Source organism: Epinephelus fuscoguttatus, linkage group LG21 (assembly GCF_011397635.1).
Source record: "Epinephelus fuscoguttatus linkage group LG21, E.fuscoguttatus.final_Chr_v1".
In the NCBI taxonomy this organism is placed as follows: Eukaryota; Metazoa; Chordata; class Actinopteri; order Perciformes; family Serranidae; genus Epinephelus; species Epinephelus fuscoguttatus.
The window spans coordinates 32,691,191-32,827,957 of record NC_064772.1 but is presented as its reverse complement, the minus strand read 5'-3'; the positions used below and the strand labels follow the sequence as shown (position 1 = coordinate 32,827,957).

The window sequence follows — 136,767 nt, the reverse complement described above, 5'->3', positions numbered from 1 at the left end:
GCTACCCTGAGACGCACTTTACAGTTTACTCCAGCATGCACAAGCTGCAGCGTTTGAGACATGACTGTTTGTCCCAGAGCAATTTATTAGTATAATTTCCTCTCCACCTCTGGGATGGCAAACTCCCTTCATTTCATAACTTAGTGGAGCCGTGGATCACAGCTGATACACCCCCCCAAATAACGAGCACCATTAAGGCCTGTTAGGCACCGGCACGCTGTTTACGGAAATGCTTTTTTCCTCATGTGGGCGCTGGCTGTAGCGTACGCTTGCCAAGTTGGACTTGGCACTTCGCTTGAACTCCTGAAGTCAGTCTGTATGTGAGTAATGTGTGGAGGTGTATTCCAAGAGAGCTGATTACTGCATCAGCCCAAAACAACACGCTCCCTCCTCCGACCTACATGGTAGCCTATTAAACTGACATGACAAATGGAATGTCTTCGCTCTACAAACAATCAGCATGTGGGTGTAAACTTAAAAGCTCGTGCTATAATTATGACGGATGCCTTTTGGTACTGTACGTCTTTGGTGTTTCTGTCAGTGTAGCGCTCAAAGGCAAAAACTGCTTACTGATGGAATCAAGCCGTCTTGAAGTCTTGTATTTATAGTGTGTTATCAGGTTTGGTTTTGGAGCACTATCACAAAGACGTGCTATCGGTTTTTCCCATGCTGATATCTCTTGGAATGTGGATCGCCACTGGCTGGGTTCCCACAGAGAGGGGATGGGTGTGTCTCCCGCCAGAGACACTGTCCAGAGCAAGCGAGGACACTGCAGAAATCACAGTTTGCCTGGAAATCAAGAAGTAGCACTGACGTGTAGAGACTGACTCCACTGAGGGTGTGAGGTGAAGATGGGGGAGGTGGAGAGGACTCACTGCTGAAAGGAATGAATCTTGTTTAATATATTGATTTACATGATGGAAAACTCCACCAATTTGTGATCAGTGAATTCCATAAAAAAATTTCCAGGATTGTAGGAATACTGATGTCCCAGCTACAGGCAACAACCCCCCCACCCAAGACCACTAAACTAATTAAGCTGTTTAAACATCATTCTTGGTAAATGTTAGTTTATTTTTAAAGTTCTAGTGTGCAGGATTTTGTGGCATCTGGCAGCGAGATTGCAGATTGTAACCGACTGAAACTTCTCCTGTGTGCAAAGCTGTTGGAGAATTAAGGTGGCCGATGTGAAAATGTGAAAGGCCCTATCTAGAGCCTGTGTTTGAGGTGTCCACTCTGGAAGCAGCTAACGAGTAGGCAATCTCGCTTCCTTCCTTCTTATCGCTGTTGAGTTACATCTGTTCCTTAACTCTTTTCCATGACCTCGATGGAAAACGTCTTGAGGTGAGGTGAGGTGAGGTGAGGTGAGGTGAGGTGAGGTGTGTGTGGGAAAGAGAGGCTGGTAAAAGACATAGAATGTGTGTGTTATTGGTTACTGTTATTGCCACTTGTTATGGGTCTGTGCTTTGAAAGCTATTTTCCAATCTGTTTCTCCACTTTGTGATGTTCCTCAGACGCAACCTGCTGCCATGCTCTAGAAAGCTGGCACAAAACAAGAAACAAAAGTAGCACCCAGCATATGACGTCCCATTTTCCTGGTGGTTAAAGACGCAGGCTAAGTGTTTCCATCTTCGTAATTAGCTTGCTGCTTTGTGGCGTGCCTGAGCAGCGCAATGATTACGAAAAGGAGTTGTATTTCATGTCAGTTCTGACGTGATAACAGAAGTAACGTTGTAACAAGTCATTTGGTTTTGGGGTAGTTAACTGAAATTTTATTAGTAATTAGTTACACTACTTGTTGCTGGAAAAGGTAATATTACAGTAACACGTTACTGCCCAACACTGTGGGCAGGTAGCATGCTGGGTACAGTTGCTGTCTGTAGCTGGAAACAGGGTCGATAAGTGCAGTGACACTAAACCAAAACGCTTAAGTTGCACACCTTAAAACCAAAACAATGAGCTGAAAGATGCTAGAACTGTCCGTACAGCTAAAAGGAAATGTAGGTTTGTCACTATAGCCCTTTTTCCACCAACATTTCCAGGAACTTTTATTACCAGGAATTTATTTACCTGGGTAAAAGAATTCCTGGTAATCTGTATGGTTTGCGTTTCCATCGCACCTCAAAGCTCCGTAAAATTTATTCAAATTAGCGTGATTACGTAGATGACTCAGCATGTGGCCTCATGGTAACATTAGTGCTGCTACAGAGATAAGGGGCGTTTTGTCTCAGCCAGCAGCTAAGTTTAAAAGTATTTTAAGATAAATGTCAAACTAAGGTAGTCTACATACAGACAGCTGTCATTTGAGCTTATTAGTATCAATTCATTATCAGCCGAACTAGCGTGTTGTCCTTGAGTAAGACATAATGTTAGTGTCGGTGGATGAGAGACTGTGGACGGAGCATATTGAATATCACTGTCAACATTTTCACATGTATTGATAAATTACTGGCTTCTTACTCGCTAAGGGTTAATGTCACTTACAGTAACGAGTGTAGCTGCCGTCAACTCGAGTCATTTTCGAGTCATCTTCACTTCGTTTCCACCGCGGCCGCTCAGCTGTTCACTGGTTACCGTGTCATGTAGATGTGTGTGTGTGGATGTGTGTGGAGAAGATCAGCGCCGGTACAGAGCGCAGAGGAGAACTGATACCGTTAGTGCTTATCAAAACTATGGTCTTTGATAATTTAGCCTCGGGGCTAATTTAGTACCGGGTTTCAGTACCCATCCTTAATCAAAACACAAACAAAGTGGAGCTTGAAATGAAATAAAGTTTGCAGCCACACTGGCATGAAAGTGCGGAATGCTGCAAGTGTTCGTTAGCACACAGCCCCACCCCTCAAGAATTCTGGGGAATCTGAAAAGTCCTATCCCCCTGCTAGGTACTTTTTTCAGGGAAAGTTTGGGGTTGAGGGAAAGTTTTTTTCCCTGGGTAATTTCGGTGGAAACACGCTGAGGCTTTTCAAAATCCTGGGTAAATGATTAAAGTTCCTGCAGTGGAAAAGGGGCTTATGAGTGATGTCTTATATGGAACAGACATTTGTTTTTCTGTTGTTAAAAAAATATGATTAGTGCAGCTTTAAATTGTAAAATGTAATGTAAGATACATCAAAATATCCATAAAAAACAGAGTGTGACACTGTGAGGAGATGATTCTTCCAGGTGAAAGCTGAAACAACAGTACAACATGTGTTGTGCATTGATTCTAGTTTAGCCCACAGCTGGTTGAGAAAGTGGGATCTCTGCCTCTTCTACAACAGATTTCTCCCTTTACGATTGCCGAACTCTGGTGTTAAACTGTGACTTAACAAACAGGAACTTGGTCTTTGATTAATCTATATTCGGCTAATGAGAATAAAACCACAGAACAGCATGGGCCCAGACATGGATGTGACATCACCGACAGCTGTTTGTGATAGCACCAGAGTGTTTAATGAAGGGTTTCTCTTTGAGTCCACTTGTTAACCTGCAGGTGTCCACGCATTCATCACTGCTCCACATAAACTGAGCCAAATTATCCTCCAGAAAGCAGCGCGATCAAAAAATCTTCCTCCCTGCCGACCTCTACACCAGTCCACTTGGATCAATATTTTCATAGTTGTCTTTTACGTTGTCTCATTTCCACAGACATCAGCGAGGTTGATGCGGCCGGATGGTAAAACCCTGTAATACCCACTCACTAGGGGAGGGTGGGGAGGCGGTAGAAAACGACCACTAAACGGGCCCTCCAAAGGGCCTCTCTACGTTGGTGGTCCTCCCTGCCTCAGATTTTATGGCACAGTCTAGTCAGTGCTCTTGGCTCTTTCTTGGATAGCAAAAGGGGCAAGAAGAAGTGGAATGCTGTAATGTGTAGCATGTGGGGAAGCACCCTGATGTGTATGGAGGTCTATTCTGTTAAACAATGGTGGCACTGGAGCCTATTGTAAAGCAGGCACTGACACAGGGCCAGCTGCTGTGAGAGGACTCTGAAATTATGGACAAGATGAGGAGGAATAAATGTTGCGAATGCTGAGGCAGATAGTGAGGCTGTTTTAATTATTAGTCACATTCTACATTATCGCATCGCCTCGGGGCTACAGTGTCGAGGCTCCACGGCCGCCTTGTGTCCCTGACTCCCACCACTGTCCCTGAGCTGCAGCTGGACTGCAGATAACTGCTGTTTACAGAGGAAGAGGGAGGTGGAGGTGGCTGGTTGGATAGTTGGTTGCTGGCTTTAGATCACAGGTTGTGTGCATACAAACCTCAGAGCGAAACAGGCCGTGCCAGGCAGCACCAGATTTGCCCTGCAACATCAACGGGCTCTTAATCTACGCTGCTCCATTCATGCTTTCACCAGCTCACACACCACTGCATCCGTGACTGACTGTCATTTTTACAGAGTCCAACATTTTATCTTTGATCCCCATAAACTGCATTGTGTTTTTCTAATTTTAGGGAACCAATTTCTTCTTAATGTGTGTGAAGTATGTCGGTTTTGTCATCTGTACTATTGTGTCTATATTAAACTGCACCCAACAGTGTAGATACCACACCCAACTATGATGTCATGGTGTACTGACACACCCTGCTGTGTAGCTCTGTGCTAAAAGCAGTGCAGGAGGGCCACATCAGTGGGGGCGTGTTGTTTAAGGTCCCAGTGAGACAAAAGGTTTTCTGACTCAACAGTTCTGGGGAGCTCCCCCGAGAACTACATGCTGTCTAAGGCTTTTTTTTGGTTTGTATTTGCACTGGCAATAGGAACGCTGAAATGATGTAAACCGGCCTACGCCTATTTCACTTTGACAAGTCAAAATCATGATGTATTTCCCCTCTCGCATATATACTCAGTAAATTCTGGACTCCACTGTTGGTCCATACGTCTGGGTTTTCTTCCATTTCAAGCTGTTGTTTGTGGTTTTTTGTGATGTCTGTTGTTTACACGACTAACAGGTTTAAAAAATGGCGGTTGCCAGTGCTGCATTGGCTCGTGTTTGACCAGTTACTGTACACTTACGTGAATCAAAGTTCCTCTTGTGCTGGGAGAGAGCCTGCTCTGAAGTAGGCGTTCGAAGAACTACTATCATTCGTAGTTCTTCTGGTGCAGACACAATGAAAAGTGAAGCTCTTACAACTATGAAGAAGTTGCTCAGGTCCAAAAACCTCTAAAGTAATGTGATCCAGGAACTCCAGTTTTTCCAGAAATTAATGGTAGTGGCTAGATGGTAATTCTAGATTTGCAAATCTCTCGTGAGCTGCTTCAAAATAGTCTTGCCTCATTGATTTAAGGTGTGACAATGCTTAAGGTTAAGGTTTAGGCACAAAAGCACTCAGAGTTAGGTAAAGTTCATGGTTTGTTGTAAAAAGATCACTTGAAACATGAAGTTTCACAGGTGTTTTCACAAATTTAGGGTTGCCATTTATTTAGATGCAACTCGGATTAATGTATTTAAAGGCTTACTAGACACCAGAAACTGTAGCTATTAGTAAAACTCAAACTCTGTAAAGCAATCACAGTGAAAACTATTTTGTCTTCTGTCATACCGAAATATAACGTTCACATTATGAAGTGATCTACCAAGAATGTGTGCTCACATGTATCAGCAAAAACTTAGCAAGGTTCAAGCTCTCTGCGTTGGCATCCTGCTGTGAACACTACCTTACTGCAGCACCCCCCCTCCCTCCCCAAGCATGTCTGGATTGGCTGTGGCTAGTCCAGACATGCCTGGAACAAGTGCAGGACAGGAAGTGCCAACAGTGTGGATGTTTTTTAGACAGAGGAGATCTAAAAAGATACACATTAAAGTCGTTGCGTAGGTTTATATGTAAACAAAGATATGAAAGAAAGTCTTAATTATCTGAATGAGAGATCAATCCCACACCCACACTAAAGCTGGTTGGACATTGGTGGATCTCTCAATGAGGCAAGGTCACTTAATGACTCAAAACAAAAGTATGTCTCTCTGTTTCTCATTCTATGAATAAGGAGGGACTGCTGTTTATGCAACCTGATATCACCAAAGCAACCAATAATTATTTTGAACTTGGAAAAGAAAGAAGTTCGAGAATAGGAAAAAAATTTGTGCAGTCCACCAAATATAGCCTACTAACACACAAGAACACAATCTATACATGACAACAATATGTACACAGCTGATAAACAGGGACTGCACTGCATTCAGTGGAAGTCAGTGAAGATGTGTATCTGTCCTGCATCAGGCTCAGATCACACAACACACTGCCCTTTTTTGTTTTTAAATCGAATGCCACTAGCAGAAAAAATGCTTGCTGCACCTTTTTACAGTTGCCAGGCAACCACCCCATCACCTCCTTTCCCTAACCTTCCCATGTAATCAATCTACCGTTATTTGTTTTATTTATTTCACAGTAATTAGTTGCTAGTTGCTGCCATGTTGAGGCAGAGGGTGCTGTCTGTAGCTCTGGTTGAGGGTGAGAGGCTGTCAGCAGATGAACAGAGATCTGTGTGGGTACATGAGACCCTAAAGAAGAGCCTGGATCATGGGGAGTACCACCAGTTGGTCCAGGAGCTTCTCCTTCATCATGGACGTTTCCAGACATATTTTAGGATGACTCAGGGGCAGTTTGACAACCTGCTGTCTATCATCGCACCGTATAGCTCTGAGTATCCAGCAACCACTACCACCAGTTTCTCCTTCATTGTTTACCAACTGTGAACTTGTTGTCGTGACCACCACAGAAGGCCCGCCTCTCAGATCATCTGATCAGACAATAGGAAAAAAAAAGTGGAGGTGACGTTTTTTCAACTTCAGGAGTTCAGAGCGCTCCGGCAAAAACGCCAGGCGCCTAGAGCACAGAAACACAAGGTGCATAGCAACACAAAAACAGTAAGTAAAAAGCTTCATTTTCATTAAAAATAATTACAAAAAGCCGCCTCCAGCTGCTGAAACACTTTCTGTGTGATCGGGGCCTCCGTCAACACAGCCAACCTCCACCATGGTACATTATGTAATCACGGTGTGTGTCTGTTGCAGAACAATACATGTTAGGAATGACTTGGTTCTTAGACGTTCCCCCTATAGAGAAGATGAACTGATTAGATTCTGGAGCACCTAGATACATACATTTGCATACTAATGAAAACACCACATCCCTTTAATGCTTTAAGATCCATTTATATTAATAGCGGTCATGTGAAGTGTGTTGACTTGGACATATGTTATTGTATTAATGTATTGAATTAATGACCCCTGGCGTTACAGGTTGTGTTTAATGTATCACAGTGGTTAGAGCGAGGACGGCAGCTCGAGTGCTTCTACATTATATTGTAAAGCTGAATAGGCATATTTTAACACAAATTTCTTGCCTCCTAATTAATTTGTGCATAGATTACACCTTAAAGAGCTGAAAGTGAGGAGTTCAGCTTGAGGTGGGAGCAGTTTGGGCAGCAGTTATTCACCACAGCTACATCTGTATTCAGCAGCTTTGGCCTTATAGCTCAGAGTAAACTCTGGAAGAATGATTCAGCGGTGATGCACTGTGTTTGACCCTGCACGCTGCTTCCAGTCTGCTCCGATGGACTCACAGTGAACTGGGCAATTGCTGATAATGTTTGTGAATGACTTGCTGGAAGTCAGTGGAACGTGTTGAGCGATGTGTGTGCATGCAGCTGCGTCGTAGGAGGTCTGCACATTGTTGATTGGTAGCAGACCTAATCGGGCGGGGCGCGCAGCACAATGGAGCATCCAGATTTAGTCCCCGAGCTTCCTGCTGTCCCCTGTCACGTTGTTTACATGTACACAAACTGCTGGAGAGGAGCAGTCGGCCAGATGCATTAATTATAAATCTCACACCCTCCCCGGCTCCGTCCCACAGTGTGCTGCGCTGGAGCAAAAATAATGAGGCACGGACGGGCCCTGGAGAGTTGCGGATTGAGCCTTTAACTTCATCCTTGAGCGACTCCTCGCCGCAGACCTCCAGCGTTGCGCAGAACGGCACGGAGAGCTTAGATTCCACTCCGGATCAACATGCTGAACAACAACAAACGCTTTCAGTCCTCTTGGCTCAACTTCTATGCTCCGTCTTTACCTCTCAAGAGCGCTCGCATTGGAGCTCAGCAAAAACAACACTGTGTCATATTTCCCTCGCCCAAAGTGATTTAATGTTCAGTTGAGCTTGAAAAAGGCCAGTGGTTTTGTTTTGATACACTCAGGACACACCTCTCCCACCTCCACATGCTCTACCTCCCTGTTTCTTTCTGACTATTTGGTAACTTTATATTTTACACTCCAGTCATGGTCTGCTATTTACTTGAAATATAAAAGCAAATATAATAGTAGGATAGTATAAAAAGAACTGACTAGTATGTACTAAGTTATTAAGTACATGGAAATCTACCAGAAGTATAGATGGTAATAAAATCTAGGTATCAGCGTAGTACCCCTGAGAAAAGGAGAATAAGTACTAAAGCCCCTGTTTCACTTTTGGTATGGTACCTTTGGAACCAACAGTAACCCTTCAGACAACCTAGACCCTAGCGTTCATATAATCCAGGTGAAATCAGTATATATTTTTAAATGCTTGAAGATCCACTCATTACTAAAAGTGTCATACTGAAATTTAAGGTGTGCTGATGGGTTAACATTGTCAATTTATACATTGAGTAACATTACAAGTTAACGTTCCACCTTAAAAGTCACCGGCAGTCGGCCCGGTGAATGAAGTTATTGTTTCTCAGACTCCAGCTGCTGTGAGAGGCAGCAAAACATCCTTTCATTTTATAGTTACAGTTTACTAATAAAACTCTCCACAGTATGAACAGTGGTTACATGAGCCTCAAAACCAGACACAACTCAGCCCTGAGCAGAGTGACCGTCCTCTACTGACCAATCAGACTGCAGTGTTCACAGCTCCACCTTTTAGTACCAGATCTGTGTGCTAGGTACCCCAACAGAGGGGGGACCAAACATGGGGACGGTACGGAACAGGTCCATTGGTACCATCCACAACTTTTCACAGTGGAAAAAAGTGTAACGAACTGAACTGTACCGTACCGCTTGGTGGAAACAGGGCTGAAGTTACCACGTAGTGCCTGTACATAAAATCATACCAGGAAAATAAATGTTAACAGAATATAGGTACTTAATACCTAGAGTGTGTTATCATCTAGTTTCATAGGTTTTTATGTATTTACGAAGTAATAACATAATATTTACTATCAGGTTCTTTGGGTTCTTTCTTAATGACCATATTTTTAACACGTAGTATACTATGTTCCCCTTTGTTGACTTGGTAACAACTTAGTCCTTATCCTTTTCTTAGGGGTACTATATTAGATTTCATTACTGTCTACACCAATCCACCAAAATATTAAAACCACTGACAGGTGAAGTGAAAAACATTAATCATCTTGTTATGATGCCATGTTCTGTTGGGAAACCTTCAGTCCAGGCATTCATTTGGATGCCATTTGGCACAATTGACAGACATAACCCACCCAAACACCTTTGCAGACTAAGTATACCCCTCATGGCTGTTCAGGAACGGCAGGAGCAACATGACAAAGAGCTCAAGGCGTCGTCCTGGCCTGCAGATTGCCCAAATCCTGATCTTATTGAGCATCTGTTGCACGTGGCGGTAGCCCAGAAGTCCTGTGTCCATGCCTCACCAGGTCAGAGGCCCCAGTGTGAATTGGACTTGGCTAGGCCATGTCGAGGCATGTTCAAAGGACCTCTGGGGGTGTCCTGGGGTCTGACACCAGGGCGTTGGTGACAGATCCTTTGTGGGTTGTGAAGTGGGGTGCTGTCACGTCCCGCGGATGCTAGATGAGATTAAGATCTAGGAAATTTAGAGGCCAGGTCGATGCGTTGAGCTCTTTGTCATGTTACTCGGGCCATTCCTACGCAGTTTTTGGCATGCCGCATTGTCATGTGTGGGTGGGTGGTGCATGTCAAATGGCATCCACCTGAATGCCAGGACCCAAGGTTTCCCTGATCCATGTAGTTTTCTGGTGGGTTTCCAAACTTACTAAGCAATGCTTACTATTTACTATCGTACTTAATAGCCAGTTCTTTTGGTAGTTTCCAAATAGCTACAGTTTGGTACCGTCTAGTTTCCTAGTCAATACCAGGTAATTAGTGGACTGTGAAATAAAGGGCTACACTTATTTATTCGCCTTCAATTTTATTTCTCTCTCTTCAGGTCAGTTCCTCTCAGGTTTGCCAAGAACATTTGCCAAGAACTCCTGATAATATCCCTCGGAGCAGGACACACAGGTAAGCCTTTTTAAGTGCAATGGGATTTATGTAACATTATCAGAAGTGCTTCTCATGCCATCGGCTCCCGCTCCTCTCCTACAACCCATCCATTAAAATAAAGTAAGAAGTAAGTAAGAAATATGAGTTTTGCCTTGTTTCCTGCATGCAGTAAGAGTAAAGTTTTCTTTGCTATTGGCAAAAGCCAGAGAGTATGTGGAACAGCTGGGTGTAGGAATGGGTGCAGATAGGCTGACACTATAATTAGTCACTGGAAGGGTTCAGTGGAAAGCTAACAGTGGCTGCTGTGAGTCCTCAGGGTGGAGGAAGAGAGTTCCTTATCCCTGAGCAACATGTCAAGAGAGGGAGGGAACCTGCTGAGGAATCCCAACCATGTCTGCACTGTGTGTGTGTGTGTGTGTGTACTCTCCATCAACCGCTGTCGCTCATCCATCTCTCACGCCTGTTGGCCCCCACTGAGCGAATCATACTGCTAATGTCTCTTCTGGGAAGGATGGATGTCATTCGGTGTATTTGTGTGCATGCTGAAGTGTGTGAGTGAGCGATAATGGAGACTCAGTGGCGTGTACTTCAAACTAAATCATAACTTTTGCATACATACCATCTGTACAAAGCCACCGGCACCAAAAGGTTTGCAGGTTTTAGTTGAATAAACATGTTATCGTCACCCTCAGCTATTTTGGAATTCCGTTTTAGTTTTGATAGGAAAGACTTTACAGACGTGCTGCGATCCTGTGGTTTTGGTCAGTTTCAATGTTCCCTTTCTGCCTCTTGTTAACTGAACCACTGCTCTGCTCGCCCACTGAACAATGAATAAGGAGAGGCCCAGTGTAGCAGACTAGATGGAGAGGTTTTCTCAGAGGATATAAGCTGTACAGCAGACACAAGTGGGTTTTTTTTGTCCTCTCTCCAGCCTTAGTGACTCCAGTGAAAGCTAAGTGGAGACCCTGTTTGTGGCTCCAGATGTGAGTTATCTCATCCCACGTCAGTGGCCCAGCATGCACATCATCACCCCCCTGCTGGGGTGTTTGTGGGGGGAGGAAAGTGAACTGGGGGTTGATGGGTAGAGATGGGTGCCTGGTACTGGTCAGAGCAGGATTTGCGTCATCCTTCCAACGCACAGATCACCACATAAAGGGGTTGATTAACTAAAATAACAAATGAATAAACATATAGAAATTGCTTCCTTGTGATGATACCTGACCTTACAAATAGTTTTGCTTTGTTGAGGTTCATCTGTTGCTGAGATTTTTGCCTCAACCCGAACAGTAAGCCAGACTGAAGAGTTTTGTTCCAGTACAGAAAGTACAAAAAAACAAATTCAAATGAAAAAACAGCTTAAAAATTCAGCCCTTGAACATAAGCCATGTAATACCACTTCATAATACTTTGCATACTTGCTAAGCAGTTCACTCTTTATGCCTAGACAAGGATCATAATAAAAAGTAAGATCAAGCTTTATTTTTCAGTTTTTGCAGGCCTTTAAAGTGCCTATAATCAACTTTTATGTACATGTTGCGAAAACAATTTGTCAGTCAGCGTGTTTCTTTACAGCGTTTGCACATTTTGAAATTATGCACAAAAACTTAAAGAAAAAAATGACAATTCACAAAAAAAGTTGAACTAGCGCAAAAAGGTTTTTATGTTACGCTGAGGTGGAAAAGTCGATGTATCGGTTTGGTTCAATCAGACTCAAGTTCATTTGCCCCCTCAGTGCGGTTCGTTTGGGCAGGTGTGAACACAGCAATCACACTCAGGTGTGCACCAAAACAACCAGACACAGACCTTCTTGAAGAGGTGGTCTCAGTCTGGTTCCAAAGGAACTCTGGTGCGGTTGGTTTGTGGTGAGAAGGTGTTCCGACCTGGATGTGAAGCAACTGCAGTCACATGACACATTGTTTGGGTTAAACATGAGCATGTTACAGTCCTGGAGGATTATTAATGTGCACCTCCTCCTGTACTGCCTTAATATGCACATTCAGCACATCCAATGCATCAAAACATTGTTTTCTAGTTGGAGCCGCGCCTCGTTTTCAAACTGTATGCTTTGACTAAAATGAACAATGACAGCAATATAGTCCACGATGAGCAGCGCTAAAATCAACCTGCGTAGTTGTCCCTCCATTGTGACATTAGAAAGTGTCGCATTTATCTTGCAAGTGTACTCTTCTTCAACGTTTGCTTTACTTCCTGGATTTTTCCCACATGGAAATTCTGACCAATCAAGAGCAGCTTTCTCATGTGGTGTTTGATCTGGTGTAAATGCTGCCGTGAGAACACGAACCAACTCTAGGCAATTATACAACTTTGTGACAAAATTAGTCCCTGAGTCAGACCAAAGGAGATGACTCTAAGTCTGAGAGCAGCCTAAGAGAAAAAATTGTAATGTTTGCGAAGTGTGTGACTTTAACATCCACTGAAGGCATGAAAAACAGGTAGACGAAAGCATCAGATCTGTGTGGGTTCCCAAATGAGTCAAACAGAAAGCCAAACTGATTTAAAATTACAGTGACATTTGTAACAACACAAATGACTACAAATCCAACCTTCGAACATAACCTTGCCCAGTACCACTCAGTAACACTCAACATGCTTCGTCAGTGCTGTGTATCATGTGGCTCCAGCTGTATGTCTATATAAGGATTAAAAAAATGTTTTCTCCTCTCACATTTGATGCATTTTCCAGCCTTTACCAAGAACACAATTTCCCACAAGCCCAAGACCTTTGGGGGTTTTATCCCACCACCTTTTCAGAGGAGGCAAGTCCAGACATGCCTGTAACAACAGCAGGACAGAGAGGGCTTTACAGTTTAGAGGTTGAAATAACACTTACAGAGTTAGAAAGATGACACTGGAGGATAGAGTGGCATATGTGGATATCACAGATAAGAGATAAACCAACAGTTATGATGATATAGTCTGCAGGGTATGCTAGTCAAACCTGTCGGAGCTAATGCTAATACATTAACTGTTCTTTAATTTTGCAAGTCATTTTCTGCAAGTGCTATATTAGTTACACATCTATCTTAGAATATGGAGTGTTTCAGACAGATGAAAGTAGAAGTAGAACAGCAGCCAGTCTGAGTGATACCAGGGCTTCAACTGTCCAAGTTATAGAAGACGAATGTAGCCTAATAGAGTGGTGCAGGAATTAGTCCTAAAACCTGAAACAGCACTTTAAGCACTACTGATTTCCTCGTCTTGAAGTTAGTGGGTTAATGGATTTTTGGTTGATGCCTGAAATAAGGTCTGTGGTTAACACAAGCTTTCGAGACTTTACGTTTTGTTCTACGACACAAAATACATCAGTAAAAACTCGGGATGAGCGAGTACACCATTATCTGTATCTGTTTCTGTATCTGTTTCACCATCTAAATTATCTGTATGTGCATCTGTACTTGGAAGGGTGGAGGTTGGACTGAAAGTGGGTGTGTCCTAATCTGAAGTGGTTATTTTAAGCCTGAAATTGATACTGGTTGGTCAGAAGTTGCTATATTTATTATTTAGCAGAAAACTATTTATATACAACAATCTTAGAATTGAACTACAGGTCATTTTTGATCAAAAGAGCAAGAGATTGAACACAGGTACCCAAATGAGGATGTCCCCACATCAGGAGTACAGATTTTGTCACATTTACTCATGTAATACTCGTATTCATATAAAGCACGTTATCTGTAGCTGATACTCGTTTAATCTCAGTATTCGTCTCAACCCTAGTAAACACTCCAATCTTAAATTTTGCATTTCTTAAAGGCACATTGTGTAACATTTTCAGTTGTTTATTGGCAAAAATTGATGTCTGCATTCATAAATATGTCATCACTGGTGTACCATTACCTCCACCAATAATCTGACTTATTCTCGTAAAAGGAGAATTTCGGATTTGTTTGTACATTGAGCGGGTAAGCCGTCTGTGGGGTTCCATTACATTTCGCCATCTTGAGAATACACCCACCAGCAAGGGACATACAGCACTGCCTTTGGCGTTTTTGTTGAGAGCCAGGCCAGCACTGCGTGACTGAGGAGCCGAAGGAGAGGAGCAAGAGGCGCTTCGCTACTACCCTGGCAAATTTGAAACAAAGTCCCACTCTTGGAGCATAATGCAGGTTCATGCATATGCAGCATCATGGGAGACGGATGGGAGAAATTCCTACACACTGTGGCTTTAAAATTGGTGGTTGCTAACAAGTGGATAAATGCGACGACAGGATGTTATCAAGCCGAACACGACTTTACAGCCTTGTTGTGTTGGTGACGCTGAAGTTATGCGACTGTGATGTAGACTAGTTCGTTTATAGCCTGACGTTAGCATTCATGCTTCAAAATCATAACAGTAGTGTTTATTTGTGAAGATTGTCTTGCTGAATAGAATGTGTAAGTATCATAAACTTCTTGACAGGAAGGCAACCCAGGCACTCCAAAAAAAATATAGAAAAATGCGGAAGGAAATATTAAAAAGCCTTTATTGTCGAGGCTAAGTCAATAAAAGAGCTAACATGTTTCGACCACTGCAGGTCTCTGTCAGGGCTTTCAAAATGAAATATGATTTAGCCACTACAATAAAGGCTTTTTAATATTTTCGGAGTGCCTGGATTGCTTTCCTGTGGATCCTGTTGTTTCCCCTTCTCCACGAGCACCCGATACAAGATTTCGATCGACCTTTGTAGTCGTCACTCTCTTCTATGCTTTGGGCCGTGCTGTGGGAATTGCCCAGTGACTCGGTACATGCGCCGCTCTTTTTTATATTCATTTGAGCGTATGTATCTCACTGTTCTACTTACGCAATGAGCTACTTCTCTTACTCTCACGGGGAAGGAAGGAAGAGTCTTGTTCCGGACTCTCTTTTACACTCTGAGGACTATGTTCCCCATACAGAGACAAGAAAGACAGAATGAGTGACGTGAACTCATGGAGAAGGGCATCAATTTTTGTTTGCCACAGAGTTTATTTTCTGTAGTAATTCAGAATCCAGTGGTAAAATCCCACTGGCTTTTTGTTGAGGGAACCAGGGCGATGTTAACTTCCATGTTCTCCTACAAAAAAAATCATCCCTGCACCACTCTAGTTGGCTCGTACTAGTTGAATCATTGACAAATTTCTTTTCATTCTCCAGAAACAATGTGTCAGATACTCTGGAACACACAAACAATTTCTTCAGGCACTACGTCTATAGTGGTTCCAGTGAAAACTGTGTGTTCTGTGGAGTCACCAGTGACACATTTTCTGGAAATTTATTTTTTAAAGAAAATAGTGAAAAAAAAAAGAGAGTAACGAAGCAAAAGTTTCTGTGGCCAGACACCACAAGAATTAAGCAAGAAAAAACACTTTCTTTGTAATGTGGGTGAACAAGCCCTTTCAGCCTGTCACCTTTATATCATCCACCACTTATCCCTGAAATAATGCTCTTTCTCTGCATTGTCAGACTGGTAATTAGGCTAGCTGTGGTGTAATTACACATTACTGCTAACTTATAAAACTTTCTGCAGATTGGAAACACTGGGCTGTCTACACGATAAGCTTGTATTTTCCCTCTGGCGCTCTTCCATCCTCCTTCCCTCTCTTTTCCATGTCTGGCTCACTGGGCTGTCTGTGTGTCTGCTGCACTCTAGTCACATCCCATGAGAAACCCAGGACAGCCTATATTGCTCTGACTGTGTGTGTGTGTGTGTGTGTGAGTGACTGGGATTGTGTGTTTTACCATATGACAGCCCAGTGATACTTTGAGGGGCACGGAGTGCAAACAACACACTGGGATGGCAAAATACACACAGAGTGACTCACTTAGTTGTCTTCCAAGTCTGGCAAGCATTTCCTGAAAGAGTGATCCATGTGAGTGCACGTTCTCCGAGTAGATCTGTCATCCAAATGATATGTGTGGGGAAATGAATTAAACCTAATGATTTTTGAAGGACTGTTTTGTGCAGTGGGATTTAGTATCCTGGCTGCAGACAGTTAATGCGAATTGGATCATCATGACTCTGCTATTACCCCCCGATATTTCATCTGTAAAAGCGCAGAGGACGACAGCCATCAGTCACACTGACTTTCTCATGCGGCGTCCCTCTGCGAAGTGTACTGATGTCATCTCTGGCATGAGCAGCCCTGATGTGAACATATCAAATTAGCCATGATGTCCGCATGAAAGCACTTATCTGTGTGACTCATATACCAAACAGAGGTCAAATATCTCGCCCATGGGTACCTCATGCTCTGCCTTCACGGAGCATCTATATCTTATCTAATTCAGATAATGAGAGACATACTTCTGCATTCAAACAATGTGACGTGTCTCAGAGAGCAGCAGGCCGGTGCCCTGTGCTCTCTCAGCTCTGTGGGGGTTACAGGTTTGAGCCGACGTGTTTATCCTGTTGTGCCTTTGAGCACCAAATTGTTGAGCCTCAGCAAAAAGCTTAAACGTAATTAAACCGAGGAGTTTCCTCCAAGTGGGGTCTGTAGTGACCTTGCGGGCTCCTCTCAGGCTGGCAACAGCAGAATCAGGAGTGGATTCATTTCATTTACCAATTAGCGTGAGGAGAGAATGGGTGTATCATTACTTCATTGGTTCCCCTCCTACCAATTATTCCACCACTTTTAAACAAGCAGCTTAAAGCAGATTAAATGAAATCTCAGTAAAGCAAAGAGGAGAGGCTGATGAGGTCCGCAGCCAGATGGCTCACTATTTTGCAGTCCTTGGCTAAATATCTGAGATCCACTGAAACAAGCAATTAACTACAAGGATTGTATTGATGCAAACTGCTTCCTCAGTGCACTGCAGCCTCTTTTTTTTCCCAAGCCATGCTCAAAGGTCCGTCCATTAACAGAGAGCTGCTTGATGGAATTTCTAAAGACAAATAAACATTGTAGTGAATGTTTAAATAAAAAACACTACTGCTGATACGGTACAGTGCGTTCTTGACTTTCTCCACCCAAAGAAGCAGAAATTGGGCAAGAGTGCAATTAAGCTACAAGTCATTCACTTTATTTTTTCAGCTAGAAAATACCTCTCATCATTCTTTCTTACTGTGACATCAACCCGTTTGTCCATTACTTTCAGATTCAACTTGCAAACTAATTTTTCACAGACACTTGATTGCAGCACGAGGTATTGGTTAGAGGTGTGTCCTCTGCATTTAGCCTGTCACAGCTGGTGGTGTCTTGGCTATTTTAACAAGTAGAGCTGATAAACTGAATTGGCCAATATATGAGATGATTATTTCAGACATTTCAGTATCAGCATGTATGTTGGCCAAAGTGGCATGACACTGCTGTACAGAAATTCCAAAGATATGTTTGTGGTCATTGAGAAACCATCCTGGTCTCACAGAAGTTAAATTACACAGTGGTGGCACATATTGTGTTGAAATGACGTGGCAATGGAAAGTCCGTTAGTTTTATTTGTGGTGGTGGTCACCCAGCACATTGTCATCCCAAGTTGTCACCTGTTGCTGCTTTGTCAGTGGCCTTTCACGTCTACATATTACGTACTAGGTATGTTAACGTTCCAGGATGTGCTACCCATGGTGGGATGTCAACGAAAGCACATAGTTAGGTTTAGGCAACAAAAGCATTTCAATCAGGAGAGACAGAAGACTGAAGTAAAGATAATATTTAATACAGAATATCAATCAATCAATCAATCAATCAATTAATCAATCAATCAATCAATCAACCTTTTTATTTAGACTCCAGGTCCATTAATATGAGTGTACAGGTTAAGAGATGATTTGTGCAGATTAAGATTTAACTGAAGTCTTTGGCGCTCTAGACACTGATAGTGGTGGTGGTGGCTGACGACTCTGAGGCTGATGGCTGATGAGGCTGATGAATCTGTATAGACTAGGTTGTGGTGGGGAGGTGGAGGGCGCGCACGACTGCAGCAAGAAAGAACTGTGGCAGAAAAAGAACCATGTTTAAAATGAGGAGCAGTAAGATGATAGGCTGACAGAAAGTAGGATGACCATATTTTGATTTCCAAAAAAGAAGACACTCGGCCCAGCCACGACATAGCCTACTTAAATGATACTCGCAGTTTACTCAAAGATGCCTTATAATTTAATATATTTAAAGTTTATATGTATGGATAGAAAATTCAGTTATATTACAAAATAATATCTTTCAAAGACAGAAATTCAGATAGGCCCCTATAGATAGGGGACACATACACACACTAGAGTGTGGCTACCCGATCCGAGCCTGACGGGTCCTGACAGTAGGCCTACCCGACAGGTCGGGCCAGGTTCAGTGAAAAATGTATAAATTGTATTTGGGCTCGGGTCGGATTCGGTCAGCTTTCAGTGAAAATGTAGTGTAAAAATAAATAAAATCCTATTGTCTGTCCTGTTTATTGCTTGGGGACTGTTATTTACGTGACAACACCTGAACATAACACACACACACACACATTGGCTGTTTGTTTCTACCTCTCCCCTCGCTGGAAGTCTCAGACCTTCCGCCGCCCGCCTTCGCCTTGATTAAACACTGAAAATAAAATAAAAGAGGGAGACAAGTTTTTCCTATTTTATCTTATTTTGTTATATTTCTCCCTCTCCTCTCGCTGGAAGCGTCGGACCTCCCGCTCCCGTGTCAAACATGGAGGTCTCCCTCTCCGCGGAGCACCCACCGTGCACGCCCAGCCTGTTAAATAGCCTGTAACCATAACAACTGTGTGACACAAACTCAGTGCTTTAGTAATTAAATAATGTCGGGCTCGGTTCGGTTTCGACATAAAACAGAATGACTGTCGGGTTCGGACAGAAATATGCGGCCCGTGCTGCACTCTAACATACACACACACACACACACACACACACACAAGGAAAACCGGACATTATCAACAATTTATAAACACCCCCCCGACACCCCGGACAGGACGTGAAAAGTGGACATGTCTGGGCAAAAGAGGACGTTTGGTCAGCCTAACAGGAAGGGTGTGTCGCTGTGCTATTGGCTGATTGTGGTTTAGCTGAAAAACAGCTGATGACTCAATTGACAGACCCGAACAATGACACCTAGAGACAGTGAATAAGCATATGTGCAAGGAGTGAATGGCAGAGTGGGAAAGAAAACTTAAAGCCTGAACATAAAAAGTCTTCCTAACTGAACTTTCGCGACAGCTACATTAGCAACAAATGCAGGGACCTCAACAAAAAGCACATGTCTCCCAGGTGAAAGTCCAGGGTTTGTTGGACCCATCCACCAACTCTCCCACCTGCCCTATTGGGACTTTACAGCTCCTTATATTACATGGTTACTGGCAGCGTTTCTACCTATTGTACCACCACGACAGGTGCCACTGCTGCTTGTGTCCCATGTGAAACTGAAACACAATGTACTTACATGCCGTATGTAACAGGTGTGGTTATTTTAACATGATCTTTTTATAAACCTAACCAAGTAGTGTTGGTACCTAGACCCATCCGTGCTGCCAACACAATACATGGCACCATGTAATGCGTGTACAGAGGTCACAGTAATTTCGATATCTCTGTGAGATCACGTTGTCATAAACTGTGTCTACATACATAATTTGTCTTCCAGGTAGCACTGATAAGCTGACATTTTTAAACTGTACAGTGTCAGGGTATTGTAAAGATCAGGTTGTTAATCACTGCTTACTGCTTAAGGGGATTGTTGTAAGGCTTTCTGGGAACTGAAGGAAGTCATAAATAAAAGTAGCCAGGTTTGGGGAAAGTGAGAATGACATTAAAGGGATAGTACACCCAAAAATGAAAATTCAGCCATTATCTACTCACCCATATGCCGAGGGAGGCTCAGGTGAAGTTTTAGAGTCCTCACATCACTTCCAGAGATCCAAGGGGAGAGGAGGTAGCAGCACAACTCCACCTAATGGAGGCTGACGGCACCCCAGATTCAAACGTCCAAAAACACGTAATTGAAACCACAAAATATCTCCATACTGCTCGTCCGTAGTGATCCAAGTGTCCTGAAGCCCCGACATAAAAAGTTGTTTGGAAAAACGTCATTTGAACTCTGTTTTTAGCGTCATTGTAGCCTGTAGCTCTGACTGTCTCTCTGTGGACCACGCTCATGTGTGTGTGCTTGCGCAAGACCGTGAGACATGGGCACCGCATTCATGTGTGTTCACGTGCTTTCGCTGGTCTTGCACGCAAGCGCACACGTGAGCGCGGTCCACAGAGAGACAGTTAGAGCTACAGGCTACAATGACGCTAAAAACAGAGTTCAAATGACGTTTTTCCAAACAACTTTTTATGTCGGGGCTTCAGGACACTTGGATCACTACGGACGAGCAGTATGGAGATATTTTGTGGTTTCAATTACGTGTTTTTGGACGTTTGAATCTGGGGCGCCGTTAGCCTGCATTAGGTGGAGTTGTGTTGCTACCTCCTCTCCCCTTGGATCTCCGCAAGTGTTGTGAGGACTCTAAAACTTCACCTGAGCCTCCCTCTGCATATGGGTGAGTAGATAATGGCTGTATTTTCATTTTTGGGTGCACTATCCCTTTAAGATGAAATACAATTTTTAATTCCCAAGTAACTGCTGGAATGCATGGATCATTACAAATTGGTAATATAATCGTGAGAGTATCTTTGGGTGGTGTCCCCTGTGATATGTTCATGTACCGATTAGTATACACCAAAATGGGAGGGGCCTTAAGGCAACATCTGCAGTTGTACCTCCCTGTTTTTTAAGTCAGAATCTTTTAAACTCTTAGAAAACCTTAAAATTAGGTTTTAATTTAATAGGCTTATGTGGTGTATATTCATAAAACAGTGCATTTGATTAATTGTACATAGTGAGTTGAGAAACAGGGGGGGTGGGGGCCCACAACTCACTTGTTGCCCTTGGCCCACTCAAGGGTTAATCCGCCCCTGGTGGGAGAGTATTTCATGTAAACAGGCAGATCATAAAACAGGTAGATGAACATCTTGCACTTTCCAAAAGCTACTCTCTGACACAATATGAGCACAGTTGTCTGCATGAATCTGGATCAAGGTGGATCAAAGCGAATCTCTGCATCAACACGAGGCAGCTGTTCACACCATGGGTTCAGAGGTGAGGGGGCTTTACATGATCCTCATGTGTTGAGAGTGGCCCGCGTGCCCTCTTCCCCACAGATCTCTTACCTTACAACAATAACCACAATCCACGGCCGGACCAAAACACAAAGAAAATCCCCGGTCGGTCTCTCAGATCTCCTGAGCAGATGCCTGTGGGTGGTGTGATACCGCTAGGGAGGCTCAGACCTCATACAGTCCGGCCCTCTCCACATCTGTCCTGAGTTACGGTAGGCACTTCACTCCATCAAAACCCAGCTGTTTAGGGATTTGCTCAGTTGGTGTAGAGCTGGCTTGATCGTGGCTGTGTTATGTTGGAAGAGGCCTTAAAATCATATTTGAGGAGATTCAGTACTTCTGTGTGTGAGGACATGACGGTATGTGTTTGTTAAAGCCTCGAGTATCATCGTGTTCCCAAATTTCTCTCTGCTGTTTCAGCTAGTTGCTGACCAGTTGCTGTGGGATCACAGCCCAGGAAAATAAAAGCGCTCCGGAGGAAGAAACTGAGTAGATTAGATAACCAGTGTTGGGATATGATGTCGTGAGCTCACTCTTTCTCAGTGTATTTGAAAAGCAATCATGTCGTAGCATGTGATGGCTGAATAACACATTTTGTTGTCAAATGAGTTTTGTGTCCAGACGTTTTGTTGCAGACAGACAACAGTGTTTCTGAGCAGCAAACAAGGAGCACATGTTCGTAATCACAGCCCAACAATACCCCAAATGTTGACAATGGTTTCCTGCTGTTGATTCACAATTTCATCGGAGCCGTGGTGATGGATTGAGGAATGTAACACAGAATCAGATTTGTGTTTATGTTACACTGTGGTGCAATTGTTTGGGTTCAGGGCAGCTCCTGTGGCTCTGCGAGATAGATTCAGAGGATGCAGTGACCACTGGATACTCTGGTGTTCCTAAAATAATCCTAATTATAGGTCTGCAGATGGATTCTGATGGGAAATGGACAATTTTGGTCCACAAGGCCCACAAATGCGCAGTTATTATAGCTGAGCCAAGTTTAGCACATTCTTTCTGTATGAAAAAGCATTTAAGTTCTGAAATCGGCGAGATAGAGTAGCAGCAGCATAAAATCATTCTTTGGCATTCCCTTTGAGAGTGAGCCATAAAGGTGATGTTAAATAAAATCCGTCTGGAAATGGTTTCACAACCCCTGCATCTTTTAAAAATGGCCTGGCAAGTTTTCTTTTTTGTTGCCAAGAAGAAAGGTTAAATCATCGCCAGTTATTTGTCAGAAGAGAACTAAAAACAAATGCTGAGACAAGAGCCTGTGAGCCAGCTCCTGGATGCACGGTGGCCGTAAATTAGACCGATCACAGAGAGGCTCGTGTTTGCCAGGTGGCACCGTAGCCCCCTGATGGTAATCTGTCTGGCCCATGCCAAGCTTTAAAAGGTGGCCACACTCGCTACATTAGGACTGCTACAATTACAGCCTTCCAAAGCCCATTACCTGCTGATCTATTTAAAGCTACTGTAGCAAGCCTCTCTCCACAGACGCCTTTGATGTGAGCCTCACCTCAGCAGAGGTAACTCCTACAATACACCATGTACACTGATTGGACTTAATGACAGGGACATGCGGTCTCTTCAGACAGGGCTGTAGTCACAGCTGAGGGCGCTCACTTAATGCCTTCTATTTCCTATTTTTCCTGTAATTTGGGAATTTTAGCAGACTCCTTCCTGTATTTTTAGACTCAATATCTTTAAATGTGACTGCTTAGTATTAGACCTACAAAGTGAAATACATTCTCCATATTTCCCATTTCATTCCTGGCTGTATGGAGCAGGATATTAAAGGGTCAAAATAGGTGGGTAAATAAAATAGACAGAAAAACATACTGTCATAGCAATACAGGAACAATCTAAATGACCTGAGTATTTTACTTTATAATGAGTGGCGAATGATCTAAATATCTCCAAAATCCTGGTTATGGTCCTGTTTTAGACAAGACAAGTCACTAATCTGTATACATCATATTCATTTATTAAAAAACTATTATTATTAATAGTTTTTATTAAAACTGCTAACATGTCTGAAAGTGACAAAGTCCGCCTACCAGCACCTCTAAGGCCTCATTTACACCGCAAGTGATGCGTTCATGTAGCGCTTGCGAACAGTCACTGTTTACTCATGTTTTCATTTCGGCGAGCATGTTAACAGGTTAGAGCATTCACACCGCATCCGTTCTACGCGCTGCTCGAGTCGCGCTGCTTTCGCGAGCAAGCTTGAAAATAGAAGAGAGGCTGAGTTTTTGCACGAGTCGCAAGCGATTGGTCGTGGTATTCAACAAAAAACGTGAGTTTGCGTGTGGTGTGACCTCTCTCGGCCACCGTAGATGCGAGACCTGACAGGCACATGTTTCATGTACTTACCCATTTGTGGTGCTTAATATTAATTCTCCAAGTGTTGGAATAATAACTGGCGCATGAACCTGTCCACCCTGGGCTCTGGGTTTAAACTCACTTCTTCTTCTTTGGGGTTTATTGGAGATTTGCAAACACGGTGCACTACCGCCACCGTCGGTTCGGGTGTGGTTTGTATTTTGACGGGACAGCAGTGGCTGCTACGTGACGCGTCTGTTAGGTTTTGGTGTGGATACACATGTGCTGCTGCAACGCTTGTGGACCGCTTCGCAAGTACTACGCGAACGCATTGTTTACAGTGTAAATGAGGCCTAAAGCTCACTTATACCCATTTTCCCAACACGTTATTACTCAGACCTTGTCACATTTTGACTGTTGGTCATGGACTCTATGTGTCCAGATACGACGTAAAAGGTACCCTGGGTGCGTTGTCTGCTGACGTTCTGGAACGCTGTATCAAGTTCTGCCTGTTACATGCATTGCCTTCTTTCAAAATACACTTCCATTTTCACAGGAAATTTAACGTTTACATACACTCTCTTTCAAAATAAAAGCACTATGTCAGTACACCAGTGCAAAAGAAGTTTTATTTTTCCTTCAACAACACCTTAACTTTAGTTCTTGCCTTTCCGTGTTTTCCCCTGATGCCGCCGAGTGCCGTTAAACTATAACGGTGACCAGCCGCGTATCATGCCATTGTTAAAGGACGGTGATTTTTGTCAGTGTCAGACGCAGCGAGTCATTTTAACGACTTCGGAGTGAGACTGGGTTCTTTTTATACCAAAATTAGCTCGTGCAGTTTTTTAAGCACCGGTAAACCCTCTACAGACTCCCTTTCCATTGCCAGTAGATCAGAGCTGTGTGCACGGCTCTGTAGCAGATGAGCATGCCTTTCTGTGTGTGTTTTTATATTTTTGGTGTGTCACGTTTGATGTCAAGGACAGGCTGCAAAACAGGTCAGTGAAAACTTTACAGTGGTTACTTCTTCCTAAAAATCTCTTACTTATTCAGTCTTTCAAACTCAGTGCAGATGAAATTTGAACAATGTTTGAGTGCTGCTTGGGTGAAGACCGATGATAATTTTGTGACAGTCTGTCGTTGCATCTTGCCGGTAAAGGAGGTAAAATTAGCACATTCACTTTAGTGTCAATGCTGATGTGTACCGGAGCTGATAAATACCTGTGACTGCTGCAGAGTCATTTGACCCAAGTGTGATTGCCTGTCAAAACCTTTTCCATTGCATTAAAAAGCCAAATGTAAGCCAGTGTTAGCATGTTTTTGTGCAGTGGGAAAGGGGCTTTCGTTTGTTTATGACAAGTTGTGGTTTTATGGCAGGTTGTGTGCTGGACTATTTCTTGTACACATGCAGTGACGAGCTTAAGAGGTGCTTGTAGGTGGAATATTTCACCCTCTGAACCCACCATGCTAAGTGTTTCCAGTCTTTATGCTAAGCTATGCTAACTGTCTCGTGGCTGTAGCCTCATATTCAACGGGCAACAGGCATCCAACTTTCAGGAAGAAAGAACATATGCATATTTCTTCAAATGCTGTCGACACCTGCCAACTGTATCACCATGCAGAAGGGAGCATGCATCTACAGAAAGAGATGTTGCTGTTGCATTTTTCAGATGTAGTTTGTGGCGCTTTGGGCACCACAAGCTAAGTGCCATCTTGTTCCATTATATTAGAGAGAAGGCAGACATCTGTACGGCTGATATCTCCAATACTCTGCATCTCACACCAAAACAATGTTGATTTATAAATAGCTCTACAGGTAAGAGGAAAGATATGTGTTTTTGATTTTTGGGATGAACTGTCTCTTTAAGATTCATGAATCCATGTCAGAGTTCTCCCAGGTTGATATTGCTCTCTGGTTAGAGGAGCAGAGAGATACACATATTAACCCCCCCACACCTACAGAGTCAAGATGTTAGACCACAGTTCTGGAGAATTGGGGAGCGGCAACTTCAGCAGCCCACAGCAGGCAAACGCTCAGACTCCAAACCACAACTGGCAAACGGAGCGGTGACATCAGCGTCTCTGCACCACATTTCAGTGCATTGCATATGAGCTGCATATGTACGGCACAATTGGAAACAGACGCGGCCAGACTGTTGGGTGCAGGGCGGTACAGGCAGCGTGCACTCTGCTGAACACAGGGAGCAACAGAGGGGTTGACCTTCAGTGATACTCAGCAGATGCCAGTAAGTCACAGGCCAAATCAAATGATATGCCTTTCCCAAACTACTGTACCACGGCAGTTACAGTATCTCACATCACTCCTGTTATTCTTGTCGTGTTCCTCTCACTTCTCTCACTTTTAACATGTCATGTTGTCCAATGTCATAACCTCCAATTCATTCTATGGGCAAACTGTGTCCAAGCAGCATAGGGAACTCAAACACCACCACCTCTTTGGCTCTATTAAGTCATTATGATTGTTTTTCTCCATAAACTAGTGGCCCCAGGATATGTAACGTCAACAACTGGAACAATAGCTAGCTCCACAGGAAGGCAGATAACCATCAAGTAGGTAATTCAAAGTTAAGCTGACTTAATGTAAACATGATCATTATTGTTGCAGCTATTGCCAAGGGAACACCTTAACAACTGTGATCAGGCAAAGATGTATTTCAGTGGTCAGATACGAGGCAGTCCGCTCAAATGATTCCCACTGTGGGAATACACGAGCCTGGGCCGACAGAAGCTCACCAGCCTCTCTTAGTTCCAGGGGAATTCAGTTGTATGCAACATCTGTGTCAATATTATGGAGGTTTTAAGGTCCTCTGTTCTTTTTAAGAGGTGGAAAGGGAGTGCAGCTTTCAGCTCTGATGGCCTGCAGCCAGGCGGGTGTAAAGCAGGTTTTGGCAAACCCTTACAGGAACACCAGAACAAAAAAGTGGACCAAAGTTTGATTAACTGCTGTGAATAGTAAGGACGTCGTAAATAAGGGCGTGGGTTTTGTTTTCAACACTGAGGGGGACACACATGAAACAGGCGGGTTTGAAGGTCCTCCGCCAAGAATTTTTCCTGCATTTTGTTGAATATTTATTCACCAATTTGAACCTTTTCTGCATCAATTAAAGAGCGCAGCATGCAGGATGTAGAGGGTATATTGGCAGAAACGGACTACAGAGTACACAGATAAATGCGACACTTTCTAATATCACAATGGAGGGACAACTACACAGGTTGATTTTAGCGCTGCTCATCGTGGACTATATTGCTGTCATTGTTCATTTTAGTCAAAGCATACAGTTTGAAAACGAGGCGCGGCTCCAACTAGAAAACAATGTTTTGATGCATTGGATGTGCTGAATGTGCATATTAAGGCAGTACAGGAGGAGGTGCACATTAATAATCCTCCAGGACTGTAACATGCTCATGTTTAACCCAAACAATGTGTCATGTGACTGCAGTTGCTTCACATCCAGGTCGGAACACCTTCTCACCACAAACCAACCGCACCAGAGTTCAATTGGAACCAGACTGAGACCACCTCTTCAAGAAGGTCTCGGTCTGGTTGTTTTGGTGCACACCTGAGTGTGATTGCTGTGTTCACACCTGCCCAAACGAACCGCACTGAGGGGGCAAATGAACTTGAGTTCGACTGAACTGAACCAAACAGGGCAGGTGTGAAAGCACCCTTAGAATGAGGGTCATCGTCTATGGAAAACATCATGCTGCACTGCCATGTTTCTACAGTACAGAACCAACAAACCAAACACTGGCTTTAGACAGAGCCATTTATCTTTTCACATCAACCACCAGCATTACAAGTTTCTCTGCAAAGAGCAGTGTTGTAAAGCGTTTAAAGGATTTTTAAGCATTTTTTTGTGTATTCATCAGTTTAAATCACCTTGCCTGTTTGCTTGGAGGGGACAAATGCACATGTTCAAAATATTGAGGGCCTGTCCCCTGCGTCCTCCCCAATACACCTGTTGTCATACACAAATAATGAATACTGAATAATGTTCTGCAGCATAAACCCTGTGAAGCAAATTGCAGCAGATTTTTGTAATTTTTTACTCGAAATTGCCTTAAATATTAGCCTAATCAAAATGGCGGTTGTTGATTAATTTTCTGCCAATTATTAAAGATTACCTGCTTAATATTTGACCACCTGTTGAAGCTCTGCATACGTTAACAGAAAAAGAGTGCGTTTGGGAGGGCTGAATGAAACATCAAAGTGTTAAAATACTTATATTTTATTTTATTTGCACAGGGATGTCAAGTTGGGGGGAAGTGGGACTGATTACCCAGGGCCCCAGTAGAGAGGGGGGGCCCTTGAAAAACCTGGAAAAAAATCAGTGTAATGAATAAATGTTCAGACAGGGAAGTTGGGGTTCCAAAACAGAAAAAAGAAAGGAAAGAAAGCAAACTGACTTCGATAAAGAAATTTTCAAAAGACATGTATAAAAAGCCCGGTCTCACTTGGACGTCGTTGAAATCTGGTGCTTGGGAGGTGACTTGCAGTGTCAGACACTGACGATAAAAGCCATCCTTTAACGTTGGCATGTTACACAGCTGGTCGCCTTTATAGTTTAATGGTGCTCATGCTGCGGGTCAAGAATGAAAGTTAAGGCAGTGAAAGTCTGAGACTTTCACCTGGGGGAGGAGTGTTTACTTTGCGTCCTGGTAGATTGTAAAACTGTGTTATTTTTTGCTAAACCTGACCACGTGCTTTAGTTGTTGGAGGAAAAAAAATCCATTTGCATTGTTGTACTGACGTGTGTTTATTTTGCAAGAGATTATTTCTGCACAGGGCCCAGAGTGTGGTGCTACGCCCCTGCCTGTGTATATGCCACACACACACACACAGAGTCCAAGACAGATATAACTGGAGATGTGTGGAGGTGATGGTCATCATACACACATTATTAGACTATTTGCAAGTGATCAACCGTCATAAGTGGACATCAATCATCCTGATTGCAGCCACAGTGATTACAGAATGTAGATTATATAATAATTGAATCCCTGATGGACAGACAGACAGACTGCATGAGTTTGATTACTTTGTCTCGAAACACTGAGAGTGAAGTGACCTTATCGCTGAGCAGCATCCAGCTGCCTCCCCGCTGGAGAAGAGGGATGTTTCCTCAGTGCTGCGCTGCTGTGGTGTAGAGGGGCTGTTCCCTCAGCAGATCCCAGCTCAGTCCGTCCAGAGCAGCGGCGGGGATGAGCGCTGGGGACTAGGCGGCAACGCAACGACGCATTTCACAGGTAAGACTGGCTCCAGGTCGAGCGACACACCGTCTTTAAACCCAGGCTTTGGCTGGGGGTGGTTTTCTTTATATTTCCCGTCCCGTGCGGTGGCCAGAGGAGGCGGTCCGCAGCTGTGAGGACTACACAGAGGTTCAGAGTCGCATCTGCGCTGCGTTCAACATTTCCAGCGGTCCCTCAACTTGCAGCCCAGCCAGCTACCTCGGCGCTCTCCTGTCCGGCTGTCCCTGCCTCCTGTGCCGGGGATTAGAGGGATTTAGGACCAGACTGTGGCACTTTCAGGCGGCGACAATAGAAGGTGAACGACTGAGAGGATGGCGCTGTTTATTTTTTAACTTGAAGCGTGTGCGGGGGCGACTGGCACTATGTGCGGACGCGCTCTGATCAGCTGAAGGTTAAAGATTGCTGATGGAGCTAGCCAGGCTAGCGCTAGCTCCGCTCAGAGCCGTCCTCTCTCCTCTGGGCCAAAGTCCGTACAAATTACGCAGTTTTATAATGTCCTCGCATCCCAGCAGAAATGTATATGCAGAAGAACACTAATTAGGGACTTAACTGAAATAATGCCACCATGGCTTGTATTCGGCATACATTCACTGTTACTCCAAACAGCTTTACTTGTATATACATTTTTAACTTGTAGAATTGCTGTGCTTTAAATGTTCTCAGTGGGATTCCTCCCACAGTGTGCTGTGATGGGCGACACTAAGCAGCTGGAGTTATAAAACAGAGCTGCTGTTGTAATACAGTCCGAATAATGGGTCATGTATGGGCCGAATTTAACAAGGACCTCCACCGATCTGTCTAAGGTCTTAAGTGTTGTCAAACAGGTAGGCATTCATTCCTTACTCTAAAGAAATCTTAAACAGACAGATGTTTTAATTGAATTTGGCGTGGTATCCTAAATGCATCTGTGAACTGCGCGCATCAGGGCTAGGCTAGTATGCTACGGCTGCAACCTGCACCAGAACCAGCGGAGGCTAGCGCCATGCCAAGCCTGTCAATCATTTCGTAACGACAAGATGACAACACTCGGGTCCGGCACCGTGTAGCTCTCGGTTCTGCTCGGGTGCTCAGGAGCACCAAATGGCGATGGAAATGAGCTGCGGATAGCCCTTGGCAAATGGTATGCCAAGTTTAGGCTGCTTTGATGTTTGCATGTTGTCACTTTGTCACACCTGCTGTTTGCATGATGGTGATGGCTGCTGCTTGACCTCTCTTCTCCTTCCCCCGTGCAGCCTCCTGCACGCACCGCCTCACAACCTCGCATGCATCTGCTGTCAGAGCAGCCATCCTGCTGTCAGTTTGCACAAATGGGTAAATAATGTTATGCGCCTTTGATTTACGTTTTAATATTGTACGCTGGGCTTAAAAGGTTTTTACAGCGTAGTTATATTTAATAGCCTACAAGACTGGATGGATAAAACACTGCTCTGCTCTTAACTCACACCCCAAATTATGTCACAGTGTTCGCAATTGCTTAATGGCTTTAATTTTAGAAGGTCTTGCACATAAATTGTTACTGTCACTTAGGGACCTCTAGAGGCCAGACTGTCAAAGCCAAGATTTCACCTGACCTGTTCAAGTTCAACATTATGCTCTTACAAACAGAATGTGTTCGTGTACTTTTCCTATTTTATCCCAACTTCTTATTTGGGCCGGTCTGTCACAGCCTGAGGTCTGATTATTTTAGGTCGTGTTGCTTATAGTATTTATGGAGTACTATTAACATTGCCCCGGAGTGATCTGTTCCTTCTTGCCAAGACCTTTCATAGCTCAGTGAGCTTACATCAAAAGCTGTTAGTAAATGTCAGTAAAGAAGCATTTTCCTGACAGTGCGCAGGATTTGTAGATAACAGCAGCTGACGACTTGAAAAGACAAAAACGCTGCAAAACACAGACCAACGCCGGCTAATGTGCATTTTAACAGAGGGAGCGTAAGAGAAATTTTAAGTGTGTGTGCGTAGGCGCATGTGTGTTATGTGGTGGGTCTTTCACACATCCTTGAGACTGGGATGGTGTGTGAACACAAGGCCCTGCTAGATGCCCTGAGGGGGGTGAGGTATGGTGGGACGGGGAGTGTATTAAGAAGGGAAGCAGCTCATTAATTCCTTCCAGCAGCGGAGGAAAGGGTTGGTCAGCGAAACTGGAGGGGCCCTCCACGGCTATGAAATGAGTCATACCAGTTCAACTTTCAGGAGTGGTCCAAACAGCCAGCGATAAGTGTGGGCTGGGTTAGTTTCCTCGTGTTGCAGGCAGTCTGTTTAACCCACGGGTACACTTTCCCTTTCCAGTAATCGTGCGTGTGCGTGCAGTAGTTGCTTTAGCAGCTCTGACAGACTCCCTCACTCTCTGTCTGTCTTCAGTTTTTATTTCTAGGCCATCAAGAAAATGAGTTTCTCTGCCATTGGGTAGCTACAGCCAAAGCCTTTGAAAGTCATCTGCCCGGCTACAGGGATCCCCTCGGAGGTCCTGCCTGATGTCACATGTGATGTCAGAGCAGAGGTGACGCAGGCAGGAGGAAGGAGGATGGTGGATGAAGCCAGCCAGAAATGTGTGAAAGCTACTGACATCTGCCAGCATGCCTCTCAGAGTGAGAACGCAGGCCAGTGAATGTGAGGCAATGTAACGGCACGCACGCCAGTGTATATACTATTATGTCTCGTGCTGGATGCTGGCCGCTTGATGTTTGTACGTTTGGCAGATGCCTGCTTTGTGATTTCTGTGTGTCACTTCTGTGCCGGTGCAGTGATGAAGCCCTTGAGATAACCCTGAGCATTCATTTTCATGTGTTTACATCGCACTTTTCTACATCCACCAGGCCATCCATCATGACAACACGTTACTTACATTGAGGGGGAGAGCCTTTTCATCCCACCTGTAATCTGCATCACAGTCATCTGTCAACATAATTCTGCTGTTGCCACGTCCTGTCAGCTGTCTTTAAACATCACACTCCTCATGCGCCCTAAGACGTCTTGACAAGGCACAGTCTCTTGCATCGGTGAAATGTATTTATGTTGGGTTGTTTATTACCTTTCCTGCTATAATACTGTGCAAGAAGCATGCAGAGTCCATCTGATTAGCAGGAAGCCAGAGCGTGCTAACTCTTTGATCACTGTGTTTCTGGCTGATAAACCATGCCACTGTCATCTCTAGCGAGCCCTGGACCTTGACAGACACTAATTACCATGAAGCCAGTTTGGCATGCTCAGAAACAGCATGGGTTGGGAATAGTTCAGTGCAGGTGAAGCCCACTGTGCTGCAGAACAGTGCCTCGGTGGATTAGCGTGCCTAATAACCTCTCCTTTATGTTTTGTTTTTGATCCTCATATGAAATGATAATTTTCAGCTGTTGGCATGAGCTGTGGTGTTTTGGATCAAATGCATAGCCCTGAATCTCCCTGCACATGTGAGTGTTGGACGCATTCGGTTGAAGGAAATCTCATGACGTCAAAGTGCTGCATCTCAGCTGAACTGAGCTAAGCCTGCGATACAATGGCAAAATGAGCCCATTGATATAATAACCCTCACATCGTCAGTGTCTTGCTGGTGCACAGCTTTGCCTTGTGCATTAATGAGCTATTAGCTATACTGGTCTTGTACGTGAGCCAGTTATTATTGAAAATTTTCTTTGGATTGAAACACTGATAGTGCAGCAGACAAATGTTTGGCTGGACTACTTTTTGGCTGTCTGAAATGAATCAGAACCAGACCGTACTGTTTCAGACTCTGATGTGTTGGAATATGGTGGAATAAAAACACCCCCCAACACACACACACACACACACACACACACACACACACACGCTCCCCGTCCCATCCTGCCTTTGATTTCGCTGCCAGTGAGTCTGACTGTAATAAGTTTTGGACTGAAGCAATGCAGCGGGAATATCTTAGCAGCCCACATGCTATTGTCTGTGAGCTGCCATTCACAAAAGCAAAACAACTGTTGCCATGGGATATGCTCAACAAAATAATGTGAGTGGGTGTTTTTTTGGCTAAACCTTTCCGCATGAGCTAATTGACTCACAATGCACAGGCCCTGCCTGTTTCTACTCTCTCTACGAGGAGGGCGTGGATGCTACAGAAAGCACATGGGTTGCAACGTGGTGATGAGTTCTCCTTTGTGATGGCTAGTGAAGTGTTTTTGGTTTTACACATCATTTAAACAGATGTTCAATGGTTAGTTTACAAACCTGTTGTAGAGATCATCCTTAAAAGAATACTTCACATGCAGAATGATCATTTGCATATGAATTACTCACAGCATGTTACCTTGAATTCACTAAGAAATGTTGGTTTTTCAAACATGTCTCCTTGGTGAACGAAGAATCCAAAAAAAGGCGAACGTAAACGCATTTATGAGACACAAAGAACAGATCTTTTGCTAAGCCCCGCCCCTTTGTGGTGGTCCGACAAGCTGTCAGGTAAACATGGAGCCCACACTGTAACTAACTGCACTCTCTGAAGACATATTATCATATCTTTGGAAAAATGAAAGAATGATTCCAGAGAGAAGCAGACAGAGGGGTCTACAGTCTGTGTTTGAAGGATATATCCAGGATGTCAAACTGACTCAGCAGCAACAACAGGTTAAAAAGACAAAGATAGTTAGAAGCTAAAGCCGAACTATAGGCTACAGATCACAGTGTAAAAGTGAACCACCACATCACTGCTGATGGCCACACAAGACAATGAATATAAAGGGAAACTTTGCTGATATTCAACCAGCTGTGTGGCATCGCAGTGTGTGCACATGAACAGTGTTTGGCTTCGGATCTCTAGGGGAAGCCAAACAACGTTCATCTGCGCACACTGTGATGACACACAGCTGGTTGAATATCAGTAAAGTTTCCCTGCTTCCCTTCACTGGTTCCTGTACAGCAGGGTCGGCCTTTGTTTCACTGTTATAATCATTAAAAAGCAAAAGCAGCATGTGCATACATTCAGTAGGCTATATCTTCAGGAGCTAGCTAGCTAACCCTACACTTTTCAGGGTCTGATTTTGGTTTTGGAACAGAGAAGAAACATATATCTGTTTCCAACCTCTCCAGGTAACGAGTATCATTAATACACGACGTGCCCCAGGCACAACATTTAGCTCCAAATCCACAAAACCAGCCTGAAAATGAAGGAAATCTGAAACGATGGAGCACAGCTGTGTTGTTGTCGGACCCCGATCTGAGATGGCCCGATGCTACGTTATGATTGGCCAGTCTGCGTCTGGGGGTCAGTTAGCGCCCCATGGCTGATGTTACATACACAAAGTCACATAGGTTAGGTTTAGGAAAAGAAACATGTGACTCTTCCCTAAATTAAGTCAGAGGTCACTTGGTTTCTCACGGTCCCAAACATCGGGCTCCTTGGGGAAAGTCCTGTGTTGTTTGACCCACCAACCACCCCAACCTACCTCCTTATGCAGACTTTCGGTCTTTATGCTACTTCCTGTTTTAGTCCCGTCAGCGCATTGGTTGCAGGATTGCAGCCTTTCTGATGATGTGGGTTATATATGAATTGTGGTATATAAACATACGACTTGATAACTGAGACTTGGATTATACTGAACGAGTTGTTTGAGAGTTTGTGAATGAATGTTTCCATACTGTTTTGCTGACCCTGTTTACTTCAATTCCTGAAGAATGTTTGCCTTTTTTGGATTCTTCATTCACTATGGAGCCATGCAAAAAACTAATGCAACATGATGCATGATGAGTAATTCATATACAAATGGTCATTTTGCAGGTTTAATTTGTCGTTGTCACAACAGGTCATAATCGCCCTAAACTATAGTTGCATGGCTCCTGAGCCCAGTGGGATTTTTCTGATGGATGGCGAGTGTCCAGAGGGCAGATAGCTCCCCAGATAATATGCCCACTTTTTATGTTGCTGAGTTACAGTCTACCTGAAGTGGAGAACATTGTGCTTTCTAGAGGTCAGGGTGGGTAAAATATGGCCCGAGGTTGTTTGGCTGTTTATTCCTCCGGCCGCAGCCAAAAACAGGCCTCCAACTTCTTTCCCCGGGACAAACAGGAGCTCGCACAGAGCCTGATTGGAAACATTTGCGACACCGTCGGCTCTCCTCCGTCCCCACAACTACGCACTTCCTCAGGAAGAGAGACGGCCCCTCCGCTGGACACAGTGATGTCACATAGATAAACAATCTGCGGGCCGTTGCTGTTTGCTGAATGTGATGGGCTGTCATCCCTGAGAAATCCCTGTGCGTGCACAGTCCTAACAGATGCAGGCCAGAGACTAGCCAAGAACACACCCACTCGGGTCAGTTGTTATAGATCCAAGGAGACTGGGAACAATGTGGTAGAGAGGTGCGGCTCTTGTGGAATATTTTAGGAAGCAGGCTAATCGTCTTTTTGGTTCCAGGCTCTGGCATATGAGATTTCTTTTGTTGTGGTGTTTTTATGCTGCAGCCTGTTAGATCCAGATTTGTTTTTGTCTGTAGTTCTTTACTTTTAAGAGGAATGTGCTATTTTAACACATCTCAGTGTCTTCTTCAGGACAGCATTAATCACTGTTAATTTATTTTGACCACAGTGCAGAACATCTTCTCTTTTTCTATTTCCTATACAGTATATTTAATAGTCTGTCGTGGCTGCTCTCTGTCTTTGGAGTTTATTTACACAGTCTGTATCCCATGCCTGCAAACTGGACTATCTAGCAGCTCCCTCTAACTCTGCACTTCTGTCCTCCCTGAGGCCTGATCTAGGTCTCTGTCCTGCATTGTCTGCCACCCATGTTCTCCCTCTGCTACCCCACCTCCCCACTATGCCCTCATCTCAGTTGGGCCATGAATAAGGAGCTGACACCAAACTGTCAACCTGCAAGCCGTCATGCCCCTGCAGCCTGCTGCTGGTGTAGCCACCAGTAAGGGCACAGGCCCCCCCCCCTTTACGCAGCTAAAAAATGCTTGTATCTGTTTTTAATAAACAAGCCCTGGCCTTGGCAAAAGTTCACTTGACCTCGAAAGCGGCGCTCTTACAACTTTAACTGCGTAGTAAATGTAAATGATGTTACAGTAGTAGTGCACAGTGGCTGATTAGAGAAAATGTGGAGGCTGGTGTGAGGGTCGTCTGCAGGGAAATGCCAGCTCTCATGTGGTTCTTTTTATTTTTAGCTTACTTTGCAGCACATGTTAGCCATAAACTGTATCATTAATTTCCCTCTTTGAGTGAGCTGTGTCATTAAAATACAGCAGATCTGCCCTGTTTTTTCTCTCCCCCAGTTGCCAAATTCTAGCGCCTGTAATGCCAATCTTTTTCACATAAGAAGGCATTGTGGCGAAACACAATGTTGTTGTGTTTAGGGGGATGAAAGCCGGCCATTGTTGCGTACCGTTGCTTGAATCCGAGGTTTTATTTGATATAAAATGGGTAATTCCATTGCGTAACAGCATTAGCAGTATTTAAACTGAGCCTGTCATGGGAAGGAAGGAGTGGGGGTGGGGAAGTGTTGGGGGACTGAATGCGGGCAGGTCACTTTACAGGAGGAAATCCTCACTTTTACTGGTGGTGGAGATAATCCTCATTTAGTGATGACACCAAGAGCAATTGCCCCAGATTAAGGGTTTAGCGAGATTAGACAGCATATGGATGTGCAGTCAAAATAGGTTAATGTGCAACTATCATAACAAAAGTGAATTATCATATTTATGAACATAGCCCTTGACCTACGGCTCACTTAATTAAGCTTTTGCTTGCTTGGAGTGATAGGCCTCATCCACAGGGAGGGAAGGATGATGATAGCAATCTGACTGTAATCTGCGAGTCTGATATGTATGGAGGCAAATAAGAGACATAAGTATTTACATTTTTACTGACACTGAATTCATTGCATTGAAATATTTTACTTTTAAACCCATGTATCTGAGTTTATTTGTTCTGAATACACCTTTTTGAAATATAAAAATGGTTAGCTGAATTTGAATGTATTTTTTTCAATGTCACAACTTCAGACCCCAAAATTGAAGATGTATTGTATTAATACCCAGGCGAAATTTTTTCACTCTGTTGTCATACACACATATATGCACCTCGGCAGTGCCCAGGAGTCAAGCTGGCAAGCCTCTGGTTTCCAATCCAAGTCCATATGGAGTGATCTACTGCTGCCCCAGAGTTCCAGAATTTCAGAAATCAAGGAAAAAAATAGATTCAGGTTGCTCAAATTTGATTGGTCAGATCTAAAAAATCAAGTTGCAAAACACCAAATACAGCAGCAGGTACAGTACAATCAAATTGTTCATAAACAGCACAAATGGGAAGACTAACTAGAGCACCGTCGGGTCTCCCTGGTAGTCACATTGGGTTTCAGTTTTCCAGATGCTTTTTTGAATCATGGATGTTGCTATTAAAAAAAAATGTAAGTGGAATTTTTGCATCTGAATTTAACTAATCAAATTTCAAAAGTCTAAAATTCTGAAACTTGAATTCTTGGATCTGAATTCATGAGCATAAACAAATCTCAAAATTCAGCTTTGGAAATTGCAAATGAAGACATATAATATTTTAATTTCAATGAGGTGAATTTAGAACAAAGGAATTCAAATGCACAGTTTTTAAAGTTCAATATTTCAATGTAGGGATGCATAATAATAACAGCATGCCGTTGGTATCGGCTGATATTGGCTTAAAATTGAAATCGGAATCCACCAACATGCTTTTTTTTTTTTTTTTTTTAAATTTTGCACAATAAATATTACATTCATTGAAAAGTATTGTATTTCATGTCTCCATCTGCTGGTTGACTGTCACGATAAGAGCATGCATGCATCGTATGATGGTAATTCCACAACAGAAGAGACATGATGATCACTAAAATGAGGTGGGGAAAAAAGTGGATATATCGATATCAGTATCAGTTATCGGCCAAATAAGTCGTTATATATCGGATATTGCCAAAAAAAATTGCGCATCCCTATTTTGGTGCTATGAATTCAGTGAAGAGTACATTTCAATGTTAAGTATTCAGAGGTTTTGAAGGTTAAAATACTTTTGTCTCTTATTTGCTTTCACAGATATGGGCGTCTCAAGCGTTGCATAGAGTCCTGGTGTTGATTTTTAATTTAAAACACAGAAGAAAAAAAGTTTGGATTTTAGAGAAACATTCTTGTCCATCAAATGACCACAAATATTACCATCTTGGGTTCCATTTTACACCATTTACAGTATTCAGAGACACACTGTGACTCATTGAACATAGTCATTGGCCTGTTGCCCAGCTCAAGTTCAAGTACAGTTCATGAAATAACAGTCAATGAAGAACTGTACGTCCGCGGTCTGCATGTTCGTCTGGATGAAAGAGACCAAATTTTTTAACATTGTTGACAAAGGCCTCCCGACCAAACTCAGAACTAGCTTCTCTTAGAAGAAAGAGTTAAACTCAACAAAAGTATTAACTGGGTAAGCGCCAAGAGTCAATCCTCCAAAACTAACAGGTTTAAAGCCTTAAATGAAAAAGATAATCGTATTAGAGAGCCAGACATACAAAGAGAGCGGCATTTCACGGTCTTGGATCCTGTTAATCACCTAGTAGGCTATCCTAGGGTTCAGGTACAAGGAGGAGGGAGGGAGGGAGCAGGAGGAAATAGAGCGGGGTAGTGATGCTGCCCTCTGAGTCAGGAGGCCTTTCATAGATGGATTTTGTCATCTCTATGGGACCGTCGTGGCTAAACAAATGCTAAGAAGCAAAACAAATGCTAATCTGTTTGCAGCTGAATACATTTATGTGAGGCTGTGTCAGCCGTCTGTTTTACAGAACCGAAAACAAGCGATTTGGCTGTGTCATTAAACGATCATAGTGTGATTGGTTTTTAAACTGTCTGAACAGCATTTGATTCTGGCAACGAGTCTCGCACTGCTGTTCCTGAATGCCATTTCTTATTAAGGACAGCCAGGTTGTTGGCAGTCTGCTCCAGTGGAGAGTATTGAATGAGTGGGCCGCAGCAGCATCTGTCCTGTTGACAAGGCAGCAAGCATGACTTCATCAAGGGCGTTACATCACGAGCAGATGCACCCTGGGTATTATCAATTCAATTCTTCATCATTCCTTGATCCTGATGCTTGTTGACATTTTTCGAGCAGAAAGCAAAAGTAAGAATGTTGTTTTACCTGGGGGTGTAGCGATACAGCGATCTGGATCGATATCGATTCAACAATCCAGTATTGTCAATGCAAAGTGAAAACACTGCTACGTCATCATCATAAAGATGCGCCTTTATTTTGAAATTCCCATGGCATGACTGTGTCACCAACAGTGCCAATGGCCAAGTGACGAGCAGCCAAGAAGGATATTTATAGACATCATCTTGTATCAATCACAGGCCTCTGAATTGAACGGAAAGCGTATTGTGGCAGACTTTGTGATACCAGCAAACGTTGTTGTATGAAGAATTGAAAGAATACTGTATCACGATGAAACTTGTGATTTGCACCTCTAATTGTACCTTTTACAGTCTTTGTGGATTGTTAGGGTTTACTCTGTTATTGCAGTGTCCCTCGCTCAGTTGTTTTTGCTGTGTCCCTCGACAACTATTACATCTTCAAGCTTAATTAGAGCACTTACAGCACTGGTGCTTGTTAAGGAATCACACAAATAGGGTTGCAACCATCTGTTATTTTCATTATTTAATAGTTTGTGGATTATTTCTTTTATTAACTGAGGAATTCTGTCGTCTAAAGAAGAAAAGAAAATAGTAAAACATTTCCATCATGCCATTATACACTAGGGCTGGACAATTTATCTTTACTATATCTATATTGTCATATAAGACCTCTTAGATTTTAGATATCTTAGTCTGTAAGTGTTGTCTTTTCCTGTTTTAAAGGCTGCATTACAGTAAATTGATGTAATTTTCTCAATTTTGTTCAAGCTGTTCTATTATCCGCCTTTACCTACTTAGTCATTATATCACGTGTGATCATTTATCAGAAATGTCTTTGTGTGAATATTATGTGAAAGCACCAGTAGTCAACCTGCAACATCAATATCATGACATTTGATTTTCTCCATATCCCCCATCCCTGTATTTGTGGCGCTCACTTGGGTGATGCCTCAGTGTACAACCATGTTTTGTGCAGTCATGTGTAGTTCATGCAGTTACTTATAGTTCTATGAGCCGTGGTTATGGGCTCTATTGGTTTGCTTTTGTGATCTACCGATGGGATGACATTGTAAATGGGAGACAGCTACTGCTGTCTCTTGCTTGGGTTTTATTTAAATTTGTCGATGTTGTTAATTGTCTACGATGTCATAAGTTAATGTCTTGTCTTGTTTTTGCGTTTTGTGTGGACCCCGGGAAGAGTAGTTGTTACCAGGGTAATGACTAATGAGGATCCCGAATAAAGACTGTTCAATTAACTATCATAGAGGTCTAGGAAAACCAATAGTGCTGAGCCAAATACATGGATGAAACCACTATCCGGTACAGATAATGTACTTTTCTACAAAGTCTTGTGATAAAAAAGCTCAATTCCGAGGCTGCTGTGTAAATACTTTTCCCATAGGTGATAAATATTGCAATTTATGATTAATCCGTGTAAATTTCAGGCTTAGAATAACAACTTTCAATCAGACCCAACCCACTTTTGACTTAAACCCCACCCACTTCTGGCATAAACTCCGCACACGCCGAGTACAGATACAGATAATTTCTTGGTTGAACAGATACAGACACAGATACAGCTAATGCTGTACTCGCTTATCCCTAAAAATGAACAAATTTCAAACTGAGGAGCAGAAACCATCAACATTTTGGCATTTTTGCCATAGAAAACTGAAAACGAATTAATTGTTTTGTCGATCATTTAACTGGCTAATCATATGAGCTCTACACACCATAAGAAAGGGCATGGAGCATGTTGAATGATTTGTTCTACACCTTTTGATTCTGATGTTCTATAGTTTTTATGTTGATTTCAATTCTATAATTTTCATTTTCAACATCCAGAAGTGAAGGGAGCTGTTTGAAATAAAACCCTTATGCAAGACGGAAATTATTTTAGGGCACATAGCTGAAAAAATGTCCTCCTTTAAGACTCAAACCAGCAAATACCTTTGAGATGAAGACAAGATGTCGATAGAGAGGATGCGGAAGTGAGCAGAGAGGAACACAATCCCCCAGTTGCCTCATTGATGCAAAACATGAGCAGCGGTTGGCTGCTAGCAGCTACCTTACAGCCACTGTATGGAAGTCTACAGGGAGCCCACTGTAAACAGTGACATTTCACTGCAGCACCAGCAGCCTTCTCAAACTCACGTCGCCGCTAATCATCATGCTAATTATGGTTGCTTTTGAGGGTGTTTGTTTACCTCCCTGTCCGCCTCAGTTCTGGACGTGGACGGGTTTGGTGCCGTGATCTCCGAGTGAGATGGAAAGAGGGTTGTTGCTAGGAGGACTGGAGAAGAGAGGAGGGAGGGACAGACTGCTGGGAAGGCGGGTGATGTCGGTTTTGTCGTGGTGGCTCAGAATTTGGGTTCGGGGGTCTTTTTTTTGTTTCATCCTCTCAACTGTCCATATGGGTTTGGACCCATGACAGAAACTGGACACGGGTAGCGGGTATAATGTGTTTAGCGTCACCTTCTTTTCTCTGTCTGTCTTCTTGTCTCCTCATATCGTCCCCTTCTCTCTTTTTCTTCCCAGTGATGGCCTCAGCTGCGCAGCTGTGCCGGTGATCCTGCCGCTGCACGTAGGGAAGAAGCAGAGACGCCTTGACAACCGACCTACCTTCCTCTCTCTCTCTCAAGAAAAAAAAAAAAAAAGGCAGAGAGAGGAAAAAAAAGAAAACACACCAGCATAAACAAATGCGACCATGTACAGCGTGGAGGACCTCCTCATCTCTCATGGATACAAACTGCCCAAGCATACCACCTCCTCCTCCACCCCTACCCCAGCCCCTGCGTCCTCATCCCGCCAGCCTCCCTCGTCCTCACCGCCGTCCTACAGCAAACACCATGAAATCCTGGAGAACAGGCCCGGTCCCCGGACGGTGAATGGCTATGAAAGAGGGCCTGGCATGCCCTATGGGAATGGTGGCGGCACCAGGCAGCCCCAAGCGTATGGCAGCGGCTGTCCCAACAACAACAATGAAACAAGGGACAGGAGCTTGTCCAGGCGGGAGGGCGAGAGCAGGAGCCAAATTGACACCCACTCCTTGGGAGAGTCGCTGACCTCAGACAGCGGGTAAGACATAGTGTGCGCTGTACCTTGAGACGAGTGATGTGCTCCTTGTGCATTATGGTTGTCCTCAATCTTTATTGATAGATTACACAATCATGCATTGTTATGGTGCTTTGATGGAGCAGATTAGTGAAATTAAAAACCTCATCAAGCAGTTTTGCACGGGGACTTTGTGTTGCATCTTAACTGCCTAACACTGCCGCTCAGTCCCTCCTGCAATCTCTCTTTTGCTTTTGTCTTTTCTCTTGTGTGCAACTTTCTCTCACTTCATCTCCATTCCCCTCTTTCCTCCTCCTCTTTTCAATCAAGTGTTGGGCAGGGGAGGAGAGATAGTGCGTGCTGGAGTCTTAATCTGCCACATGGGACCTCAGAGTTCTAATCAAAACAGCTTTTGGGCAAACCTGAGCGCCCCATTTGAGCATGCCTAAACTTACACACACAAGTTGCCAGGTTTGTTAGGAAACCCCATTCCCCATTCTACCTCTCAGTATGCCTCACAGTGTCACAAGCATTATACCTACTTATATAATGCATACCCCATCAATAATACAGTGTTCATATAGGGTGTATTTAAATATGTATATGGCAGATAGGCTATATTTAGCTCAGTCTGGAGTTATGCAATTGAAACCCTCTTGGGTAAGGACTGTTATAACATATGATGTTTCCAGAGATATCGCCCGGCTGCAGCCAATCTGTTTTCCTGAAAACAGGATTGTTTAATTTGCCTATTTGCACCAGTTCTGGGGGTTAGTGTGCTGTAACTGAGACAAAGTCAATACAGCTGTTCTCATGTCCACACAATTAGGCAGGCTTGTCAGATTGTTTTCTCTTTTTCCTTACATTTTGTTTGGCTGACTTTCTTTTTTTCCCCCTAATCCCTTTTTGCCACCAGCCAGTGACAGCGCATCTGAAAATAGTCCAATGACCTTGAATAATGTCAGTGGTTGTGTTGGTGTTTTATCACTTTTCAGTTTTATTCTTTGAGACGAGTAATCCGCATTTTCATGTCGCAGCTCTGCCAGTGCTATCAGAGCATTCTGTTGGGAATGTGGGAATTGCTAAGACATATGTTCTGCGATTTCAGTCTGTTATTTGTTCATCCTTCTTTTTTTCCCCCTCTCTCATCCAAATCCGTTTTGCCTGGCAGCTTTAGTTTAGATAAGGAACAGGCCTATCTTGGCACTCCCATTAGGCAGTGCTACTTAGACCCAATTAGGCTAATGATGGTAACTCATCTTACATAAGATGCCCTCAAATTCAGCAGACTGGCATGGCCAGCCCCCCCTTCCCCTAGCAAACATCACTGGCCAGTGATGATCATGGATGGAAATGTCAAGGACGCTCAGTGGCCTTGGCCCCCGGGGGGGTGTACACATGTGCTTGCGTCTTGTTTGCGTTGTCAGTCAGTCAGTCACTCCGCAAATAGCCTGAAATGATCGGGCTGTATGCTGAGACCCATTGCATCTTGTTGTAGCTCATCAGGTCTGCCATCAAACATCCTCTCAGAGATGTAGTAGGAGCTTTCTTTAAGCTGGTGTAGAGAAATGCTGCCCATTTTCTCACATTAGGAGCTAAAGAACAGCGCAATACAAAGACTGTCAATGAAGCGTCCTCTAAATTGTTGATCTGTCTTGGAGGACATCCGGGACTAACAGCCACAGTGTATCATTGTGTAATGTGTTCATTATGCCCCATAGAAAAACACAATTACTAAACACTGTGCTGCTACTCATGGTCATCTGTCTCCATCTAGTGGGAGATGCTTTCCTCTTTTTTCACTCTGTCCACACTGCAAACTATTAACGGATATTTGCCTCATATCCTTTGCACAATACCTATTTGTTGGCATTTAATAGCCCTGAACAGTTGTGTTTCAGTGCTTTGATTACTTTGATGTTTCAAAGAGCTCATAACTTTACTCAGATTTTTCCAGAGTGAGTAGCTTAGCGCATTCCTTTGGCTCATTCATAAACAAAGGATCTTAAAGGTCGAGTTGTGCTTGAGCAGATTAGTTTGTACGACACAGCCTGACCATGTTTGAAGGTAAAAGAGTTTATAGCTGCTCCGAACAGCTGTAGGCTACTCCCTGTACTACTCAAGGCTGTTTGAACTGCCTGCCATTAACGATCAAATACAGGGATAAAAGTAGACACTTTGGGGCAGTCTTTCATGAAAGGAATTAATAGTGTTGAACACATAAAGGGACAGAAATAATTGTGTAAAGAATGATACCTGCATAAATGACTTATCTATGCAGGCAAGGGTTACAGTGACTTTCAAGGTATACCTTGATATAAAAGTTGACGTAAAAGTTATCACACCCTTTCCATTTGCTTTTCTATGATACTGGAAAAAATTGCAACTGGACGGAGAATCTAGAATACCCTTTATAGTAGTTATATTCAAACGGGAGACTTTTACACATACTTCCATTAACAAAATGGTTTCAAGTTTTAATTATAGCGATAAAATGCTTGTTCAACTAAAATAACCCTTCTATTTCATTCCTTTAAAGGTCATTCTGACTGATAATGACATAAATTCTGTAGCACCATGATACCGTGAACCACGAGATGTTCTGAGACGGTTATTGTACTGTGAAAATCTCATCCCTAATGTAGACTGGGCTTGCTTGCCAGATTGTTACAGAACCCAGTTCTGATGTTGGAGTGGTGTAGGGGAGACGCTATTCAACCGTCAAATAAGCATTTTGATTGAAGCATAATCAGGCCATTATTTGTGTGTCTCCAGGTTCTGTGATGGCACCAGAGGTCCTCAGCCGCAGTCCAAGGATGTATCCTACTGGAGGAGGAGAGGCCAGGATTTCACTGTGCTGCTGGACTATGCTGACCTCAGAGATTCCCATGGAGGAGGGCAAGGGGGTTACAGCAGACCGGAGGGGCCTCAACAAGCAAGGGGCCAAGAGCTGTCTGCAGAGGAGCGTCAGAGGATAGCTCAGGAGAGGCAGCGGTGGGCAGCCCAGGCCCAGGCTCAGGTGCAGGCCCAAGCCCAGGTCCAGGCTCAGGCCCGCTCTAGAGAGAGGGAAGCTGCTCTCCATCAGTGGAGGATGGCGAGTGAGAGGAAGTGCCAAAGCCTGGGGACAGAGGAGTGGCGTCCAGCAGTGAGCTTTGCCCGCCAGCTGTCACAGAGTGAGGGTGAGCGTTGGGCACAGGAGCAGCAGCGGCTTCATGCCAGGACACCAGAGGGTATGGTAGTCCATCCCAGGACCAAAGCCAAATCCCAGTCCCTGCCCAGGATGCTGCAGCCTGAGAGCCTGCAATATGTGGACATAGCCTCGTCCGGTCTGGAACTGTACAGGCGGGTCAATGGCCACCCACTGGCACACCATGACTTTTACAGGGCACCCCGCTGGCCAGAGAATGGCAGGCCAGCTAGCGCCAACCAACTCTCAATGACACCAAAGCCCCGCTTCACCCGACCCCCCAGACCTCCCTCTTATGAGATGCACCAGCAGATCAGGGGAAGCTGTGAGATGCTGTCTGGGAGAGACTCTGTGATTCCCCAGGCCAGGGACAGAACGCCACTTCCAATATCAAGGACAGGTGACCCCCAACTGGACTATTTTGCACAGGACTCTGGACCTCCAGGATACATCCCTCCCCCGTCATATAAAAGAGTTCCTATAATGGGAGGGGTGCGCCGGGGATATGGTGAAATTGCTGTAGACTACAGGTAAATTAGTCTTTTATCTTTTTCTTTCACTTAAATTAGACATTTTTACCTTTAACATAAATTAGTTGGGCATTTAAATTTAACATTGGGTATCTAAAACCCTTGGTTAAGCATCAATATTACTTGGTTGGACTTCGACAAGAGGCTCTAATGTTTTGTAGTGTTAATATGAGACTATAACAAATATAGTGAACATTTCAACATTTTGCTTGTAGGAAAGTTCACCTCGTGTTCATCAGCAGAGATGGTAACACTTAATCTTGTATGCCATGTCATCCCTATACATTTAAAATGAAACTCAACCTAAAAAAGTGTGACATAGCATAAGTTTAGACTACCAACTAACATGTTTTGTATGTGAGGCCCAATTCAGATTGTGATGGATCTCTTGTGCTATAACAATGGAGAGGCTCCAGTCTTGTTAGGATCATATGTCTCTTCTCTGGTGGTGTTCACTGATATCTTTAAATCTATCCAGTGCAATGAAAGTACCTCTGTGCTGTATTCCGAAATTGTGTCATTTCACTTTTGCACTTTGACACCACATTTGCAGAAGTAGTTCTTAACTTGCTAAAATAAAAAAGTAAAGCAATATAGTTAGGTCAACACCACGTCTTTTCTTTTGATTTATGTCTTGTTTAAGTCATTGTTGCTTAAATAAAGTACAACTGTGTTGTTCTTACTCCTAGGTACAGAGGGGATGTGTACCAGCAGATACAAGTGGCTCCAGATGGGACTCACTGGTTCACCAGACATCCAGCTGGTTCCTGGCCTGATCCACAGAGAGAAAGGAGCTTGTCCAGCCAGAAGCAGCTTTACCCGGTATATACTACCCAGGAGCGCCCCGGTGGAGGGATCCAATACATCCCCTTTGATGACCCCCGCATCCGCCATATTTCCTCAGCCCTGGGTGGCAATTCCCTGACGGACGCTGACAAGATCCGGCACATCCGCAACGAGCTTCCCAGCGTCACCGTGTCGGAGCCTGCATCCAACGACAGTGCCTTTTTGCCCCCGCCATTGGGGCCTTTCATCGCCGCCAAACTGGCCGATGATGCTAACCCGACGTCTTCTAGCGACTTCGACAATGACAATAACAGGTGGCACAGTGATTTGCACAAAGAGGCTGTCGATAACTTCCCAGCAACTGACCAAAACTGCAACAACAGATATCCCAAAAACCAACGTCCTCCTTCATCTCCCTCTTCAGCCTTCCAGGCCCCATTAACAAGAAGTTCTTCTCGCCAGGGGTCCAGCTCAGATCAGGTCTTTGCAGAAACCATCACCCAAGTGAAGAAAATTGCCCCAGATTCAGGACCAGAGAACACTAAGAGAAGAGTGAGTGAGACCATCTTCTGCCTTGTGTCTGTCCCTGTTCACACACCGACTAACATTAGCAAAGACTTAGCAGCAGATCAGAACAACAATGAGACGATACCAAGCCTGACTGTCACCAAAACAGAAACTTTCGCTGTAGGCCTCAAAGAGAGCCCCAATGTGCGGAGCAAGTCGGTGAATGAGATGCCCATCAAACACCACTACTCTTACTTCCACACCAGCAGCACATCCTCAATGAGGAACTACAAGAGGGCTCCTTTGAGGAAGGAGATAATAGATGCTTGGGCACTTCAAGCCAGTGAAGACAAAGAGTTGTGCTATGCTGGGTCCTGGCCTGGAAACCAGTATCGTAACCAGGAAACCCAGACTGGCTCACCTTTGACAGTGGTGAAAAGTCCAGAACCCCAAAGTCCTCCTGGAGGGCAAGAGCCTGTTCAGTCCATCTCAGGCACAACAACAGACAGTGGTTTGGGGACAGATAGTAACTCCTCTTATGGTTACCCCATGGCAGGCCAGAAAAATCTTCATCCGTCCAGCAACAGCGCCTTCTCCCGTCTCAGCCTCAGCCCAACACAACCAACATCCCTTCAACCCTTACAACAAGAGCCACTCTCCCCATCAAAGGTCCGGTATCTGGGAGACCAGCAACCATCTTCCCCAACAAAGGTCCGACATCTGGGAGACCAGCAACCATCCTCCCCAACAAAGGTCCGACATCTGGGAGACCAGCAACCATCCTCCCCAACAAAGGTCCGGGAACTGGTAGACCAGCAACTATCCTCCCCAAAGAAGAGCAACTCAAGTCCCCCAGAGAGTGCGGAGCAAGTGACCTTTGGTCAGTTTCTCTTAAAACCAGTGAACCGACGACCCTGTGATGTCATTGGTGAACTGGAAACAATTAATAAGGAAATGGAAGACACAATCAGCAAGAGACCCCATGTGGTTCAGTGCTTTGACGATCTAGATGGGGTGAAGAGATATGACCGGTTTAAATCAGGAGCACATTTCACTGCTGGTCCAGAACCAGGCAGGGAAGCAATCAGTCTTCCGCCAATGCACATAGAAAAACCCAACCATATGAAAGTCAGATCAAAGTCCTTTGCTTCTACTGCTGATCTGGAATCCATGGACATGAAGAGTGCTTTCTCAAGGCCACAGGCCAATAGCATACCACCAACAAATGAGTTATCCATACTGTCCAACCCAGGCCCCACAGACAGTTGTCTCCTGCCCTCACTACCCCCACACAATGAGTCAAACCGTCTCTACAGACAGGACATCCCAGTCCCTCAAGAATCCTTGCTCAGGGATGTGGGTTTAACTGTCTACACAGAGACTCCCGGTGGTCCTGGGGAGCCAATGCAGCGCTCCCTCTCAGTCCCATCTCCCCTCGATCATAAGGAGCTTATTCAGTCAGTGCAGCTCCCGTGGGACAGCAGGACAGCACTTAATAAAAATAGTGGTAGCCCTGAGCACAATTCAACTAAAGAGCCTCAAGCTGAGGTAGAGACTGAGAGAAAGGCTAAATCAGACAGTGTTCCACCATTCAGGGGTGAGGTAAATTTAAGCATCTGTAGAAGCAGGAGTGAAAGCAGCAGATCACCTCAGAAAGAGAGATCATCATGTATCACCAGGCTGACCAGGGAGGTTTCTTTTGTGTTAAAGGATGATGATGGTGATGGACGATATGCCATCTCTGAGCCTCTGACCTATAAGAATGAGTCAACAATGGCAGATAGGCACCTGGAGAACTTACTGATTCAGGAGAAAGCCAATTCTTTACCTGCAGAGGACCTCAGCAACCTGTATGAGGTCAAATGTGCAAAAGGTATCCCTGAAAATGAGTCCATCGAACAGAGGGCTGCCAGAATCCTGGGGATAGCTGTTCCAGTGGAGGCCTTGGGTGTAGCTGACAAACAGTCAGAGGACAACCAGGATGATATGGATACCACTGGAGCTGAGGGACTACAAAGTCAAAATGAAGAGACACAGCAGGTGATAGGAGAGTGTGAGCAAGTCAGAGAGGAGTCCCTGATTGTTCAGGGAGCAGAGGCAGAGGAGCTTAAGGGGACAGAATCAGGAGTGGGCCATGAAGAAGGAGACGGACAAAAGCACAGCAGCAACCACAGCGATGGTGAAGACAATGAGGATACTGAGATTCAGTCCCTGGTGGTACTGGACCTGCCCGAGTTCCCACCTCCTAAACTCCCCCTATCCCTACCCGTCAGCCCTGATGACAAGCTAGCACTGAGCATGTGCAGTGTGGAGAGGAGGGGGCGAGGTGGAGCGTGCAAATTAATTGAATCCCTGCAAGATAAGCTAAACTCTTCCACTTCTCCATCAGCTACATCTCTGGGCAGGTCAACCCCAGACAGAATGGCCCGTATGAAAGAGCTGGACTCAGTGTCTCGAATCAGACGTCTCAGTCTCAAAGGTTCAGAGTCTGGAGGGGAATCTGAGGAGCAGGATGGTGACAGAGAGGAGAGTGAAGTTCAGGAAGTGACACAGGAGGAAGTTGTGGAGCAACAGGAAAAGGAAGAGGATAAGAAACTGGAGGAAGAGGGAGATGAACATGCACATGAGACACATGATAAGTTGGAAGAACCTGAAGAAGATTGTAAACCTAAAGAAGAAGCCAATGAAGAGATATGTGAAGAAGAGCAAAGACAAGAGGAGGAGACAGAACAGATGAATGTTGAGATTGCACTAAAAGAAGAAAATGAAGGGAGTAAAGAGGCAGATGTTGAATTAAAAACAGAGGAGACAGATGGAGAAGTGGAGCTAAAAAATGCGGAGGATGACAAAGACAAGTCTTTGGAGAAGGCGAGAGACAGACAGAATACAGCCGAGGTCAGCAGAGCTGAGACGACACAACAAGCCAAGGGAGGAAAGTTGCCCAAACCAAAGCAGCGCACCAGGCTGCAGAAGCCTCCTCTGCTTCCTAAACCTCGCAGTGTTCCCAAGAGAGAAATAACGCTTCCTGTCAGCTTCAGCACTGGGACCTGTGGCCCCTCGAATATGGAGGATGAGGAGATGCTGTCTGTCTCAGGTGGGTAAGAAGGAATGAGATTAATCTTTTCTTTTGCATGTTTTGCCTTTTAAGTAAAGCAGAATCAAAGTATAACATGGTTAGTAGCTATGAGCAATAAGTATGCTTTTGATTAGGATTCTGTTGTTTAAGGGATAATTCAACAATTTTGGATATATTTTTATTTGGTTACTGGCTGAGTGTGACTTGATAAAATTGATAACCATGTCCTGACTCCAGCTTTGCGCTCAATGCACAAACATCAGACTGATATCAATGCGCCTCACTCACCAATATCAGACATTTTTTCTTAAATTTGTTCTTAAGAAAAATCTTAATAAAAGTCTATGACACGTTCTTAAATTAGCACAGGTAATCACCCTGCAAATCCCCATGAAGACTACAGGGCGGTGTGCACACATAGAACCTGAAGAAGATGCAAAAGCTGATAGAATTAAGTCAAGAACGCCCAACTGAAAGTCTTAAGAGGGTGGGGCACCAGACCCCAAATAACACAAACGGATGCATGGGATGCTTAAAATACACGCTAATCAACCACCGGACCTGCAAACCTTAAAAACCTTCAGCATTTTAGTAGCACAAGTGTCAGGACTGAGGACAGAGATAAGAGACCGAGAGATGGGAGAGAAGATGAACGCTATGTTTCTATAAGTTATTAATAATTTACCCAGAACGCTGCTTTGTCCCTTTTCGTCCTGCCCACCAGAACTGTCAGTGATATTTTCTAGCGTGATCAATCACTAATTATCAGATGGCCTGATTCCCACTAACATAACTGATGTGAAGTGTTCGTGTAGTGTTTATTTATAAGACCATAATGCTTTTTGTAAAATAAGCAAAATAGTTATTAAAAAATGTTATAAATTATAAAAAATATTATGTTAACTTTAATCCTAAATCTCAACTGTAGAATTGAAGAAAACACAATAACCAATTATTTTGCACAAACGTGTATAAGAGTGCTTTACAGCAGTGGTTCCCAACTGGTGGCTCGTGGTCCAAAAATGGGTCGCGGGTCCGTTCTGAATAGACCGTACATGACTCGCAAAAACACTTTATTTTGAAGTACAGTGAATTTCTTATTCTGAAGTGCCATTTCCTGTTGGAGAGCGAGTAAATAACGGATAGCTACTTAACAGAGCCAGCAAACGAGTCCATGCCATTGGTCCGACAGCCCATTGGTCCAGCATCCCATTAGTCTGACATCCCGTTGTTTCCGATATGTGATTAAACTAGGTTAAACTGTATTTGTGTACCATAGAGGATCAGCAAACGCAACAAAAGTAGGCTACTGGTCAAGATATAAGTGTCATAGAGAGGAGACAGTGAAACACCATAACCTCCTGTTATTAACTCTGGGGTCGGGGTTGTGTGGGGAGCTCTCCGCGGTGCTGAACGGCTCCCAGTGGGCGTATTTCTGCCTTGACGGTGCACTGCGACCGGCTCTGGGTCAGCTGGGAAAAGCTTGAGGCGAAGCAGGCTCACGGCTTATGTGTTTGTCACTTTCTTTTTCATTTTAACCCACACTATGATCTTTTCCTGACCCTAACCAAGTGGTTTTTGTGCCTAAACCTAACCAGACCTTAACCACAGGGCATCATGATGATTTCGGAACAACAGGACTTTGGAACAATGGGTTTTATATGGTAGGAACAATGGGCTGTCAGACCAATGGGCAGTTCCCCAGCAAACCAGCACCACAATATGGCCAAACACAAGTATGACGCTCAATGTATTGAGCTGTCTGGACCTTGAACTAACGACTAGGGAGAAATGTGGACCCCGTGGCTGGACCAGTTGGGAACCACTAGTTTAGTGTGTGTGGATTCTGTTCTTACATAGGAACAAATCCAAAATAAGAAAACATTGGTGAATATCAAGATCTTCGTGAAAATTGCATCTGTGGGTTTTAAAAATACATTTCTTCTTGGAAAAAGCTGGTGAATGAGGCCAGTTTCCCAAATTGTTCATCTATTCCTTTGCAGGCGCTGCAGATGTTCTTATTAACAAAGTTACTGTTTACATTCAGTGTTACTCACCAACAATCATTGTATGTATCCTTGAGCACTAACAAACAGTCCAACTCCACAGGGTACCTTATTTTCCACCTTTTTAAGGGCAAATAATATCGTTGTGACTTGTTTTGATTGTGTTGTCTCATCTTTTCTTCCCTCTCTTTTCTCATCAGACTCCTACGACCCCAGTCGAGTGGAGAGAGTGTAACCCCTGACACTGCCTTCGCCACTGTGGAAATCTGTCTTTCTCAAGTTAACAGCGTTTTCCAACAACAAAGGCTTTCATCTCACCTCACGGCCTAGTCAGCCGTGACCCCTCCAATATTGTTACGCATTACTTCTCACAGAACTGACTGTCCTGGTGCTGCGAGAGCATTTTTACAGCCAAATAAAGGCGCCGCCGGTGCCAATTCTCCAGGCCTTTTCAACCTCGACGTCCTCGTCCTTCCATTCTCTCCACCTCTCTGAAAGTTTATTTGCTCAAGCAAGCGGACTTCCTCCTTTTGAAGTCGTCTTATTTTGCTTTTGGAAAAATGCATGTCATTATTCCCTGTCTGCACTCGGGCTCCTTCTCGAGCCCGGGTGTTGAAATATGAATGTAAAAGTGCTTCTGCTCAACAAACATAAGAAATGTAACAGAAAAAACAACAACGAGAAGGCAACAGTATTGCATTACAATCAGTATTAACCTACACCAAATGTAAATAAGAAAGAGTTATAAGATTTTATTAAGAATATAAAAAAGTAAATTTAAGTCATTTAATTGCTGAAGAAATGTATATTTTCTTATCTATGTTAAGAAAAGACTAGATTTTTTGGAAGTGTAGTCTTTGGGTGTATTACTAATAATGAAACCCCCTGTTCTTTATTCTTATACTTGTGTGATAGAGAATGTACTCAGAGAGCCTGGATTGCAATGAGAAACAGTTGTGACTTGTTTTGATTGTGTTGTCTCATCTTTTCTTCCCTCTCTTTTCTCATCAGACTCCTCGACCCCAGTCGAGTGGAAAGTGTAACCCCTGGTACACTGCCTTTTGCACTGCTGAGATTATTGGCTTTATGTTACCAGCGAGCACCTGATAATCTCCTCAAATACTCAGAGATTACACTCGGAGGGATTCACGTCTGCACCCTCCCCGTTCTCCGACGCTGCCAGTCTCAGCATCAGCGAACGCAACGTGTATCAGAGAACGTCTGATTTAAGTGTTATTTCTGTTCATCCTCACACTGTTGAAGATCTATTTTGTGGCATTAACAGAAGTTTATATTTAACCGTGGAGTTTTCCTTTGTTCACATCTCCGTTTATGTGTGATTTCAGAAGTGCTTTTTTTTTGCAGGAAACGATAGATGTAGCTATACTGATCGCAGTGTGCCTTGTACACACTGTTTCTGTGGAGAACTTGATTTGTGTGTCACACATCCAGTATTGTCGGTTTACAAATCCTAATTTTAACTGGACACCAGTGATTCTTTTTATTTTAATGAAAACTTTTGGAGTTGTTTTGGCAATAATAGTGATATTCAGCTGAAGAAGCTTAATATTGATGCTGTACAGAACATTGTTGTTGGAATACTAATCACAGTATCTGAACATGTTCAATAATTTAATGTTGACATATCAGTGCTTTTGTGTGTCGTGGGCATAACTGGTAATTGGTTTACACTCACTTCACTTACGGGGTAGCAATACGAAAAAAATTCAAAACATACCAAACCAAACTTTGTGCTATGCATTGGACATCTACATTTACTGGGTTTAATAGCAAAATTCAAAGCTAAAACTGCAACTTTTGGTTTGCTTGTTTGACCCTGTCACTCTTTGATCCAGTGTTAGATGTTGAACCTGTCGGATCTGGTTGTAGACTTGCGTAGAAGTGGCTCTGACTGGAGTTCACCAGTGGAAGCTCAGTGCCAGGTTTTGTCTTTGTCCTGTTAACCAACCCAGTACCCGTACCTCTGTGTTCCAGGTAATGTGTTATCTGGTCATTCTCGTAGGTCTTTTTGTACTGCAAGTTCTTTGTAACATGATATAGACTATTGGTGCACATCTTGCTTTGATATTTTCTATTTTCATACAGGAGTATGTACAGCTTCTTTTGTATGCGCGACATCTTTTTTTTTTTCTCCTCTTTTTTTTTTGTGCATGAAATGCGTCAGAAGTCACAGAGAGAAGGTGTATTTGCATATAATTGCATTTGGTACTATATAGTCTATCCAATAAACAACTGTTATATTTCATATAATGTATATTTTATTTTCAAAAAGTTATGCTACATATTTAAAAACAGAACAAGGTATTTTTAGATTATTGTGAAAAGGGAACTGTTTTTGAAGGCACAATATTTGTCTATATTTGAAATGATCATTGAGAATGATCAGAAATAGAGACAAGTGTGTGCTGTTGTAGAGTACTGCAGACTATTCATAAATAAAAGTCTTTGCATGAAACATTTTGTCTCTGATTCTGTGTTTGAATATTATACAGTATTTGATGCAAAGAGTGTTTGGATGGTTGTGCATATTTGATCATAACAGGGAAAATTAAACAATATAAACCATCATATTACTTTTTTGGGAAGTATCACTGTGACCATGGTTGCATGACAGACACATTTTGGTTGATACCAAAACAGTACCCAGAGTCAACAGAGTCCAGTATCCCCCCTGAAGCCACAGCTAAAGCTGGAACCACTCAGTCCACTCACACCACAAATGAGTCCTCAGAGAGATGAGACAATGATTCTACTCAATGACTTTTTTTTTATTACATAAAAATACAGACACACACCCTGGCCAGAGAATAACCATAAATAGTTATTCATGTGTGGACGGTGCCCATCAGATAACATGATAAATGAATCCATATGCATAATAAGGTTTGTAAAAGAAATGATGGTTCAAGTTGTAAGACCTTCAAAAGACAGATGAGTGTGGCTCCTGGCTGCATTCCAACACTGACTGCATCAAAATAATATGAAGTGTTCTTATACAGCACCATGGGCTGAACAGAGGGGGACAAAGCAATTTAATGATCCTTTTAGATCATTTAAAGGCCTTGCAAAATTGAATTTACATTTTCTTTAGATATTTACACCCCATTTGTTTTTATTTAGATATTCACCCTCTGCTAGTATACTGTATTTAATCTTATGTGCATTTTCCATTTTCCATACACGTCTTTTGTACTAACAGCTCTCTGTAGCAGTCCTGGGAGTAGACCATCGTTTCACTGCTCTGTGCTTTTATTCTTATGTTTCTATTCTTACAGCTTTTCACTCTATCCATATGTATACCTGTGTTTTTGTGTATGCGTTGTGTAATAAACTACTGGGTGCCTCAGTTTTCCTTGGATCAATAAAGTCTATCTATCTATCTATCTATCTATCTATCTATCTATCTACACACACATATATATTCAAGTTCCAGTCTAATGAGCAGCAGTAACATCAGGAAGAAGGAGCACGAAAAGAGTGAGAAGTACTAGGGGCTGAAGGAACAACTGGAACAGATGTGGAAGGTGAGGTCCAAAGCGGACCCAGTGGTAACAGACACATTAGGGGCTGTGACCCCCAAACTGGGAGGACTGGGAGAGTGGCTCCAGCAAATTCCAGGAACAACAACTGAAGACTCTGTCCAGAAGAGTGCAATCCCAGGAACAGCTAAGATTTGACACAGAACCCTCAGACTCCCAGGCCTTTGGCAGAGGACCTGAGCTTGAGGAGGACGCACACCACCCCCACCAAGTGGAGTAAAAAACTCCCTCTCACCTCCATACATACAACTTTAAATAATGATTATGATAATCTACATGAGTGCTGCCCTCTTTTGACCAACTGATGTATTTTCATTATATCAGTTTACTATTCACGATTACATAAGAATACTGGTAAAATCAGTGACTTTTACAGAGTAAAGATTTCTTTTCAGGGGCTTGAGAAAAATGTGGCTTTGTGGACAAACTATACATACCCGTACAGTAATTAAAACTAAGAGCACATTATGTTTGACGCAGCACACTGAGTTTTAGTCTTTTATTTAAAATTACGTGAGATCCTCTGTGTAGTAATCATGATTTTTAAATAGATCTATACAAGGTCATACAATACAACTGGGGGCAGCAGTAGCTCAGTCCATATGGAGTCCAGAAGGTCATCCGTTCTGACATCTTTCCATTTAATGCATGTATAGGTCCTGTTTGCGCAAGTGTATGTATTTTGGGCCTGTGTGTATATGACAGAGTGAAAAATGACTTTCTCTCCAGGGATTAATAAAGTATATGTTCTTCTTCTACAATTTACAAAAGAATATGTGGAAAACCATGGTGGCTGATACTCCAGTTTTATTAAAAAAACAACTGTTGTAAGTGTAAAATAAAGCAGCTACTGTGTTTCATGTAATGTGAAAATGCTCTTTGTATTCCCTGATTAGAAATTAGTCATCAAAAGTTTTGAGCAGTAACACACTGATTACTATGAAACTTTTGTGGCCTCAAATCTATGTTGGACCTTTGCAGAATCAGTCCATCAATCTTGAATCTTGACATGTAATCATAAGTCTGCTCTAAGGCACATTAAAGGATGCCGACAGTTTCCAGAGCCCAGGCCGAGATCATCTGGTTATTCGTCAATGAAACCAAAGTGTCTGAAATGTGTGAAGTGTATCTCTGCTCACGCCCACTCTCTGTCTTTATAACAGAAACACATGTGAGTGGGTGTTGAGCTGTGATGAGTATGGTTTTGAATCTTTATGCAGTGCAGGCAGCCTTCCAGTTTCGTTCTCCAGGTAATGTGACAGAGTAACAGGGCCATCTGCTGGAAAGAGTGAATAATTCACATCTACTATTTAAATGTAATTCAATAAATTGGACATAGAAATAAGCACCTTGTATTTTGGACTCTGACAGGAAAAACAGTAAAGAAAACGTGAAACAAACAAACACATTAAGTAACATGATGACATACTGTACAATGACTTTTTTTCATGGTTTTGGACGACATACTATACTATGACTTTTTTTCATGGTTCTGGACGACATACTATACTATGACATTTTTTCATGATTATGCATGACGTTCTATACTATGACTTTTTTTCATGGTTTTGGACAACATACTATACTATGACTTTTTTTCATGATTTTGGACGACATACTATACTATGACTTTTTTTCATAATTCTGGATGACATACTATACTATGACTTTTTTTCATAGTTCTGGGCGACATGCTATACTATGACGTTTTTTCATAATTCTGGATGACATACTATACTATGACTTTTTTTCATAGTTCTGGGCGACATGCTATACTATGACGTTTTTTCATAATTCTGGATGACATACTATACTATGACTTTTTTTCATAGTTCTGGGCGACATGCTATACTATGACTTTTTTTCATGAGTTTGGACGACATACTATACTATGACTTTTTTTCATGGTTTTGGATGACATGCTATACTATGACTTTTTTTCATAGTTCTGGACGACATGCTATACTATGACTTTTTTTCATGAGTTTGGACGACATGCTATGCTATGACGTTTTTTCATGATTTTGGACGACATGCTATACTATGACTTTTTTTCCATGATTTTTGACGACATGCTATACTATGACTTTTTTTCATGAGTTTGGACGACATGCTATGCTATGACGTTTTTTCATGATTTTGGACGACATGCTATACTATGACTTTTTTTCCATGATTTTTGACGACATGCTATGCTATGACGTTTTTTCATGATTTTGGACGACATACTATACTATGACTTTTTTTCATGGTTCTGGACGACATACTATACTATGACTTTTTTTCATGGTTTTGGACGACATACTATACTATGACTTTTTTTCATGGTTTTGGACGACATACTATACTATGACTGTTTTTTCATGATTTTGGACGACATACTATACTATGACTTTTTTTCATGATTTTGGACGACATGCTATACTATGACTTTTTTTCATAATTCTGGATGACATACTATACTATGACTTTTTTTCATAGTTCTGGGCGACATGCTATACTATGACGTTTTTTCATAATTCTGGATGACATACTATACTATGACTTTTTTTCATAGTTCTGGGCGACATGCTATACTATGACTTTTTTTCATGATTTTGGACGACATACTATACTATGACTTTTTTTCCATGGTTTTGGACGACATGCTATACTATGACTTTTCATAGTTCTGACGACATGCTATACTATGACTTTTTCATGAGTTTTGACGACATGCTATGCTATGACTGTTTTTTTCATGATTTTGGACGACAAACTATACTATGACTTTTTTCCAAGATTTTGGACCACATACTGAAGTATGACTTTTTCATGATTTTGGGCGACATGCTATACTATGACTTTTTCCATGATTTTGGACGACATGCTATACTATGACTTTTTTTTCATGGTTTTGGGCGACATGCTATACTATGACTTTTTTTCATGGATTTGGGCGACATGCTATGCTATGACTTTTTTTCGTGGTTTTGGACGACATGCTATACTCGGACCTTTTTTTCATGGTTTTGGACGACATACTATACTATGACTTTTTTTTCATGATTTTGAAGGACATACTATTCCATGACTTTTTTTCATGATTCTGGACGACATACTATACTATGACTTTTTTTCATGATTCTGGACGACATGCTATACTATGACGTTTTTTCATGATTCTGGACGACATGCTATACTATGACTTTTTTTCATGATTTTGGACGACATGCTATACTATGACTTTTTTTCCATGATTTTTGACGACATGCTATGCTATGACGTTTTTTCATGATTTTGGACGACATGCTATACTATGACTTTTTTTCATGAGTTTGGACGACATGCTATACTATGACTTTTTTCATACTTTTGGACGACATGCTATAGTATGACTTTTTTCGATGATTTTGACGACATGCTATACTATGACTTTTCTCCATGGTTTTGGACGACATGCTATACTATGACTTTTTTTCATGGTTTTGGACGACATGCTATACTATGACTTTTTTTCATGGTTTTGGACGACATACTATACTATGACTTTTTTTCATGATTTTGGACGACATACTATACTATGACTTTTTTAATGATTTTGGACGACATGCTATACTATGACTTTTTTTCATGATTTTGGACGACATGCTATACTATGACTTTTTTCATGATTTTGGACGACATGCTATACTATGACTTTTTCATGATTTTGGACGACATGCTATACTATGACTTTTTTCCATGATTTTGGACGACATGCTATACTATGACTTTTTTTCATGATTTTGGACGACATGCTATACTATGACTTTTTTTCAATGATTTTGTACGACATGCTATACTATGACTATTTTTAATGATTTTGGAAACATGCTATACTATGATGTTTTTTTCACTATTTTGAACGACATGCTATACTATGACTTTTTTTCATGATTTTGGACGACATGCTATACTATGACTTTTTTTCATGATTTTGGACGACATGCTATACTATGACTTTTTTCATGGTTTTGGACGACATGCTATACTATGACTTTTTTTCATGATTTTGGACGACATGCTATACTATGACTTTTTTTCCATGATTTTTGACGACATGCTATACTATGACTTTTTTTCATGAGTTTGGACGACATGCTATACTATGACTTTTTTTCCATGATTTTTGACGACATGCTATACTATGACTTTTTTTCCATGATTTTGGACGACATGCTATACTATGACTTTTTTTCATGGTTTTGGACGACATACTATACTATGACTTTTTTTCATGATTTTTGACGACATGCTATACTATGACTTTTTTTCATGGTTTTGGACGACATGCTATACTATGACTTTTTTTCATGGTTTTGGACGACATGCTATACTATGACATCTTTACATGATTTTTGACGACATGCTATACTATGATGTTTTTTCATGGTTTTGACGACATACTATACTATGACATTTTTTTCATGGTTTTTGATGACATACTATACTATGACTTTTTTTCATGATTTTGGACGACATGCTATACTATGACTTTTTTCATGGTTTTTGACGACATGCTATACTATGACTTTTTTAATGATTTTGGACGACATGCTATACTATGACTTTTTTCATGGTTTTGGACGACATGCTATACTATGACTTTTTTTCATGATTTTGGACGACATGCTATACTATGACTTTTTTCCATGATATTGGACGACATACTATACTATGACTTTTTTCTAAGATTTTTGACGACATACTATACTATAACTTTTTTTCCAAGAGTTTGGACGACATGCTATACTATGACTTTTTCTCAAGATATTTGACGACATACTATACTATGACTTTTTTTCAAGATTTTGGACGACATGCTATACTATGACTTTTTCTCAAGATATTTGACGACATGCTATACTATGACTTTTTTTTCATGGTTTTGGGCGACATGCTATACTATGACTTTTTTTCATGGTTTTGGACGACATGCTATACTATGACTTTTTCATTATTTTGTACGACATGCTATACTATGACCGTTTTTTTCATGATTTTGGACGACATGGTATACTATGACTTTTTAAGGAGTTTTGACGACATGCTATACTCTGACCTTTTTTTCATGGTTTTTGGCGACATGCTATACTATGACGTTTTTTCATGGTTTTAGGCGACATGCTATACTATGCCTTTTTTTAATTTTTTTGGAAGACATGCTATACTATGACCTTTTTTTCATGGTTTTGGACGACATGCTATACTATGACCTTTTTTTCATGGTTTTGGACGACATGCTATACTATGACTTTTTTTCATGATTTTGGACGACATGCTATGCTATGACTTTTTTTCCATGATTTTGGACGACATGCTATACTATGACTTTTTTTTCATGATTTTTGACGACATGCTATACTATGACTTTTTTTCATGATTTTGGACGACATGCTATACTATGACTTTTTTTTCATGATTTTTGACGACATGCTATACTATGACTTTTTTTTCACGAGTTTGGACGACATGCTATACTATGACGTTTTTTCATGATTTTTGACGACATGCTATACTATGACTTTTTTTCATGATTTTGGACGACATGCTATACTATGACGTTTTTTCATGATTTTGGACGACATGCTATACTATGACTTTTTTTCCATGATTTTTGACGACATGCTATACTATGACTTTTTTTCATGAGTTTGGACGACATGCTATACTATGACTTTTTTTCCATGATTTTGGACGACATGCTATACTATGACTTTTTTTCATGAGTTTGGACGACATGCTATACTATGACTTTTTTTCATGAGTTTGGACGACATACTATACTATGACGTTTTTCATGGTTTTGGTCGACATACTATACTATGACTATTTTTCATGGTCTATGGGAATTTGTCACCTCTGCCTCTTGTGCTTTAAATAATGCTATGTCCCTTTATGTTGCATCAACTTTTCCCTACGTTTTAGCCCTGAATCACACATGTGATGATCATTACATTCTTGTAACTAAAAATACATGTTAAAATAATTCCACAGATGAAAAATAGCCCTTTGGTTAATTCTGGCATTTTAATACCATGTGTATTTATTAATTTTTCGGTCCCTTCTTAAAAAAATTAAACTGAAACTGAATCTCTAAGCAGTGCCTGCACAGCAGCGGTGCTGGTAGGGTGGTTAAATGCATACAACAAGTTGAGGAGCATATAGCCCTGTGTAAAAACACCTGCTGTTACTGACATCGCGTAATAATCACTACATCGGGTGCTCCTAATTGCTCCTCCGTTTCTGTGGTAAAATATTATCACTGGCTGTTGTTTTAAAACCTAAAACACATCACTGCGGGGTTAATGAGTGATGCGTAAAAGCGCAAAACCCTCCGTGACGCGCGTCGTTACGCACGGAATAAACATTTCCTACACCACACACGAGAGCAAGAGCTCTACACTGAACTTAAATAAAAGAGCAGCAGGTCACAGGTTGTGTCATCATCACTCCGTGGCTCACCTGTCCGCTCTGCTGCTGTTCAGATATAACACGCAGACTCACCCGACTTCCACAGTATATGTGAATGTAGCTATGAACGCGACTGGTTAAAGGACAGATTTATTTCCTCACGCCTGAAAGTTTACAGCTGTTTCACTCAGACTCCAATCAAGCTGCGACTTCCGTGTTAAACTCGTCTTTATTCTATCGCAGCACAACAAAAGCATTGCGATGGCCGGGAATCGAACCCGGGTCAACTGCTTGGAAGGCAGCTATGCTTACCACTATACCACCATCGCACAATAACTACACTTTCAACAGCAGAATCATCGGTTCAGGAGGAACGGAAAAGAGGAGTGGAGAGGATGGGGAAGTACATCAGCAGGGAAGAGAGATGTTTACGTGGCGACCGCTGTAACTCCGTGACTACACCAAGACTGACTGAACGACAGGCTACACTCATATTAACATTTTACAATGGAGCTTTGGCCATAATACATCTTTTCAACCACTGTAACTTATTTGTCGCTGCGTGGAAACATCGTTTCCTTCTCCTGCTGTCCGCTGGTAACATTCAGCGTTTGTGCTGGACGTGGACATGAAACTCCATGAACCGGGTGTGTGTGTGTCTCCGTCTGCTCTCTTCGCTACATCTTTTTCAGTATCTGTGAACATTAGACAGCGGAGGACGTTTATAATCCAGCCACATCTACCTTTGACTCCTGCAGCACGCTGAAGCCAAAGATACACTGGTTTCAAAATACTGTTTTCCATAAACGTGCTGGCTCTGCGTCTAGTCTGAAGTCGTGCTCAGTTTGCAGTCATGGCAGCCACCTTCTCTATTCCTCAAACCCATGCACATTTTTTTTTGCACTATATGAAACCCATAACGTTTCATTTAATTCAATTTTAAAATGGCATCCACGATATTTATTGATTTCAGATATGATTATTTAAACACGAAGACTGACGTGAATATTGTTTTAAAATATAAATGCATCCTAATCTCTGATACCAAAGCAAAATGCAGCTCTTCACTATCTATCTATCTATCTATCTATCTATCTATCTGAGATTCTCATCATGGATGTGCAGCCAACAAATCTGCAGCAACTGAGTGATGTCATCATGTCAATATGGACCAGATCTCTGATGAATGTTTCCAGCAAGGCAGTTTTGAAGGTAACAGGGGGTCCAACTTGCTACTAGAAAGGTGTACCTAATAAATTGGTCAGTGAGTGTGAAACTGTGAAATTATCTACATGATTGATTTATCTTAACATCAGTAGTACTACTAGTTGTAATTATAATATAACAATACAGGACTTTTCAAAATAAAGTTACAAAGGAGTGGTTAAAACATTCCCACATTTTTTTTCAAAGCATAATTTGATAAAAAAATGTTCTGGAAAAATAGCTTGCAGCAACAAATGTTAACTAACACTTCAGAACACACATGCAATATAAATATAGAAGACACAAAAGTGCACATAAATCACTGCAATCATTTGCTGCTGGTTTATTGGAGGTTCCCAGCAACAGCCGGAAGAAGATCAGGGATGCAGCCTTTGTGAATTGCTCCCCAAAGCTGTGAAACACACCACCTATAGATATCAGGGAAGCTAGCTCGCTACATATTTTTTAAAAGAAAACAAAAAACGTATCAGTTGTCTTTAGTCTTCAACTAGCTCTGACGCTCCTGATACAGGTCTGAAACTCTTTCTTTTTACACTTCGCACTGCTGCAACTCACTTAATTTTATAGTTTTACAATTCTATGATTTTATGAATCAGTTCTGTTTTATGTTCATTCTTTCTATTTTTATGTGAAGCACTCTGCTTCTACAGTGCTCTATATATGTATATACATATATCTATCAATCTATCATCTATCTATCTATCTATCTATCTATCTATATATATATACGTATTGCTATTGGTCCAAAATCCAAAGTCATTCACAGTACTATTAGAGGAGGCTACATAAACCACCAAATTTTACACGACATCTTTCATGATGAATGCTGAAGTGAATCATATTCAGTGTTGAAGTAATGTGTGTCCCAGCTGTAAGAGAGACATGGTCCTACATTTGTCACAGTATTTAAAAACTTGACTGTATAACCACGAACTACTGAAAAATACAACTTAATATGCAGGAATTTTATTTTTAATATTTTTATTTTTTGCAATGTTTCCTCAAATTATCAATTATCTAAATGACCAATTATAGCCAAATTAAAGTAGCCAATTAACCTAATCTGCACATCTAATCTAATCTGAAACTGGATCACCCCAAGTAAATCGGGAGGGGTACAAGGAGAACATAGTCCACACAGAAAGGCACCAGCCGGTCAGCAGGTTCCTCCTGTGAAGTAACTGCTCACCACTGCATCACCATGCCCCTCCTTTCATTAGTAGACTTTTTTCCCTGCACACATGATGACTTCTCACAAGTGAGAATGTCTGCTGGGAAAAGGGTCTACTTAAGGGGGTGGGATTAGTTTTGGGTCCTGTTTTTCTTCCACCTCTGAGGTTTTCTCAACCCCAGGAAGTGGCAGACCCTTCTCCAGATGGAAGGCGTCTTTGTTGTTTCTGAAGGCTTCTGCTCTGAGACTTCATTTGCCGTGGCGCTTTCCTGAAGGACTTTAATCTCCTCCGCCATTTTGTCACAGAGGGTGTCCTGCACAGCCTTTAAATTCTGCGTCAGCTACAGGTCTGCTGACACTTTGTCTGCGTGAACCTTGATTTCATTGTGTAGCTCAGGCTGAAGAGTCAGCTCCTTTCAGCTCCTCATACTCTTTCTGAAGGACCTTCTTCTTCTCTTTCATGGTGTCCCTCATCTGAACGGCCATCTTGTGTGTGCTGAGAGTTTCTGGGTCAGCGTATTTTTGAACTCTCTCCAGCTCTCGTCTTCTGTCTTTTTCCCTGTTGATGTACATTTCCTTCAGGGACTTCTATTTGGCCAACTGTTGTTTTGTGGCTAAGTTGTTTCCTCTCACGGACATGGCCGGCCAGCTCTCTTTGCAACAGGTTATCAAGTTCTGTAACCTGTTGAGAAAGTGCATCGCGTTCCATTAAGAGGTTCTGCTGAGGTTGACCTCTGCCCTGCTGTCTGTAGGGCCTCCTATTTCCTCTGAATTCCTGTGGTTGCTGCATTTTGTTTGGTCACTAAAATGAGTTCAAATTAATGTTTTTTTTTGGTTGCAGTTTTTCTCTGATGAAAGGATGTTCCTTGTATCACTGTGGTCTGCCTCTGTGTTCTCTCGAAACTGTCTCTTGCAGTTGTGTCAAACAATGAACGTATCCATCGCAGTTGCATTTTACAAGTTTCACTGCTGGGGGCTGCTTTGAAATCTCTTATCTCCGACTAACAGACTAATATATCGGTGATTGGCTGAGCACATTGGTGGTTGTTATTGGTTTGTTGTTTTGGTTATTTTATTGGCTTTGAGAGCGGTTAAAATGAGACTGCCATGGAATGACAGCAAAGCTGGGTGAATTTCTTGCAGCACTATACCAGCAATCAGTGGGGAGAAGTGTAACATTTGCTGGCTTTGTGCTGACTTTCTGTCAACAAAAGCAGGCAACAGTACAGTGGCAGAAAAGGAGTGCGATGGCCGGGAATCGAACCCGGGTCAACTGCTTGGAAGGCAGCTATGCTTACCACTATACCACCATCGCTCGGCAAAAGGCCTTTTACTGCAAATTCAGCAATTTATCTGAGCTTTGAGACTGAATAGAGCACATAAGGATTGGAAGGTATGGATGAAGGGGCAACACACAAGAGGGAGCGCCCACTAACTCAACAGTTATCATTAAAGCATCACTTGGTTTGCTTTGACACTGATACATTTCCCAGACACACCTATGGCTGCAGTAGTCTGCAAATGCCTGATTGGTGGGCGCCTACTGCTGAAAAGTGGTGCCTCTCGTTGTCGGCAGGATTCGAACCTGCGCGGGGAAACCCCAATGGATTTCTAGTCCATCGCCTTAACCACTCGGCCACGACAACCACAAGCATGCTTTTAAAGTGACTTCCCATCGCTGCGCCAAAAGCAACTGACTGCAAAGTCGGCATTTTATTGAGGCAATATTTTTTTTTTAAATGAAATGAAAATATTGTAAGGATTACAACTATTATCAAAGCATGACTTTGTGATACTCTTCTAAGTTGCACCTGAAATGCGTCAGTAGGTGCCCTGTTGCAGTGTCACATAACATGCAACCTTTCCAAGGAAGAAGCCCTGGCTATCAGGGGTGCAATTCCAAGCCCAGATTGGGATGGTGGAGGGACTCATCCTTTAGCCCTATACTGTGCTTATAAAGCAGGTTCCACCGAGACTTGAACTCAGATTACTGGATTCAGAGTCCAGAGTGCTAACCATTACACCACGGAACCTTGATGTTGACTGAGAGAGCGTTTCTGGCATGATATCAGCATGCATGTGGTCATCACTGACAAATAAAGAACAAAGAAGGTATCCCAAACAGAGTGTAGAAGCTGTGAAATGCTTGTGCAGTGCAAGTAGTAATATGATCATATGAGTGACATTAGTGCTGCCTTTACTTCCCCACTATCAGGTTACAAGCACTGCCTCCAGTGAAAAGCTGCAGCTGTCAGAAGTGGGATTCGAACCCACGCCTCCAGGGGAGACTGCGACCTGAACGCAGCGCCTTAGACCGCTCGGCCATCCTGACATCACGTACCTTTAATCTTTCTATTAAAAAAAAAAAAAAGCCGGCATATGAATAGCAATATTCTTCTTTTGATTAATCTCAATAAAGTAGAATTATGGCCCTGCAGATGTATGCCTTGGCCAAGCAGTAAAGTTGCAGTTTACATGTAGGTGAAGATTGTCAGTCATCCAGGTGATGGTTATCTTAAGTGCTTTATCGTAGGCAACTGGACTTGCTTGAGTTTCTTGCAGACATTTGGCATCTCATCCAAGAGGTTTCTTCAATTCTGGGTGTGAAGCCTTAATCCAAGAGGTTTCTTGAGTTCTGGGTGTGAAACCCTTACAGAGTCGTTGAGGTGACATGTGAGGCTCTGACTTTCAGAGTCATTAAGGTCACCAGTGAGTCGTTGAGCCACCCGGCCATGTTGTGCGTCATTAGGGTTAGATGGGTCCAGGTGTGAATGGGCGTAAAGTTGTCTGAGGAGGGATCCCAAGACTGCTGGTCAGGGTTGCACGCAAGTTAAGTTAATCTCCCACAGTGCGTGTTACTCGATACTTCCCATTTGAGGGTGGCTGTGATTCCGTGTTGTTTCTTGGGTGTTCATGAGCCAACAGATTCATCCTTATTCAGTCACCATAATACCTGTTGGAGATGCCGGGATTGAACCGGGGCCTCATACATGCAAAGCATGCGCTCTACCACTGAGCTACATCCCCAGCGAGCACTGCACTCAATTGATTTTCTTTGGATGCCTGAATGGAAGAAGCAATCTGATCAAGATACTGATGTAAGCCTAGTAAAGGGCTTTGAAACTTGTAAATGCAACTGCGATGGACAGACATCAAAGTGTGGCGGCTGCTTTGAAATCTCTTATCTCCGACTAACAGACTAATATATCGGTGATTGGCTGAGCACATTGGTGGTTGTTATTGGTTTGTTGTTTTGGTTATTTTATTGGCTTTGAGAGCGGTTAAAATGAGACTGCCATGGAATGACAGCAAAGCTGGGTGAATTTCTTGCAGCACTATACCAGCAATCAGTGGGGAGAAGTGTAACATTTGCTGGCTTTGTGCTGACTTTCTGTCAACAAAAGCAGGCAACAGTACAGTGGCAGAAAAGGAGTGCGATGGCGAATCGAACCCGGGTCAACTGCTTGGAAGGCAGCTATGCTTACCACTATACCACCATCGCCGCAAAAGGCCTTTTACTGCAAATTCAGCAATTTATCTGAGCATTGAGACTGAATAGAGCACATAAGGATTGGAAGGTATGGATGAAGGGGCAACACACAAGAGGAGCGCCCACTAACTCAACAGTTATCATTAAAGCATCACTTGGTTTGCTTTGACACTGATACATTTGCCAGACACACCTGTGGCTGCAGTAGTCTGCAAATGCCTGATTGGTGGGCGCCTACTGCTGAAAAGTGGTGCCTCTCGTTGTCGGCAGGATTCGAACCTGCGCGGGGAAACCCCAATGGATTTCTAGTCCATCGCCTTAACCACTCGGCCACGACAACCACAAACATGCTTTTAAAGTGACTTCCCATCGCTGCGCCAAAAGCAACTGACTGCAAAGTCGGCATTTTATTGAGGCAATATTTTTTTTTTAAATGAAATGAAAATATTGTAAGGATTACAACTATTATCAAAGCATGACTTTGTGATACTCTTCTAAATTGCACTTGAAATGTGTCAGTAGGTGCCCTGTTGCAGTGTCACGTAACATGCAACCTTTCCAAGGAAGAAGCCCTGGCTATCAGGGGTGCAATTCCAAGCCCAGATTGGGATGGTGGAGGGACTCATCCTTTAGCCCTATACTGTGCTTATAAAGCAGGTTCCACCGAGACTTGAACTCGGATTACTGGATTCAGAGTCCAGAGTGCTAACCATTACACCATGGAACCTTGATGTTGACTGAGAGCGTTTCTGGCATGATATCAGCATGCATGTGGTCATCACTGACAAATAAAGAACAAAGAAGGTATCCCAAACAGAGTGTAGAAGCTGTGAAATGCTTGTGCAGTGCAAGTAGTAAGAACACTGGAGTTGGTCATATGAGTGACATTAGTGCTGCCTTTACTTCCCCACTATCAGGTTACAAGCACTGCCTCCAGTGAAAAGCTGCAGCTGTCAGAAGTGGGATTCGAACCCACGCTCCAGGAGACTGCGACCTGAACGCAGCGCCTTAGACCGCTCGGCCATCCTGACATCACGTACCTTTAATCTTGCTATTAAAAAAAAAAACAAAACCCGGCATATGAATAGCAATATTCTTGGTTTGATTAATCTCAATAAAGTAGAATTATGGCCCTGCAGATGTATGCCTTGGCCAAGCAGTAAAGTTGCAGTTTACATGTAGGTGAAGATTGTCAGTCATCCAGGTGATGGTTATCTTAAGTGCTTTATCGTAGGCAACTGGACTTGCTTGAGTTTCTTGCAGACATTTGGCATCTCATCCAAGAGGTTTCTTCAATTCTGGGTGTGAAGCCTTAATCCAAGAGGTTTCTTGAGTTCTGGGTGTGAAACCCTTACAGAGTCGTTGAGGTGACATGTGAGGCTCTGACTTTCAGAGTCATTAAGGTCACCTGTGAGTCGTTGAGCCACCCGGCCATGTTGTGTCATTAGGGTTAGATGGGTCCAGGTGTGAATGGGCGTAAAGTTGTCTGAGGAGGGATCCCAAGACTGCTGGTCAGGGTTGCACACAAGTTAAGTTAATCTCCCACAGTGCGTGTTACTTACCTGTGTGATACTCCATACTTCCCATTTGAGGGTGGCTGTGATTCCATGTTGTTTCTTGGGTGTTCATGAGCCAAGAGATTCATCCTTATTCAGTCACCATAATACCTGTTGGAGATGCCGAGGATTGAACCCGGGGCCTCATACATGCAAAGCATGCGCTCTACCACTGAGCTACATCCCCAGCGAGCACTGCACTCAATTGATTTTCTTTGACAATGCCTGAATGGAAGAAGCAATCTGATCAAGATACTGATGTAAGCCTAGTAAAGGGCTTTGAAACTTGTAAAATGCAACTGCGATGGACAGACATCAAAGTGTGGCGGCTGCTTTGAAATCTCTTGTCTCCGACTAACAGACTAATATATCGGTGATTGGCTGAGCACATTGGTGGCTGTTATTGGTTTGTTGTTTTGGTTATTTTATTGGCTTTGAGAGCGGTTAAAATGAGACTGCCATGGAATGACAGCAAAGCCGGGTGAATTTCTTGCAGCACTATACCAGCAATCAGTGGGGAGAAGTGTAACATTTGCTGGCTTTGTGCTGACTTTCTGTCAACAAAAGCAGGCAACAGTACAGTGGCAGAAAAGGAGTGCGATGGCCGGGAATCGAACCCGGGTCAACTGCTTGGAAGGCAGCTATGCTTACCACTATACCACCATCGCTCGGCAAAAGGCATTTTACTGCAAATTCAGCAATTTATCTGAGCATTGAGACTGAATAGAGCACATAAGGATTGGAAGGTATGGGTCAAGGGGCAACACACAAGAGGAGCGCCACTAACTCAACAGTTATCATTAAAGCATCACTTGGTTTGCTTTGACACTGATACATTTCCCAGACACACCTGTGGCTGCAGTAGTCTGCAAATGGCTGATTGGTGGCGCCTACTGCTGAAAAGTGGTGCCTCTCGTTGTCGGCAGGATTCAACCTGCTGGGAAACCCCAATGGATTTCTAGTCCATCGCCTTAACCACTCGGCCACGACAACCACAAACATGCTTTTAAAGTGACTTCCCATCGCTGCGCCAAAAGCAACTGACTGCAAAGTCGGCATTTTATTGAGGCAATATTTTTTAAAATGAAATGAAAATATTGTAAGGATTACAACTATTATCAAAGCATGACTTTGTGATACTCTTCTAAGTTGCACCTGAAATGCGTCAGTAGGTGCCCTGTTGCAGTGTCACATAACATGCAACCTTTCCAAGGAAGAAGCCCTGGCTATCAGGGTGCAATTCCAAGCCCAGATTGGGATGGTGGAGGACTCATCCTTTAGCCCTATACTGTGTGTTTCTAAAGCAGGTTCCACCAGACTTGAACTCGGATTACTGGATTCAGAGTCCAGAGTGCTAACCATTACACCATGGAACCTTGATGTTGACTGAGAGAGCGTTTCTGGCATGATATCAGCATGCATGTGGTCATCACTGACAAATAAAGAACAAAGAAGGTATCCCAAACAGAGTGTAGAAGCTGTGAAATGCTTGTGCAGTGCAAGTAGTAAGAACACTGGAGTTGGTCATATGAGTGACATTAGTGCTGACTTTACTTCCCCACTATCAGGTTACAAGCACTGCCTCCAGTGAAAAGCTGCAGCTGTCAGAAGTGGGATTCGAACCCACGCCTCCAGGGGAGACTGCGACCTGAACGCAGCGCCTTAGACCGCTCGGCCATCCTGACATCACGTACCTTTAATCTTTCTATTAAAAAAAAAAAAAAAGCCGGCATATGAATAGCAATATTCTTCATTTGATTAATCTCAATCAAGTAGAATTATGGCCCTGCAGATGTATGCCTTGGCCAAGCAGTAAAGTTGCAGTTTACATGTAGGTGAAGATTGTCAGTCATCCAGGTGATGGTTATCTTAAGTGCTTTATCGTAGGCAACTGGACTTGAGTTTCTTGCAGACATTTGGCATCTCATCCAAGAGGTTTCTTCAATTCTGGGTGTGAAGCCTTAATCCAAGAGGTTTCTTGAGTTCTGGGTGTGAAACCCTTACAGAGTCGTTGAGGTGACATGTGAGGCTCTGACTTTCAGAGTCATTAAGGTCACCTGTGAGTCGTTGAGCCACCCGGCCATGTTGTGCGTCATTAGGGTTAGATGGGTCCAGGTGTGAATGGGCGTAAAGTTGTCTGAGGAGGGATCCCAAGACTGCTGGTCAGGGTTGCACGCAAGTTAAGTTAATCTCCCACAGTGCGTGTTACTTACCTGTGTGATACTCCATACTTCCCATTTGAGGGTGGCTGTGATTCCGCGTTGTTTCTTGGGTGTTCATGAGCCAAGAGATTCATCCTTATTCCGTCACCATAATACCTGTTGGAGATGCCGGGGATTGAACCCGGGGCCTCATACATGCAAAGCATGCGCTCTACCACTGAGCTACATCCCCAGCGAGCACTGCACTCAATTGATTTTCTTTGACGATGCCTGAATGGAAGAAGCAATCTGATCAAGATACTGATGTAAGCCTAGTAAAGGGCTTTGAAACTTGTAAAATGCAACTGCGATGGACAGACATCAAAGTGTGGCGGCTGCTTTGAAATCTCTTATCTCCGACTAACAGACTAATATATCGGTGATTGGCTGAGCACATTGGTGGTTGTTATTGGTTTGTTGTTTTGGTTATTTTATTGGCTTTGAGAGCGGTTAAAATGAGACTGCCATGGAATGACAGCAAAGCCGGGTGAATTTCTTGCAGCACTATACCAGCAATCAGTGGGGAGAAGTGTAACATTTGCTGGCTTTGTGCTGACTTTCTGTCAACAAAGCAGGCAACAGTACAGTGGCAGAAAAGGAGTCACGATGGCGGGAATCGAACCGGGTCAACTGCTTGGAAGGCAGCTATGCTTACCACTATACCACCATCGCTCGGCAAAAGGCATTTTACTGCAAATTCAGCAATTTATCTGAGCATTGAGACTGAATAGAGCACATAAGGATTGGAAGGTATGGGTCAAGGGGCAACACACAAGAGGGAGCGGCCACTAACTCAACAGTTATCATTAAAGCATCACTTGGTTTGCTTTGACACTGATACATTTCCCAGACACACCTGTGGCTGCAGTAGTCTGCAAATGGCTGATTGGTGGGCGCCTACTGCTGAAAAGTGGTGCTCTCGTTGTCGGCAGGATTCGAACCTGCGCGGGAAACCCCAATGGATTTCTAGTCCATCGCCTTAACCACTCGCCACGACAACCACAAACATGCTTTTAAAGTGACTTCCCATCGCTGCGCCAAAAGCAACTGACTGCAAAGTCGGCATTTTATTGAGGCAATATTTTTTAAAATGAAATGAAAATATTGTAAGGATTACAACTATTATCAAAGCATGACTTTGTGATACTCTTCTAAGTTGCACCTGAAATGCAGTAGGTGCCCTGTTGCAGTGTCACATAACATGCAACCTTTCCAAGGAAGAAGCCCTGGCTATCAGGGGTGCAATTCCAAGCCCAGATTGGGATGGTGGAGGGACTCATCCTTTAGCCCTATACTGTGTGTTTCTAAAGCAGGTTCCACCGAGACTTGAACTCGGATTACTGGATTCAGAGTCCAGAGTGCTAACCATTACACCATGGAACCTTGATGTTGACTGAGAGAGCGTTTCTGGCATGATATCAGCATGCATGTGGTCATCACTGACAAATAAAGAACAAAGAAGGTATCCCAAACAGAGTGTAGAAGCTGTGAAATGCTTGTGCAGTGCAAGTAGTAAGAACACTGGAGTTGGTCATATGAGTGACATTAGTGCTGACTTTACTTCCCCACTATCAGGTTACAAGCACTGCCTCCAGTGAAAAGCTGCAGCTGTCAGAAGTGGGATTCGAACCCACGCCTCCAGGGGAGACTGCGACCTGAACGCAGCGCCTTAGACCGCTCGGCCATCCTGACATCACGTACCTTTAATCTTTCTATTAAAAAAAAAAAAAAAAAAAGCCGGCATATGAATAGCAATATTCTTCATTTGATTAATCTCAATCAAGTAGAATTATGGCCCTGCAGATGTATGCCTTGGCCAAGCAGTAAAGTTGCAGTTTACATGTAGGTGAAGATTGTCAGTCATCCAGGTGATGGTTATCTTAAGTGCTTTATCGTAGGCAACTGGACTTGCTTGAGTTTCTTGCAGACATTTGGCATCTCATCCAAGAGGTTTCTTGAATTCTGGGTGTGAAGCCTTAATCCAAGAGGTTTCTTGAGTTCTGGGTGTGAAACCCTTACAGAGTCGTTGAGGTGACATGTGAGGCTCTGACTTTCAGAGTCATTAAGGTCACCTGTGAGTCGTTGAGCCACCCGGCCATGTTGTGCGTCATTAGGGTTAGATGGGTCCAGGTGTGAATGGGTGTAAAGTTGTCTGAGGAGGGATCCCAAGACTGCTGGTCAGGGTTGCACGCAAGTTAAGTTAATCTCCCACAGTGCGTGTTACTTAGCTGTGTGATACTCCATACTTCCCATTTGAGGGTGGCTGTCATTCCGCGTTGTTTCTTGGGTGTTCATGAGCCAAGAGATTCATCCTTATTCCGTCACCATAATACCTGTTGGAGATGCCGGGGATTGAACCCGGGGCCTCATACATGCAAAGCATGCGCTCTACCACTGAGCTACATCCCCAGCGAGCACTGCACTCAATTGATTTTCTTTGACGATGCCTGAATGGAAGAAGCAATCTGATCAAGATACTGATGTAAGCCTAGTAAAGGGCTTTGAAACTTGTAAAATGCAACTGCGATGGACAGACATCAAAGTGTGGCGGCTGCTTTGAAATCTCTTATCTCCGACTAACAGACTAATATATCGGTGATTGGCTGAGCACATTGGTGGCTGTTATTGGTTTGTTGTTTTGGTTATTTTATTGGCTTTGAGAGCGGTTAAAATGAGACTGCCATGGAATGACAGCAAAGCCGGGTGAATTTCTTGCAGCACTATACCAGCAATCAGTGGGGAGAAGTGTAACATTTGCTGGCTTTGTGCTGACTTTCTGTCAACAAAGCAGGCAACAGTACAGTGGCAGAAAAGGAGAGTCGATGGCGAATCGAACCCGGGTCAACTGCTTGGAAGGCAGCTATGCTTACCACTATACCACCATCGCTCGGCAAAAGGCATTTTACTGCAAATTCAGCAATTTATCTGAGCATTGAGACTGAATAGAGCACATAAGGATTGGAAGGTATGGGTCAAGGGGCAACACACAAGAGGGAGCGCCCACTAACTCAACAGTTATCATTAAAGCATCACTTGGTTTGCTTTGACACTGATACATTTCCCAGACACACCTGTGGCTGCAGTAGTCTGCAAATGGCTGATTGGTGGGCGCCTACTGCTGAAAAGTGGTGCTTCTCGTTGTCGGCAGGATTCGAACCTGCGCGGGGACACCCCAATGGATTTCTAGTCCATCGCCTTAACGACTCGGCCACGACAACCACAAACATGCTTTTAAAGTGACTTCCCATCGCTGCGCCAAAAGCAACTGACTGCAAAGTCGGCATTTTATTGAGGCAATATTTTTTAAAATGAAATGAAAATATTGTAAGGATTACAACTATTATCAAAGCATGACTTTGTGATACTCTTCTAAGTTGCACCTGAAATCGTCAGTAGGTGCCCTGTTGCAGTGTCACATAACATGCAACCTTTCCAAGGAAGAAGCCCTGGCTATCAGGGTGCAATTCCAAGCCCAGATTGGGATGGTGGAGGGACTCATCCTTTAGCCCTATACTGTGTTTCTAAAGCAGGTTCCAGACTTGAACTCGGATTACTGGATTCAGAGTCCAGAGTGCTAACCATTACACCATGGAACCTTGATGTTGACTGAGAGAGCGTTTCTGGCATGATATCAGCATGCATGTGGTCATCACTGACAAATAAAGAACAAAGAAGGTATCCCAAACAGAGTGTAGAAGCTGTGAAATGCTTGTGCAGTGCAAGTAGTAAGAACACTGGAGTTGGTCATATGAGTGACATTAGTGCTGACTTTACTTCCCCACTATCAGGTTACAAGCACTGCCTCCAGTGAAAAGCTGCAGCTGTCAGAAGTGGGATTCGAACCCACGCTCCAGGGAGACTGCGACCTGAACGCAGCGCCTTAGACCGCTCGGCCATCCTGACATCACGTACCTTTAATCTTTCTATTAAAAAAAAAAAAAAGCCGGCATATGAATAGCAATATTCTTCATTTGATTAATCTCAATCAAGTAGAATTATGGCCCTGCAGATGTATGCCTTGGCCAAGCAGTAAAGTTGCAGTTTACATGTAGGTGAAGATTGTCAGTCATCCAGGTGATGGTTATCTTAAGTGCTTTATCGTGAGGCAACTGGACTTGCTTGAGTTTCTTGCAGACATTTGGCATCTCATCCAAGAGGTTTCTTGAATTCTGGGTGTGAAGCCTTAATCCAAGAGGTTTCTTGAGTTCTGGGTGTGAAACCCTTACAGAGTCGTTGAGGTGACATGTGAGGCTCTGACTTTCAGAGTCATTAAGGTCACCTGTGAGTCGTTGAGCCACCCGGCCATGTTGTGCGTCATTAGGGTTAGATGGGTCCAGGTGTGAATGGGCGTAAAGTTGTCTGAGGAGGGATCCCAAGACTGCTGGTCAGGGTTGCACGCAGTTAAGTTAATCTCCCACAGTGCGTGTTACTTACCTGTGTGATACTCCATACTTCCCATTTGAGGGTGGCTGTCATTCCGCGTTGTTTCTTGGGTGTTCATGAGCCAAGAGATTCATCCTTATTCCGTCACCATAATACCTGTTGGAGATGCTGGGGATTGAACCCGGGGCCTCATACATGCAAAGCATGCGCTCTACCACTGAGCTACATCCCCAGCGAGCACTGCACTCAATTGATTTTCTTTGACGATGCCTGAATGGAAGAAGCAATCTGATCAAGATACTGATGTAAGCCTAGTAAAGGGCTTTGAAACTTGTAAATGCAACTGCGATGGACAGACATCAAAGTGTGGCGGCTGCTTTGAAATCTCTTATCTCCGACTAACAGACTAATATATCGGTGATTGGCTGAGCACATTGGTGGCTGTTATTGGTTTGTTGTTTTGGTTATTTTATTGGCTTTGAGAGCGGTTAAAATGAGACTGCCATGGAATGACAGCAAAGCCGGGTGAATTTCTTGCAGCACTATACCAGCAATCAGTGGGGAGAAGTGTAACATTTGCTGGCTTTGTGCTGACTTTCTGTCAACAAGCAGGCAACAGTACAGTGGCAGAAAAGGAGTGCGATGGCGAATCGAACCCGGGTCAACTGCTTGGAAGGCAGCTATGCTTACCACTATACCACCATCGCTCGGCAAAAGGCATTTTACTGCAAATTCAGCAATTTATCTGAGCATTGAGACTGAATAGAGCACATAAGGATTGGAAGGTATGGGTCAAGGGCAACACACAAGAGGGAGCGGCCACTAACTCAACAGTTATCATTAAAGCATCACTTGGTTTGCTTTGACACTGATACATTTCCCAGACACACCTGTGGCTGCAGTAGTCTGCAAATGGCTGATTGGTGGGCGCCTACTGCTGAAAAGTGGTGCCTCTCGTTGTCGGCAGGATTCGAACCTGCGCGGGGAACCCCAATGGATTTCTAGTCCATCGCCTTAACCACTCGGCCACGACAACCACAAACATGCTTTCAAAGTGACTTCCCATCGCTGCGCCAAAAGCAACTGACTGCAAAGTCGGCATTTTATTGAGGCAATATTTTTTAAAATGAAATGAAAATATTGTAAGGATTACAACTATTATCAAAGCATGACTTTGTGATACTCTTCTAAGTTGCACCTGAAATGCGTCAGTAGGTGCCCTGTTGCAGTGTCACATAACATGCAACCTTTCCAAGGAAGAAGCCCTGGCTATCAGGGGTGCAATTCCAAGCCCAGATTGGGATGGTGGAGGGACTCATCCTTTAGCCCTATACTGTGTTTCTAAAGCAGGTTCCACTGAGACTTGAACTCGGATTACTGGATTCAGAGTCCAGAGTGCTAACCATTACACCATGGAACCTTGATGTTGACTGAGAGCGTTTCTGGCATGATATCAGCATGCATGTGGTCATCATTGACAAATAAAGAACAAAGAAGGTATCCCAAACAGAGTGTAGAAGCTGTGAAATGCTTGTGCAGTGCAAGTAGTCAGAACACTGGAGTTGGTCATATGAGTGACATTAGAGCTGACTTTACTTCCCCACTATCAGGTTACAAGCACTGCCTCCAGTGAAAAGCTGCAGCTGTCAGAAGTGGGATTCGAACCCACGCCTCCAGGGGAGACTCCGACCTGAACGCAGCGCCTCAGACCGCTCGGCCATCCTGACATTACGTACCTTCAATCGTTCTATTAAAAAAAAAAAGCCAGCATATGAATAGCAATATTCTTCATTTGATTAATCTCAATCAAGTAGAATTATGGCCCTGCAGATGTATGCCTTGGCCAAGCAGTAAAGTTGCAGTTTACATGTAGGTGAAGATTGTCAGTCATCCAGGTGATGGTTATCTTAAGTGCTTTATCGTAGGCAACTGGACTTGCTTGAGTTTCTTGCAGACATTTGGCATCTCATCCAAGAGGTTTCTTGAATTCTGGGTGTGAAGCCTTAATCCAAGAGGTTTCTTGAGTTCTGGGTGTGAAACCCTTACAGAGTCGTTGAGGTGACATGTGAGGCTCTGACTTTCAGAGTCATTAAGGTCACCTGTGAGTCGTTGAGCCACCCGGCCATGTTGTGCGGCATTAGGGTTAGATGGGTCCAGGTGTGAATGGGCGTAAAGTTGTCTGAGGAGGGATCCCAAGACTGCTGGTCAGGGTTGCACGCAAGTTAAGTTAATCTCCCACAGTGCGTGTTACTTACCTGTGTGATACTCCATACTTCCCATTTGAGGGTGGCTGTCATTCAGCGTTGTTTCTTGGGTGTTCATGAGCCAAGAGATTCATCCTTATTCCGTCACCATAATACCTGTTGGAGATGCCGGGGATTGAACCCGGGGCCTCATACATGCAAAGCATGCGCTCTACCACTGAGCTACATCCCCAGCGAGCACTGCACTCAATTGATTTTCTTTGTGATGCCTGAATGGAAGAAGCAATCTGATCAAGATACTGATGTAAGCCTAGTAAAGGGCTTTGAAACTTGTAAAATGCAACTGCGATGGACAGACATCAAAGTGTGGCGGCTGCTTTGAAATCTCTTATCTCCGACTAACAGACTAATATATCGGTGATTGGCTGAGCACATTGGTGGCTGTTATTGGTTTGTTGTTTTGGTTATTTTATTGGCTTTGAGAGCGGTTAAAATGAGACTGCCATGGAATGACAGCAAAGCCGGGTGAATTTCTTGCAGCACTATACCAGCAATCAGTGGGGAGAAGTGTAACATTTGCTGGCTTTGTGCTGACTTTCTGTCAACAAAAGCAGGCAACAGTACAGTGGCAGAAAAGGAGTGCGATGGCCGGGAATCGAACCCGGGTCAACTGCTTGGAAGGCAGCTATGCTTACCACTATACCACCATCGCCGGCAAAAGGCATTTTACTGCAAATTCAGCAATTTATCTGAGCATTGAGACTGAATAGAGCACATAAGGATTGGAAGGTATGGGTCAAGGGGCAACACACAAGAGGGAGCGGCCACTAACTCAACAGTTATCATTAAAGCATCACTTGGTTTGCTTTGACACTGATACATTTCCCAGACACACCTGTGGCTGCAGTAGTCTGCAAATGGCTGATTGGTGGGCGCCTACTGCTGAAAAGTGGTGCCTCTCGTTGTCGGCAGGATTCGAACCTGCGCGGGGAAACCCCAATGGATTTCTAGTCCATCGCCTTAACCACTCGCCACGACAACCACAAACATGCTTTTAAAGTGACTTCCCATCGCTGCGCCTAAAAGCAACTGACTGCAAAGTCGGCATTTTATTGAGGCAATATTTTTTAAAATGAAATGAAAATATTGTAAGGATTACAACTATTATCAAAGCATGACTTTGTGATACTCTTCTAAGTTGCACCTGAAATGCGTCAGTAGGTGCCCTGTTGCAGTGTCACATAACATGCAACCTTTCCAAGGAAGAAGCCCTGGCTATCAGGTGCAATTCCAAGCCCAGATTGGGATGGTGGAGGGACTCATCCTTTAGCCCTACTGTGTGTTTCTAAAGCAGGTTCCACCGAGACTTGAACTCAGATTACTGGATTCAGAGTCCAGAGTGCTAACCATTACACCATGGAACCTTGATGTTGACTGAGAGAGCGTTTCTGGCATGATATCAGCATGCATGTGGTCATCATTGACAAATAAAGAACAAAGAAGGTATCCCAAACAGAGTGTAGAAGCTGTGAAATGCTTGTGCAGTCAAACACGTAAGAACACTGTAGTTGGTCATATGAGTGACATTAGTGATGAATATACATCCCCACTATCAGTATACAACCACTGCCTCCAGTGAAAAGCTGCAGCTGTCAGAAGTGGGATTCAACCCACGCCTCCAGGGAGACTGCGACCTGAACGCAGCGCCTTAGACCGCTCGGCCATCCTGACATCACGTACCTTCAATCGTTCTATTAAAAAAAAAAAAAGCCAGCATATGAATAGCAATATTCTTCATTTGATTAATCTCAATCAAGTAGAATTATGGCCCTGCAGATGTATGCCTTGGCCAAGCAGTAAAGTTGCAGTTTACATGTAGGTGAAGATTGTCAGTCATCCAGGTGATGGTTATCTTAAGTGCTTTATCGTAGGCAACTGGACTTGCTTGAGTTTCTTGCAGACATTTGGCATCTCATCCAAGAGGTTTCTTGAATTCTGGGTGTGAAGCCTTAATCCAAGAGGTTTCTTGAGTTCTGGGTGTGAAACCCTTACAGAGTCGTTGAGGTGACATGTGAGGCTCTGACTTTCAGAGTCATTAAGGTCACCTGTGAGTCGTTGAGCCACCCGGCCATGTTGTGCGTCATTAGGGTTAGATGGGTCCAGGTGTGAATGGGCGTAAAGTTGTCTGAGGAGGGATCCCAAGACTGCTGGTCAGGGTTGCACGTTAAGTTAATCTCCCACAGTGCGTGTTACTTACCTGTGTGATACTCCATACTTCCCATTTGAGGGTGGCTGTCATTCCGCGTTGTTTCTTGGGTGTTCATGAGCCAAGAGATTCATCCTTATTCCGTCACCATAATACCTGTTGGAGATGCCGGGTATCGAACCCGGGGCCTCATACATGCAAAGCATGCGCTCTACCACTGAGCTACATCCCCAGCGAGCACTGCACTCAATTGATTTTCTTTGTGATGCCTGAATGGAAGAAGCAATCTGATCAAGATACTGATGTAAGCCTAGTAAAGGGCTTTGAAACTTGTAAAATGCAACTGCGATGGACAGACATCAAAGTGTGGCGGCTGCTTTGAAATCTCTTATCTCCGACTAACAGACTAATATATCGGTGATTGGCTGAGCACATTGGTGGCTGTTATTGGTTTGTTGTTTTGGTTATTTTATTGGCTTTGAGAGCGGTTAAAATGAGACTGCCATGGAATGACAGCAAAGCCGGGTGAATTTCTTGCAGCACTATACCAGCAATCAGTGGGGAGAAGTGTAACATTTGCTGGCTTTGTGCTGACTTTCTGTCAACAAATGCAGGCAACAGTACAGTGGCAGAAAAGGAGTGCGATGGCCGGGAATCGAACCCGGGTCAACTGCTTGGAAGGCAGCTATGCTTACCACTATACCACCATCGCTCGGCAAAAGGCATTTTACTGCAAATTCAGCAATTTATCTGAGCATTGAGACTGAATAGAGCACATAAGGATTGGAAGGTATGGGTCAAGGGGCAACACACAAGAGGGAGCGCCACTAACTCAACAGTTATCATTAAAGCCTCACTTGGTGTGCTTTGACACGGATACATGTCCCAGACACCCCTGTGGCTGCAGTAGTCTGCAAATGGCTGATTGGTGGGCGCCTACTGCTGAAAAGTGGTGCTCTCGTTGTCGGCAGGATTCGAACCTGCGCTGGAAACCCCAATGGATTTCTAGTCCATCGCCTTAACCACTCGCCACGACAACCACAAACATGCTTTTAAAGTGACTTCCCATCGCTGCGCCAAAAGCAACTGACTGCAAAGTCGGCATTTTATTGAGGCAATATTTTTTAAAATGAAATGAAAATATTGTAAGGATTACAACTATTATCAAAGCATGACTTTGTGATACTCTTCTAAGTTGCACCTGAAATGCGTCAGTAGGTGCCCTGTTGCAGTGTCACATAACATGCAACCTTTCCAAGGAAGAAGCCCTGGCTATCAGGGTGCAATTCCAAGCCCAGATTGGGATGGTGGAGGACTCATCCTTTAGCCCTATACTGTGTGTTTCTAAAGCAGGTTCCACTGAGACTTGAACTCGGATTACTGGATTCAGAGTCCAGAGTGCTAACCATTACACCATGGAACCTTGATGTTGACTGAGAGAGCGTTTCTGGCATGATATCAGCATGCATGTGGTCATCATTGACAAATAAAGAACAAAGAAGGTATCCCAAACAGAGTGTAGAAGCTGTGAAATGCTTGTGCAGTGCAAGTAGTCAGAACACTGGAGTTGGTCATATGAGTGACATTAGAGCTGACTTTACTTCCCCACTATCAGGTTACAAGCACTGCCTCCAGTGAAAAGCTGCAGCTGTCAGAAGTGGGATTCGAACCCACGCCTCCAGGGGAGACTGCGACCTGAACGCAGCGCCTTAGACCGCTCGGCCATCCTGACATCACGTACCTTTAATCTTTCTATTAAAAAAAAAAAGCCAGCATATGAATAGCAATATTCTTCATTTGATTAATCTCAATCAAGTAGAATTATGGCCCTGCAGATGTATGCCTTGGCCAAGCAGTAAAGTTGCAGTTTACATGTAGGTGAAGATTGTCAGTCATCCAGGTGATGGTTATCTTAAGTGCTTTATCGTAGGCAACTGGACTTGCTTGAGTTTCTTGCAGACATTTGGCATCTCATCCAAGAGGTTTCTTGAATTCTGGGTGTGAAGCCTTAATCCAAGAGGTTTCTTGAGTTCTGGGTGTGAAACCCTTACAGAGTCGTTGAGGTGACATGTGAGGCTCTGACTTTCAGAGTCATTAAGGTCACCTGTGAGTCGTTGAGCCACCCGGCCATGTTGTGCGTCATTAGGGTTAGATGGGTCCAGGTGTGAATGGGCGTAAAGTTGTCTGAGGAGGGATCCCAAGACTGCTGGTCAGGGTTGCACGCAGTTAAGTTAATCTCCCACAGTGCGTGTTACTTACCTGTGTGATACTCCATACTTCCCATTTGAGGGTGGCTGTCATTCCGCGTTGTTTCTTGGGTGTTCATGAGCCAAGAGATTCATCCTTATTCCGTCACCATAATACCTGTTGGAGATGCCGGGGATTGAACCCGGGGCCTCATACATGCAAAGCATGCGCTCTACCACTGAGCTACATCCCCAGCGAGCACTGCACTCAATTGATTTTCTTTGACGATGCCTGAATGGAAGAAGCAATCTGATCAAGATACTGATGTAAGCCTAGTAAAGGGCTTTGAAACTTGTAAAATGCAACTGCGATGGACAGACATCAAAGTGTGGCTGCTTTGAAATCTCTTATCTCCGACTAACAGACTAATATATCGGTGATTGGCTGAGCACATTGGTGGCTGTTATTGGTTTGTTGTTTTGGTTATTTTATTGGCTTTGAGAGAGTTAAAATGAGACTGCCATGGAATGACAGCAAAGCCGGGTGAATTTCTTGCAGCACTATACCAGCAATCAGTGGGGAGAAGTGTAACATTTGCTGGCTTTGTGCTGACTTTCTGTCAACAAAGCAGGCAACAGTACAGTGGCAGAAAAGGAGTGCGATGGCCGGGAATCGAACCCGGTCAACTGCTTGGAAGGCAGCTATGCTTACCACTATACCACCATCGCCGGCAAAAGGCATTTTACTGCAAATTCAGCAATTTATCTGAGCATTGAGACTGAATAGAGCACATAAGGATTGGAAGGTATGGGTCAAGGGCAACACACAAGAGGAGCGCCCACTAACTCAACAGTTATCATTAAAGCATCACTTGGTTTGCTTTGACACTGATACATTTCCCAGACACACCTGTGGCTGCAGTAGTCTGCAAATGGCTGATTGGTGGCGCCTACTGCTGAAAAGTGGTGCTCTCGTTGTCGGCAGGATTCGAACCTGCGCTGGAAACCCCAATGGATTTCTAGTCCATCGCCTTAACCACTCGCCACGACAACCACAAACATGCTTTTAAAGTGACTTCCCATCGCTGCGCCAAAAGCAACTGACTGCAAAGTCGGCATTTTATTGAGGCAATATTTTTTAAAATGAAATGAAAATATTGTAAGGATTACAACTATTATCAAAGCATGACTTTGTGATACTCTTCTAAGTTGCACCTGAAATGCGTCAGTAGGTGCCCTGTTGCAGTGTCACATAACATGCAACCTTTCCAAGGAAGAAGCCCTGGCTATCAGGGGTGCAATTCCAAGCCCAGATTGGGATGGTGGAGGGACTCATCCTTTAGCCCTATACTGTGTGTTTCTAAAGCAGGTTCCACCGAGACTTGAACTCGGATTACTGGATTCAGAGTCCAGAGTGCTAACCATTACACCATGGAACCTTGATGTTGACTGAGAGAGCGTTTCTGGCATGATATCAGCATGCATGTGGTCATCACTGACAAATAAAGAACAAAGAAGGTATCCCAAACAGAGTGTAGAAGCTGTGAAATGCTTGTGCAGTGCAAGTAGTAAGAACACTGGAGTTGGTCATATGAGTGACATTAGTGCTGACTTTACTTCCCCACTATCAGGTTACAAGCACTGCCTCCAGTGAAAAGCTGCAGCTGTCAGAAGTGGGATTCGAACCCACGCCTCCAGGGGAGACTGCGACCTGAACGCAGCGCCTTAGACCGCTCGGCCATCCTGACATCACGTACCTTTAATCTTTCTATTAAAAAAAAAAAAAAAAAGCCGGCATATGAATAGCAATATTCTTCATTTGATTAATCTCAATAAAGTAGAATTATGGCCCTGCAGATGTATGCCTTGGCCAAGCAGTAAAGTTGCAGTTTACATGTAGGTGAAGATTGTCAGTCATCCAGGTGATGGTTATCTTAAGTGCTTTATCGTAGGCAACTGGACTTGCTTGAGTTTCTTGCAGACATTTGGCATCTCATCCAAGAGGTTTCTTGAATTCTGGGTGTGAAGCCTTAATCCAAGAGGTTTCTTGAGTTCTGGGTGTGAAACCCTTACAGAGTCGTTGAGGTGACATGTGAGGCTCTGACTTTCAGAGTCATTAAGGTCACCTGTGAGTCGTTGAGCCACCCGGCCATGTTGTGCGTCATTAGGGTTAGATGGGTCCAGGTGTGAATGGGCGTAAAGTTGTCTGAGGAGGGATCCCAAGACTGCTGGTCAGGGTTGCACGCAAGTTAAGTTAATCTCCCACAGTGCGTGTTACTTACCTGTGTGATACTCCATACTTCCCATTTGAGGGTGGCTGTCATTCCGCGTTGTTTCTTGGGTGTTCATGAGCCAAGAGATTCATCCTTATTCCGTCACCATAATACCTGTTGGAGATGCCGGGGATTGAACCCGGGGCCTCATACATGCAAAGCATGCGCTCTACCACTGAGCTACATCCCCAGCGAGCACTGCACTCAATTGATTTTCTTTGACGATGCCTGAATGGAAGAAGCAATCTGATCAAGATACTGATGTAAGCCTAGTAAAGGGCTTTGAAACTTGTAAAATGCAACTGCGATGGACAGACATCAAAGTGTGGCGGCTGCTTTGAAATCTCTTATCTCCGACTAACAGACTAATATATCGGTGATTGGCTGAGCACATTGGTGGCTGTTATTGGTTTGTTGTTTTGGTTATTTTATTGGCTTTGAGAGCGGTTAAAATGAGACTGCCATGGAATGACAGCAAAGCCGGGTGAATTTCTTGCAGCACTATACCAGCAATCAGTGGGGAGAAGTGTAACATTTGCTGGCTTTGTGCTGACTTTCTGTCAACAAAAGCAGGCAACAGTACAGTGGCAGAAAAGGAGTGCGATGGCCGGAATCGAACCCGGGTCAACTGCTTGGAAGGCAGCTATGCTTACCACTATACCACCATCGCTCGGCAAAAGGCATTTTACTGCAAATTCAGCAATTTATCTGAGCATTGAGACTGAATAGAGCACATAAGGATTGGAAGGTATGGGTCAAGGGGCAACACACAGGGAGCGCCACTAACTCAACAGTTATCATTAAAGCATCACTTGGTTTGCTTTGACACTGATACATTTCCCAGACACCCCTGTGGCTGCAGTAGTCTGCAAATGGCTGATTGGTGGGCGCCTACTGCTGAAAAGTGGTGCCTCGTTGTCGGCAGGATTCGAACCTGCGCGGGAAACCCCAATGGATTTCTAGTCCATCGCCTTAACCACTCGCCACGACAACCACAAACATGCTTTAAAGTGACTTCCATCGCTGCGCCAAAAGCAACTGACTGCAAAGTCGGCATTTTATTGAGGCAATATTTTTTAAAATGAAATGAAAATATTGTAAGGATTACAACTATTATCAAAGCATGACTTTGTGATACTCTTCTAAGTTGCACCTGAAATGCGTCAGTAGGTGCCCTGTTGCAGTGTCACATAACATGCAACCTTTCCAAGGAAGAAGCCCTGGCTATCAGGGGTGCAATTCCAAGCCCAGATTGGGATGGTGGAGGGACTCATCCTTTAGCCCTATACTGTGTGTTTCTAAAGCAGGTTCCACGAGACTTGAACTCGGATTACTGGATTCAGAGTCCAGAGTGCTAACCATTACACCATGGAACCTTGATGTTGACTGAGAGAGCGTTTCTGGCATGATATCAGCATGCATGTGGTCATCACTGACAAATAAAGAACAAAGAAGGTATCCCAAACAGAGTGTAGAAGCTGTGAAATGCTTGTGCAGTGCAAGTAGTAAGAACACTGGAGTTGGTCATATGAGTGACATTAGTGCTGACTTTACTTCCCACTATCAGGTTACAAGCACTGCCTCCAGTGAAAAGCTGCAGCTGTCAGAAGTGGGATTCGAACCCACGCCTCCAGGGAGACTGCGACCTGAACGCAGCGCCTTAGACCGCTCGGCCATCCTGACATCACGCACCTTTAATCGTTCTATTAAAAAAAAAAAAGCCAGCATATGAATAGCAATATTCTTCATTTGATTAATCTCAATCAAGTAGAATTATGGCCCTGCAGATGTATGCCTTGGCCAAGCAGTAAAGTTGCAGTTTACATGTAGGTGAAGATTGTCAGTCATCCAGGTGATGGTTATCTTAAGTGCTTTATCGTAGGCAACTGGACTTGCTTGAGTTTCTTGCAGACATTTGGCATCTCATCCAAGAGGTTTCTTGAATTCTGGGTGTGAAGCCTTAATCCAAGAGGTTTCTTGAGTTCTGGGTGTGAAACCCTTACAGAGTCGTTGAGGTGACATGTGAGGCTCTGACTTTCAGAGTCATTAAGGTCACCTGTGAGTCGTTGAGCCACCCGGCCATGTTGTGCGTCATTAGGTTAGATGGGTCCAGGTGTGAATGGGCGTAAAGTTGTCTGAGGAGGGATCCCAAGACTGCTGGTCAGGGTTGCACGCAAGTTAAGTTAATCTCCCACAGTGCGTGTTACTTACCTGTGTGATACTCGATACTTCCCATTTGAGGGTGGCTGTCATTCCGCGTTGTTTCTTGGGTGTTCATGAGCCAACAGATTCATCCTTATTCCGTCACCATAATACCTGTTGGAGATGCCGGGGATTGAACCCGGGGCCTCATACATGCAAAGCATGCGCTCTACCACTGAGCTACATCCCCAGCGAGCACTGCACTCAATTGATTTTCTTTGACGATGCCTGAATGGAAGAAGCAATCTGATCAAGATACTGATGTAAGCCTAGTAAAGGGCTTTGAAACTTGTAAAATGCAACTGCGATGGACAGACATCAAAGTGTGGCGGCTGCTTTGAAATCTCTTATCTCCGACTAACAGACTAATATATCGGTGATTGGCTGAGCACATTGGTGGCTGTTATTGGTTTGTTGTTTTGGTTATTTTATTGGCTTTGAGAGCGGTTAAAATGAGACTGCCATGGAATGACAGCAAAGCCGGGTGAATTTCTTGCAGCACTATACCAGCAATCAGTGGGGAGAAGTGTAACATTTGCTGGCTTTGTGCTGACTTTCTGTCAACAAAAGCAGGCAACAGTACAGTGGCAGAAAAGGAGTGCGATGGCCGGGAATCGACCCCGGGTCAACTGCTTGGAAGGCAGCTATGCTTACCACTATACCACCATCGCTCGGCAAAAGGCATTTTACTGCAAATTCAGCAATTTATCTGAGCATTGAGACTGAATAGAGCACATAAGGATTGGAAGGTATGGGTCAAGGGCAACACACAAGAGGGAGCGCCCACTAACTCAACAGTTATCATTAAAGCATCACTTGGTTTGCTTTGACACTGATACATTTCCCAGACACACCTGTGGCTGCAGTAGTCTGCAAATGGCTGATTGGTGGGCGCCTACTGCTGAAAAGTGGTGCCTCTCGTTGTCGGCAGGATTCGAACCTGCGCGGGGAAACCCCAATGGATTTCTAGTCCATCGCCTTAACCACTCGGCCACGACAACCACAAACATGCTTTTAAAGTGACTTCCCATCGCTGCGCCAAAAGCAACTGACTGCAAAGTCGGCATTTTATTGAGGCAATATTTTTTAAAATGAAATGAAAATATTGTAAGGATTACAACTATTATCAAAGCATGACTTTGTGATACTCTTCTAAGTTGCACCTGAAATGCGTCAGTAGGTGCCCTGTTGCAGTGTCACATAACATGCAACCTTTCCAAGGAAGAAGCCCTGGCTATCAGGGGTGCAATTCCAAGCCCAGATTGGGATGGTGGAGGGACTCATCCTTTAGCCCTATACTGTGTTTCTAAAGCAGGTTCCACCGAGACTTGAACTCGGATTACTGGATTCAGAGTCCAGAGTGCTAACCATTACACCATGGAACCTTGATGTTGACTGAGAGAGCGTTTCTGGCATGATATCAGCATGCATGTGGTCATCATTGACAAATAAAGAACAAAGAAGGTATCCCAAACAGAGTGTAGAAGCTGTGAAATGCTTGTGCAGTGCAAGTAGTCAGAACACTGGAGTTGGTCATATGAGTGACATTAGAGCTGACTTTACTTCCCACTATCAGGTTACAAGCACTGCCTCCAGTGAAAAGCTGCAGCTGTCAGAAGTGGGATTCGAACCCACGCCTCCAGGGGAGACTGCGACCTGAACGCAGCGCCTTAGACCGCTCGGCCATCCTGACATCACGTACCTTCAATCGTTCTATTAAAAAAAAAAAGCCAGCATATGAATAGCAATATTCTTCATTTGATTAATCTCAATCAAGTAGAATTATGGCCCTGCAGATGTATGCCTTGGCCAAGCAGTAAAGTTGCAGTTTACATGTAGGTGAAGATTGTCAGTCATCCAGGTGATGGTTATCTTAAGTGCTTTATCGTAGGCAACTGGACTTGCTTGAGTTTCTTGCAGACATTTGGCATCTCATCCAAGAGGTTTCTTGAATTCTGGGTGTGAAGCCTTAATCCAAGAGGTTTCTTGAGTTCTGGGTGTGAAACCCTTACAGAGTCGTTGAGGTGACATGTGAGGCTCTGACTTTCAGAGTCATTAAGGTCACCTGTGAGTCGTTGAGCCACCCGGCCATGTTGTGCGTCATTAGGGTTAGATGGGTCCAGGTGTGAATGGGCGTAAAGTTGTCTGAGGAGGGATCCCAAGACTGCTGGTCAGGGTTGCACGCAAGTTAAGTTAATCTCCCACAGTGCGTGTTACTTACCTGTGTGATACTCCATACTTCCCATTTGAGGGTGGCTGTCATTCCGCGTTGTTTCTTGGGTGTTCATGAGCCAACAGATTCATCCTTATTCCGTCACCATAATACCTGTTGGAGATGCCGGGGATTGAACCCGGGGCCTCATACATGCAAAGCATGCGCTCTACCACTGAGCTACATCCCCAGCGAGCACTGCACTCAATTGATTTTCTTTGACGATGCCTGAATGGAAGAAGCAATCTGATCAAGATACTGATGTAAGCCTAGTAAAGGGCTTTGAAACTTGTAAAATGCAACTGCGATGGACAGACATCAAAGTGTGGCTGCTTTGAAATCTCTTATCTCCGACTAACAGACTAATATATCGGTGATTGGCTGAGCACATTGGTGGCTGTTATTGGTTTGTTGTTTTGGTTATTTTATTGGCTTTGAGAGCGGTTAAAATGAGACTGCCATGGAATGACAGCAAAGCCGGGTGAATTTCTTGCAGCACTATACCAGCAATCAGTGGGGAGAAGTGTAACATTTGCTGGCTTTGTGCTGACTTTCTGTCAACAAAAGCAGGCAACAGTACAGTGGCAGAAAAGGAGTGCGATGGCCGAATCGAACCGGGTCAACTGCTTGGAAGGCAGCTATGCTTACCACTATACCACCATCGCTCGGCAAAAGGCATTTTACTGCAAATTCAGCAATTTATCTGAGCATTGAGACTGAATAGAACACATAAGGATTGGAAGGTATGGGTCAAGGGGCAACACACAAGAGGGAGCGCCCACTAACTCAACAGTTATCATTAAAGCATCACTTGGTTTGCTTTGACACTGATACATTTCCCAGACACACCTGTGGCTGCAGTAGTCTGCAAATGGCTGATTGGTGGGCGCCTACTGCTGAAAAGTGGTGCCTCTCGTTGTCGGCAGGATTCGAACCTGCGCGGTGAAACCCCAATGGATTTCTAGTCAATCGCCTTAACCACTCGCCACGACAACCACAAACATGCTTTTAAAGTGACTTCCCATCGCTGCGCCAAAAGCAACTGACTGCAAAGTCGGCATTTTATTGAGGCAATATTTTTTAAAATGAAATGAAAATATTGTAAGGATTACAACTATTATCAAAGCATGACTTTGTGATACTCTTCTAAGTTGCACCTGAAATGCGTCAGTAGGTGCCCTGTTGCAGTGTCACATAACATGCAACCTTTCCAAGGAAGAAGCCCTGGCTATCAGGGTGCAATTCCAAGCCCAGATTGGGATGGTGGAGGGACTCATCCTTTAGCCCTATACTGTGTGTTTCTAAAGCAGGTTCCACCGAGACTTGAACTCGGATTACTGGATTCAGAGTCCAGAGTGCTAACCATTACACCATGGAACCTTGATGTTGACTGAGAGAGCGTTTCTGGCATGATATCAGCATGCATGTGGTCATCACTGACAAATAAAGAACAAAGAAGGTATCCCAAACAGAGTGTAGAAGCTGTGAAATGCTTGTGCAGTGCAAGTAGTAAGAACACTGGAGTTGGTCATATGAGTGACATTAGTGCTGACTTTACTTCCCCACTATCAGGTTACAAGCACTGCCTCCAGTGAAAAGCTGCAGCTGTCAGAAGTGGGATTCGAACCCACGCCTCCAGGGGAGACTGCGACCTGAACGCAGCGCCTTAGACCGCTCGGCCATCCTGACATCACGTACCTTTAATCTTTCTATTATAAAAAAAAAAAAAAAAGCCAGCATATGAATAGCAATATTCTTCATTTGATTAATCTCAATCAAGTAGAATTATGGCCCTGCAGATGTATGCCTTGGCCAAGCAGTAAAGTTGCAGTTTACATGTAGGTGAAGATTGTCAGTCATCCAGGTGATGGTTATCTTAAGTGCTTTATCGTAGGCAACTGGACTTGCTTGAGTTTCTTGCAGACATTTGGCATCTCATCCAAGAGGTTTCTTGAATTCTGGGTGTGAAGCCTTAATCCAAGAGGTTTCTTGAGTTCTGGGTGTGAAACCCTTACAGAGTCGTTGAGGTGACATGTGAGGCTCTGACTTTCAGAGTCATTAAGGTCACCTGTGAGTCGTTGAGCCACCCGGCCATGTTGTGCGTCATTAGGGTTAGATGGGTCCAGGTGTGAATGGGCGTAAAGTTGTCTGAGGAGGGATCCCAAGACTGCTGGTCAGGGTTGCACGCAAGTTAAGTTAATCTCCCACAGTGCGTGTTACTTACCTGTGTGATACTCCATACTTCCCATTTGAGGGTGGCTGTCATTCCGCGTTGTTTCTTGGGTGTTCATGAGCCAACAGATTCATCCTTATTCCGTCACCATAATACCTGTTGGAGATGCCGGGGATTGAACCGGGGCCTCATACATGCAAAGCATGCGCTCTACCACTGAGCTACATCCCCAGCGAGCACTGCACTCAATTGATTTTCTTTGACGATGCCTGAATGGAAGAAGCAATCTGATCAAGATACTGATGTAAGCCTAGTAAAGGGCTTTGAAACTTGTAAAATGCAACTGCGATGGACAGACATCAAAGTGTGGCGGCTGCTTTGAAATCTCTTATCTCCGACTAACAGACTAATATATCGGTGATTGGCTGAGCACATTGGTGGCTGTTATTGGTTTGTTGTTTTGGTTATTTTATTGGCTGAGAGCGGTTAAAATGAGACTGCCATGGAATGACAGCAAAGCCGGGTGAATTTCTTGCAGCACTATACCAGCAATCAGTGGGGAGAAGTGTAACATTTGCTGGCTTTGTGCTGACTTTCTGTCAACAAAAGCAGGCAACAGTACAGTGGCAGAAAAGGAGTGCGATGGCGGGAATCGAACCGGGTCAACTGCTTGGAAGGCAGCTATGCTTACCACTATACCACCATCGCTCGGCAAAAGGCATTTTACTGCAAATTCAGCAATTTATCTGAGCATTGAGACTGAATAGAGCACATAAGGATTGGAAGGTATGGGTCAAGGGCAACACACACAGAGGGAGCGCCACTAACTCAACAGTTATCATTAAAGCATCACTTGGTTTGCTTTGACACTGATACATTTCCCAGACACACCTGTGGCTGCAGTAGTCAAATGGCTGATTGGTGGGCGCCTACTGCTGAAAAGTGGTGCCTCTCGTTGTCGGCAGGATTCGAACCTGCGCGGGAAACCCCAATGGATTTCTAGTCCATCGCCTTAACCACTCGCCACGACAACCACAAACATGCTTTTAAAGTGACTTCCCATCGCTGCGCCAAAGCAACTGACTGCAAAGTCGGCATTTTATTGAGGCAATATTTTTAAAATGAAATGAAAATATTGTAAGGATTACAACTATTATCAAAGCATGACTTTGTGATACTCTTCTAAGTTGCACCTGAAATCGTCAGTAGGTGCCCTGTTGCAGTGTCACATAACATGCAACCTTTCCAAGGAAGAAGCCCTGGCTATCAGGGGTGCAATTCCAAGCCCAGATTGGGATGGTGGAGGGACTCATCCTTTAGCCCTATACTGTGTGTTTCTAAAGCAGGTTCCACCGAGACTTGAACTCGGATTACTGGATTCAGAGTCCAGAGTGCTAACCATTACACCATGGAACCTTGATGTTGACTGAGAGAGCGTTTCTGGCATGATATCAGCATGCATGTGGTCATCACTGACAAATAAAGAACAAAGAAGGTATCCCAAACAGAGTGTAGAAGCTGTGAAATGCTTGTGCAGTGCAAGTAGTAAGAACACTGGAGTTGGTCATATGAGTGACATTAGTGCTGACTTTACTTCCCCACTATCAGGTTACAAGCACTGCCTCCAGTGAAAAGCTGCAGCTGTCAGAAGTGGGATTCGAACCCACGCCTCCAGGGGAGACTGCGACCTGAACGCAGCGCCTCAGACCGCTCGGCCATCCTGACATTACGTACCTTCAATCGTTCTATTAAAAAAAAAGCCGGCATATGAATAGCAATATTCTTCATTTGATTAATCTCAATCAAGTAGAATTATGGCCCTGCAGATGTATGCCTTGGCCAAGCAGTAAAGTTGCAGTTTACATGTAGGTGAAGATTGTCAGTCATCCAGGTGATGGTTATCTTAAGTGCTTTATCGTAGGCAACTGGACTTGCTTGAGTTTCTTGCAGACATTTGGCATCTCATCCAAGAGGTTTCTTGAATTCTGGGTGTGAAGCCTTAATCCAAGAGGTTTCTTGAGTTCTGGGTGTGAAACCCTTACAGAGTCGTTGAGGTGACATGTGAGGCTCTGACTTTCAGAGTCATTAAGGTCACCTGTGAGTCGTTGAGCCACCCGGCCATGTTGTGCGTCATTAGGGTTAGATGGGTCCAGGTGTGAATGGGCGTAAAGTTGTCTGAGGAGGGATCCCAAGACTGCTGGTCAGGGTTGCACGCAAGTTAAGTTAATCTCCCACAGTGCGTGTTACTTACCTGTGTGATACTCCATACTTCCCATTTGAGGGTGGCTGTCATACAGCGTTGATTCTTGGGTGTTCATGAGCCAACAGATTCATCCTTATTCCGACACCATAATACCTGTTGTAGATGCCGACGATTGAACCGGGGCCTCATACATGCAAAGCATGCGCTCTACCACTGAGCTACATCCCCAGCGAGCACTGCACTCAATTGATTTTCTTTGACGATGCCTGAATGGAAGAAGCAATCTGATCAAGATACTGATGTAAGCCTAGTAAAGGGCTTTGAAACTTGTAAAATGCAACTGCGATGGACAGACATCAAAGTGTGGCGGCTGCTTTGAAATCTCTTATCTCCGACTAACAGACTAATATATCGGTGATTGGCTGAGCACATTGGTGGCTGTTATTGGTTTGTTGTTTTGGTTATTTTATTGGCTTTGAGAGCGGTTAAAATGAGACTGCCATGGAATGACAGCAAAGCCGGGTGAATTTCTTGCAGCACTATACCAGCAATCAGTGGGGAGAAGTGTAACATTTGCTGGCTTTGTGCTGACTTTCTGTCAACAAAAGCAGGCAACAGTACAGTGGCAGAAAAGGAGTGCGATGGCCGGGAATCGAACCCGGGTCAACTGCTTGGAAGGCAGCTATGCTTACCACTATACCACCATCGCTCGGCAAAAGGCATTTTACTGCAAATTCAGCAATTTATCTGAGCATTGAGACTGAATAGAGCACATAAGGATTGGAAGGTATGGGTCAAGGGGCAACACACAAGAGGAGCGCCCACTAACTCAACAGTTATCATTAAAGCATCACTTGGTTTGCTTTGACACTGATACATTTCCCAGACACACCTGTGGCTGCAGTAGTCTGCAAATGGCTGATTGGTGGCGCCTACTGCTGAAAAGTGGTGCCTCGTTGTCGGCAGGATTCGAACCTGCGCGGAAACCCCAATGGATTTCTAGTCCATCGCCTTAACCACTCGCCACGACAAACCACAAACATGCTTTTAAAGTGACTTCCCATCGCTGCGCCAAAAGCAACTGACTGCAAAGTCGGCATTTTATTGAGGCAATATTTTTTAAAATGAAATGAAAATATTGTAAGGATTACAACTATTATCAAAGCATGACTTTGTGATACTCTTCTAAGTTGCACCTGAAATGCGTCAGTAGGTGCCCTGTTGCAGTGTCACATAACATGCAACCTTTCCAAGGAAGAAGCCCTGGCTATCAGGGGTGCAATTCCAAGCCCAGATTGGGATGGTGGAGGACTCATCCTTTAGCCCTATACTGTGTTTCTAGCAGGTTCCACCGAGACTTGAACTCGGATTACTGGATTCAGAGTCCAGAGTGCTAACCATTACACCATGGAACCTTGATGTTGACTGAGAGAGCGTTTCTGGCATGATATCAGCATGCATGTGGTCATCATTGACAAATAAAGAACAAAGAAGGTATCCCAAACAGAGTGTAGAAGCTGTGAAATGCTTGTGCAGTGCAAGTAGTCAGAACACTGGAGTTGGTCATATGAGTGACATTAGAGCTGACTTTACTTCCCACTATCAGGTTACAAGCACTGCCTCCAGTGAAAAGCTGCAGCTGTCAGAAGTGGGATTCGAACCCACGCCTCCAGGAGACTGCGACCTGAGCATGGCGCCTTAGACCGCTCGGCCATCCTGACATCACGTACCTTCAATCGTTCTATTAAAAAAAAAAAGCCAGCATATGAATAGCAATATTCTTCATTTGATTAATCTCAATCAAGTAGAATTATGGCCCTGCAGATGTATGCCTTGGCCAAGCAGTAAAGTTGCAGTTTACATGTAGGTGAAGATTGTCAGTCATCCAGGTGATGGTTATCTTAAGTGCTTTATCGTGAGCAACTGGACTTGCTTGAGTTTCTTGCAGACATTTGGCATCTCATCCAAGAGGTTTCTTGAATTCTGGGTGTGAAGCCTTAATCCAAGAGGTTTCTTGAGTTCTGGGTGTGAAACCCTTACAGAGTCGTTGAGGTGACATGTGAGGCTCTGACTTTCAGAGTCATTAAGGTCACCTGTGAGTCGTTGAGCCACCCGGCCATGTTGTGCGTCATTAGGGTTAGATGGGTCCAGGTGTGAATGGGCGTAAAGTTGTCTGAGGAGGATCCCAAGACTGCTGGTCAGGGTTGCACGCAAGTTAAGTTAATCTCCCACAGTGCGTGTTACTTACCTGTGTGATACTCCATACTTCCCATTTGAGGGTGGCTGTCATTCCGCGTTGTTTCTTGGGTGTTCATGAGCCAAGAGATTCATCCTTATTCCGTCACCATAATACCTGTTGGAGATGCCGGGGATTGAACCCGGGCCTCATACATGCAAAGCATGCGCTCTACCACTGAGCTACATCCCCAGCGAGCACTGCACTCAATTGATTTTCTTTGTGATGCCTGAATGGAAGAAGCAATCTGATCAAGATACTGATGTAAGCCTAGTAAAGGGCTTTGAAACTTGTAAAATACTGCGATGGACAGACATCAAAGTGTGGCGGCTGCTTTGAAATCTCTTATCTCCGACTAACAGACTAATATATCGGTGATTGGCTGAGCACATTGGTGGCTGTTATTGGTTTGTTGTTTTGGTTATTTTATTGGCTTTGAGAGCGGTTAAAATGAGACTGCCATGGAATGACAGCAAAGCCGGGTGAATTTCTTGCAGCACTATACCAGCAATCAGTGGGGAGAAGTGTAACATTTGCTGGCTTTGTGCTGACTTTCTGTCAACAAAAGCAGGCAACAGTACAGTGGCAGAAAAGGAGTCGATGGCGGGAATCGAACCGGGTCAACTGCTTGGAAGGCAGCTATGCTTACCACTATACCACCATCGCTCGGCAAAAGGCATTTTACTGCAAATTCAGCAATTTATCTGAGCATTGAGACTGAATAGAGCACATAAGGATTGGAAGGTATGGGTCAGGGCAACACACAAGAGGAGCGCCCACTAACTCAACAGTTATCATTAAAGCATCACTTGGTTTGCTTTGACACTGATACATTTCCCAGACACACCTGTGGCTGCAGTAGTCTGCAAATGGCTGATTGGTGGCGCCTACTGCTGAAAAGTGGTGCCTCGTTGTCGGCAGGATTCGAACCTGCGCGGGAAACCCCAATGGATTTCTAGTCCATCGCCTTAACCACTCGCCACGACAACCACAAACATGCTTTTAAAGTGACTTCCCATCGCTGCGCCAAAAGCAACTGACTGCAAAGTCGGCATTTTATTGAGGCAATATTTTTTAAAATGAAATGAAAATATTGTAAGGATTACAACTATTATCAAAGCATGACTTTGTGATACTCTTCTAAGTTGCACCTGAAATGCGTCAGTAGGTGCCCTGTTGCAGTGTCACATAACATGCAACCTTTCCAAGGAAGAAGCCCTGGCTATCAGGGTGCAATTCCAAGCCCAGATTGGGATGGTGGAGGACTCATCCTTTAGCCCTATACTGTGTGTTTCTAAAGCAGGTTCCACGAGACTTGAACTCGGATTACTGGATTCAGAGTCCAGAGTGCTAACCATTACACCATGGAACCTTGATGTTGACTGAGAGAGCGTTTCTGGCATGATATCAGCATGCATGTGGTCATCACTGACAAATAAAGAACAAAGAAGGTATCCCAAACAGAGTGTAGAAGCTGTGAAATGCTTGTGCAGTGCAAGTAGTCAGAACACTGGAGTTGGTCATATGAGTGACATTAGAGCTGACTTTACTTCCCCACTATCAGGTTACAAGCACTGCCTCCAGTGAAAAGCTGCAGCTGTCAGAAGTGGGATTCGAACCCACGCCTCCAGGGGAGACTGCGAACTAAGCGCAGCGCCTTAGACCGCTCGGCCAGCCTGACATCACGTACCTTTAATCTTTCTATTAAAAAAAAAAAAAAAAAGCCGGCATATGAATAGCAATATTCTTCATTTGATTAATCTCAATCAAGTAGAATTATGGCCCTGCAGATGTATGCCTTGGCCAAGCAGTAAAGTTGCAGTTTACATGTAGGTGAAGATTGTCAGTCATCCAGGTGATGGTTATCTTAAGTGCTTTATCGTAGGCAACTGGACTTGCTTGAGTTTCTTGCAGACATTTGGCATCTCATCCAAGAGGTTTCTTGAATTCTGGGTGTGAAGCCTTAATCCAAGAGGTTTCTTGAGTTCTGGGTGTGAAACCCTTACAGAGTCGTTGAGGTGACATGTGAGGCTCTGACTTTCAGAGTCATTAAGGTCACCTGTGAGTCGTTGAGCCACCCGGCCATGTTGTGCGTCATTAGGGTTAGATGGGTCCAGGTGTGAATGGGCGTAAAGTTGTCTGAGGAGGGATCCCAAGACTGCTGGTCAGGGTTGCACGCAAGTTAAGTTAATCTCCCACAGTGCGTGTTACTTACCTGTGTGATACTCGATACTTCCCATTTGAGGGTGGCTGTGATTCCGTGTTGTTTCTTGGGTGTTCATGAGCCAACAGATTCATCCTTATTCCGTCACCATAATACCTGTTGGAGATGCCGGGGATTGAACCCGGGGCCTCATACATGCAAAGCATGCGCTCTACCACTGAGCTACATCCCCAGCGAGCACTGCACTCAATTGATTTTCTTTGACGATGCCTGAATGGAAGAAGCAATCTGATCAAGATACTGATGTAACCTAGTAAAGGGCTTTGAAACTTGTAAAATGCAACTGCGATGGACAGACATCAAAGTGTGGCGGCTGCTTTGAAATCTCTTATCTCCGACTAACAGACTAATATATCGGTGATTGGCTGAGCACATTGGTGGTTGTTATTGGTTTGTTGTTTTGGTTATTTTATTGGCTTTGAGAGCGGTTAAAATGAGACTGCCATGGAATGACAGCAAAGCTGGGTGAATTTCTTGCAGCACTATACCAGCAATCAGTGGGGAGAAGTGTAACATTTGCTGGCTTTGTGCTGACTTTCTGTCAACAAAAGCAGGCAACAGTACAGTGGCAGAAAAGGAGTGCGATGGCCGGGAATCGAAACCGGGTCAACTGCTTGGAAGGCAGCTATGCTTACCACTATACCACCATCGCCGGCAAAAGGCCTTTTACTGCAAATTCAGCAATTTATCTGAGCTTTGAGACTGAATAGAGCACATAAGGATTGGAAGGTATGGATGAAGGGGCAACACACAAGAGGAGCGCCCACTAACTCAACAGTTATCATTAAAGCATCACTTGGTTTGCTTTGACACTGATACATTTGCCAGACACACCTGTGGCTGCAGTAGTCTGCAAATGCCTGATTGGTGGGCGCCTACTGCTGAAAAGTGGTGCCTCTCGTTGTCGGCAGGATTCGAACCTGCGCGGGGAAACCCCAATGGATTTCTAGTCCATCGCCTTAACCACTCGGCCACGACAACCACAAGCATGCTTTTAAAGTGACTTCCCATCGCTGCGCCAAAAGCAACTGACTGCAAAGTCGGCATTTTATTGAGGCAATTTTTTTTTTTTAAAATGAAATGAAAATATTGTAAGGATTACAACTATTATCAAAGCATGACTTTGTGATACTCTTCTAAATTGCACCTGAAATGTGTCAGTAGGTGCCCTGTTGCAGTGTCACGTAACATGCAACCTTTCCAAGGAAGAAGCCCTGGCTATCAGGGGTGCAATTCCAAGCCCAGATTGGGATGGTGGAGGGACTCATCCTTTAGCCCTATACTGTGTTTCTAAAGCAGGTTCCACCGAGACTTGAACTCGGATTACTGGATTCAGAGTCCAGAGTGCTAACCATTACACCATGGAACCTTGATGTTGACTGAGAGAGCGTTTCTGGCATGATATCAGCATGCATGTGGTCATCATTGACAAATAAAGAACAAAGAAGGTATCCCAAACAGAGTGTAGAAGCTGTGAAATGCTTGTGCAGTGCAAGTAGTAAGAACACTGGAGTTGGTCATATGAGTGACATTAGTGCTGACTTTACTTCCCACTATCAGGTTACAAGCACTGCCTCCAGTGAAAAGCTGCAGCTGTCAGAAGTGGGATTCGAACCCACGCCCAGGGAGACTGCGACCTGAACGCAGCGCCTTAGACCGCTCGGCCATCCTGACATCACGCACCTTTAATCGTTCTATTAAAAAAAAAAAGCCGGCATATGAATAGCAATATTCTTCGTTTGATTAATCTCAATCAAGTAGAATTATGGCCCTGCAGATGTATGCCTTGGCCAAGCAGTAAAGTTGCAGTTTACATGTAGGTGAAGATTGTCAGTCATCCAGGTGATGGTTATCTTAAGTGCTTTATCGTAGGCAACTGGACTTGCTTGAGTTTCTTGCAGACATTTGGCATCTCATCCAAGAGGTTTCTTGAATTCTGGGTGTGAAGCCTTAATCCAAGAGGTTTCTTGAGTTCTGGGTGTGAAACCCTTACAGAGTCGTTGAGGTGACATGTGAGGCTCTGACTTTCAGAGTCATTAAGGTCACCTGTGAGTCGTTGAGCCACCCAGCCATGTTGTGCGTCATTAGGGTTAGATGGGTCCAGGTGTGAATGGGCGTAAAGTTGTCTGAGGAGGGATCCCAAGACTGCTGGTCAGGGTTGCACGCAAGTTAAGTTAATCTCCCACAGTGCGTGTTACTTACCTGTGTGATACTCCATACTTCCCATTTGAGGGTGGCTGTGATTCCGCGTTGTTTCTTGGGTGTTCATGAGCCAACAGATTCATCCTTATTCCGTCACCATAATACCTGTTGGAGATGCCGGGGATTGAACCCGGGGCCTCATACATGCAAAGCATGCGCTCTACCACTGAGCTACATCCCCAGCGAGCACTGCACTCAATTGATTTTCTTTGACGATGCCTGAATGGAAGAAGCAATCTGATCAAGATACTGATGTAAGCCTAGTAAAGGGCTTTGAAACTTGTAAAATGCAACTGCGATGGACAGACATCAAAGTGTGGCGGCTGCTTTGAAATCTCTTATCTCCGACTAACAGACTAATATATCGGTGATTGGCTGAGCACATTGGTGGTTGTTATTGGTTTGTTGTTTTGGTTATTTTATTGGCTTTGAGAGCGGTTAAAATGAGACTGCCATGGAATGACAGCAAAGCTGGGTGAATTTCTTGCAGCACTATACCAGCAATCAGTGGGGAGAAGTGTAACATTTGCTGGCTTTGTGCTGACTTTCTGTCAACAAAAGCAGGCAACAGTACAGTGGCAGAAAAGGAGTGCGATGGCCGGGAATCGAACCCGGGTCAACTGCTTGGAAGGCAGCTATGCTTACCACTATACCACCATCGCTCGGCAAAAGGCCTTTTACTGCAAATTCAGCAATTTATCTGAGCTTTGAGACTGAATAGAGCACATAAGGATTGGAAGGTATGGATGAAGGGGCAACACACAAGAGGGAGCGCCCACTAACTCAACAGTTATCATTAAAGCATCACTTGGTTTGCTTTGACACTGATACATTTGCCAGACACACCTGTGGCTGCAGTAGTCTGCAAATGCCTGATTGGTGGGCGCCTACTGCTGAAAAGTGGTGCCTCTCGTTGTCGGCAGGATTCGAACCTCGCGTGGAAACCCCAATGGATTTCTAGTCCATCGCCTTAACCACTCGGCCACGACAACCACAAGCATGCTTTTAAAGTGACTTCCCATCGCTGCGCCAAAAGCAACTGACTGCAAAGTCGGCATTTTATTGAGGCAATATTTTTTTTTAAAATGAAATGAAAATATTGTAAGGATTACAACTATTATCAAAGCATGACTTTGTGATACTCTTCTAAATTGCACCTGAAATGTGTCAGTAGGTGCCCTGTTGCAGTGTCACGTAACATGCAACCTTTCCAAGGAAGAAGCCCTGGCTATCAGGGGTGCAATTCCAAGCCCAGATTGGGATGGTGGAGGGACTCATCCTTTAGCCCTATACTGTGCTTATAAAGCAGGTTCCACCGAGACTTGAACTCGGATTACTGGATTCAGAGTCCAGAGTGCTAACCATTACACCATGGAACCTTGATGTTGACTGAGAGAGCGTTTCTGGCATGATATCAGCATGCATGTGGTCATCATTGACAAATAAAGAACAAAGAAGGTATCCCAAACAGAGTGTAGAAGCTGTGAAATGCTTGTGCAGTGCAAGTAGTAAGAACACTGGAGTTGGTCATATGAGTGACATTAGTGCTGACTTTACTTCCCCACTCTCAGGTTACAAGCACTGCCTCCAGTGAAAAGCTGCAGCTGTCAGAAGTGGGATTCGAACCCACGCCTCCAGGGGAGACTGCGACCTGAACGCAGCGCCTTAGACCGCTCGGCCATCCTGACATCACGTACCTTTAATCTTTCTATTAAAAAAAAAAAAAAAAGCCGGCATATGAATAGCAATATTCTTCGTTTGATTAATCTCAATAAAGTAGAATTATGGCCCTGCAGATGTATGCCTTGGCCAAGCAGTAAAGTTGCAGTTTACATGTAGGTGAAGATTGTCAGTCATCCAGGTGATGGTTATCTTAAGTGCTTTATCGTAGGCAACTGGACTTGCTTGAGTTTCTTGCAGACATTTGGCATCTCATCCAAGAGGTTTCTTCAATTCTGGGTGTGAAGCCTTAATCCAAGAGGTTTCTTGAGTTCTGGGTGTGAAACCCTTACAGAGTCGTTGAGGTGACATGTGAGGCTCTGACTTTCAGAGTCATTCAGGTCACCTGTGAGTCGTTGAGCCACCCGGCCCAGTTTGGCGTCAATAGGGTTAGATGGGGACACGTGTGAATGGGCGTAAAGTTGTCTGAGGAGGGATCCCAAGACTGCTGGTCAGGGTTGCACGCAAGTTAAGTTAATCTCCCACAGTGCGTGTTACTCGATACTTCCCATTTGAGGGTGGCTGTGATTCCGTGTTGTTTCTTGGGTGTTCATGAGCCAACAGATTCATCCTTATTCCGTCACCATAATACCTGTTGGAGATGCCGGGGATTGAACCGGGGGCCTCATACATGCAAAGCATGCGCTCTACCACTGAGCTACATCCCCAGCGAGCACTGCACTCAATTGATTTTCTTTGACGATGCCTGGATGGAAGAAGCAATCTGATCGAGATACTGATGTAAGCCTAGTAAAGGGCTTTGAAACTTGTAAAATGCAACTGCGATGGACAGACATCAAAGTGTGGCGGCTGCTTTGAAATCTCTTATCTCCGACTAACAGACTAATATATCGGTGATTGGCTGAGCACATTGGTGGTTGTTATTGGTTTGTTGTTTTGGTTATTTTATTGGCTTTGAGAGCGGTTAAAATGAGACTGCCATGGAATGACAGCAAAGCCGGGTGAATTTCTTGCAGCACTATACCAGCAATCAGTGGGGAGAAGTGTAACATTTGCTGGCTTTGTGCTGACTTTCTGTCAACAAAAGCAGGCAACAGTACAGTGGCAGAAAAGGAGTGCGATGGCCGAATCGAACCCGGTCAACTGCTTGGAAGGCAGCTATGCTTACCACTATACCACCATCGCTCGGCAAAAGGCATTTTACTGCAAATTCAGCAATTTATCTGAGCTTTGAGACTGAATAGAGCACATAAGGATTGGAAGGTATGGATGAAGGGGCAACACACAAGAGGGAGCGCCCACTAACTCAACAGTTATCATTAAAGCATCACTTGGTTTGCTTTGACACTGATACATTTGCCAGACACACCTGTGGCTGCAGTAGTCTGCAAATGCCTGACTGGTGGGCGCCTACTGCTGAAAAGTAGTGCCTCTCGTTGTCGGCAGGATTCGAACCTGCGCGGGGAAACCCCAATGGATTTCTAGTCCATCGCCTTAACCACTCGGCCACGACAACCACAAGCATGCTTTTAAAGTGACTTCCCATCGCTGCGCCAAAAGCAACTGACTGCAAAGTTGGCATTTTATTGAGGCAATTTTTTTTTTTTTAAATGAAATGAAAATATTGTAAGGATTACAACTATTATCAAAGCATGACTTTGTGATACTCTTCTAAATTGCACCTGAAATGTGTCAGTAGGTGCCCTGTTGCAGTGTCACGTAACATGCAACCTTTCCAAGGAAGAAGTCCTGGCTATCAGGGGTGCAATTCCAAGCCCAGATTGGGATGGTGGAGGGACTCATCCTTTAGCCCTATACTGTGCTTATAAAGCAGGTTCCACCGAGACTTAAACTCGGATTACTGGATTCAGAGTCCAGAGTGCTAACCATTACACCATGGAACCTTGATGTTGACTGAGAGAGCGTTTCTGGTATGATATCAGCATGCATGTGGTCATCATTGACAAATAAAGAACAAAGAAGGTATCCCAAACAGAGTGTAGAAGCTGTGAAATGCTTGTGCAGTGCAAGTAGTAAGAACACTGGAGTTGGTCATATGAGTGACATTAGTGCTGCCTTTACTTCCCCACTATCAGGTTACAAGCACTGCCTCCAGTGAAAAGCTGCAGCTGTCAGAAGTGGGATTCGAACCCACGCCTCCAGGGGAGACTGCGACCTGAACGCAGCGCCTTAGACCGCTCGGCCATCCTGACATCACGTACCTTTAATCTTTCTATTAAAAAAAAAAAAAAGCCGGCATATGAATAGCAATATTCTTCGTTTGATTAATCTCAATAAAGTAGAATTATGGCCCTGCAGATGTATGCCTTGGCCAAGCAGTAAAGTTGCAGTTTACATGTAGGTGAAGATTGTCAGTCATCCAGGTGATGGTTATCTTAAGTGCTTTATCGTAGGCAACTGGACTTGCTTGAGTTTCTTGCAGACATTTGGCATCTCATCCAAGAGGTTTCTTCAATTCTGGGTGTGAAGCCTTAATCCAAGAGGTTTCTTGAGTTCTGGGTGTGAAACCCTTACAGAGTCGTTGAGGTGACATGTGAGGCTCTGACTTTCAGAGTCATTAAGGTCACCTGTGAGTCGTTGAGCCACCCGGCCATGTTGTGCGTCATTAGGGTTAGATGGGTCCAGGTGTGAATGGGCGTAAAGTTGTCTGAGGAGGGATCCCAAGACTGCTGGTCAGGGTTGCACACAAGTTAAGTTAATCTCCCACAGTGCGTGTTACTCGATACTTCCCATTTGAGGGTGGCTGTGATTCCGTGTTGTTTCTTGGGTGTTCATGAGCCAACAGATTCATCCTTATTCAGTCACCATAATACCTGTTGGAGATGCCGAGGATTGAACCCGGGGCCTCATACATGCAAAGCATGCGCTCTACCACTGAGCTACATCCCCAGAGAGCACTACACTCAATTGATTTTCTTTGACAATGCCTGAATGGAAGAAGCAATCTGATCAAGATACTGATGTAAGCCTAGTAAAGGGCTTTGAAACTTGTAAAATGCAACTGCGATGGACAGACATCAAAGTGTGGCGGCTGCTTTGAAATCTCTTATCTCCGACTAACAGACTAATATATCGGTGATTGGCTGAGCACATTGGTGGTTGTTATTGGTTTGTTGTTTTGGTTATTTTATTGGCTTTGAGAGCGGTTAAAATGAGACTGCCATGGAATGACAGCAAAGCTGGGTGAATTTCTTGCAGCACTATACCAGCAATCAGTGGGGAGAAGTGTAACATTTGCTGGCTTTGTGCTGACTTTCTGTCAACAAAAGCAGGCAACAGTACAGTGGCAGAAAAGGAATGCGATGGCCGGGAATCGAACCCGGGTCAACTGCTTGGAAGGCAGCTATGCTTACCACTATACCACCATCGCTTGGCGAAAAGTGTTTTACTGCAAATTCAGCAATTTATCTGAGCTTTGAGACTGAATAGAGCACATAAGGATTGGAAGGTATGGATGAAGGGGCAACACACAAGAGGGAGCGCCCACTAACTCAACAGTTATCATTAAAGCATCACTTGGTTTGCTTTGACACTGATACATTTCCCAGTCACACCTGTGGCTGCAGTAGTCTGCAAATGGCTGATTGGTGGGCGCCTACTGCTGAAAAGTGGTGCCTCTCGTTGTCGGCAGGATTCGAGTCTTCTTCAGGCATTTGTGAGGTGACACGATTAGGTCAAGAAAGTGGATTAAGATGTGTTCTATTTATTACACAACCTTCCAGGTGCCGCAGTGGGGCTGAGCTCTGCACTGTTGCCTGAGAGGGATGTGGGTTCAAATCCACTTGGGGCCCAGCTTTGTTGATTTAGCTGTTATGAGGTCCAGCCCAACATCTCTCTTTTATAGCATAAGAGGTTGCCGATAATGAAAGAATAATTTTAGTTAGAAAGGTTTTCTTTTCAAAACTGCTTCAACACCAGGGTCTTTTTATTTAATCTAATGTTTAGAAACACATGGCACAGTGACATAATCTGAGAGCCAGTGGTGCTCTTAAGAGAGTTGCATTGCTTTCTCCAGCAGATGGTGCTACTGGCCTATGATAATCACTAATACTATGAAAACATGTTGTATACAATTCACAGTGAAGCAGTTGTGTTTTTAAGACATTTACTGCATCTGACGTAACAGTGAGCATTAACCTTTACACAGGACAAATAACTTTATGATACCATCAGTCATCTTTCTTTTGATGCGTGTGGGTCTGTGTGTGTGTTTGTATATAGGAGAGAGATTGGCACAACCTGCTAATGTGGCAGGTTGACTGAGTTATCCTGGACAATGATGTGTGTTTGCGAGAGTCCCTCCACATGACTTCTTTCATGAAAGTTTGACTCTGTGTGGTTATCAGTGTGAATGTTGGTGTGAAAGCATATTCGAGGAGAATGTGTGTGTGTGTGTGTGTGTGTGTGTGTGTGTGTGTGTGTGTGTGCGCGTGTGTGTGTGTGTTCCAAAGCCCTATAATCTCACCCAGGACTAACAGTGGAATCCAAGCAGTCACAACAAGCTCTTTGTGATGAATGCAGAGCCAGCAGGTGAAAACTCAGAGAGACCATGTGATATGGAGTTGGTACAGTGTTCAGGCTTATCTGCATGTATGTGGATGACCTGCAGCACACATGCTTAAGCGATGCTGTGCATGCCAACCAAGATTAACCATGTTTAAACCTCTGAGGATTACGTGATTTTGAAACGATACTTAAATCAATGAAATTAACTATAAAAGCATAGTTACAGTGGAAAAACATAGTATTTGTCTTGTTTAAAGTGACTACAACCAAACTAAATGAAATCCAAATTATTCAGGCATTTGACTGAGAATAAACAACAAAAAAAGCAACATGAGGCAGCTCCGGTCGCAGTTTCTATTCAAGCCTGAGTTGCTCCATCATCACATACAAATATGGATTCCGAGCAGGACCCGGTCTCCTCTGCCAGGCTGACAAAGCTGTGTCTGTGCTGCGTTGAAGCAGGGCACTGGGGCACAGCGGAGCAGCACATTCAGTCGCTGACATTTCAACAGTCGTTTACATGACGCTATGCCATGAGGACTGTTTTCCTTCCATGAAACGAGCAGCTGCACTGAAGCATTCTCTGCAAGGATGCAGATGAAGATTCTGTGTTTGCATTTTAGTGGCTCATGTTCCTGCTTATGGCCTTATTCAAAAGACCATCATGTGGAGATTGTTGGTGGCTATGTGCATAATTATGTTTATTTGCTCACACCTACATTTCAGAAATGTTGGCATTGTACAATTTTGCAAATCACGGATGTGTTATAATTGCATGTTTTATATGTATCACATCGTTTCTGAAGTAATGTAGCTCTGATTACATGCATATGAGCTGACTGTGTCACTGGGAGGTGGACTAGATGGCATGAATCTTAGGTGAGATGGCTGCCAAGCTGCAGACCACTGTCTGAGAATAACAAGCAGCAACAGTGGCTGTATGTTAGTGAGATATTGATGGCATTTCCAGCGGCAAATGTGCCACCAAAAGCCGGTATTTTAAGCCTAAACATGATCTTTTCCTTACCGTGACCAGGTAGTTTCTGTGCTTAAACATAACCACAGCGTTCTTGAAACATAAAGGGTCAACATGTGCGCAACATAATGTACAAAACATACATGTTCTTGGTTTGCAGAAATGTACAATGCCAGCATTTATTCTGTTGATTTAGTAGCATTTGCTGTGAACATGATGTGTTTTATGCACTTCATGAGGAGTGTGATGTCATAAAAGCATTTGAATCAAGCATGTGTGTGAATCACTGTATTTCTGCCTTTGCGTGCATGTGCCCCATCACTGTGCATACATATTCCCCTTTTGTTTGACTTGGCCACTGTCACCTCCTGCTGTTCGCCTGTTTGTGTTACCCTCCACTGAGGCTGAGACTTGGACCTGCAGCACAGCAGGAATGACTAAGAAAGAAATGACACATATTCTCTGAGGTGAGTTTCCCCACACTTCTTGGCACTGTCTGGCTCTGGCTGGGGGCCCATGGGCAGGGACCGATGCCCAGTGAGGAGGTCTGAAGGGGGGGAAGGTGGGCTGGACGCTTCTCCATCCCTAGAGGACAGCTGGACTGGTAAGTTTCAACTAAGCAGAACCCTAGTTGTGCCTAATAGACCACGTGTGTTCCAGCCTCCATCGCACACAGTAAGACATATTTAGTGAGCCGTGTATCTGCACTGTATGAAAATTAAATTTGTGAATAGTCTTACAGCTCAGGCGAATAAGCTGATACTCTTGCCAAGTTTGAACTCTGATTAATGAGCAGGGATATTAGGGGTAAGTGAAAGTAAAACATGCAGTGAACTAAAGCAACATAGATTTCATGGTCTTACCACAGAAATGCCGCTTGTTTTCAGATGAAGCAACCCTGGCGTTGCCCCGGAGTGGCCTTTGTGTTCAAATTGTGACTTTACACCCCAGGGAGCAGCAGCCCTTCAAACACAATTTTATTGCCCTTTCACTTTGAGAAACACAGTAAGACAGCACACAAACATTCAAATAAAAAAACAAACAGGGAAAAGTTTTGTCACCAGAGTCTTTTTCTGTGTCACATTCAAAGACACATGAACGGCGCTGACACAAAATCTCTTTAAAGACTCAGTTTGTGGTTTTAACTGACTTTCCACTTTGCATGCCACCATGTAGAAGATTGTATGTTGTCATTGGCAATATCTGGGGCACAGACTCAGAGCCTACTGAGTGACAACAGGGTGACCGTCATCTTGGCAAGCCAATAATCTGGATCCATTTAAAGCCAAGAAGCATCAGAAAATGAATCCTTTGTGGGTTTCACAAACATTAGTTGCCCAAATTACATACAATTTCTCAAAGAATGTATCACACTGGTCACGGGTGGTCCTGCATACATGGCGGTTTTTACATTTCCTTCTATATAACAGCTTTTTCCAAAGAAATCACATTCAATTATTTGCAACATTTTATCAGGACTACCTAAAAACCTTTTATAAACACGACGTCAGGTACATTTAGCATCGACTTGAGTCAGTACAGTGCTGTCAGGTATACCTTTCCCCATTCACCGCAAAGACCCCATCTGGCGGAGGCTGACAGTAAAATAGGCTGGGGCTATTTTATTGTGGTCTGTACCAGCAGAGGTACGGTTCTTGAAATCACAGACCCTCTCATCAAGCCACCAGTATGGATTCCATCTGTATCACGTTACTAACTCTGAGCTGCTCTGTGATGTAGATGTTCCTGCTCTGTGTGTGTTTCTAAATCTTAACATCACTAAACTCTCCTGTGCTAAAAGAGAACAGAATAGCACCCCCTCAACTGATCTTACAGGAACCCCCTCTGAGATAAATTTCACAGACATAATTGCAAACACAAAGGAAGATCGCTATCATGGGTGGGTACTGTACGGGCCCAGTGGCTTGAATCCTGACATGATCATCATTAAACATACCGGCACTGGAAAAAGTTAAATGTCAGTGTGGTGGAGTCTAAGATCAGCTTGACTGTCTGATACTGGCAGGCCCAGAGCACAAGCTGCAAAGACTAGTGGATCAATGTTGCAACCATGTATCATACAAAAATGCTGAGACAAAACATTTACAGAATATGAGAAATTAATGTCTGTAAACATATTTTTAGAGATTCGTAGAATTAGATTTTTTCCCAACTGTGGCTCCCTCTAGTGGTAGTATATAAAAGGCACTGTGGCAGAAAGCAATATACACCGCTACCCTCCATCTATCTGGCCTGGAGACGTTAAGGTGAACGGGCCTAACATAACATATACACTAAAATTGTTTCATTACTCAGCAAAAACAAAAAACAGTTCAAAGATGCTATAATCATCCAAATATTCCATTCAAAGCTGCACTAAAAAATATGACCCTATTCACCTGGCTGTCTGCTTAAAACTAAAACCCACCTTGCCATGGAATTACTCAAGTCACGATACAGCAATCCGCAACTTTGATGATGATGATGACAACTTCCATCCAGGTGCCAATGACTTTATTCTGCAGTGGACTCTTCAAACAGAACAAGAAAAACAGTCTTGGATGAGTGTCGGCTCTCTGTGCTGCTATCTTGACAAGTGCAACCTACAAACTAATGCCGGGTACACACTACATGATATCAGCCCGATTATAGCCCAACGACATCTCGCAGCGACATCTCGCATCGTGAACGACAATGAGTGTCATAGGCAATAATCCCTCATTACATCTCATGTAGTGTGTCATAGTAGATGACAACCGACGCCACATCTGGGAGCATCACGATGTTACAACAGAAAGTCTAGCATGTTTGATTTTCTTTTTGTTGTTCACGACTTCTCCCATCACAGCTGTCACTTTGACCAATAGAAACACAGAGCGATCTGCTGCCATGGAAACTGTACGGCAACAACACACCAGGGTTTTAGATATTTCCACTAGGGACGTTACCTCATGGAATAAAAGGAAAAATGAAGGGGGGGAAACAGCAGAGGCACTTTATCAACATGATGAGTACTGCCATTAGCATCAAGCTAGCAAACAATGTTATTTCTTCATAATGGAGGATAAAAAGGAATGACATTAAAAACTAGTGGCTTTTACTTACCACAGCTGCAGAGGGTACCAGCTTCATGTGAAACAGACTACATAATGAACGGGCCATTATCTATTATTCCCTCTGTATTTTTATATTTGTACTTTTTATCCGCTCCCGTTGCCTTGATAAAGTTAATGCATCACACCGTCATTTCAAACTCAACAACAAATTTCTGTATCTGTTTCAAATTAAAAGCACCTTATAACTTCGGTTGAGAGAATGCTTTAAGTTTCTAAACAGGCTTTTATTGTGAAACATTTGCAGGAACTTGTGGAGGATTCGGTAACTATTGTAGTTTGCATGTGGAACTTCAAATCTGGCTCCTGCCATCTGCTGGCACTTTTTATGTTACTACAATAATATTTCGGCTGACACATGAACAGACACTGACTGAAATAATAATAAAAGTAATTAAAAAAATAGGACAAGAATAACATGATGACATCACACACGTCATGAAAGAGGACCAAGGATGATTGGTGTGGACCATCGCGTGGTCTGTCATGTCTATCGGCCAAGTCACGGCATGATTTTATGACTTGGGCAGAACGGTCAGAAGTGTTGTGTAGCGTGATTGAAGTATAATAAACTACATATTTTTAGCTGCTTACATCATTTGCTCACTGTTGTCTCTGAGCACCACTGAGCACTGTATTTATTTGTATCATACATCATGTAAACTGAGTGTATTAACTATTTGTCATATCAGCCAGTTTTCACATTGTTAGTGTACCAAATAAACTGTTCATATTGGCTGCTCAGCATATCACTTACTGAACACAATAACTGCGCGAAACATGTTTAAAACTGTTCACAGTAGCTGCTTCATGTTTACAAACTTCTGAACGTAACATTTATTCACATAATAAACGATATAAGTACAAGATAAAACCACAAACATTACTGTGCGGTGCCATTAGCTATTTATGCTCGCACAAGGCCCTCCTTGACAGCTACGGCGGGCACGACATGCTTGTGTTAGCAGCTAAAGCTAGCAATAGTTAGCTTCCTTGTTTATGAACATGAATTATACTGTAAACATAAAAAATATGGCGCCACAACTTAAGGAGGAGCTTAACATAAATGTGTAGGGCGTTTGTGCACTTTGCTCACCTGAAAAATAACAGGAAACCAGTCTTTCATGAGTATCGGCTCTCTGCGCAGCCATCTTGACTGTCTTACGTTTCACCACTGAGCTGGCAGCGTCAGTCAGCTACAAAGCCAATACTGACACCTTGTGGTGGAAACTGGTATGGCCCTACACTTACTTCAGGTGAAGTAGGTGAGTGTTTTTAATAGTGACACAAGACGTTTTAAACTATATCAATGAGAAAAATTAATATAAAAATATTACCAAAACCAGCAAAGAAATAATTCTCAACAGTTTTTGTATTTGCTGTGTTGTATATAGTCATCACCCGCTTATACTGAACTCCATTTCTAAATGCCAGAAGTGACAAGAATTTACAAGAAAATGATGAATAATTAACAATAAATAAATGAGAAAAAAAAGAAAGGCTTTATTTTTATTCTGAACATTATCTGAACTAACAAAATGTCCACAGTGCCACAAAGGCACAAAAGCAGCGATATATATATATTTTTATTACTATTTATTACTGATTTTTATGTATGAGCCCGGTCCTTGAGAGCACCTGAATGTTGTTGGATGTTTGAACAATGACAACAAAGAAATCTGAATCTGAAATCTGAATCTAAAGTTGGAGGGCAATGGCCTGTTCCCTACTTCCTACCTCCTCCTGGTGCCCTTGCTCAGACCACACCCATTTTCAAACTCAGCCGTAATTTGGATCTCAACTCTGTAAACATCTGCAAAGTTTGTGGCTGCATTTTGCATAGATGGGACGTTACCCCATTGATAAAAATCTGTCAGTCTGACATATAAACAAATGTCAAAGTACTCAAAAATGGCTCATGTGATAGATCCTGATACAAAAGGTGTCACCAGGAGCACATTAACTCTAAATATAACCTAGATAGCTCAAGCCTTGTCTCCACTAAGCAGTCCAGTTTAGTTCAGTTTGGTACACATTAGAATGGTTATTTTTACGTTTCTATTATGAAAAGGAGTGGATGGTACCAGCAGGGCTGTCCCCATTTTCATCACCCCTCTGTTGGGGTACCTAGCACACTGATCTGGTACTAAAAGGTGACACTGGAAACCCTCTGTCCATTGATTAGTCAATAGAAAACTGTCACTCCTGCTCAGGGGTGACAGTTTTCGGCTGGTTTTAAAGGTTATGTAACCACTGTTCATACATTAGTTAACTATGGCTATAAAATGAAATGTTTTTCTGCCTCCTGCAGCAGCTATAGACTGAGAAAAAATATTTTAATTCACTTGGCTGAATACCAGCAACTACCTGCAACTTTTAAGGTTGAACGTTTACTTGTAACGTTACTCAGTGCGTGAGCTGACGATGTGAAGAGATTTATAGTGAAAACCTCCCCTCTGGAAATTTAAATCTATCTTTAAATCATATTGTACAAGTGTTGATTTAATTTCTTGAACAGAGGACCCGATGATATTCAACAAGTTGCGGCAGTTGCCAATCGGACAAATTTCTTTTGGATTAAAAGTTTTTTTGCAGGGAAGAGGGTAGTCTCGCCACCAGACAATCAGAGATCTCCGCCTTCTGATAGTCTGGGGACACTCCTTTCTAAAGTGTGTTTAACACACCGGAGAAAACGGCCGGCAACAAAGCAACGCCTCTTGCATTTTTGAAAAGGACACGCCCTCCCGGAAATGTGTGCTCCCCCTTTTCTCGTCTGCAAGGACACAAACACACTCTGTTTTATCAAACGTGTGCTCAGTCCACAAGATTGTGGAAATGAAGGACTTACAGCAACTTGAGCCATTTTGTACAGCTACATGTGTTTCTAGTCGGACTATGTTTAGGAGCACAAGAGTTCAGCGAGCCACCGAAGGACCGCCCTGCGAATTTACTATTGGTTCTGCAACGCAGGGAGTTTTTTTAAACTCTGAAATTGTATCCGCCCATCTAAACACAAAATCAGGGAGAAAGTCATCAGTCTTTAGTTAAGCAAAGCGTCTCAAGACTGACTAGAGGAGTCTAGGAAGAAGGATATGTACTGTCCCAAACGATGTTACGGTATGATATCTATGGATACATTAAACTATTGTACAGTTTTAGTTGACGGGATTGATTCACCACTGAGCTAATGCTAACAAGTTTTCTAATGACACCAAAAGACTTCTTAGTTGTTTTTTTACACCAACTCAATGTCGTCTTTCCAGGACAGTTCATCTACTAATACACCTAAGAATTTTGCAGAAATAAATTGATCGATTTCAATATTACTGATGCACAGTTTAGCATCTTCCTTTTTATTTTTATTCCTGAAAATTAAAGAAATTTTGTTCATCTTAAACCATTTTTCGGTACATGATAGGGTATAATGTTGCCGTGCAACCCTGTTACGTGGATGATGAACAAGAAGCAGATGTTCCTCTGTATCACTGGTGAAGAGGAAATTCAGCAAAGCTAGATGAAGCAGTATGTGACACCAAACCCGCCTACACTGTGCTGTCTGGGGTGGAAGTACTAAGTGGATCTATGTTCTAGGTACATGAACACAGGGGTTTCTTTTGGTTCTGAAGGTGCTATACTGAAAGTTTCAGGCGGAAACAGGGCTTTAGTCACCTAATTCTTTGTCTATACACATAAATTGTTATTTTGTGGTCTTGAATTTCTTAAATATAAAGAACTGCAGCTATCAAGAAAACTACAATATCACAACAGGTGGCCAGAAAGACAAGTCCAAATTAATGATAACAGTGTTCTGGCTGTGTATGCTTGATCTGCAAACAGGCCAAGTACCAGCAAGTTTGCTTTGATAACTTCACGAGGTGATAATATATCAGTGTTGTTTTATTAGCTTGTTTCCCTGCCTCAAGTGGCACCCCCACACCACCACCCCCACCCTGCAATAAAAAATAAATAATGCAGCCTTAAGTAAGACTGTTTTGTTGTAAACAGAAACACAATTAATCCCCAAATGCGAGCCTCACTGCACCGATGAGAACAGACAATTTACCATCCACTGCTACGTTCTGGGAAAACCAACGGATGTGATTCAGAGCCATTACTTTAACTTCCCTGTGTCTGCTTACAGTGTTTATTTAGCTTTAATCATCCACTGTCTCATATTAAAGATAGTTAGCTTTATGACTTCCTTTGCGTCTCTCTCTCTCTGAAATCCACACCGCACAACTCCCCAGCCCCCTCTGCTTCTCTACTCCCATGAAAATCTACATCCAGGAAGCCCACTTACTATTTATTCTCCACTATATGAAACAGAGTCTGAGTCTTGTCTGTGTAAATACAGGTGAAATGAGAGATCTGCCTGAAGGAGGCGGGGGAATATAAGTTGGATTTAACAGGACATGCAATAGTTATTTTACTGTCTCTTTAACTTTAATCCGTATTCCAGAGGACTTGGCACACATCTGAGCTTTCAAACAGTGCCCAGCGAATGTTGTTAATATAAGCACTAAATCTCAATTAACAACAAGGAGGCATATTATGTGGCTCCCAAGGAGATTTATCTTCTATTGCGGCCAGGCTCGGGGAACAGAGAAGGAGTATTAGGGAGGATTGAATATGGAGTCTAAACACAGTGCACACGTTACAGCTCATTAAACAGTCACCAGCCTCACACACACACACACACAGCACCTGTAGTGTTTTTTCACTGGTTTATCAGTGTGTTCTGGTGAAGATATCAAACTCTGGCGCTAGTAAAAGAAAAAAAGCATCTTTATTACAAACAATATTCCTTCTGGTTTGCTTTTCACACTTTTATTTTGTCAAAATCTGCAACAAATAATCCCCCATAACCTTCAAACTGCAGTTCAAATGATGAAATATGTCAGCAACACAGACTCTGCCGTGGGATGAAGTTCAGGTTCACACTTTAAACCCTGGTCAAAGGTTTCAGTGCAAGAGTTAACACTGGATTTATTCTTATTTCATATTAATTAAATGCTGCGCTCACATGCAATCAGGCAGACGATGTTAAAAATGAACGAACGAATGCCTTTATTGTCACTGCGTGTTCACTGCATGATTTCGACGACTTCAAAGTGAGACCCGGTCGAGTAAGTACATTATAACTAGGCTAAGTTTGATCTCACAAACAGCTGGTGCGGCTGGCAGCTGATCTCTGACATGAATCATAACTTGACCATAAGCAATCATTTTTCACCCTCACCATCTTCTTGCTTGAGATAAACGAGCATTCAGACCTGCTCTGACCTTTGACCTCGCAGTAAGCTGCCTTTTCATTCCTTTCACACAGCATATGTTCACATGAAGCAGGGGACTAAACACTTATGGAGCCAACATTGTTCACAGGGCAACCCGCTGATGTCAATCCAAACCAGTCCTCCTCCCACCAACAGTGCCCCTCAGCCATCCTGTGTTCCCTCTGTGAGGGCCGGACAAACTGCTGGTTAGCGAAGGCAGAGGCCACCACCCTGACGGTACACGCAGGCCGAGCGTGACTTCAAAGGGTGCTTTTTAGCCTGTTTTGTATTTGTGTTTTTAATTTCCTTTTCCCTCAGAAACATAATGCTAAAATATTTTACTGTAAACCAGCTGAGTGTCTTTCTGGCTGCAGTTAATTTGGATGTGATGGGATGTGTGGCTTTGCAAGTTGTTTGTGTTTTAATTTAGTTTCTGGCCCACAACTTTACTGTTTAGTCTCACCACTCTCACCGACAGTGTTGTTTTCAGTCGCAGCAATGGAGCTTTGTTAAAGCAACCGCACGCCATCAACCCAGCACCAAACAGCAGACAGACAAAAGTTAAACGTATAAACATATATTGGGACATTCAGCTAAAGGGCATCTTTCCTTGAGGAGTTGGTAAGGCTGTAAGTATGGAAGCCCATTTCCGGCAGTGTGATGGAGGATAAAAGGTCCTGTAAGTCATTATAAGTGTAAAGTTTCTTAAAGAATCACTTCTTATTATTTTGAGATATTAAGACAGTATTTCAAGAACGTTTCTCACTATTTTGATAAACTAAATCATTATTTTGAGACACTAAAGCCATGTTTTCACAGGACTAATATTACCTGTGGGACCTCTGGTAATTTGTATTAATTGTGGAAGTCATCTAAGATCTTAATCCCATTCCAATCTGCCATGTTCTTAATTTGTCAAGTAAAAATTATACCGCAAATTATCTGCCATATTTAGCCAAACACAGAGGTCATGTGATACTATTAGTTTAATGCAAAATGGCATCACTGTGATTTGGGATTGTATTTAGTTTAGCTTTGAGCAACTGGCGTGGTGTAAAGAGCGATACAGTTCACGCAGGGTGGATGGTAGGTGAATGGGTCAAACAGACAAGACAAACAAGACTTTCACCCAGGAGACCGCTGTTTGTGTCCCATGTAAAATCAAAAGTCAATCAAGTTATTTTAATAACAACATAGTGTGCTAGTATGTGTAGCTTACACGAGGCACAATGCATGTAACAACTGTAATTAACACACACATCCAAAAGTGACGCTGTAAGGATATCTCATTTGCAGAAAGACCAAGCTCAAATCCATCAGAGGAGCAAACTCTCGACAGATGATGAGATGACTGACATTTGATGATGTGTAGTAGAATCTGTCCTGTTTATGAACGCCCCCTTAAAATAAAGAATAAAAATAAATAAGAGGTTGTATATCACCGCTAGTGGTGTGATGCACTGCATGCACTGGGGCGGTTTGCAGATGAGTGTGAGGTGGTCGGGATGACAGTCAGCACCACCAAATTCTCTGCCAAAAACTGGTGGATTGCCCCCTCTAGGTTGGGAGAGAGTTACTGTCTCAAGAGAGGGAGTTCAAGTATCTTGTTCACGAGTGGGGTTGGGATCCGGATCCGATTCTTTTTTGGAACTGGGTCCAAAGTTCAGGTTCCGGAACCGGTTCCATCACATTTGGAGTAACGGTTCCTGCAAATGGTTCCTAGATTGTAAAAAAAATGTCACGTGCATTTCCATTAGAGTGCGGCACAGGCCGCATATTTCTGTCCGAACCCGACCAAGCCCGACATTATTTAATGACTAAAGCACTGAGTTTGTGTCACACAGTTGTTATGGTTACAGGCTATTTAACAGGCCGGGCGTGCAAGAAAGTAGGGAGAAATATAACAAAATAAGATAAAATAGGAGAAACCTGTCTCCCTCTTTTATTTAATTTTCAGCGTTTAATCAAGGCGGAGGTGGGCGGCGGGAGATCTGAGGCTTCCAGCGAGGGGAGCGGTAGAAACAAACAGCCAATGCATGTGTGTGTTCTGTTCAGGTGTTGTCACGTAAATAACAGTGCCCGAGCATGAATGTATATAAGTATTTTTTATTACATTGCTGTGGTTAATTTGAGGTAATAGTGTTATTGTAGAAATCAGAGAATCTTTTGTTGTTATATATTTTCAGGGAGATGATACAAGCTCTAAATCTGAAATACACACCACACACAAATGTGTATTTTCATCTAATTGTACTGTGCAACAGTTAGAATAAAGTTTTTGTATTTGTATGATTGCATTTGTGTTTATTATATACTTGTTTAAGTATAGCAAGTATAATGAATATAATGTAGGAATCGGTAAGAGGAATCGAACCATTAAGAAGGAATTGGTAAGGAATCGGAATCGTTAAAATCCTAACGAGTCCCAACCCTATTCATGAGTGAGGGTAGAATGGAGCGAAAGATGGATCAGCGGTTTGGTTCAGCTTCTGCAGTGATGTGGGCGCTGCGGCGTGGTGAAGAGATAGCCTGCCCCAGAAAATAGATGTATGGATGGTGTGTTGTGTAGAATGGAGTTACAAATGACTGTGTGCATCATATTCAGAGGATAATGTCAGTAAATTTGAGTTAAATACAGACTTTGCTCATCCTGTGTAAATGAGGGACAGAAAACACACCCTTGGGTGAGAAATTTTGAAATCACACTAGTCCCACGTGAATAGGGCTCAATAAATTATTTCAAGATTTTTTTTTCATTATAATAACTTACAGGGCCTTTTCTCACAATGGTAGAAAAGGGCGTCCATTTAAAGCGAATGTTGAGGTTATCACCTGTGCCATTATTTCATGCGCTCAGTCTAGGCCTGTAGTAATTAAAGTGAGGTAATGCTTAGTGTCATGTACAAGTACGGCTGAAGAAAAACCCCACTAGAAATTAAGAACTTCTTAGTGCATATAGAGACACTGCATATCATAGTGCACCGAGATTTGTCACACATTGTAAAGCCCTCACTCATCACTGTACACTTTATTCCAGGGCTGGACGGCCTTCTTTGACCTTTCGTAGGCTCAGTCATTGGTGTTTGTTCATTAGTCAACTCCCTTTGTACATTTGTACTTTGACTGAACAGAGATCTGACTGTAGCTACAGCTGTAACTTTGTGTGTGCTGCTGTCTTGGCCAGGTCTCCCTTGAAAAAGAGAGTGTTGATCTTAATGGGACTTACTTGGTTAAAAATGGGTCAAATAAAAATAAATGAAATAAAAAAACATCTTCTTCAGCATGCTGTATTTCTCAAACCCTTATGTTGCCTTTCATCAGGGGGTTATTGGAGGTTGGATGCAGTTTATTCATGTATGTAATTCTTTATTTGGTCATGTGACCACTGAAAATAAGTAAAAATACACTGCACTCGTAACACTGCATTCTCTTTAAACTATCTGTGCAGTAAAGTGTGGTGTGTTTCAGTTTGATAGACTGAAGCAGACATTGTGCTTCTCTGGTTGTGTCTTCTCAAAGTTAGAAATGTAGAAGCACAAAAAACTGTTTGTGTATTAAACAGATACTAAACATACTGAACTCGACTCTGGGTCGACACTGGATCGTAGCTGCTTTGGTTCCAAGCTAACTGCAGCTGACATCCAGGCAGGAGGTCAGTGTTTGATTCTCAAAAGACACATTCTCCTGCTCACGCTCATGTCTGCTTGCATGGCACCAGAACTCTTTTATTGGCTTAGCAGAGTGTAAAAACATGCTTGTATGGAAAGCTGAACAAAAGAGCATGGAGAACAAGTTAGCAAAGAGAAGGTGGATTAATGTCAGTCCTTCGTGCTTCTTCTGACTTTTCTTGAGGCTGTCTGTATGGTCTTCTATGTGCAATATATGGTGACTGTTTGCATTTGCATGTGTGTGATCCTAATCGTCTTTTCTGCAAGCGTCTGTCCGGCGTGTTTGCTCTGCGCTGACATATGGTGCCGTGGCCGTTTATCTGCACTTTAACTAGACACACAGGCTGTGAGGAATGTGTGTGGGAGAGGACAGCCCTGAGCTAACAGACTCTTCTTCCACCGCCATCTCTGTTTACCTGCTATTGTTCACAGCTTCTGTTTGGAGATGAAGAGAGAGGAATGATTTATGTGTGTAGTGACAACAACAAGTGTTTGTGTTGCAGTGGCGCCAGTGCGTTTCTTTATCCCATGGAATCAGCTGAAGCCCAGAGGCGCTGACTCTACAGCAGTGTTTATATATATAACCTAATAATGATAGTGATGCAAATAACCTAATTGTGATGCAGGCTGCAAAATCTGATGCAGAGAGGGAGGGAATATCACCTACTTGGCAATCTATTCAAATGTAATCAGCTGTTATATTAGTGTTCATTATTATTATTTGGCACACTATTTTCCCAGGTCAAGAAAGTTCATGAGCTCCCCTGTGACACATGCATCTGACTATTTCAATTTGGTTATTTATGTTTTTCCTTGCCTGCATCAAGGTGGACTATTATTGAGCTCTGTCTTTTAACATTTCCTCGTATACGGCATCAGAAAAAGGAGCTACATGGGAAATATTTCACAGTCTGATGTGGGTTAGATATGTTTCAGATGCGCACATTCATATGTGTGCAAACATGTATAGCTGAATTTTATTAATATGTGATGCCATTGCTTTTATTATGGCCTCTGGTCTGGTGGTGGGGGCCTGATCTTGTGGGAGTATAACTTTTTTTTTTTTTTAAATGTTCAAGTCTGTGTTTTATTTTGTAGACTGCTCTGACTTTGAGAAAAAAAATCGAGCTGATGGATCAAAACAGCCATGTTTTAAACGACAATTTCTACGCTTTTAATTTGAAGGCCAAACCGTCTACTTTCCTGTTTTGTTAATTTCACGAAACCTTCAGGTTCAGACCGACGGTGACTGTCGCGTGCTGTTGGTGCCAGAAAGTTCCTTTTGGTCCAAAAAAAAGATCGTGTGAACAGGATGACTTACTCAGTCATGAAAAACTTGACACAACATCTGCTCAGCAGTCGAGAGGGACCCAGCTGCAGACATGATGGCGGACATAGGCGCCGCCATATATCCAATCCATACCGGAAGTCCATACCGGAGGTTGGTCTGTGTGTGTATTATTCGCCGAAGAAGAAGAGGAAGAAGACAACGGAGAAGACGAAGAGAAGAATGCAAACAATGCACGCACGACTAAGAGAAAGAGCAGTAAGGGAATGAGTCTTTTAGTTATTAGAATTAGACAACTTTATTGTCATTGTACATTGTACAACGAAATTCTGTTCGGCACTTAGCACTAGCAGTACTAGCCAGTAGCTAGCACTAGCATAGAGTACCAAGCTGCTGCGTTTATATGCGCCGTCATCCAAAATATGGAGCATGGACTGGTAGCTGGAGAGGTGCCAGTTTACCTCCTGGGCACTGCTGAGGTGCCCCTGAGCAAGGCACCGAACCCCCCAACATCTCTCCACTTAGTGCATGTTTAGGTCCAGTTTGTGCATGTGTGTTCGGACCTGTGTGTAATTGACAACAGAGTGAAAAACTGAATTTCCTCTCGGGGATTAATAAAGAGGGGCGGCAGTAGCTCAGTCCATAGGAACTTGGGTTGGGAACCGGAGGGTCGCCTGCTCGAGTCCCCGTCTGGACCAAATATGGAGCGTGGACTGGTGGCTGGAGAGGTGCCAGTTCACCTCCTGGGCACCGCCGAGGTGCCCTTGAGCAAGGCACCGAACCTCTCAACCACTCGGGGCGCCTGACCAAGGCAGCCCCCTCACTCTGACATCTCGCATGTATAGGTCCTGTTTGTGCATGTGTGTGTCTTCTTGTGCTCCCTTTCATCAATGTCTGTGTGTAAACAGTGTTAATGTTGGTCAGAGACTATTACTGCCCTCGCTTGATGTGTTGGTTAATTTAGATGTGTAGTTTGCAGCGGGGTTAATATGTGTTCCTCTGCTTTTTGGTGTGTTGTGGTGTAAAACATCTGTGCACACACTCACTGCACACAAGCCATTTTCTTCCCAATTTTTGGTTTGCCTGGACTCCTTGTGTATTAATGCTTGTGTAACCTCAACCCTGCACTGCTCAATCAAGTTATATACAACTTTTTTTTTTCCCAGAGATATTCTAAAAATAGTAACGAGAGTCGTCTCATGTGGTAGACGACATGAGCCACCCCCGAGGGTTAACCATGTCAGATAAATAACGTATACATATCCCCAGGTGTCTGCAAAAAATACATTTGTATTATGTTTTAGTAATGCAGAGCACTAATACACATAGACATGTGGATACATAAATAGCTGTAGTGCCTCCTCCACCATGAGTCCTTTAGATCGGTAAAATATGGTTGATGTTCAGTATGTTTTCCAGCTATCAATGTTGATTGACTTCTCCTTTTTTCAGATGCACCCCTCTATTTTGAGTGATGAAGCTAATCTGGGGCACACAACCCTTTCACCATCCGAGTTTAGGTGTCCTCTCTGCCCCAAATTTAAAACCAAAAATGAGAGCGCAATCCAGAGGCACCTGAAAAACCATACAGAAAATGCAGTTCATTTCCATGGTATATTGATGAGAAGTATCTGTTCAGATCATATACTTCTACATGTAACAGTAATGTTTAATGATATATGTTTGGGACAAAACAAGACATTTTAGACTGCATCTTGGGATCTTGTGATTTGTGGAACAGTGGTTCACATTTTATACCATTTTCTTACATTTTATAGACCAAACAAATAAATTATTTTAGTTTTTCCATTTTTTTCTTTTGTTTTTTTCTACTTTTGAAATTGATATGGATATCTGCAATAAAAACTTGTTCACAAAAAAGAGAACTCCAGGTCTACTTCTTTATGTTGCCAGTACAATAGTGTAATATTGTCTTTACATGTGTTCCTGAAATATAATATTGTCTGTCTGACAATCTAATTATTACGTTCATTTAATAGTTAAATAGCTACAATTAACCATACTGATGTAAGAGTAGGTATGACATTTGTTGTGTCCATGGTTTTCAGTTGTTTTGAATGACCTGATAGTAATCTGCATGTTGCAACTGTAGCCCAATAAATGAAAGTGCTCACCTTATTTAATCTTTGTTTAAAATGAATCCAATTAAAATTCATGTGTTTGCTGATTTTCTGCATTTTTTGTAGGTTTAACTTGTTGAGGTCAATGTTATTCCAAACAAAACATGATTGCATTTAAAATAATTGTTGAAATAAGTGTATTATTAGTATTATTATTATTTATTTTATAATATATATATATATATATAATTGTTGACAGCTTCAAAGTTTGTAAATGTATTGCTAAAATAAATAATATAAAAAAGATAGACTTAAAAACCGACTATATCCGCCATCTTGTCTGCAGCTGGGTACTCTAGCAGCAGTCAGCCAGACTGATCACTGACATACTATAAGAAAATTAATTGATCTAATATTTTGAATTCTTGCATATAGTCTATTGTTTTTCTTTTGAAACAGAACTTTGCTACAAAGGGTAATCTCAGAAAAACATAGTTCAAGTATCAAAAGCAAACTTTCATGCTAAAAAACTGCTTTTCACATTAAAAAGAAACAAAAGATCAGTCTTTTCTCTGTATTTTCTACACAAAACCTTTAACCTGAGTGAAACTGAATCGACAGAAGTTCAGCCTGACTTAAATATTTACAGCTATAACAGATAATGACAAGAGACATAAAATCAATTTTTTTTTTTTTTTTAATTAAAGTAATTGTGACCGAATTGTAAAATATCAAAACCAATTAGCTTTTGCTGCATGGCTTGAAGAAAGCGGGGAAACCGGAGCACCCGGAGAAAACCCGTACTACCTAGGCAGACAGCACACAAACTCACAAAGGCTCAGGACCAGGAATCGAACCCTCACCTGTGAGACTGTGCTGCTGACTTCCGAGCTCAAGTCCTGTCTCACATGTGTCCAAAGGCAACCTGGGGGTAACCTGGATGGGAGGCAGGACATTAGCTCTCTATTGCATTCGTGCTGGAGGAAAAAGGCCTCACGCCAGTTTTTTCCTCCAACATGAATCCTGTTATATGTCACCTAAATGGAAGAGACCCAGGTCCAAGTGACGGGCCTACAGAAATCTTGGCACATACTGAAGAAGAACCTGCAGATGGCACAGATGGCAGATTCCCTTGGTTGCCTCAGCAGATGATGTGTAAAGGTGCGGGCTATGTGAATGATCATTGTTTCTCCTTGGTTCATTCTCTGGAGAACAATCTCGGCACAGCCGCAGAATTCACACACGTCCTTACAAACTGCCTTGTCAAGGCTTTTAAAGGTTTCTGGGGAGATATCAAAATCTTTTCCCTCAAGCTCAACCAATATTTTACTGACAAGGCTGTCAGTGAAGACAGAGAGGTCTTTACATCTGATGTCGACCTTAGCTTTTTTGAAGAGTCTTGTGACAAACTTGTCAACAAGTATTTGGACAGAGAGTTTGGTTTTCTCTGTCTCTGAATCCTGGCCTGGTGTTAAATGGAGCACCGGTGCAGCACCTGTCTCAGTGGCATTTAAAGCCTCCATGACATTGTCACAGTGGATGTCATGTGATGCTGCCATTTTATCTAAAACGACAATAAGAAGGACTGTGCGGTCTAGTAATGTGCTCTCAACACGTAACAGCAATGCGATGCGTGTCTTACAGAGCTGAGACCTGGGCTTGTACTTACTAAGTGGCAAAAATTGTAATGTGATGTCACAAAGGCATATTTCAGAAAGACATTCTAAAAGGTGATGTCATCACCTAGCAACCTGTCTGCTTAACTCCTCCCCCTAAACAAATGACTACAGCTTAGCAACCGTTGCTAAGCACCGGCAGCACACTGTGTGACATTAAAAACAGGCGGAGATTCACACCAGTTGGCTCCTGCTGATAAAATATCCTGGAGACTGTCATTCTGCTGCAACAGCTGACTAAACATGAGGAGCCTGTTTTTGTCTTCTGTTCTGACAGTGAAACATGTTAAAAAAAATGCTCACTGTAATATTTAACTGTAGCACAAGTGGTTCTGGCTTTTGGATGACAACAACAGCCCACCAGCAGCATACAAGCTACACAGCTAACACACTAGCACGATAACACGGTTATCACTCTCCTGGTAGGTGTCACATAGCAACACATCACGCTCAGCGTCAGAGGCATCATCCAGTAAAATATCTAGGACTTCTCCCAGCTCCTTTGACACTATTTTCTGGACTTGAGATTTTTCACTTTCTGAGCTGTCCTCTGATTGCCTTGAGTCAGTCAGGCTTCTTACCTGTACAGATAATGAACTGCAGCTCTCATCATGATCATCATCATCCTATATGTAAAACTATTACAAAATGTGAAGCTGCGAATCAGTGGGAGCTGTTTATGCAGTGCCATTTTTCACTGTCATGCTCAAATTCAAAGCTTTAAGGCATAGAGGAATGTAAGGACAGACAAATTAGTTATTCTTCTCATTTAAAAATATTTAGTCAGCCAGCAATTTCAGGGGAAGAGACAGGCATCATTTCTTAATGAAGTCAAGTCGCCCACCAGCCGACTCCTTCTCGTCCTTTTATCCCCCATCCTCGTCCCTACGCTGCATCTGATATTGTTGATGTTTTTCTTTCTTTCTTCCTGAAAAATGAATAGTGGCTCTGTCACGTCGGGGAGTGCGGGGTTCTGGGTTGTCTCCTTCCTGTTGCCTGTCTTATCTCGCGCACAGATCCTGGCCTGGACTGCATCGGTGTCAGGCCTCTGCTCGCTCACCCCCTCTGTGGAGATAGATAGAGTGGGGGTTCAGGGGGTTTGTCTGAAACGCCCCAACTTTTTTCATTTTCCCTCGGAGTTTAGAGCGAAGGCATGAAGCTCAAACCAGCTCCCTCCTCACCTAGACCAAACTGGGACACTGGGTGTAAAGAGTTTGGTTTTAAATGGAAAGCGGTAAGATACAAGACGGTGAGGGATGGCTGGGGGGGAGGGGGGTCGGTGTGTGGGGGCTTTTACTTGAGGCCCCACCATGAGGTCCTCATTTGTTCCCGGGGCCATTACTGTGACAGACTGTTTACAATCACCGACAGATTAGGTTTACTTAAGGATTTATGTTATTCCTTTAGCTGAAACGTATAAACACCGCTGACGCTTTTCCACCACCCTGCTGTTATAAATTAATACTGCCTGCCGGGGCCGTGGGGCTTACTTTAAGCATGCTGAAAATGTGTGATTTTCTAACCTCTGTGCAGGGAAAATATGCTCTAATTCTTTCCCAAAGAGGTGGACTGAACAGTAGGGCAGCTCTGATCCATGGTGCTACCGCTGCTGGCTTCTCCTTCACCCACTCTCTTTTCACTGCAGAGAACTCAACACCCCATTAAGAAGTGGTACCTGAATCAGGAGAGGGCCACTGCCACTGGGTGGTGCAATATGAAAGGGATGTTGCTCATAAAATTCAGTAACAGCAAAGATAATCTCTTTGGATTGTGATTCTTTGTGCTTTTATCCTCTCTGCAAAACTGGAGAAACATCCTCACACCCTTGTTTAGGTAACCCTTTACTTTAACCGCGCTATTTAGCATTTAGAAACACTATGTAATGTAGCTGTAAAGATATATAAGGAGATTAGAATATCTGCTAATTATAATGTCTGCTCTGTGGCAATTATAACTAGGTAATAAGTAATTGATAACACATTGCTGTAATCACATTTGATAAAACATGATTACACACAAACAAACCCTTCTAGTGTGGTACAATGTATATATTAACTGAATTACATAATATATATATATATATATATATATATATATATATTCAACACATTCTCATCACATATCGCCATTTGTTCATGGACTTTCCATGTCCATATACAACGCACAAATTACCCTGGATGTGTTGTTTTTTTCATTCAACAACTATTGCACGTGGTTGGGTTTAGGAAAACCAAATCAGGGTTTGGTTCTATAATCTTACAGGGTAAAGGATGGTGTCTGTTGGACCCATCCACCACCCCTCCCACACGGCCTACTCTGACTTTTGCTGCCTGAACTTCTGTTCTTGTCCCGCCATGTTTCCCCTTGATGCTGCTGGGCGCTGGTAAAATGTAACAGCAACCGGCAGCATATCATGGTGACAGGTAAAGGATGGCTTTTTCATCGGTGTCTGATGCTGTAAGTCACTGCCCAAGCGCTGGATTTCGAAGACTTTGGAGTGAGACCAGGTTGCCCACCTTGTCAAATACTGACGCTTGTTCAGTGTTCCTACACGTCAAACTATGACATGCATTGTGTCTTGTGTATGCTACACAGACTAGCACACTAGGCTATGTCGTTACTAAAATAACTTGACTGACATTTGCTTCCACATTGGAAAAGAACAATGGTCTCCCAGGTTAAAGTCTGAAGTTTCTTTGACCCATCCACCTCCACTCCCACCCAACCTACATGGACCTTCTCATTCTTTACACTATTGGCAGTTGCTCAAAGCGTCAAAAAATGCTGCTGCCTGGTGCCTCTCATTCCGCCGCTAAACGGTGCCACTGCGTTGGTGTCTGATGCCGAGGGCCACTGACCAAGCGTACTGCCAGGCTGATATTTAAAAATACTCACAAAGGAGGTTTAAACATTATTCTAAATATGTTCAAAACTAAGGAAGAAGTGCTGAGTTTGAAAGTTTGTTCTTGACCTCAAAACTAGCAAAACAAGGTTCACTTACTAGATTTCTTCAGCAGCTTTCAGCCAAACATAGTGGCCTTCATCAGCAGATGTGAGAATTGTCATGGAGGGTTAAGAAAATTAAATAGAAATAAATGTTAAAATATTTTATTGATTAAAGAAAACAAGTGTTGCACACTCTGGCTTCATATGCATTTCTTTTATTTTGATGATGACATTTCGGGCCCTCTTCAAGATCAACAATCAATTGTTGATGACCAGTTGATCTTGAAGAGGGCCCGAAATGTCATCTCAAAATAAAAGAAATACATATGGAGCCAGGGTGTGCAACACTTGTTTTCTATAATCCGTTCTACTTTAATTCTTGGTGTGTGTTACTTTTATATTTTAAAATATTTTATTGCCAATAACTGCAGTATCTTTGCTTCATAGGCAGTAAATAAAAAGATAATAAACTCTTTGGGGTTATATACAGAGTTTATGCAGGTCTTAAAAGGTCTTAAAAAGCATTAAATTTATAAAGGTCTTGAATATTTTGCTAGTTTTAAAATGTATAACTTTGTATCTGAATGTCATCAGGACATATTGCACACCTATGTACAAAAAGTCGGACTGTTGTGACTGTTGATTTTGCATCAGTAGTCTGTTTAATCCTTTTATGTGGAGTTTCAGTCAGAACCATCAGGCCTGTTGCAAACAATGTCACAACTGCTAGTTGCAGTAGTGAGGAAGCTCATTGTCTCATAATGGGCAAGTGTTTAAGAATTCACTTTTTGTCACTGGTTAATCCATCCATCCATTTTCAGCTGCTTTGCGAGCCACTCTATATTAAACTGCATTCTATGTGGTATTACAAAGTCTTTAATTTAACCTGCTGAATAATCCCTGAGTTAAGATTCATACAGAAGCCTGAAGCCAAAATGCATTCACACATTTTGGCAAAAGCCGTCATGAGGGTGTTAACACACGAGACAATCCATGATGACTTATTCAGACCTGTTTGCCTGTGTCTCTGTCCTCCTGCCCATCCCGTGCTGTGTTGTCCCTGTGCTGTGGCCCTGCCCCGGGCAAACCACAACTCTTTAGATCTCTTTAATTACACGTCTGAGCCTCAGTCACAGAAGAGCTGCACAGCATGAAGACCGCTGAAGCTCTTCAGTAATCAAAACAGAAAATGGCATCATCCTCCCTCCTCTGCTCCTGCAGCGACGACTATAACTAAGAGAAAGGAAAAAAAAGGTATTATTTTTCCAGGCCCTGTTGGTTCTGCTGAATAATAACTTTCCAAGAGGAAATGATAAACATATGAAGCAATTACACTACATGAGAGCTTCAACTTAATTCAGAGTCCCTGCTTTCAAGTTTATGATGCTGGATCAGTGTTGTCATTTTCAATCTGCAGCAGGACAAACATTAGAAGTAAATGCCGTGAGCTGAGCTCAGTGACAGCAGTGAGAGATAGTCTTATCATTATTGTTGTGGATTTATTCTGGCGGTCCTGCCTGTTTCTTTGAACTCGCTTTTTTTTTACTTTTTTAATAGTGGTAACCACACGACATGAAAGCGTAAGTTCATTAGCGAGCTGGCCTCTAATCCATGTTTTTCAATTTGAGGAACTTTGGCTGACCTCTTGCCCACCTGCATATGGACGTTTTTAATTAATACATTCCGTTTTTCCATAGGTCTGTTTGTTCTGAAAAAAAAAGAGAGGGAGGGAGAGAAGAAACACGGCATCCTGGGCGGGTTGGTATCCGGAGTAAGGTTTGGCGTGCAGCTCAGTGAGACCACAGATATTCCCCTGCCTTCCATCTCCGCTTTTCTCTTTCCTCACCAGCGTATCCCTCCTTCAGGCTACTTACACACTCACACACTCTGAGCTGGGCTTCAGCTAACAGTGTGGCACATTCACCCCCCTGTCTTTATTGTGCTGGGGTCGCGACCTCTCTTGATAATGCTGCACACTGCCTTTTCTTTAGGTGCGAGGAGGGTCAGAACGCTTTAACAGAGAAGACATATATGCACACGTGAGAACACACAGACGGGTTTGTCTCATTTATACATGCAGACAACTGGAGTCTATGTGAGGCTGTGCACGAGCCTTGATTTCCAGCTAAATAGATTAATGTTGTGTGCTTTCCCAAGCAAAACCAGAAATGTCTTCTTTGTGTCATTCACTCAGTCTTTCTTCCAGATCCAGAAATATTCAGTGTTTGTAATTTTAGTCTAGTTTTTTAGGCAATTTTTTTAGTGCATACTATTTTTTTTTTCAAAATGCAATATTTTGGACAAAGATATAACACCTGGCACAATTACACAATCAATCATTGATTAAAAATACCCCTTAACAATATAACACAAGATCCAGATCCAAGATCCAGATCCACCCCAGAAGCAATCAGAGGTTATGGGCCTTGCCCTCTGCAGTGTCCAGAGGTTGAAGTGGCATCTCTCCAAATACCAATTCACACTCTGTAATCGGTCCATGTGGGATTTACTGGCCACCCTGCAATTCTCAAGCTAAGTCTCCACGGGCTGAGCTACTGCTACCTCAATGCCCCAATAATGTATAACACGCTCACCTTCTTAGGTTCATCTGTGGGCATCAGCTAATCGGCATGAAAAAGACTAAAGAGACTAGACTAAGTACAGCCGAGGCTAATGAAAGTGTTATTATTTTGCAGGTATTTTATTGCCTGTGCCCAGACCTTTGAATCCACCCACTCCACAGGGTTGACTGATTTGTCTGGCATCGTGACATAAAACAGTAGATCCTTGGATCAAAAAGCAATTGATCCAATGGGCTCAACAGGGGGGACTAACAAATAGACATAAACACAATACCAAGACACTGATGCTGTTATCGAGTTGTTGTCAGGTGTTGTGAAGCAGTTCGCTGGAACCAGTGAAGAGTAATAACAACCATAGTGACTGCTCATAGACACAGTTGATGCTGCAATCAAAGCTGCTCTAAATTAACATGTCTTGTTAATGTCGCCCGACATCGTCGTTTGTTCTACTTCACATTGCTTCACTCTCAAAAAGATGGAAGATGGAAAATGTAACAAGTTGTCTGATATCAGCCAAATTAACTATTGGACAAAATGAAACTTTGACCTGATGATGGTTCTACAGAAAATGTCAGATAATCAATGCAGCCTGAGAGGAACATGGACTTCTGCACCAACTCACATGGCAGTTCATCCAATAGCTGTTGCAACGTTTCACTCACAACAAATGTGAATCTCATAATTATGCTAGACCAAAAGTCATTGTGGTTAATCATCTGGGGACCATGGATATCTGTACCAAATTTATGGAAATCCATCCTGGTGGTGTTGAGATATTTCAGTCTGGACCAAACAGGTGGACGGATGAATTGACATTGAAATGGAATCATGTCACTAGTGAGCCCCGTCTCACTCCAAAGCTGTCGAAATCCGGTGCTTAGGCAGTGACTTGCAGTGTCAGACACTGACGACAAAACCTGTCTTTTAACGTCCTTCACCTGGGAGGCTGGTGTTCACGTCCCATGAGATTCTAAAGCCAAACCCTGTTTTTTCCCCAAACCCAACCACATGTGTTAGTTGTTGGGGGAAAAAAATGTTAATTTGCATTGCTGTACTGACGTAGTGCGTTCATTTTGAAAGAAACTGCACACAATCGGTAAATTTCCTGTGGAAACGGAAGTGTATTTTAAAAGTAGACAATGCATGTAACAGCCAGAACTTGACACGGTGCCCCAGAGAGCCATCAACCAAGACACCCAGGGTACCTTTTACATCGTATCTGGACTTGGAAGGTCCATGGTCAAACATCGATATGTGACAAAGTCGGAGTGAGAATGTGTTACACTAGCAGACCTAAAAACAATCTGACAGTCAGGCATATGTTACTTAAATTTCTGTGATTTATGATCGAATAAATGATTACAGATTGGCTCTTTGTAGTGGTGTCTTTGCATCACAGACCGCCACTGCCACATGTGTGAAACCAGCAGAGTCAGCCATCTCAGGGGGTTTGTTTATGTCATTGGTATGCCTGTTGAACACATCCTGGGCACAGCAGCCAACACACTGTGTATTGTGCATACACAGCTCACATGCAGCCAGTCCTGACAGTTGGACAGGGTGTGGGACTCAGGTCAGAGGCACACACAGTGGTCCTCATTGAGGTGTTGTGATAAAAATCAGCCAAGAAGGCTGCGACGTGGGGAAAACACAGAATTAATGTTGCGTTTGATCTGCATGGCTACAGGCGGAAACCACTGCCTTGTGTATAACATTATTCAACCACTGTCAATTCCAATAACACAGCAGAGGTTTCTTTCATAAAGGCTGGTTTATGCATCTCACAGAGGAAGCGGAGAGAAAGAGCGACAGGGGACGAGAAAAGGGCCAGATTCATGAGTCTTGGGGATACACTGAAACAAGTCAAGTTGCCCCTTGTGAGGAAACAGAGAGGGGGGAATGTACTAAAAACATGGCAGTCAGGAACTCAACTGATTCCCTCACGTCCTGAAGGCCAGGCCATTGTGTCGTGAGTACAGAGGGGAGGATATGTGTATTTCTGGATGCCTCAGTTCCGGTGATCTTTAGTTGGTGTGCTGAGGACTGTAAATGCAGCTTATTTTACCTCTGAAAAGCCAGGAGTGAACAGGAATCCAAGCAAAACACACAGAGACAAGGGAACCATCCCATCCCAGAGTCCCTTCGCTTCCTGTTTTCTTTCAACCAAGGGGCACCAGAGATCTGAATGTGTGTGAGTGTGTGTGTGATTTGAGGAGGATGTTTGTCTTGGTAATGGATTTTTATTAACACTGAGAGGAAGCAAGTTTCAATGGCTCTTGGGAAACATGTTTAAACCCAGAGAGTGGGTTGCTATTTGAAGATAAAGTCTCTTTGTTTGTAAGACATCATGGACACATTACTGTGACTGTTAGCGACAACGCTGCTGACTCAGCATGTGGAGGTAAGGATATTTAAAGTGTTGAGGTTAGGTTATTGCACAAGGAGGGGATAAGTAGAGGATAGAGCTACAGTAAATAGTGTTAGCATAGCGTTGGGCTTGTTGGGCTTGAAGTGACTCAGTTTGACCTTCAGACCCTGAACAGACAAAGAAAGCCTAAAGAAACTGTCTCCATGAGCGCACACTGTACAAACCGCATGTGAGACTGTGTCTCCTTGGGCATGTTTGAGTAGCTTTGTGTGGCCTGTTGAAATACAGGAACTTACAATTATGTATATGACTTATTCCAACCCATTCTCATTCCCAGGTCACCAAATACCACGTTCAAGTTTGCCATTGCTATTGATATCACACACATATATATAAATAGCAACAACCTGGCGACAACCTTGGAATAATAATGGGCTGCTTGTTCAGACTGAATGGCTATTCTGTTACCTTGCCTTGTTGGTACCTGCTTTCTAATGAGAAAGGCTTTAATTTTCTCCTAACGATTCATGCCACACTAGCCTGGGTTACTAACTTTAGAACTGGGTGTCAGCCCAAGTAAATAACGTGGAACACACACCGGCTGCATCACCTAATGTAAAATAAAATTGACATCATTAAAAACGAGGTAGTTGTCAAGGTACAGTTACTGGGACGGGCCAATCCAAGTACTGAATGTATTAAATATTTGCTTATAGAGCTCACTATGGTTGCTATCAGTCCTCATTGGTTGTGGTGCCTTAAAAAACGGCGTTATGCCCAGCTCAGACCAAAGATTGGTGACGAGACAAGCTTAAAGGGAAATTTCTGTTTATTTCAACCTGTCTCCTATCGTCCTAAATTTGTTTCAAGTGACTAGTGACATAGAAATAATAGTTAGCATGTTAGCCGTTAGCCTAGATACAGCCGTAGCGTCAGACCTGTTAAAACGTAAGTGAACAGGCAACCTTCAAGTGCAAAGTTAGTCCACTAAACAAGCTTTTTTTCCACAAAGACCGCCTCATATCGTTAGGATAAATGTCAGAGAACATATAGAAAACGACATGTAAACGTGTTGTTTTACCTTACCGGTGTGCTGCCATGTTTGTTTACCATTTAGCTCTGCTTTCCAAACTCAATGGGGTAGGTGAATTCAAAGGTCTGAACCCAGGCAAACATACAAACTGTTACTGGTGTTTGTTAAAGGGATAGTGCACCCAAAAATGAAAATTCAGCCATTATCTACTCACCCATAAAAAGGCTATAATGAGGCTAAAAACAGAGTTCAAATGACGTTATTCCAAACAACTTTTTATGTCGGGGCTTCAGGACACTTGGATCACTATGGACGAGCAGTATGGAGATATTTTGTGGTTTCAATTACGTGTTTTTGGATGTTTGAATCTGGGGTGCCGTCAGCCTGCATTAGGTGGAGTTGTGTTGCTACCTCCTCTCCCCCTTGGATCTCCGCAAGTGTTGTGAGGACTCTAAAACTTCACCTGAGCCTCCCTCAGCATATGGGTGAGTAGATAATGGCTGAATTTTCATTTTTGGGGCCTTTAACAAAAAGCCTCTCTTTGATAATGAGGCATTTAGTCTGAATGCAAATTTGATCAGAATTAATGAATTGTATGACCAGCAGAAACAAATTAGCCAGTTGGTCTGTCTAACTCCTGGCCCTTTAGCTCCATGACTCTCTGTGTCATAGCTGTCTTTCCTGTTAACATGGAAAACATTGTGGAAGCTCCCTGGCATGACACCCCCAGTTGCTGTGCACTGACAGCTGATAAATTCATGCTCTTGTAATTGGTTGACCTGTTTGAACATAAAACAACTGAAAAGATCAGATTTATGCAGGTTGAAACACCGAGACTCCTGTTTGGTTATGGTTAGTGTGTGTGTGTGTGTGTGTGTGTGTGTGTGTGTGTGTGTGTGTGCGTGTGTGTGTGTGTGTGTGTGTGTGTGTGTGTGTGTGCGTGCGCAGATCAGGTTTGATTTTATGCTTCTTGAGGAGAATCACATGTGTGGCCGCCCGCCGATACTTACATGGGCCACTCTCAGCTCCCTGCTGCTACACATTCAGCAGATATTCTAGACCTGTTTTGACAATATTAAACCAAAAGAGTAGAGTTATGTTACACTGAACGGTGAGTTTTTCACATGCCAGAAATCCAGTTGGAAATTCAAGGAGTTAATGCACCTAGACTAGAGGATCCTGATACAGTCTGTAGAGGCTCAGTGTCACAAATTTGTCTTTGGAGAAGTTAAATTATTCTTTCTTTTTCCTCTTTGGCTTAAAATAGTCAAAGAACATACAACATAAGCAATATGTTATCAACTCTGTTTGTTTTATTTTTGTTTGGCCAATCAGATTACAGACATGAATGTTCTGTCATTAGCAGAGACGTCAGAGCAACATCGACAGATGTGATCCCTGCTCTTTGGTGTTGAAGTCCTGCATTTATTGCTTCCCATCTGACCACCTCTTTGTGACTTATGTGTGGTCCAAACCATTCCTTGAATTGAAAAGATGTTGCCACTGACCATGATCCAGGCAGCAATTATGATTCCTATTTACAAAACCAGATGAGTGTAAAAACATTATTCCTAGAAAAAGGCAACCTGGTCTCACTCCAAAGTTGTCGGAATCTGGTGCTTCGTCAGTGACTTTTAGTGTCAGACACCAACGAAAAAGCCATCCTTTCATGTTTTCATGATACACAGCCATTCACCATTATTGTTAATGTAGTGGGACAACAACGAAAGTTAAAGCAGTGGAAGTCTGAGTAGAGTGGGTGGGAGATGTGGTGGATGGGTCCAACAACCACCAACTTTCACCCAGACAATGCATGTAACAGGCTGAAGTTGACCTGCATCCCAGAACATCAACAACCAATGCACCCAGTGTACCTTGCACGTGGTATCCACCTTCCAGTCAATACCCAGGGAATAATTTGATCCCAACAAATAGTTTTTTCAGGAGGAGAAACCTAAAAAAAAGAAATGGAATTAAACGATAATAACATCAAATAACATTTCAAGCCATTGTGGCCATTAAAACAACTGTATTACTGACAATAATTCAATCCATCAATATTCATTATTTCAAATGACAAACTAGTAGCAAGGGCCTATTTCAGATGTGAACTCTGTTTGTACAAATGGTAAAATACTTGCTTCATATATTTATCTTAAAATTGACTTTTTTATTTTATTAAAGCTGCTACAAGGAACTTTTAACTGGATATGCAAAAGTCTCTCGTTTCTGCTGATGTCTGTGCGTGACCTACAACAGCAAATGAGACCATCGGTGTGAAGATAAGCTATTTCTATATAGTGTATATCCATACCTTTAGGAAACCGTGCCCGGGTCCGCCCCAGGTCGCTTCCAGGATGAAGCCATTTACGGCACTTTATAGTGACTCTTATAAATAGTCGCTATTCCTCCTCCTTGACCCGACATCCACAGGGAGTTAAAATAGCAGCAATCATCGGGTAAAAGTTCTGTGAAAGCACTGGACTCACCAACAGTCAGCCACGTCTCAGTCACACAGAGAAAATCCAATCCTCTGGAAGTCAGGAAATCCTTCAGGATAAACGTTTTGTTCGCTAGCGATCTAGCATTTACCAGCCAGTCCTGACAGCAGCCGGTGGGTCCATGGCGTTAGCTGTCCGGGGAGCTACACACAGAGGCCGCAGGTTGCACAGATTCACCCCGCGCCAGCGGGGACGAGGAGAGCAGGGGCCGCGGGGCTGGAACACCTCATCCAGGCCAACGACAGGTACCAGCCAGGCGTCGACAGGGTCCAGCAAGTGCCGAGAAATAAAGAGGCGAGGCACCGCTCTATACTCAGTCCAAGAAGCCGTGGAAGTGCTCACCAAACAGGCTTTCGTCCTTACCAGCCGACCGCTGCGTTTACCCCGGCAGTGGTGGCGCTTACGCTGGAGAGGTGGAGCTGGGGCGCGGCAGAGGTGAGCTGGGATCCCCAATAGGAGCGGGGGCAAAGTTTTCCCGTCTTGTTGTTTCATTCATCCCCAAAACAAACACATGTGCGAGCCAGGTAAGCATCTTTACGACAATATGCGCTAGAGCTCATGGGAAATGTAGGCTTCAT

General features: G+C 43.3%; 1 protein-coding gene and 79 non-coding genes across 81 annotated transcripts; 1 reads left to right on the top strand and 79 right to left on the bottom strand.

Moving 5' to 3' along the window:
- Positions 1–28,471: 28,471 nt before the first annotated feature.
- jcada (junctional cadherin 5 associated a) lies at positions 28,472–53,080 on the top strand. Of its 2 annotated transcripts, none has more exons than XM_049564731.1 (5): positions 28,472–28,876; positions 41,526–42,065; positions 44,817–45,758; positions 46,448–50,145; positions 52,334–53,080. In XM_049564731.1, exons 2-5 carry the CDS (start codon positions 41,695–41,697, stop codon positions 52,366–52,368), a joined length of 5,046 nt encoding a protein of 1,681 aa, XP_049420688.1. In that variant the 5' UTR covers positions 28,472–28,876; positions 41,526–41,694; the 3' UTR covers positions 52,369–53,080. The 2 variants fall into 2 exon arrangements, with proteins under 2 accessions (XP_049420688.1, XP_049420689.1); XM_049564732.1 differs by lacking the exon at positions 28,472–28,876 and adding an exon at positions 28,930–29,174.
- A 9,305-nt stretch (positions 53,081–62,385) lies between these two features.
- Positions 62,386–62,457, bottom strand: trnag-ucc (transfer RNA glycine (anticodon UCC)). The gene has a single exon. It is a non-coding gene; the product is annotated as a tRNA-Gly (tRNA).
- Positions 62,458–65,769: 3,312 nt separating this feature from the next.
- On the bottom strand, positions 65,770–65,841 carry trnag-ucc (transfer RNA glycine (anticodon UCC)). The gene has a single exon. It is a non-coding gene; the product is annotated as a tRNA-Gly (tRNA).
- A 249-nt stretch (positions 65,842–66,090) lies between these two features.
- trnas-aga (transfer RNA serine (anticodon AGA)) lies at positions 66,091–66,172 on the bottom strand. Its single transcript has one exon. It is a non-coding gene; the product is annotated as a tRNA-Ser (tRNA).
- A 315-nt stretch (positions 66,173–66,487) lies between these two features.
- trnaq-cug (transfer RNA glutamine (anticodon CUG)) lies at positions 66,488–66,559 on the bottom strand. The gene has a single exon. It is a non-coding gene; the product is annotated as a tRNA-Gln (tRNA).
- A 216-nt stretch (positions 66,560–66,775) lies between these two features.
- trnal-cag (transfer RNA leucine (anticodon CAG)) lies at positions 66,776–66,858 on the bottom strand. The gene has a single exon. It is a non-coding gene; the product is annotated as a tRNA-Leu (tRNA).
- Positions 66,859–67,483: 625 nt separating this feature from the next.
- Positions 67,484–67,553, bottom strand: trnaa-ugc (transfer RNA alanine (anticodon UGC)). Its single transcript has one exon. It is a non-coding gene; the product is annotated as a tRNA-Ala (tRNA).
- A 721-nt stretch (positions 67,554–68,274) lies between these two features.
- On the bottom strand, positions 68,275–68,356 carry trnas-aga (transfer RNA serine (anticodon AGA)). The gene has a single exon. It is a non-coding gene; the product is annotated as a tRNA-Ser (tRNA).
- A 315-nt stretch (positions 68,357–68,671) lies between these two features.
- trnaq-cug (transfer RNA glutamine (anticodon CUG)) lies at positions 68,672–68,743 on the bottom strand. Its single transcript has one exon. It is a non-coding gene; the product is annotated as a tRNA-Gln (tRNA).
- A 224-nt stretch (positions 68,744–68,967) lies between these two features.
- trnal-cag (transfer RNA leucine (anticodon CAG)) lies at positions 68,968–69,047 on the bottom strand. Its single transcript has one exon. It is a non-coding gene; the product is annotated as a tRNA-Leu (tRNA).
- A 640-nt stretch (positions 69,048–69,687) lies between these two features.
- trnaa-ugc (transfer RNA alanine (anticodon UGC)) lies at positions 69,688–69,759 on the bottom strand. The gene has a single exon. It is a non-coding gene; the product is annotated as a tRNA-Ala (tRNA).
- Positions 69,760–70,168: 409 nt separating this feature from the next.
- Positions 70,169–70,240, bottom strand: trnag-ucc (transfer RNA glycine (anticodon UCC)). The gene has a single exon. It is a non-coding gene; the product is annotated as a tRNA-Gly (tRNA).
- A 246-nt stretch (positions 70,241–70,486) lies between these two features.
- Positions 70,487–70,565, bottom strand: trnas-aga (transfer RNA serine (anticodon AGA)). Its single transcript has one exon. It is a non-coding gene; the product is annotated as a tRNA-Ser (tRNA).
- Positions 70,566–71,174: 609 nt separating this feature from the next.
- trnal-cag (transfer RNA leucine (anticodon CAG)) lies at positions 71,175–71,257 on the bottom strand. Its single transcript has one exon. It is a non-coding gene; the product is annotated as a tRNA-Leu (tRNA).
- Positions 71,258–71,894: 637 nt separating this feature from the next.
- On the bottom strand, positions 71,895–71,966 carry trnaa-ugc (transfer RNA alanine (anticodon UGC)). The gene has a single exon. It is a non-coding gene; the product is annotated as a tRNA-Ala (tRNA).
- Positions 71,967–72,693: 727 nt separating this feature from the next.
- Positions 72,694–72,773, bottom strand: trnas-aga (transfer RNA serine (anticodon AGA)). Its single transcript has one exon. It is a non-coding gene; the product is annotated as a tRNA-Ser (tRNA).
- A 311-nt stretch (positions 72,774–73,084) lies between these two features.
- On the bottom strand, positions 73,085–73,156 carry trnaq-cug (transfer RNA glutamine (anticodon CUG)). Its single transcript has one exon. It is a non-coding gene; the product is annotated as a tRNA-Gln (tRNA).
- Positions 73,157–73,382: 226 nt separating this feature from the next.
- On the bottom strand, positions 73,383–73,465 carry trnal-cag (transfer RNA leucine (anticodon CAG)). Its single transcript has one exon. It is a non-coding gene; the product is annotated as a tRNA-Leu (tRNA).
- A 645-nt stretch (positions 73,466–74,110) lies between these two features.
- On the bottom strand, positions 74,111–74,182 carry trnaa-ugc (transfer RNA alanine (anticodon UGC)). The gene has a single exon. It is a non-coding gene; the product is annotated as a tRNA-Ala (tRNA).
- A 727-nt stretch (positions 74,183–74,909) lies between these two features.
- Positions 74,910–74,991, bottom strand: trnas-aga (transfer RNA serine (anticodon AGA)). The gene has a single exon. It is a non-coding gene; the product is annotated as a tRNA-Ser (tRNA).
- Positions 74,992–75,595: 604 nt separating this feature from the next.
- trnal-cag (transfer RNA leucine (anticodon CAG)) lies at positions 75,596–75,676 on the bottom strand. Its single transcript has one exon. It is a non-coding gene; the product is annotated as a tRNA-Leu (tRNA).
- A 640-nt stretch (positions 75,677–76,316) lies between these two features.
- On the bottom strand, positions 76,317–76,388 carry trnaa-ugc (transfer RNA alanine (anticodon UGC)). The gene has a single exon. It is a non-coding gene; the product is annotated as a tRNA-Ala (tRNA).
- Positions 76,389–77,111: 723 nt separating this feature from the next.
- On the bottom strand, positions 77,112–77,192 carry trnas-aga (transfer RNA serine (anticodon AGA)). Its single transcript has one exon. It is a non-coding gene; the product is annotated as a tRNA-Ser (tRNA).
- A 312-nt stretch (positions 77,193–77,504) lies between these two features.
- trnaq-cug (transfer RNA glutamine (anticodon CUG)) lies at positions 77,505–77,576 on the bottom strand. Its single transcript has one exon. It is a non-coding gene; the product is annotated as a tRNA-Gln (tRNA).
- A 224-nt stretch (positions 77,577–77,800) lies between these two features.
- On the bottom strand, positions 77,801–77,883 carry trnal-cag (transfer RNA leucine (anticodon CAG)). The gene has a single exon. It is a non-coding gene; the product is annotated as a tRNA-Leu (tRNA).
- A 637-nt stretch (positions 77,884–78,520) lies between these two features.
- trnaa-ugc (transfer RNA alanine (anticodon UGC)) lies at positions 78,521–78,592 on the bottom strand. Its single transcript has one exon. It is a non-coding gene; the product is annotated as a tRNA-Ala (tRNA).
- Positions 78,593–79,000: 408 nt separating this feature from the next.
- On the bottom strand, positions 79,001–79,072 carry trnag-ucc (transfer RNA glycine (anticodon UCC)). Its single transcript has one exon. It is a non-coding gene; the product is annotated as a tRNA-Gly (tRNA).
- Positions 79,073–79,320: 248 nt separating this feature from the next.
- On the bottom strand, positions 79,321–79,401 carry trnas-aga (transfer RNA serine (anticodon AGA)). Its single transcript has one exon. It is a non-coding gene; the product is annotated as a tRNA-Ser (tRNA).
- A 311-nt stretch (positions 79,402–79,712) lies between these two features.
- On the bottom strand, positions 79,713–79,784 carry trnaq-cug (transfer RNA glutamine (anticodon CUG)). The gene has a single exon. It is a non-coding gene; the product is annotated as a tRNA-Gln (tRNA).
- A 226-nt stretch (positions 79,785–80,010) lies between these two features.
- trnal-cag (transfer RNA leucine (anticodon CAG)) lies at positions 80,011–80,091 on the bottom strand. Its single transcript has one exon. It is a non-coding gene; the product is annotated as a tRNA-Leu (tRNA).
- A 635-nt stretch (positions 80,092–80,726) lies between these two features.
- Positions 80,727–80,798, bottom strand: trnaa-ugc (transfer RNA alanine (anticodon UGC)). The gene has a single exon. It is a non-coding gene; the product is annotated as a tRNA-Ala (tRNA).
- Positions 80,799–81,206: 408 nt separating this feature from the next.
- On the bottom strand, positions 81,207–81,278 carry trnag-ucc (transfer RNA glycine (anticodon UCC)). Its single transcript has one exon. It is a non-coding gene; the product is annotated as a tRNA-Gly (tRNA).
- A 247-nt stretch (positions 81,279–81,525) lies between these two features.
- On the bottom strand, positions 81,526–81,605 carry trnas-aga (transfer RNA serine (anticodon AGA)). Its single transcript has one exon. It is a non-coding gene; the product is annotated as a tRNA-Ser (tRNA).
- A 312-nt stretch (positions 81,606–81,917) lies between these two features.
- trnaq-cug (transfer RNA glutamine (anticodon CUG)) lies at positions 81,918–81,989 on the bottom strand. Its single transcript has one exon. It is a non-coding gene; the product is annotated as a tRNA-Gln (tRNA).
- Positions 81,990–82,215: 226 nt separating this feature from the next.
- trnal-cag (transfer RNA leucine (anticodon CAG)) lies at positions 82,216–82,298 on the bottom strand. Its single transcript has one exon. It is a non-coding gene; the product is annotated as a tRNA-Leu (tRNA).
- Positions 82,299–82,934: 636 nt separating this feature from the next.
- Positions 82,935–83,006, bottom strand: trnaa-ugc (transfer RNA alanine (anticodon UGC)). Its single transcript has one exon. It is a non-coding gene; the product is annotated as a tRNA-Ala (tRNA).
- Positions 83,007–83,410: 404 nt separating this feature from the next.
- trnag-ucc (transfer RNA glycine (anticodon UCC)) lies at positions 83,411–83,481 on the bottom strand. The gene has a single exon. It is a non-coding gene; the product is annotated as a tRNA-Gly (tRNA).
- A 244-nt stretch (positions 83,482–83,725) lies between these two features.
- On the bottom strand, positions 83,726–83,805 carry trnas-aga (transfer RNA serine (anticodon AGA)). Its single transcript has one exon. It is a non-coding gene; the product is annotated as a tRNA-Ser (tRNA).
- A 314-nt stretch (positions 83,806–84,119) lies between these two features.
- On the bottom strand, positions 84,120–84,191 carry trnaq-cug (transfer RNA glutamine (anticodon CUG)). Its single transcript has one exon. It is a non-coding gene; the product is annotated as a tRNA-Gln (tRNA).
- Positions 84,192–84,417: 226 nt separating this feature from the next.
- Positions 84,418–84,500, bottom strand: trnal-cag (transfer RNA leucine (anticodon CAG)). The gene has a single exon. It is a non-coding gene; the product is annotated as a tRNA-Leu (tRNA).
- A 643-nt stretch (positions 84,501–85,143) lies between these two features.
- On the bottom strand, positions 85,144–85,215 carry trnaa-ugc (transfer RNA alanine (anticodon UGC)). The gene has a single exon. It is a non-coding gene; the product is annotated as a tRNA-Ala (tRNA).
- A 409-nt stretch (positions 85,216–85,624) lies between these two features.
- On the bottom strand, positions 85,625–85,695 carry trnag-ucc (transfer RNA glycine (anticodon UCC)). Its single transcript has one exon. It is a non-coding gene; the product is annotated as a tRNA-Gly (tRNA).
- Positions 85,696–85,938: 243 nt separating this feature from the next.
- Positions 85,939–86,018, bottom strand: trnas-aga (transfer RNA serine (anticodon AGA)). The gene has a single exon. It is a non-coding gene; the product is annotated as a tRNA-Ser (tRNA).
- Positions 86,019–86,626: 608 nt separating this feature from the next.
- On the bottom strand, positions 86,627–86,708 carry trnal-cag (transfer RNA leucine (anticodon CAG)). Its single transcript has one exon. It is a non-coding gene; the product is annotated as a tRNA-Leu (tRNA).
- Positions 86,709–87,345: 637 nt separating this feature from the next.
- On the bottom strand, positions 87,346–87,417 carry trnaa-ugc (transfer RNA alanine (anticodon UGC)). Its single transcript has one exon. It is a non-coding gene; the product is annotated as a tRNA-Ala (tRNA).
- A 409-nt stretch (positions 87,418–87,826) lies between these two features.
- Positions 87,827–87,898, bottom strand: trnag-ucc (transfer RNA glycine (anticodon UCC)). Its single transcript has one exon. It is a non-coding gene; the product is annotated as a tRNA-Gly (tRNA).
- A 248-nt stretch (positions 87,899–88,146) lies between these two features.
- On the bottom strand, positions 88,147–88,228 carry trnas-aga (transfer RNA serine (anticodon AGA)). Its single transcript has one exon. It is a non-coding gene; the product is annotated as a tRNA-Ser (tRNA).
- A 312-nt stretch (positions 88,229–88,540) lies between these two features.
- Positions 88,541–88,612, bottom strand: trnaq-cug (transfer RNA glutamine (anticodon CUG)). The gene has a single exon. It is a non-coding gene; the product is annotated as a tRNA-Gln (tRNA).
- A 225-nt stretch (positions 88,613–88,837) lies between these two features.
- Positions 88,838–88,920, bottom strand: trnal-cag (transfer RNA leucine (anticodon CAG)). The gene has a single exon. It is a non-coding gene; the product is annotated as a tRNA-Leu (tRNA).
- Positions 88,921–89,557: 637 nt separating this feature from the next.
- Positions 89,558–89,629, bottom strand: trnaa-ugc (transfer RNA alanine (anticodon UGC)). Its single transcript has one exon. It is a non-coding gene; the product is annotated as a tRNA-Ala (tRNA).
- Positions 89,630–90,353: 724 nt separating this feature from the next.
- trnas-aga (transfer RNA serine (anticodon AGA)) lies at positions 90,354–90,434 on the bottom strand. Its single transcript has one exon. It is a non-coding gene; the product is annotated as a tRNA-Ser (tRNA).
- A 313-nt stretch (positions 90,435–90,747) lies between these two features.
- trnaq-cug (transfer RNA glutamine (anticodon CUG)) lies at positions 90,748–90,819 on the bottom strand. Its single transcript has one exon. It is a non-coding gene; the product is annotated as a tRNA-Gln (tRNA).
- A 226-nt stretch (positions 90,820–91,045) lies between these two features.
- Positions 91,046–91,128, bottom strand: trnal-cag (transfer RNA leucine (anticodon CAG)). The gene has a single exon. It is a non-coding gene; the product is annotated as a tRNA-Leu (tRNA).
- A 644-nt stretch (positions 91,129–91,772) lies between these two features.
- trnaa-ugc (transfer RNA alanine (anticodon UGC)) lies at positions 91,773–91,843 on the bottom strand. The gene has a single exon. It is a non-coding gene; the product is annotated as a tRNA-Ala (tRNA).
- Positions 91,844–92,565: 722 nt separating this feature from the next.
- On the bottom strand, positions 92,566–92,645 carry trnas-aga (transfer RNA serine (anticodon AGA)). The gene has a single exon. It is a non-coding gene; the product is annotated as a tRNA-Ser (tRNA).
- A 311-nt stretch (positions 92,646–92,956) lies between these two features.
- On the bottom strand, positions 92,957–93,028 carry trnaq-cug (transfer RNA glutamine (anticodon CUG)). Its single transcript has one exon. It is a non-coding gene; the product is annotated as a tRNA-Gln (tRNA).
- A 226-nt stretch (positions 93,029–93,254) lies between these two features.
- Positions 93,255–93,337, bottom strand: trnal-cag (transfer RNA leucine (anticodon CAG)). Its single transcript has one exon. It is a non-coding gene; the product is annotated as a tRNA-Leu (tRNA).
- A 1,115-nt stretch (positions 93,338–94,452) lies between these two features.
- trnag-ucc (transfer RNA glycine (anticodon UCC)) lies at positions 94,453–94,524 on the bottom strand. Its single transcript has one exon. It is a non-coding gene; the product is annotated as a tRNA-Gly (tRNA).
- Positions 94,525–94,769: 245 nt separating this feature from the next.
- On the bottom strand, positions 94,770–94,849 carry trnas-aga (transfer RNA serine (anticodon AGA)). Its single transcript has one exon. It is a non-coding gene; the product is annotated as a tRNA-Ser (tRNA).
- Positions 94,850–95,158: 309 nt separating this feature from the next.
- On the bottom strand, positions 95,159–95,230 carry trnaq-cug (transfer RNA glutamine (anticodon CUG)). The gene has a single exon. It is a non-coding gene; the product is annotated as a tRNA-Gln (tRNA).
- A 225-nt stretch (positions 95,231–95,455) lies between these two features.
- trnal-cag (transfer RNA leucine (anticodon CAG)) lies at positions 95,456–95,536 on the bottom strand. The gene is given in 2 exon segments: positions 95,456–95,490; positions 95,499–95,536. It is a non-coding gene; the product is annotated as a tRNA-Leu (tRNA).
- Positions 95,537–96,172: 636 nt separating this feature from the next.
- Positions 96,173–96,243, bottom strand: trnaa-ugc (transfer RNA alanine (anticodon UGC)). The gene has a single exon. It is a non-coding gene; the product is annotated as a tRNA-Ala (tRNA).
- Positions 96,244–96,960: 717 nt separating this feature from the next.
- Positions 96,961–97,040, bottom strand: trnas-aga (transfer RNA serine (anticodon AGA)). The gene has a single exon. It is a non-coding gene; the product is annotated as a tRNA-Ser (tRNA).
- Positions 97,041–97,649: 609 nt separating this feature from the next.
- On the bottom strand, positions 97,650–97,732 carry trnal-uag (transfer RNA leucine (anticodon UAG)). The gene has a single exon. It is a non-coding gene; the product is annotated as a tRNA-Leu (tRNA).
- A 643-nt stretch (positions 97,733–98,375) lies between these two features.
- trnaa-ugc (transfer RNA alanine (anticodon UGC)) lies at positions 98,376–98,447 on the bottom strand. Its single transcript has one exon. It is a non-coding gene; the product is annotated as a tRNA-Ala (tRNA).
- A 408-nt stretch (positions 98,448–98,855) lies between these two features.
- Positions 98,856–98,927, bottom strand: trnag-ucc (transfer RNA glycine (anticodon UCC)). The gene has a single exon. It is a non-coding gene; the product is annotated as a tRNA-Gly (tRNA).
- Positions 98,928–99,174: 247 nt separating this feature from the next.
- trnas-aga (transfer RNA serine (anticodon AGA)) lies at positions 99,175–99,256 on the bottom strand. The gene has a single exon. It is a non-coding gene; the product is annotated as a tRNA-Ser (tRNA).
- Positions 99,257–99,572: 316 nt separating this feature from the next.
- trnaq-cug (transfer RNA glutamine (anticodon CUG)) lies at positions 99,573–99,644 on the bottom strand. The gene has a single exon. It is a non-coding gene; the product is annotated as a tRNA-Gln (tRNA).
- Positions 99,645–99,869: 225 nt separating this feature from the next.
- Positions 99,870–99,949, bottom strand: trnal-cag (transfer RNA leucine (anticodon CAG)). Its single transcript has one exon. It is a non-coding gene; the product is annotated as a tRNA-Leu (tRNA).
- Positions 99,950–100,586: 637 nt separating this feature from the next.
- trnaa-ugc (transfer RNA alanine (anticodon UGC)) lies at positions 100,587–100,658 on the bottom strand. The gene has a single exon. It is a non-coding gene; the product is annotated as a tRNA-Ala (tRNA).
- Positions 100,659–101,067: 409 nt separating this feature from the next.
- On the bottom strand, positions 101,068–101,139 carry trnag-ucc (transfer RNA glycine (anticodon UCC)). Its single transcript has one exon. It is a non-coding gene; the product is annotated as a tRNA-Gly (tRNA).
- Positions 101,140–101,388: 249 nt separating this feature from the next.
- Positions 101,389–101,469, bottom strand: trnas-aga (transfer RNA serine (anticodon AGA)). Its single transcript has one exon. It is a non-coding gene; the product is annotated as a tRNA-Ser (tRNA).
- A 315-nt stretch (positions 101,470–101,784) lies between these two features.
- trnaq-cug (transfer RNA glutamine (anticodon CUG)) lies at positions 101,785–101,856 on the bottom strand. The gene has a single exon. It is a non-coding gene; the product is annotated as a tRNA-Gln (tRNA).
- Positions 101,857–102,082: 226 nt separating this feature from the next.
- trnal-cag (transfer RNA leucine (anticodon CAG)) lies at positions 102,083–102,165 on the bottom strand. Its single transcript has one exon. It is a non-coding gene; the product is annotated as a tRNA-Leu (tRNA).
- Positions 102,166–102,792: 627 nt separating this feature from the next.
- On the bottom strand, positions 102,793–102,864 carry trnaa-ugc (transfer RNA alanine (anticodon UGC)). Its single transcript has one exon. It is a non-coding gene; the product is annotated as a tRNA-Ala (tRNA).
- Positions 102,865–103,591: 727 nt separating this feature from the next.
- On the bottom strand, positions 103,592–103,673 carry trnas-aga (transfer RNA serine (anticodon AGA)). The gene has a single exon. It is a non-coding gene; the product is annotated as a tRNA-Ser (tRNA).
- A 316-nt stretch (positions 103,674–103,989) lies between these two features.
- Positions 103,990–104,061, bottom strand: trnaq-cug (transfer RNA glutamine (anticodon CUG)). The gene has a single exon. It is a non-coding gene; the product is annotated as a tRNA-Gln (tRNA).
- A 226-nt stretch (positions 104,062–104,287) lies between these two features.
- On the bottom strand, positions 104,288–104,370 carry trnal-cag (transfer RNA leucine (anticodon CAG)). Its single transcript has one exon. It is a non-coding gene; the product is annotated as a tRNA-Leu (tRNA).
- A 625-nt stretch (positions 104,371–104,995) lies between these two features.
- On the bottom strand, positions 104,996–105,067 carry trnaa-ugc (transfer RNA alanine (anticodon UGC)). The gene has a single exon. It is a non-coding gene; the product is annotated as a tRNA-Ala (tRNA).
- A 409-nt stretch (positions 105,068–105,476) lies between these two features.
- On the bottom strand, positions 105,477–105,548 carry trnag-ucc (transfer RNA glycine (anticodon UCC)). Its single transcript has one exon. It is a non-coding gene; the product is annotated as a tRNA-Gly (tRNA).
- Between the last annotated feature and the right edge of the window lie 31,219 nt (positions 105,549–136,767).

Bases quoted from the DNA above. Each gene is read 5' to 3' on its own strand.
- jcada (XM_049564731.1), top strand. From the start codon at position 41,695: ATGTACAGCGTGGAGGACCTCCTCATCTCTCATGGATACAAACTGCCC. The intron at 42,066-44,816 runs GTAAGACATAGT...GTGTGTCTCCAG, and splicing joins TCGCTGACCTCAGACAGCGG to GTTCTGTGATGGCACCAGAG. The intron at 45,759-46,447 runs GTAAATTAGTCT...TCTTACTCCTAG, and splicing joins GAAATTGCTGTAGACTACAG to GTACAGAGGGGATGTGTACC.